Below are 142,349 nucleotides of genomic sequence, written 5' to 3'. Positions count from 1 at the left end.
CTGGTAGAATTTGGCTGTGAATCCGTCTGCTCCTGGACTTTTTTTTTGGTTGGTAGGCTATTAATTATTGCCTCAATTTCAGAGCCTGTTATTGGTCTATTCAGGGATTCAGCTTCTTCCTGGTTTAGTCTTTATTCATTTCTTCAAGATTTTCTAGTTTATTTGCATAGAGGTGTTTATAGTATTCTCTGATGGTAGTCTGTATTTCTGTGGGATTGGTGGTGATATCCCATTTATCATTTTTTATTGCGTCTATTTGATTCTTCTCTCTTTTCTTCTTTATTAGTCTTGCTAACGGTCTATCAATTTTGTTGATCTTTTCAAAAAACCAGCGACTGGATTCATTGATTTTTTGAAGGGTTTTTCATGTCTCTATTTCCTTCAGTTCTGCTCTGATCTTAGTTATTTCTTGCCTTCTGCTAGCTTTTGAATGTGATTGCTCTTGCTTCTCTAGTTCTTTTAATTGTGATGTTAGGGTGTCAATTTTAGATCTTTCCTGCTTTGTCTTGTGGGCATTTAGTGCTATAAATTTCCCTCTACACACTGCTTTAAAGGTGTCCCAGAGATTCTGGTATGTTGTGTCTTTGTTCTCATTTGTTTCAAAGAATATCTTTATTTCTGCCTTCATTTTGTTATGTACCCAGTAGTCATTCAGGAGCAGGTTGTTCAGTTTTCATGTAACTGAGTGGTTTTGAGTGAGTTTCTAAATCCTCAGTTCTAGTTTGATTGCACCGTTGTCTGAGAGACAGTTTGTTATAATTTCTCTTCTCTTACATTTGCTGAGGAGTGCTTTACTTCCAACTATGTGGTCAATTTTGGAATAAGTGTGATGTGGTGCTGAGAAGAATGTATATTCTGTTGATTTGGGGTGGAGAGCTCTGTAGATGTCTATGAGGTCCGTTTGGCGTAGAGCTGAGTTCAATTTCTAGATATCCTTGTTAACTTCCTGTCTCGTTGATCTGTCTAATGTTGACAGTGGGGTGTTACATTCTCCCATTATTATTGTGTGGGAGTCTAAGTCTCTTTGTAGGTCTCTAAGGACTTGCTTTATGAATCTGGGTGCTCCTGTATTGGGTGCTTATATATTTAGGATAGTTAGCTATTCTTGTTGAGTTGATCCCTTTACCATTATGCAATGGCCTTCTTTGTCTCTTTTTATCTTTGTTGATTTAAAGTCAGTTTTATCACAGACTACAATTGCAAACCCTCCTTTTTTTTTTCCATTTGCTTGGTAGATCTTCCTCCATCCCTTTATTTTGAGCATATGTGTGTCTCTGTATGGGAGATGGGTCTCCTGAATACAGCACACTGATGGGTCTTGACTCTTTATCCAATTTGCCAGTCTGTGTCTTTCAACTGGAGCATTTAGCCCATTTACACTTAAGGTTAATATTGTTATGTGTGAATTTGATCCTGTCATTATGATGTTAGCTGGTTATTTTGCTCGTTAGTTGATGCAGTTTCTTCCTAGCATTGACAGCCTTTACAATTTGGCATGTTTTTGCAGTGGCTGGTACCAGTTGTTCCTTTCTATGTTTAGTGCTTCCTTCAGGAGCTCTTGTAAGGCAGGCCTGGTGGTGACAAAATCTCTCAGCATTTGCCTGTCTGTAAAGTATTTTATTTCTCCTTCACTTATGAAGCTTAGTTTGGCTGGATATGAAATTCTGGGTTGAAAATTCTTTTCTTTAAGAATGTTGAATATTGGCCCCCACTCTCTTCTGGCTTGTAGAGTTTCTGCCGAGAGATCTGCTGTTAGTCTGATGGGCTTCCCTTTGTGGGTAACCCGACGTTTCTCTCTGGCTGCCCTTAACATTTTTTCCTTCATTTCAACTTTGGTGAATCTGACAATTATGTGTCTTGGAGTTGCTCTTCTCGAGGAGTATCTTTGTGGTGTTCTCTGTATTTCCTGAATTTGAATATTCGCCTGTCTTGCTAGGTTGGGGAAGTTCTCCTCGATAATATCCTGCAGAGTGTTTTCCAACTCGGTTTCATTCTCCCCGTCACTTTCAGGTACACCAATCAGATGTAGATTTGGTCTTTTCAGATAGTCCCATATTTCTTGGAGGCTTTGTTCCTTTCTTTTTACTCTTTTTTCTCTAAACTTCTCTTCTCTCTTCATTTCATTCCTGTGATCTTCAATCACTGATACCCTTTCTTCCAGTTGATTGAATTTGCTACTGAAGCTTGTGCATTCGTCACGTAGTTCTCATGCCATGGTTTTCAGCTCCATCAGGTCATTTAAGGACTTCTCTACACTGGTTATTTTAGTTAGCCATTTGTCTAATCTTTTTTCAAGGTTTTTAGCTTCTTTGCAATGGGTTCGAACTTCCTCTTTTAGCTTGGAGAAGTTTGTTCATCTGAAGCCTTCTTCTCTCAACTCATCAAAGTCATTCTCCATCCAGCTTTGTTCCGTTGCTGGCAAGGAGCTGTGCTCCTCTGGAAGGTGAGAGGCACCTGATTTTTAGAATTTTCAGCTTTTCTGCTCTGTTTCTCCCCATCTTTGTGATTTTATCTACCTTTGGTCTTTGATGATGGTGACATACAGATGGGGTTTTGGTGTGGATGTCCTTTCTGTTTGTTAGTTTTCCTTCTAACAGTCAGGACCCTCAGCTGCAGGTCTGTTGGAGTTTGCTGAAGGTCCACTCCAGACCCTGTTTGCCTGGGTATCGGCAGCGGAGGCTGCAGAACAGCGAATATTGCTGAACAGTAAATGTTGCTGCCTGATCATTTCTCTGGAGCTTCATCTCAGAGGGGTATCTGGCCATGTGAGGTCTCAGACTGCCCCTACTGGAGGGTGTCTCCCAGTTAGGCTACTTGGGGGTCAGGGACCCACTTGAGGAGGCAGTCTGTCTGTTCTCAGATCTCAAACTGTGTGCTAGGAGAACCACTACTCTCTTCAAAGCTGTCAGACGGGACATTTAAGTCTGCAGAGGTTTCTGCTGCCTTTTGTTTGGCTATGCCCTGCCCCAGAGGTGGAGTCTACAGTGGCAGGCAGGCCTCCTTGAGCTGTGGTGGGCTCCACCCAGTTCGAGCTTCCTGGCCACTTTATCTACTCAAGCCTCAGCCATGGCAGGCGCCCCTCCCCCAGCCTCACTGCCACCTTGCAGTTCGATCTCAGACTGCTGTGCTAACAATGAGAGAGGCTCTGTGGGCGTGGGCTCTCTGAGCCAGGCACGGGACATAATCTCCTGGTGTGCCGTTTGTAAGACCATTGGAAAAGGGCAGTATTAGGGTGTGAGTGACCCAGTTTTCCAGGTGCCATCTGTCACAGCTTCCCCCGACTCCTTGCAATTCCTGGGTGAGGCAATGCCTCGCCCTGCTTTGGCTCATGCTCAGTGGGCTGCACCCACTGTCCTGCACCCACTGTCCAACAAGCCCCAGTGAGATGAACCCGGTACCTCAGTTGGAAATGCAGAAATCAACCATCTTCTGCGTCACTCATGCTGGGAGCTGTAGACTGGAGCTGTTCCCATTCAGCCACCTTGGAACTTCCCCCTATCATGACTTCTATGAATGCAGAAGTTCTACTTTGCTCCTTTCTTACATTATGTTGATTTCCCTGAAAACACAAGTTTTTCGTTTCTTTAGATGGTTCATATTATCCTCAAAAACTGCAGAAGGTTGTTTCATTCCCTTCCTTCTCATAGAGATAATGGATTGTGCCAAGTCTTACATGCCCATTGCACACTTTCTCAATTCCCAGCTTTGTTCTTACTTAATTTTCCTCATAACGTCTCAATTATGGGACAAATTTTCTTAATGTGGCATAAGGTACAGTCTGTGTTTTACAAGGAATAACTTAGTTTCATTTACTTCGTCAATAGGTGTTCAGGAGATGGAGGCCATATAACAATTTTATTTACATGATATCGAGAATAAGTTCCTTCAGATGAGACTCTCTCATGAGTCCACAATGAATTCTCAAGCATTTTTTGATGCAGATGAATTGAATGAATGACTGGTCAGAGGATGAGACAAAAAGAGATCCCTGCTTTCAGGGCAGCCATTAAATGCAGTCCCTGCTGCCATATCATGCAGCTGTTGCTCACTGAGGTGTGGGAAACTTATTTGGGAAAACTTTTTTGTGAACAAAAATGTTATCTGCAAATATAAGAGATCATTCCTCTCATTGTTAAATAAACTCAAGTGCATGTCTTGCTAGTGCTGACTTCCAATGTCATTTCTACTATGTTGAGAGTTAAATGTAAGTGTCCTTGGGCAGAAAGAGAGGACCTCAGCTTGGATCAGAATCTGTCCTTTATTAGCTACATAACATCACATATTAATTTTTTTTCAGGTGAAAAATGAAGGTAATAATGCATGACCACCTGTTTTGAGAATCAAATTGGATAATAACTATGGTATGTGATATGTGTGTAAATCCCATATCAGGAGTGCTTTCAAATAAAACAAAACACTATATGAGATGAGGATGGTTCAGAATTTATTCAGAAACATATAGGTAAGGATTTCTGCTACCAGGGACACAACACAAATTTATCATGAAAAGAAGAAAGAAGGATACAAGAACGATGAGGAGGATATTGAAAACAAAAAAAAGATTGCAAAGATCATCGATCAGTTGCAGAAACCTAAATTCCTTAGAAGCAGGGAATGAAGCTCTTGACTTTAGAGTCAAAGCTGAGACCATGACTCAAACTTGAGAACAGATGAAGCTGGCACATGATCCACAAGGTGTAAGGAAAAAGAGAATCAGGATGAAGTATTCTGCCCTCCCTCAAGCAGATTTCCAAGATTTTAAACATGTAGAGAATTCATAAAAATTTGGGTGAGAGCATGGTGGCTGTCAGCAGCAAATTAAATTAGTCCCCCAAAAGATGAGTCAGTTGAGCAGAAATTTGTTGTGTGAGGATGGTGGTTCTCTTGGAACGTGATCAGCAGCAAGAAGGCTGGCAGCAGCTGGACACACAGGTGGGCTGGAAGCAAGTGGTCCTGCAGCAGGTGGTCTCACAGCAGGCTGGGCGGCAGCAGGGCTGGCAGCAGTTGGAGCCACAGCTCTGGTTTAGGCAACCAGGCAGGCAGACAGTCGTGGGGTGGTAGCAGGTTCTTCTGCAGTACACAGGTGCACAGGAGCTGCTCTGACCACAGCTGGACCCACAGCTGGTTTGGCCACAGCAGGTGGGCTGACAGCAGGGTGTGCTGCAGCAGGAAGGCTGGCAGCAGCTGGTCACACAGATGGGCTGGCAGCAGGTGTTTTGACAGCAAGTTGGGCGGCAGCAAGGCTGGCAGCAGCTGGACACACAGCAGGAGGGCTGGCAGCAGGGTGTGCTGCTGCAGGTGGTCACAGTGGTGGGCTTCCAGCAGGTGGTCCTGCAGCACGTAGGCTGACAGCAAGGGGAACAACAGTGGGTCATGGTGTCAGGGGTAGAGGGTGGAGTTCTGTTCAGAGGTGAGTTTCCCAGAATCTGATGACCCCTTGCATTCTGGACCTTTTATACACCTGGCCTCCAAAGTTTCCACCAATCAGCAGGACTTTTCCTTGTTGCTGTTTATCTTGTTTTCCACAGTCCGTTTGTGATTCTCAAAGGGTAGTTGTTTCCTTAAGGTTAAACAGATTAAGGTTTAATCTGTTTCTTAATTGTGAATTACTCATAGACACTTTGTTTGAGATAAAAGGAAGCCCGTCTCATCATCAGCATCATTCCTATTCTGACCATCATCTAGTCATGTGATAGTTCCTGTTGATCTGGGAGGCTCAGGAAGCTCTCTGGCCAGCCTCATGTTTGGCTGTATATAGACTGGGAAGTGTCTGTGGGGAGAAGCATGATGCTGATATATTTACAGTGACAAAATGAATCCATGCCTGGGCCCAAGGCTAGTCACCCACCAAATTCTGACTCAAGACTAACAGGCATCTCTCTGTACCACCCTCACCACCTGTGCCTTTCCGTTATTTGAACGTCACTTGGGAAGAGGGTGTCTGTCACAGTGTGTTCCATGTGGCAGAGCAGATCGAGAGCAGGGGGATGCAGAGAAATTCACTGGGATTTAGACAACATCAAGCAAACTATGCCCTGAGTGACCATTCATTCTGACTTGTCTGTGAGTGTGGCGATTCCAGGACGAGAATGTAGGACTCTCTATGACATAACTGCTTGAGATTCAGGCCAACCAGCATGTGCTCTGGCTCTAGCTGCAACCCAGTTACCAGCACAGTAAGCATCATGTCTTCTCTCTCTATTTCTTTTTAATGAAGGAATTAGATGAGTTGAGATGATGCCTGATTCATCATGGAGTTCTAACATGTTTAAAACATTTTCTAGGTATACCATTCATTTGAGAAAATGCAAACTATTAATTTTCAACTTGATATAGTATTATATTGTAAATACATTTATGTCCCATTACATCTATGTTAGGAAATAGAAATTAATTCCATTCTCTCCCAATTATATGCTCTTACTCTTTCCCAAAGACAGCTAATCACTCTATCAGTTGTAATCCTGTAGGTAACTTTTGGCTTTTTAAAATTTTCATGTGAATAAAAAGTATAGTATTTGCTTCTCTATTTCTTTGGCATAAACAAAAGTAATCTTTATCGCCTAGTCATTTTGGACTCTTCATATAAGCAAAGCAGCAGACAGAGAAAGTAGTTACTATTTGGTGAGGGATAATTACCCTCAAGCCATATAGTGTAGCAGAATATATCTATAGCTCAGGAGATTTACTGAGTATATTAATTTACTAGCACTGCCCTGATGAATTACTGAAAAAAAGTGGCTTAAATTTATTTATCAAAGTTCTGAAGGCCTCTTTTCTGAAATTAAGGTGTTGGCAATGTTGTTTTCATCTGAAGACTGCGAGGGAAGTATCTGTTCCAGGTCTCCCTCCCTGACGTGTCGAAGTCTATCATCTCCAAGTGTGTTTGACATAATTTTTCTATTATATCCATACTGTCTCTGAATTTCTCCCTTGTGAATAGACACAGTCATATTTAATCAGAGGCCTAATTGTTTCCAATATGACCTTGTCTTATCAGATAACATTTTAGATGGTTCTATTTGTATATGGATTTTGAGGGACGCAAATGAACCCATAACACTGCAGAATCTCATAGTGTGTCCATGCCCAGTGATAACCACAAATGAATAAAAACAGCAATCACGGTGGACAATGGTATAGTAACCAGGGGCTCAGACCCTTCAGGAAGGATGCTCTGAGCTACTCTATCAGCAGTTATCTAGACCAAAAAGAGTGCTGGCCAGGGGTGAAGGGAGAATAGAACTCTTGGTAATTAACGGAGTTTATGAAACTTAGGTGCACTGTATTATAGCAGAAGTAAGTGTAGATTATTTAATTGGCCTTCATTTTATATCTCACTTCCTCTCCTTTCTTTTCCTTTCCTTCTTCTTTCTTTCTTTCTTTTCCTTCCTTCCTTCCTTTTTCTCCCTTCCTGCCTCCCTCCCTTCCCTTCCCTTCTCTCTCTCTCTATTCTTTCTTTCTTTCTTCTTTCTTTCTTTTTTCTTTCTTTCTTTCTTTCTTTCGATCTCTTTCCTTCCTTCCTTCCTTCTTTCCTTCCTTCCTTCCTTCCTTCCTTCCTTCCTTCCTTCCTTCCTTCCTTCCTTCCTTTCCCTCCCTCGGTTCCTCCCTGCTCCCTCTTTTCCCTCCCTCCTGTCCGTCCTTCCTTCCTTCCTTCTCTCTGTCTTTCTGTTTTTCTTTCCTTCTTTTCTCTTTCCTTCTCCTCTCATCTTCTGTCCCTTCTCTTCCTCTGCTTCCTCTCTTCCTCTTCTTCTTTCTCCTAGAGCTTGTGGCTGTCCATTCTATTTAAGTAGCAAATATTTGACTTGAGTGGAGCTAGTTGTAGATCGTAGACAAGTTTTCATGACTGCACCCGTATATCTTGCATGTTAGTGTGCTTGGATCAATTTCTATCTGTCAAAATCTGCATCTCTGTGCCTAAGGGCTCTTGTATTGCAGCTGTAGAAAGTCATGCCACCTGTGAATGCAATACAGAGAAAAACACTCAACCAATGATTCTGGAGAGCTGATTTATAAAGACTCTAGCTTCCTCATTCCTGAAGTAGGATAATACCAGCTATGTGTTTTTCATCATTTCTGATAATTTTCACTTTAGTTTAAGCTTTAGTTGGTGACTGTGAAACTGACTTAATAGTGTACCCTTTTCTGTATCACTTCCCCAGTCCCTACCAGTATGATCTGCACTTCCCAGTAAACTAGTTTCACTGGAATTTTTTTTCAGAGTCTCTTCTGGGAGAAACTCATCTATGACTATACGTTAACTCAGCCTCAAATTTCTCATCTCTACAAGAGGAACATTAATACCTATTTTGAAAGTTTGTTAAATAGTTAATAATAATGTACACAAAGCATTTATCCAGTACCCATCATAGAGCAGGCAACACAGAATTAGTGTTTTTTGTTCAGAAAATTCCCAAGTTTTATGTTGAAGATAAGAATATTTTTGTATTAATTAAATAGATCAACTAAATACGTTTTTTTCTAGCTGTATTGAGGTATAATTGACAAACAAAAATTGTGTACATTTCAGGTATAGAAGGTGATGCTCTGATATATATATTGATTGTGAATAACATATTTATTAGGTCACTTAGTTACCATTTCCTTTTTATTTTTCTGGTGTGAATATTTAAGATCTACCTTCTCAGTAAATTTCAGGTATATGATAAAGTGTTTTTAACTATAGTCATATTACTGTACATTAGACCTACTGAACTTATTCATCTTTCATAACTGATGCTAGTCAAAGAGAATGTCCTAGTTTTCATCTCCTTTACTTCATCCCTGAACGATGATGACAGTAAGTGGCTGTTGTCTCTTAGCCAAGTCTTCAGAGCATTCTAGATTCACAGTCTCGGAAGTTGGCATCTGTCATGGAAATCTACATTTTTAGCTCATCAGAGGTATTTCTACCACTCCCCTGCTGGTAGGAGGCCCCAAGAAGGTGCCCCAGGTCCCCGACTTTTCAATTTCTCTCAGAGCCAGCATCAATCAATCCTTTCATGAGTGAATGGTTATCTTACATCAGTTCAGGACCCGAAGCACCAACCTCTGTCTATTATGTCTTCTATGAATGCACAAGTTCTACCTTGCTCCTTTCTTACATTCTTCTGATTTCCGTGGAAAAAGAAGTTTTTCATTTCTTTAGATTCTTCATATTGGCCTCACAAAATGTGGAAGGTTGTTTTTATTCCCTTCCTTAGCTCAGAGATTATGGGTTGTGCCAAGTCTTACATGCCCATTGCATAGTTTCTCAATTCCCAGCTTTGTTCTTACATAATTTTACTCATAACACTTCAAGTAGGGGACAAATTGTCTTAACGTGGCATAACGTATGGTCTGTATTTTACAATGAATAACTTAGTTTCATTTACTTTGTCAATTGGTATTCAGGAGACCGATGCTGTATAAGAATTTTATTTACATCACACTGAGAATAAGTTTCTTCAGATGAGGCTCCGTCTCCTGAGTCCACAATAAATTCTCAAGCATTTTTTGATGCAGATGAATTGAATGAATGGCTGGTCAGAGGCTCAGACAAAAAGATCTCTGCATTCAGGGCAGCCATTAAATGCATATCATGCAGCCTTTGCTCACTGAGGTGTGGGGAACTACTTTGGGATTTTTTTGTGTGTGAACAAAAGTGTTATCTGCAAATATGTCAGATTATTCCTCTCATTGTTAAATAAACTCAAGTACATGTCTTGCTAGTGCTGACTTCCAGTGTCTTTTCTACTATATTGGGAGTTAAACGTAAGTGTCCTTGGGCAGAAAGAGAGGACCTCACCTTTGACCAGAGTCTGCCCTTTACTAGCTACATAACATCACACATTAAATTGTTCTCAGCTGAAAAAATGGAGTTAATAATACACGACCATCTGTTTTGAGAATCAAATTGGATAATACCTATGGTATGTGATATGTGTGTAAATCCCATATCAGGAATGCTTTCAAATAAAACAAAACACTATATGAGATGAAGATGGTTCAGAGTTTATTCAGAAACATATAGGTAAGAATCTCTGCTACCAGAGACATAACCCAAAGTTATCGTGAAAAGAAGAAAGAAGGATACAAGAACCATGAGAAGGATATTTAAAATGAAAATATAATTGCAAAGATGATTGATCAGTTGCAGAAACCTAAATTCCTTAGAAGCAAAGAATGAAGCTCTTGATTTTTGAGACAAAGCTGAGATCATGACTCCAAATTAAGAACAGACGAAGCTGGCACATGATCCACAAGGTGTAAGGAAAGAGGGAATGAGGATGAAGTATTCTGCCCTCCCTCAAGCAGATTCCCAAGATTTTAAACATGTAGAGAATTCATAAAAATTTGGGTGAGAGCATGGTGGCTGTCAGCAGCAAAGTAAATTAGTCCCTCAAAAGACAAGTCAGTTGAGCTGAAGGTTGTTGTGTGAGGATGGTAGTTCTCTTGGGAGTTGATTAGCAGCAAGAAGGCTGGCAGCAGCTGTACACACAGGTGGGCTGGAAACAAGTGGTCCTGCAGCAGGTGGTCTCACAGCAGGCTGGGCGGCAGCAGGGCTGGCAGCAGTTGGAGCCACAGCTCTGGTTTAGGCAACCAGGCAGACAAACACTTGTGGGGTGGTAGCAGGTTCTTCTGCAGTACACAGGTGCACAGGAGCTGCTCTGACCACAGCTGGACCCACAGCATGTGGGCTGGCAGCAGGGTGTGCTACAGCAGGAAGGCTGGCAGCAGCTGGTCACACAGATGGGCTGGCAGCAGGTGGTCCTACAGCAGGTGTTTTGACAGCAAGTTGGGTGGCAGCAAGGCTGGCAGCAGCTGGAAACACAGCAGGAGGGCTGACAGCAGGGTGTGCTGCTGCAGGTGGTCACAGTGGTGGGCTGCCAGCAGGTGGTCCTGCAGCAGGTAGGCTGACAGCAAGGGGAGCAACAGTGGGTCATGGTGTCAGGGATGGAGGGTGGGCTTCTGTTAAGAGGTGAGTTTCCCAAAATCTGATGACCCCTTGCAATCTGGACCTTTTATACACCTGGCCTCCAAAGTTTCCACCAATCAGCAGGACTTTTCCTTGTTGCTGTTTACATTGTTTTCCACAGTCCATTTGGGATTGTCAAAGGGGAAGTTGTTACTGAAATCTTATGAACCTTTTAAACTAAGGGTTTAATCTGTTTCTTAATTGTGAGTTACTCATAGAAAGTTTGTTTCAGATAAAAGGAAGCCCGTCTCATCATCAGCATCATTCCTGCTCTGACCATCATCTGGTCATGTGACAGTTCCTGTTGATCCGGGGGGCTCAGGAAGTTCTCTCTGGCCAGCCTCATGTTTGGCTGTATATAGACTTGGAAGTGTCTGTGGGGAGAAGCATGATGCTGATATATTTACAGTGACAAAATGAATCCATGCCTGGGCCCAAGACTATTCACCCACCAAATTCTGACTCAAGACTAACAGGCATCTCTTTGTGCCACCCACATCATCTGTGTCTTTCAGTTCTTTGAATGTCACTTGGGAAGACGGTGACTGCACAGTGTGTTCCATGCGACAGAGCAGATCGAGAACAGGTGGATGCAGAGAAATCTGCTGAGATTTAGACAGCATCAAGCAATGTATGCCCTAGGACGACCATTCATTCTGACTTGTCTGGGAGTGTGGGGATTTCCGGGATGAGAATGGAGGACTTTCTATCACGTAACTTCTTGAGATTCAGGCCAACCAGCATGTGCTCTGGCTCTAGCCCTAAACCTAGTTACTAGCAGTAACTAGAAGTAAGCGTTGAAATTCAGGCCAACCAGCATGTGCTGTGGCTCTAGCCCTAAACCTAGTTACTAGCAGTAACTAGAAGAAGAAGTAAGTAGAAGTAATTTCTTCTATTTCTTTTCAATGAAGGGATTAGATGAGTTGAGATGACACCTGATTCATCGTGGAGTTCTAACATGTTGAAAACATTGTCTAGGTATATCATTCACTTGAGAAGAATGCAAATTATTAATTTCCAACCTGATATAGTATTACATTGTAAATACATCTATGTCCCCATTACCAGGTTAGGAAATAGAAATTAATGCCATTCTCTCCCAATTATATCCGCTTACTCATTTCCAAACAGCTAATCACTCTATCAAGTTATAATCCAGTAGATGACTTTGGCTTTTTAAAATTTCCATGTGAATAAAAATTATAGTATTTGCTTCTCTGTTTCTTTGTTATAATCAAAAGGAATCGTTATCGCCTAGTCATTTTGGACTCTTCCCGTCAGCAGAGCAGCAGACAGAGAAAGGAGTTACTATTTGGTGAGGGGTAATTATCTTTAAGCCATATAGTGTAGCAGAATATATCTATAGCTCAGGATACTTAGTAAGTGTATTAACTTACCAGCACTGCCATAATAAATTACTGTAAACCAAGTGGCTTAAATTTATCTTTTCACAGTTCAGAAATTAAGGTTTTGGCAATGTTGTTTTCATCTGAAGCCTGTGAGGGAAGTACATGTTCCAGGTCTCTCTCCTTGACTTGTTGATGTCTATCATTTCCATGTGTGTTTGATATAATTTTTCTGTTATATGCATGCTGTCTCTGAATTTCCCCCTTTTATATAGACATCAGTCATATTTAATCAGAGGCCTAATTGTTTCCAATATGACCTTGCCTTATCACATAACACTTTAAATGATTCTATTTGAATATGAGTTTTGGGGGACACAAATTAACCCATAACACTGGAGAATCTCATAGTGTGTCCATGTCCAGTGATAACTACAAATCGGTAAGAACAGCAATCACAGTGGACAGTGGTATAGTAACTAGAGGCTCAGACAATTTAGGAAGGAAGTTATCAAGGCAGTTATCAGGCAGTTATCCAGACCAAGAAGAGTGCTGGCCAGCGGTGAAGGGAGAATAGAACTGGTGGTAATAAACGGAGACTGTGAATCTCAGGTGCACTGTACTATAGCAGCAGTAAGTGTAGCTTATTTCATTGGCCTTCATTTTACATCTCACTTCCTCTCCTTTCTTTTCATTTCCTTCTTCTCTCTCCTTCCTCTTCCTTCCTTTCTTCCTTCCTTTCTTCTTCTTTCTTTCTTTCTCTTTCTTTCTTTCTCTTTCTTTCTTTCTTCTTTCTTTCTTTCTCTCTTTCTTTCTTTCTCTCTCTCTCCCTTCCTTCCTTCTTTTTCTCTTTCTCTCTCTCTCTTTCTTTCTTTTGTCCTCCACTCATCTTCTGTCCCTTCTCTTACTCCTCTTTCTCACCTCCTCTTCTTCCTTCTTCTAGAGCTTGTGCCTGTCCATCACATTTAAGTAGCAAAGGTTTTACTTGAGTGGAGCTAATTGTAGATCATAGATAAGTTTTCATGACTGCACCCATATATATTAGATCTTAGTGTGCTTGGACTAATTTCCATCTGTTAGAATCTGCATCTCTGTGCCTAAGAGCTCTTGTATTGCTGCTGTAAGAAGTCATGTCACCTGTGAATGCAACACAGAGAAAAACTCTCAACCAATGATTCTGGAGAGCTGATTTATAAAGACTCTAGCTTCCTCATTCCTGAAGTAGGATAACTCTAGCTGTGTGTTTTTTTGTCATTTCTGATAGTTTTCCCTTTAGTTTAAGCTTTAGTTGGTGACTGTGATACTGACTTGATAGTGTACCCTTTTCTGTATCACTTCCCCAATCCCTACCAGTGTGATCTGCACTTCCGAATAAACTAGTTTCACTGGAATGCTTTCCTCAGAGTCTCTTCTGGGAGAAACTAATCTATGACAATACACTAACTCTCTCAGCCTCAATTTTTTCATCTCTACAAAGGGAACATTAATACCTGTTTTGAAAGTTTGTTAAAGAATTAATAATAGCCGGGTGCAGTGGCTCACGCCTGTAATCCAAGCATTTTGGGAGGCCGAGGCGGGCGGATCACAAGGTCAGGAGATCGAGACCATCCTGGCTAAAATGTTGAAACCCCGTCTCTACTAAAAATACATAAAATTAGCCGGGCGTGGTGGCGGGTGCTTATAGTCCCAGCTACTCGAGAGGCTGAGGCAGGAGAATGGCATGAACCAGGGAGGCAGAGCTTGCAGTGAGTCAAGATTGTACCACTGCACCCCAGCCTGGGTGACAGAGCAAGACTCCATCTCAAAAAAAAAAAAAAAGAATTAATAATAGTGTACACAAAGCATTTAGCCAATATGTCTCCTATAGCAGGCAGCCCAGAATTAGTGTTTTTGTTCAGAAAATTTCTAATTTTAATGTTGAAGATAAGAATATTTTTGTAATAATTAACCAGATCAACCAAATACTTTTTCGAGCTGTATTGAGGTGTAATTGACAAATAAAAATTGTGTCTATTTCAGGTATGGAAGATGATGCTCTAATATATATATCCATTGTGAATAACATGTTTATTAGCCCACGTAGTTACCATTTCCTTTTTATTTTTGTGGTGTGAACATATAAGATCTAACTTCTTGGCAAATTTCAGGTGTATGATACAGTGTTTACAACTATAGTGACACTACTGTACAGTAGACATGCTGAACTTATTCACCTTTCATAACTGATGCTAGTCAAAAGGAATGTCCTAGTTTTCATGTCCTTTACTTCATCCCTGAACGATGATCACAGTAAGTGGCCTTCATCCCTCAGCCAAGTCTTCAGAGCATTCTAGATTCACAGTCTCAGAAGTTGGCATCTGTCATGGAAATCTACATTGTTAGCTCATCAGAGGTATTTCTACCACTCCCATGCTGGTAGGAGGTCGCAAGAAGGTGACCCAGGTCCCCAAACTTTGTATTTCTCTCAGAGCCAGTATCAATCTATCTTTCCCTGAGTGAATGCTTAGCTTGCACCAGTTCAGAACCAAAAGCACCAACCTCTGTCTATCATGACTTCTATGAATGCACACGTTCTACTTTGCTCCTTTCTTACATTCTTCTGATTTCCCTGCAAACACCGTTTTCAGTTTCTTTAGATGCCTCATATTGGTCTTACAAAATTCAGAAGGTTCTTTCATTCCCTTCCTTGGTTTAGAGATTATGGATTGTGCCACGTCTTACATACCCATTGCGTACTTTCTCAATTCCCAGCTTAATTCCTTACTTAATTTTCCTCATAACATTTCGATTAGGGGACAAATTGTCTTAATGTGGCATAAGGTGTGGTCTGTATTTTACAAGGAATAACTTAGTTTCATTGACTTTGTCAACAGGTATTCAGGAGGGGGAGGCTGTGTAAGAATTTTATTTACATCATACTGAGAATAAGTCACTTCAGATGAGACTCTCTCTTATGATGATATAATGAATTCTCAAGCATCTTTTTGATGCGGATGAATTGAATGATTGGCTGGTCAGAGGCTGAGACAAAAAGATCCCTGCATTCAGGGCAGCCATTAAATGCAATCCCTGCTGCCATGTCATGCAGCTGTTGCTCACTGAGGTGTGGGAAAAAATAATTTGGGATTTTTTTGTGAATAAAAATATTATTTGCAAATATGAGAGATTATTTCTCTCATTGTTAAATAAACTCAAGTGCATGTCTTGCTAGTGCTGACTTCCAATGTCATTTCTACTATGTTGAGAGTTAAATGTAAGTGTCCTTGGGCAGAAAGAGAGGACCTCAGCTTGGATCAGAATCTGTCCTTTATTAGCTACATAACATCACATATTAATTTTTTTTCAGGTGAAAAATGAAGGTAATAATGCATGACCACCTGTTTTGAGAATCAAATTGGATAATAACTATGGTATGTGATATGTGTGTAAATCCCATATCAGGAGTGCTTTCAAATAAAACAAAACACTATATGAGATGAGGATGGTTCAGAATTTATTCAGAAACATATAGGTAAGGATTTCTGCTACCAGGGACACAACACAAATTTATCATGAAAAGAAGAAAGAAGGATACAAGAACGATGAGGAGGATATTGAAAACAAAAAAAAGATTGCAAAGATCATCGATCAGTTGCAGAAACCTAAATTCCTTAGAAGCAGGGAATGAAGCTCTTGACTTTAGAGTCAAAGCTGAGACCATGACTCAAACTTGAGAACAGATGAAGCTGGCACATGATCCACAAGGTGTAAGGAAAAAGAGAATCAGGATGAAGTATTCTGCCCTCCCTCAAGCAGATTTCCAAGATTTTAAACATGTAGAGAATTCATAAAAATTTGGGTGAGAGCATGGTGGCTGTCAGCAGCAAATTAAATTAGTCCCCCAAAAGATGAGTCAGTTGAGCAGAAATTTGTTGTGTGAGGATGGTGGTTCTCTTGGAACGTGATCAGCAGCAAGAAGGCTGGCAGCAGCTGGACACACAGGTGGGCTGGAAGCAAGTGGTCCTGCAGCAGGTGGTCTCACAGCAGGCTGGGCGGCAGCAGGGCTGGCAGCAGTTGGAGCCACAGCTCTGGTTTAGGCAACCAGGCAGGCAGACAGTCGTGGGGTAGTAGCAGGTTCTTCTGCAGTACACAGGTGCACAGGAGCTGCTCTGGCCACAGCTGGACCCACAGCTGGTTTGGCCACAGCAGCTGGACCCACAGCAGGTGGGCTGGCAGCAGGGTGTGCTGCAGCAGGAAGGCTGGCAGCAGCTGGTCACACAGGTGGGCTGGCAGCAGGTGGTCCTACAGCAGGTGTTTTGACAGCAAGTTGGGCGGCAGCAAGGCTGGCAGCAGCTGGACACACAGCAGGCGGGCTGGCAGCAGGGTGTGCTGCTGCAGGTGGTCACAGTGGTGGGCTTCCAGCAGGTGGTCCTGCAGCAGGTGGTCCTGCAGCAGGTAGGCTGACAGCAAGGGGAGCAACAGTGGGTCATGGTGTCAGGGGTGGAGGGTGGGCTTCTGTTCAGAGGTGAGTTTCCCAGAATCTGATGACCCCTTGCAATCTGGACCTTTTATACATCTGGCCTCCAAAGTTTCCACCAATCAGCAGGACTTTTCCTTGTTGTTGTTTACACTGTTTTCCATACTCCCTTTGCGATTGTCAAAGGGGAAGTTGTTTCTGAAATCTTATGAATCTTTTGAAAGTAAGGGTTTAATCTGTTTCTTAATTGAGAATTACTCATAAAAACTTTGTTTCAGATAAAAGGAAGGCAGTCTCATCACCAGCATCATTCCTGCTCTGACCATCATCTGGTCATGTGATAGTTCCTGGTGATCCGGGAAGCAGATAGTTCTCTCTGTCCAGCCTCATGGTTGACTGTATGTAGACTGGGAAATGTCTGTGGGCAGTCGCGTGATGCTGTTATGTTCACAGTGATGCATTGAATCCGTGCCCGGCACCAAGCCTATTTACCCACAAAAGTCTGATTCAAGAGTAACAAGCATCTTTCTCGCTACAAACTATTCCACCTGTGTCTTCCAGTTCTATTACACTCACTAGGGAAAGGGTGTTTGGCACAATGTATTCCAAAATGCAGAGCTAGACCAAAGCAGGTGGGTAGAAAAAGGAGTCCACTGGGATTCAGAAAGCATCGAGTGTCTCTGTGATGGTGTTGCCATTTACCCTGATTTGCCTGGGACTGAAGGGTTTACCAGCATGGGACTCTCTGTGACGTAAGTGCTCTAGATTCGGGCAAATCAAGCTGAGTTCTGGTCCTAGCTTGTTAATTCTAATACTTTTTGTATTTTTTTTTGGTGTGACAGAAAATTGCACATGTGCAGTCATGACTCATAAAAAATAGTAATAGTTTTCTTCGCTTTATAAGAGTATTTTTAATCTTGCTTTTTTTTTGGCCCTTGTCCAGGGGTAGACCCTCCAGGGCAATGTCTAATAGAATGGTGTAGTGTATATCTTTTTATATTCGTTGGATAGAAAGGAGAACTCTCAGTATTTCACAATTAATTACGATGCTTTCTGTCTTTTTTGTAGATTCATTTCATCATAGCAACAGGTCTTGTTCTATTCCTTATTTTCTGAGAGACAGAAAACTGAAAATGTACTGAAATTTACAAAATGCTTTTTCTTTATAAGCTGAAATAATGTTATGATTATTCTACCTTTTCAGTAAGTGTTGTTTTATTCTATGTTTTTTGAGACAGAGTCTTGCTTCGTCACCCAGGCTGGAGTGCAGTGGTACAATCTTGGCTCACTGCAATCTCCACCTCCCGGGTTCAAGAGATTCTCTTGCCTCAGCCTCCTGAGTAGCTGGGACTATGGGAGCACACCACCATGCCCAGCTAACTTTTGTATTTTTAATAGAGACAGAGTTTCACCATGTTGGCCAGCTGATCGCAAACTCCTGACCTCAAGAGATCCACCTGCCTCGGCTTCCCAAAATGTGTTATTTTAAAAGTTGATTAATGTTCAAATATTAGCCCAGTCTTGCATTTCTGAAAACAATTCATGTGGTTACGATCATATGTATATGCCATTGGATTTTATTTACTTATATTTTGTTTAGGATATTTACTATCATTGCATTCCAAAAATATATTCTCCTATTCTTACTCTATTTCCTCTACCTTCTCTAAGTAAAGAAATTCCGAATATAGCAAAATTCCTACCCTTCTGTGCCCAATTTGACCTTGATGTGACCCCCTGTATTGGTTTTTCTAAAGGCAATTTCATGCCCCATGAAATACTCTAGCAGTTCTATTGCAGAGTGTGGGCTTGGGGATCAACAGTTCTTTTTTCAACAGGGGCACTAGACTATCCCATGGGTCCCTTTCAAACACACACACCCCATGGGGGGAACTCCCAGGAGATACTTGTAGCCCAGTTGTAGTCTTTCTTATCTACTTTGACAGAAACAATGAAGTCTAGCCCAATTATCTGAAATCTGTACTTAGTCATTTCTACAACAATATTGTGTTAATCTAGAAAACGTGAGTGAGGAATTGTCTTTAATCTGCAACTCAAATTATAGGAGGAGGAAATTACATCAGCATATGTAGGTATCAGTTAAATTCATTGAGGAGAACCTGGGGGAAAGTGTGATTGGTGGATCCCAAATAACGAGACAGTGGTATCAGATTATCACTTGATTAACAAACACATAAAACATGAGAGCCCATGCAGCTCTCTAACAACAGGCCTATTGCACTGAGTTTTACATGTAGATTTTTGAAGAGAGTGGAAAGTAAACACTGAGTTTCCTGAGAATATAAGTAGACGTGTATGACAGAATATCATTATCGGTTCTTAAATATTATGGCAGAAATGAATGAAGTGAAAGTTTACACTAACATGTAAGAAATATCACTATTTAGACCCTACAGAGGGATGGCTTTGGATAGAAAAATAAGATTAGATTGCCCTTGGAACTTCAAAGTTACACAAAAAGAAACAGAGCAAAGTTATGCACAGGCATCTTAAAAAGAATGAATGGCTTCGAAGCTAGCCAAATTTATTCTAGTCTGGTAAGGATTTGAAAATGAATATTTCTTATATGGGAATGTGGCATTCAAATTCTTCCCTCTGGGAATATATGTAGGAGTGAAATTGCCACGTCATAGGAAACACTTATAATCAGCATTAGTAGAAAGAAAAAAGCAGTGTTTCAACATTTTACAACCAGTAGTGACTCCTGCTTGACCCTAATATTGTGAACCTTCTGAATTGTACTGGTATGTATTTATGTTTTAGATTTGCATTTATTTGATGACTAATGTCTAATAGGCATTGGTTGTTCCTTTTTCCTTTTTCATAAGATGCCTGTTCAAGTCTTCTACCCATACTTCTTCATGGTTGTTAATTTCTTAGTGTTTTATAGATTTTGGACGTATGTTCTGACTAGTGTATAGATAGATAGATAGATAGATAGATAGATAGATAGATAGATAGATAGATAATGTGGAGATTATTTTCTATAAACTTATATAAGATATATATGTATCAGGAGTTTATCATTTATTGAGTGGATATGGTATAAATATTTTGTCACATGCTGTGTTTTATCTTTCCTTTTTGCTCTCTTTTTTTTGTTAAATTTTGTTTTTAATTTTTACCAAAACATGAATCCTGTTATTGTCATTTAACAATGGGGATAGGTTCTGAGAAATGAACCACTAGGTAATTTTGTCATTGTGTGAACATTGTAGAGTGTACTTAAACCTGGATCATATAGCTTACTATACATCTAGGCTATTTGATATGGCCTATTTTTAAAAATTATACTTTAAGTTCTGGGGTACATGTGCAGAACGTGCAAATTTGTTACATAAGTATACACGTGCCATGGTGGTTTGCTGCACCCATCAACCCGTCATCTACATTAGGTATTTCACTTAATGCTATCCCTCCTGTATCCCCCTACTCCCTGACAGGCCCTGGTGTGTGATGTTCCCCTCCCTGTGTCCATGTGTGCTCATTGTTCAGCTCTCACTTATGAGTGAGAACATGCAGTGTTTGGTTTTCTGTTCTTGTGTTAGTTTGCTGAGAATAATGGTTTCCAGCTTCATCCATGTCCCTGCAAAGGACATGAACTCATTTTTTTTATGGCTACATAGTATTCCATGGTGTATATGTGCCACATTTTCTTTATCCAGTCTATCACTGATGGGCATTTGTGTTGGTTCCAAGTCTTTGCTATTGCAAACAGTGCTGCAATAAACATATGTGTGCATGTGCCTTTATAGTAGAATGATTTATAATCATTTGGGTATATACTCAGTAATGGGATTGCTGGGGCAAATGGTATTTCTGGTTCTAGATCCTTCAGGAATTGCCACACTGTCTTCCACAGTGGTTGAACTAATTTACAGTCCCACCAACAGTGTAAAAATGTGCCTATTTCTCCACATCCTCTCCAGCCTCTGTTGTTTCTTGCCTTTTTAATGATTGCCATTCTAACTGGTGTGAGATGGTATCTCATTGTGGTTTTGATTTACATTTCTCTAATGACCAGTGATGATGAGCTTTCTTTCATACGTTTGTTAGCTAAATGTCTTCTTTTGAGAAGTGTCTGTTCATATCCTTCACCCACTTTTTGATAGGGGTTTTGCCCATGCCTGTGTCCTGAATGGTACTGCCTAGGTTTTCTTCTAGGGTTTTTATGGTTTTAGGTCTTATGTTTAAGTCTTTAATCCATCTTGAGTTAATTTTTGTATAAAGTGTAAGGAAGGGGTCCACTTTCAGTTTTCTGCATATGGCTAGCCAGTTTTCCCAACACCATTTATTAAATAGGGAATCCTTTCCCCATTGCTTGTTTATGTGAGGTTTGTAAAAGATCAGATGGTTGTAGATATGTGGTGTTATTTCTGAGGTTTCTATTCTGTTCCATTCGTCTATACATCTGTTTTGGTACTAATACCATGGATTTTGGCTACTGTAGCCTTGTAGTATTGTTTGAAGTCAGGTAGCATGATGCCTTCAGCTTTGTTCTTTTTGCTGAGGATTGTCTCAGCTATGCAGGCTCTTTTTTGGTTCCATATGAAATTTAAAGTAGTTTTTTCTAATTCTGTGAAGAAAGTCAATGGTAGCTTGATGGGGATAGCATTGAATATATAAATTACTTTGGGCAGTATTGTCATTTTCATGATATTGATTCTTCCTATCCATTACCATGGAATGTTTTTCCATTTGTTTGTGTCCTCTTTTATTTCCTTGAGCAGTGGTTTGTAGTTCTCCTTAAAGAGGTCCCTCACATCTCGTGTAAGTTGTATTCCTAAGTATTTTATTCTCTTTGTAGCAATTGTGAATGGGAGTTCACTTATGATTTGGCTCTCTGCTTGTCTATTATTGGTGTATAGGAATGCTTGTGATTTTTGCACATTGATTTTGTATCCTGAGATTTTGCTGAAGTTGCTTATCAGCTTAAGGAGTTTTTGGGCTGAGACGATGGGGTTTTCTAAATATAGAATCATGTCATCTGCAAACAAAGACAATTTGACTTCCTCTCTTCCTATTTGAGTATGCTTTATTTCTTTCTTTTGCCTGATTACTCTGGCCAGAACTTCCAATACTATGTTGAATAGCAGTGGTGAGAGAGGGTATCCCTGTCTTGTGTCGGTTTTCAAAGGGAATGCCTCCAGCTTTTGCCCATTCAGTATTATATTATCTGTGGGTTTATCATAAATAGCTCTTATTATTTTGAGATACGTTCCATCAATACCTAGTTTATTGAGTGTTTTTAGCATGAAGAGGTGTCGAAGTTTATTGAAGGCCTTTTCTTCATCTATCAAGATAATCATGTGGTTTTTGTCATTGGTTCTATTAATGTGATAGATTACATTTATTGATTTGCTTATGTTGAACCAGTCTTGCATCCGAGGGATGAAGTCGACTTGATTGTGGTGGATAAGCTTTGTAATGTGGTGCTGGATTCGGTTTGCCAGTATTTTATAGAGGATTTTCGCACCAATGTTCATCAGGGATATTGGCTTGAGATTTTCTTTTTTTGTTATGTTTTTGCCCAGTTTTAGCATTAGAATGATGCTGGCCTCATAAAATGAGTTAGGGAGGAGTCTACCTTTTTCTATTGTTTGGAATAGTTTTAGAAGGAATGGTACCAGCTCCTCTTTGTGCCTCTGATAGAATTTGGCTGTGAATCCGTCTGGTCCTGGGCTTTTTTTTTGGTTGGTAGGCTATTAATTACTGCCTCAATTTCAGAACTTGCTATTGGTGTATTTAGGGATTCGAATTCTTCCTGGTTTAGTCTTCGGAGGGTGTGTGTGTCCAGGAATTAATCCATTTCTTCTAGATTTTCTAGTTTATTTGAGTAGAGGTGTTTATAGTATTCTCTGATGGTAGTTTGTATTTCTGTGGGATCAGTGGTAATCTCCCGTTTATCATTTTTTATTGTGTCTCTTTGAGTCTCCTCTCTTTTCTTCTTTATTAGTCTGGCTAGTGCTCTATTTTGTAAATCTTTTCAAGAAATCAGCTCCTGGATTCATTGATTTTTTGAAGGATTTTTTGTGTCTCTATCTCCTTCAGTTCTGCTCTGATCATAGTTATTTCTTGTCTTTTGTGAGCTATTGAATTTGTTTGCTGTTGCTTCTCTAGTTCTTTAAATTGTGATGTTAGGGTGTCGATTTTAGATCTTTCCCACTTTCTCATGTGGGCATTTAGTGCTATAAATTTCCCTCTAAACACTGCTTTAGCTGTGTCCCAGAGATTCTGGTACATTGTGTCTTTGTTCTCATTGGTTTCAAATAACTTATTTATTTCTACCTTAATTTTGTTATTTACCCATAGTCATTCAGGAGCAGGTTGTTCAGTTTCCATGTAGTTGTGTGGTTTTGAGTTTCTTTCTTTCTTTCTTCTTTCTTTCTTTCTTTCTTTCTTTCTTTCTTTCTTTCTTTCTTTCTTTCTTTCTTCTTTCTTCTTTCTTTCTTTTTTTGAGACAGAGTCTCGCTCTGTCACCCAGGCTGTAGTGCAGTAGCGTGATCTTGGCTCACTGCAACCTCTGTCTCCCGGGTTCAAGCGATTCTCCTGCCTCAGCCTCCTGAGTAGCTGGAATTACAGGCGCTTGCCACCATGCCTGCCTAAATTTTTTGTATTTTTCGTAGAGACACGGCTTCACCGTGTTAGCCAGAATGGTCTCGATCTCCTAACCTTGTGATCTGCCCACTCGGCCTCCCAAAGTGCTGGGATTACAGGCATGAGCCACCGTGCCTGGCCTTGAGTGAGTTTCTTAATCCTTAGTTCTAATTTGATTGCACTGTGATCTGAGAGACTGTTTTACTTCCAATTATGTGGTGAAATTTAGAGTGCTATGTTGTAGTGAGAAGAATGTTTATTCTGTTGATTTCAGGTGGAGAGTTCTGTAGATGTCTATTAGGTCCACTAGGTCCAGAGTTGATTTCAAGTCCTGAATATCCTTGTTAATTTTCTGTCTCATTGTTCTGTCTGATATTGACAGTGGGGTGTTAAAGTCTCCCACTTTTTTTTTTTTGAGATGGAGTCTTGCTCTGTCGCCCAGGCTGTAGTGCGGTGGTGTGATCTCGGTTCACTGCAACCTCCACTTCCTGGGCTCACTCCTGCCTCAGCCTCCTGAGTAGCTGGGATTATAGGCACGTGCCACAATGCCTGGTTAATTTTTTTTTGTATTTTTAGTAGAGACGGGGTTTCACCATGTTATCCAGGATGGTCTCCATCTCCTGACCTCATGATCTGCCCGCCTCGGCCTCCCAAAGTGCTGGGATTACTGATGTGAGCCACCATACTCAGCCTTGAGTGAGTTTCTTAATCCTGAGTTCTAATTTCATCGCACTGTGATCTCAGAGACTGTTTGTTATGATTTCCATTCTTTTGCATTTGCTGAGGAATGTTTTATTTTTAATTATGTGGTCAATTTTAGAGTAAGTGCTATGTGGTGCTGAGAAAAATGTATATTCTGTTGATTTGGGGTGGAGAGTTCTGTAGATATCTACTAGGTCTGCTTGGCCCAGAGCTGAGTTCAAGTCCTGAATATCTTTGTTAATTTTCTGTCTTGTTGATCTGTCGAATACTGACAGTGGGGTGTTAAAGTCTCTCACTATTTTTTTTTTTAAGATGGAGTCTTGCTCTGTCACCCAGGCTGGAGTGCAGTGGCATGATCTTGGCTCACTGCAACCTCTGCCTCCTGGGTTCAAGCGATTCTCCTGCCTCAGACTCTCCAGTAGCTGGGATTACAGGTGCGTGCCACCATGCTCAGCTCATTTTTGTATTTTTTAGTAGAGACGGGGTTTCACCATGCTCGCCAGGCTGGTCTTGAACTCTTGACCTCATGATCCACCCACCTTGGCCTCCCAAAACGCTGGGATTACAGGTGTGAGTCACCATGCCCGGCCAGTCTCCCATTATTATTGTGTGGGAGTCTAAGTCTTTTTGTAGGGCTCTAAGAACTTGCTTTATAAATCCGGGTGCTCCTGTATTGGGTGCATATATGCTTAGGTTAGGTTTCTCTTCTTGTTGCATTGATTCCTTTACCATTATGTAATGCCCTTTGTCTTTTTTGATATTTGTTGGTTTAAAGTCTGTTTTATCAGAGGCCAGGATTGCAACACCTGCTTTTTTTTTGTTGCTTTCCATTTGCTTGGTAAATATTCCTCCATCACTTTATTTTGGGCCTATGTGTGTCTTCGCATGTGAGACGGGTCTGATGAATACAGTATACCGATAGGTCTCAATTTTCGCATGTGAGACAGGTCTGATGAATACAGTACACCGATAGGTCTTAATTCTTTATCCAATTTGCCAGTGTGCGTCTTTTAATTGGGGCATTTAGCCCATTTACTTTTAAGGTTAACATTGTTATATGTGAATTTGATCCTGTCTTTATGATGCCAGCTGGTTATTTTGCCCATTAGTTGATGCAGTTTCTTCATAGTGTCGATGGACTTTAAAATTTGGTATGTTTTTGCAGTGGCTGGTACCAGTTTTTTCTTTCCATATTTAGTGCTTCCTTCAGGAGCTCTTGTAAGGCAGGACTGGTGGTGACAATATCCTTCACCATTTGCTTGTCTGTAAAGGATTTTATTTCTCCTTTACTTATGAAGCTTAGTTTGGCTGGATATGAGATTCTGGGTTGAAAGTTCTTTTATTTAAGAATGTTGAATATTGGCCCCCACTCTCTTCTGGCTTCTAGGGTATCTGCAGAGAGATCCACTATTAGTCTGATGGGCTTCCTGGCTTCCCTTTGTGGGTAACCCGACCTTTCTCTTTGGCTGCCCTTAACATTTTTTCCTTCATTTCAACCTTGGTGAATCTGACAATTATGTGTCTTGGGGTTGCTCTTCTGGAGGAGTATCTTTGTGGTGTTCTCTGTATTTCCTAAATTTGAATGTTGGCCTGTCTTGCTAGGTTGGGGAAGTTCTCCTGGATAATATCCTGAAGTGTGTTTTCTAACTCGGTTCCATTCTCCCCATCACTTTCAGGTACACCAATCAAACATAGGTTTGGTCTTTTCACATAGTCCCATATTTCTTGGAGGCTTTGTTCATTCCTTTTTATTCTTTTTTCTCTAATCTTGTCTTCACGCTTTATTTCATTAAGTTGATCTTGAATCTCGGATATCCTTTCTTCTGCTTGATCCATTTGGTCATTGATACTTGTATATGCTTCACAAAATTCTCGTGCTGTGTTTTTCAGCTACATCAGGTCATTTATGTTCTTTTCTAAACTGATTATTCTAGTTAGCAGTTCCTGTAACATTTTATAAAGGTTCTTGGCTTCCTTGAATTGGGTTAGAACATGCACCTTTAGCTCAGAGGAGTTTGTTATTACCCACCTTCTGAAACCTACTTCTGTCAATTCATCAAACTTATTCTCTGTCCAGATTTGTTCCCTTGCTGGTGAGGAGTTGTAATCCTTTGGAAGAGAAGAGGCATTCTGGTTTTTGGAATTTTCAGCCTTTTCTTGTGCTGGTTTTTCCTCATCTTCTTGGATTTATCCACCTTTGGTCTTTGATATTGGTAACCTTTGGATTGGGTTTTTGCGTGGGCATCCTTTTTGTTGATATTGATGCTGTTGCTTTCTGTTTGTTAGTTTTCCTTCTAACAGTCAGGCCCCTCTTCTGCAGGTCTGCTGGAGTTTGCTGAAGGTCCACTCCAGACCCTGTTTGCCTGGGTATTGCTGCCTGCTCCTTCCTCTGGAAGCTTTGTCCCAGGGGGCACCTGCCAGATGCCAGCCGGAGCTCTCCGCTATGAGGTGTCTGTTGACCCCTGCTGGGAGGAGTCAGGAGGCATGTGGGTCAGAGACCCACCTGAGGAGGCAGTCTGTCCCTTAGCAGAGCTTGAGCGCTGTGCTGGGAGAACAGTCGATCTCTTCAGAGCCCGCAGGCAGGAACGTTTGAGTCTGCTGCTGAAGCTGTGCCCACAGCTGCCCCACCCCACAGGTGCTCTGTCCCAGGGAGATGGGAGTTTTATCTGTAAGCCCCTGAATGGGGCTGCTGCCTTTCTTTCAGAGATGACCTCCCGAGACAGGAGGAATATAGAGCGGCAGTCTGGCCACAGTGGCTTTGCTGTGCTGAGGTGGTTCCGCACCCAGTTCGAAATTCCCGGCAACTTTGTTTACACTGTGAGGGGAAAACTGCCTACTCAAGCTTTGGCAGTGGTGGGCGCCCCTCCCCGCACCAAGCTCGAGTGTCCCAGGTCGACTTCAGACTGCTGTGCTGCCAGCGAGAATTTCAAGCCAGTGAATTTTAGCTTGTTGGGTGCCTTGGGGGTGGGATCTGCTGAACAAGACCACTCGGCTCCCTGGCTTCAGCCCCTTTCCAGGGTAGTGAACAGTTTTGTGCCGCTGGCATTCCAGGCACCACTAGGATATGAAAACAACAACAACAACAACAAAGCAAAACAAAAACACAAAACTCCTACAGCTAGCTTGGTGTTTGCCCAAACAGCCACCCAGTTTTGTGCTTGAAGCCCAGGGCCGTGGTGGTGTAGGCACCCGAGGGAATCTCCTGGTCTGTGAGTTGTGAAGACCATAGAAAAGCATAGTAGCTGGACCAGATAGCACCATCCCCAGAAATACCATTTGATTCAGCAATCCCTTTACTGGATATATACCCAAAGGAATAGAAATCATTCTATCATAAAGATACATGCATGCATATGTTCACTGCAGCACTACTCACAATAGCAAAGACATGGAACCAACCCAAATGCCCATCAAGAGTAGACTGGATAAAGAAAATATGATACATGTACACAATGGAATACTATGCAGCCATAAAAAGGAACTGGATCATGTCCTTTGTAGGGACATGGATGGAGCTAGAAGCTGTTATTCTCAGCAAACTAACACAGGAACAGAAAACCAAAATGACATGTTTTCATTTATAAGTGGGAGCTGAATGATGGGAACACATGGACAAACGTTGGGGTGGGAGAACAACACATACTGGGGCCTGTTGCAGGCAATGAGAGGGAGGGCATCAGGAAGAACAGTTAATGGGTTCTGGGCTTAATACTTGGGTGATGGGTTGATCTGTGTAGCAAACCACCATGGCACATTTACCTATGTAACAAACCTGCACATCCTGCACACGTATCCCAGAACTTAAAATAAAAGTTGATAAAATAAAAAATAAATAATTTAAAAAATTTTTTAAAATTTCTGGAGACAGATGATGGTTGTCTAACAACATGAGTGTACTTACTTCCACTGAACTGTATATGTAAAAATGATTATAATTGTGGTTGGGCACGGTGGCTCACACCTGTAATCCCAACACTTTGAGAGGCTGAGGCAGGTGGATCACGAGGTAAGGTATTTGAGACCAATCTGGCCAACATAGTGAAACCCCATCTCTACTAAAACTACAAAAAATTAACCAGGCATGGTGGCACATGCCTGTAGTCCCAGCTACTCGGGAGGCTGAGGCAGGAGGATCGCTCGAACCTGGAAGGCGGAGGTTGCAGTGAGCTGAGAACGTGCCACTGCACTCCAGCCTGGGTGACAGAGCAAAATTCCATCTCAAAAATAAATAAATAAATAAAGATTATAATTGTAAATTTTATGTGTATTTTACCACAATAAAAAAACAGTAAGCCAGGAATAAAAAGTTTTGATGTGAAAACAAATTATCTCTCAAAGTTTGGGTGCAAATGAAATGTGGCCTAAGTTTTTTGGGCCATGACTTAATCTTCTATTACCATTTATTTAGGTGACCAGAAGAATGAGGACAAACAGAATGCCAATTCCATTATTTCAACAAACAAGTATTTCTAGATGAGCCTCTCACACCAAAGTCCCAGGACAGAGGCAGGAACACAATGGGTGCTCAAAAATATTTAAAGAACTTCACCAGTGCCTGACAAGAGACTGAGAATATAAAATGTTCACATGATTCACGAGGGCTCTTAAAACGAGTTGTTGCTCTTAAGATGTGGCTATTGGTTAGGGGAATGAATTTGGAAAGAACTTTGTTAGTAGAAAATGGTCTGCAAATGCGTGGAATTGGTGTTTCCATTGTCAGAGAACAACTTCGAGTGCACCCCTTCCCGGTTCTAAGTCCTTAGTATAATTCTGTAAATGTGACATCAGTAGAGGTGAAATCAGAAACCCTGAGCCTAGAGCCAATTCTGTCCATCCTTAGCTACATGACACGATGCAGGCCACTTTACTCATCTTGGTTCTGTCCAAGTTTGAGGCTTCTATGTGACTTAGATGAGATAATATATGTGAGATGCAAAACAATCACTGAAACAAAACAAAACACAACACAGGAGGCACTATAGTAAACGCTTTATTAGGAAATAAATAAAGCAATGCTCCTTTCTGCTAAGAAGATAATACAGAGTTGTCATGGAAAGTCACAAAAGTGAGTATTAATTTGAAACAAAATGATATTTATCATTGTAAAGATCTAATAAGGGCCGGGTGTGGTGGCTCATGGCTGTAATCCCAACACTTTGGGAGGCCGAGGTGGGCAGATCTCCTGAGGTCAGGAGTTTGAGACCAGCCTGGCCAACATGGTGAAACCCCGTCTCTACTAAAAATACAAAAAATTAGTCAGATGTGGTGGCAGGAACCTGTAATCCCAGCTACTTGGGAGGCTGAGGCAGGAGAATCACTTGAACCTGGGAGCACAGAGGTGTCAGTGAGCTGAGATCGCGCCATTGCACTTTAGCCTGGGCAACAAGAGTGAAACTCTGTTTAAAAAAAAAGAAAAAAAAAATTAATAAGACAGCTATGAGAATTTTTTTTCTTTTTAGAAATTTTCCTAGAGTAAAAAAACAAAGATAATTTTGTCAACGCTCAGATCATAAATCCAGGTCAAGAACAGATGAAGCTGACCAGCAGCTGGCTCAATGAAGAGACTATCGGAGTGAAAAAGGCTACACTCATTAAGCAAGTTCATAATTTGTTAACAAGAAGATGACTGACAGTTTAGTGACAGTATGTATGTTATCAGCAGAGGAAGTGGAGTGAGTTTGCCATAGAAATGGATATCTGGCCTGGGCGTGGTGGCTCATGCCTGTAATCCCAGCACTTTGGGAGGTCAAGGCGGGTGGATCATCTGAGGTCAGGTGTTTGAGACCAGCCTGACCAACATGGAGAAACCCCATCTCTACGAAAAATACAAAATTAGCTGGGCATGATGGCGTATGCCTGTAATCTCAGCTACTCGGGAGGCTGAGGCAGGGGAATGGCTGGAACCCAGGAGGTGGAGGTTGCGGTGAGCTAAGATCATGCCATTGCACTCCAGCCTGGGCAACAAGAGCGAAACTGGGTCTCAAAAAAAAAAAAAAAAAAAAAAAGAATAAATGGATACCTGGCTGGTCTGATGATGGAAGTTTATTCTATGCAGGTAGTAATCTGTGGTAAGTTGATCAATAACTGCAAGGCTGGCAGCCCCTAGACACACAACAGGCTGATTGGCAGCAGGGCTAGCAGCAGCTGGATCCATAGCTCTGGTTTAGGCAACCTGTCAGGCAGACACACATGGGGTGGTAGCAAGTTCTCCTGTAGTAGATGGGTGCACAGAAGCTGGGCTGGCAGCAGCTGGACCCACTGCCAGTTTGGCCGTAACAGCTGGACCCACAGCAGGTGGGCTGGCAGCAGGGTGTGCTGCAGCAGGAAGACTGGCAGCAGCTTGTCACACAGGTGTACTGGCAGCAAGTGGTCCTGCAGCAGGTGGCCTCACAGTAGGCTGGGCAGCAGGCAGCAGGGCTGGCAGCAGCTGGATCCACATATCTGGTCTAGGCAACTAGGCAGGCAGACACACATGGAATGGTAGCACGTTCTCTGGTAGACGGGTGCACAGCAGCTAGGTTGGCAGCAGGATGTGTTGCAGCAACTGGGGGGGTGGCAACAAGACTGGCAGCAGCTGGACACACAGCAGGTGGTCCTGCAGCACGTCGTAGGCTGGCAGCAAGGGGAGCAGCAGTGGGTCATGGCGTCAGGGGTGGAGGGTGCACTCCTGTTCAGAGGTGAGTTTCCTAGAGTTTGATAACGTTATTCAATCTGAACCTTTTATACATGGTACCCCAAAGTTTTGATTAATGAGCAGAACTTGTCTTTGATACTTCTCTAGTCTTTTGGGAAATGTCCCAAGGAGGAAGTTGTCTATTCAGTGCTGTGAATTTTCTTTGAGTAATTGATTTATTTGCTTTCTTAATTGACAAATAACCAGTCAGGACTATTTTCCTGAACTGAGAAATGAATCATTCTCCCTACCAATTAAGCACTGATCCTCATTTTTAAAGCTGAGTACAGTATTTGGTCATCTAACAGGTCCTATGTAGCTTAGTGAGATGTCAGGACAATTGTTAGTCACCATCTGTTTTTCCTTATTGCTATTTACTTTGGAAAGTACCTCTGAAGATAGGATGATGTTGAGTCATGGTGATGAGTTAAAAACCAAGTTTAGGGAGGGCTTGTGATGCCACCTGTAATGTAGAAGCTAGTATAAGATTTATCCTCCTGCTATAAACAATAATAAAAGCTTTGTAAATATATAAAACAACTGTTTGCAGATATTGGATGACAATCAGCTTTGGGTTATGATCCTTGAAGGAAGACACATGGGGTAAAAAAAGAAACACATGGGTTTGTATGTTTTCAAAATTGCTGCTGCAGCACATCCTGCTGCCAGTCCACCTGCTGCAGCAGCTGCAGCTGTTATGGCCAAATGCCAGAAGAAATAGAGTCCACATAGAGAGCAGAGGAGAGATAGGCGTTAAAGGGGTTTATCACAATTCCTTCTCTCAGTCTGAAATGTGATTTTTGATGGTTAAGTTTTCTAAAGCTTTATCCAGTTAAAATTATCAGTCATTTCTTTTCGAATAATAATATTTTTGTCTTGGTCAGGAGGTATTTATCTACCTAAAAATAAAAAAAATCACATAAATCATCTAGTGAGGATTTAAGATTTTTTTTGACCTTCAAGATATTGATACACCTGGAATTGATTTTTTTCCTACATGATGAGTGATCAGAATCCAAGTTCATCTTTTCCATGTAAATACTTTTCCATGTAAATACTGGAAACAGGTTTGATTATGATTCCTTTGATTATGGAACATTTTCAGCTTTATTGCTGGATATGTTCTCATTTTCATCCAGAATATTATTTATTTGTGTCTTCTTTACATTTCTTGATCAATCTTTTCAATGGCTTATCATTTATTGGTATTTTTTTTGAAAAAGAAATTTTGGCTTTGTTCATCTTCTCTGTGATGTCGTTTTTAACTAGTTCATTGATTTACATTTTATGCTATTTTGGTTGTTTTCCTTTTTCTTATTCACTTAGGTGAACACTTAGTTCATTTATTTTTAGGTTTTATTCTTGTTTAATATTTAAATATTAAAGGCTATTTAAAGTGTGTACATTTTATCAAAGATCATTTTATAACACCCCACAAGTCTTGATATGTAATATTTTCATTATAATTGAGTTACACATTTTTTCCTTAACATTAGAGATTCTTCCATTTTGGTCTTCCAAGTCAGTATATCTTCTGCAGCTTATCTCACTTATTGTGTACTTTAATGACTATATGCTCTATTATTAATTTAGTATCAGATATTATGCCTGCTTGTGTCTCCTACCCCATTATACATGTTTGTTTTTATTAATTTTTCATTTTGAAATAATTTCATACTCATAGAAAATTGTAAACACAGTACAAAGGATTCCCATATGCCTTCACTTGGATTCCTCAAATGTTAACATTTTACCATGCTTCTTTAACATTATTTCTATACATATATGTGTTACTACTGTTGGTTTTTAAAAGTAAGTTGCAGATAGAATTTCCCTTTATCACTAAATACCACTTTATCCCTATGTACTTCAGTGTGTGTTTCTTGTCACAGCCCAATGATCAAAACCAAAATGTTAATGCCGTTGCAGGATAGTCTCTGGTTGGTTCTTATTCATGTTGTGTGTGTGTGTGTTTTTGTATTTGTCTATATTGGTAATAGCTTCCTTTATGTCTTTAAATGCATTTATTATGTTTAGTTAAAACCCAGTTGAAGATTTGCTGACTGGGAAGATGGAGTGGACAGACTTTTCCATATTCTTTCTGCTAAGTACAACTAAAAATTCTGGATATTATATATAAAGCAAACACGAGAGGACTCTGAAAGGTGGAGTGAAGAAAGCAGCCAGGCTAGAAGCCTCAGGACTTAAGGAACAATAAGGTGGGGTTCTCTGGGTTTTCTTTGTGCTGCAAGTACCCCCCAGACTTGGAGCTTGAGAAGCCTGTAACTCTGAAACTCTAGTGGATGCACACACACACACACACACACACACACACACAGTTCCAATAAATGCTTCTCTCTACCTAAAGGGTCAGAAAAGAGGTGGCTTAGCAAGAAGAAAAACATTTAGATGGTATCTGCTGTGCTCCAGAAACAACTACAGCTTCACTGCCAATCACTCCAGTAAAAGCCGGGTGAGGAGATAGACTTCCATCCCTGAGAAGCTGTAATGAGTTTCCCTAACACCTCCCACTGAGTTAATGTCTGAGAAGGCCAAGTAGGGCTGGCAGACTAATCTCTGCCAGCCAGTAATGACCCCCGTCCCCAACAGACATAGACATAGAGTGCCAGTGTAGACCATGTGAAGGGCCGGAGTTCTCATCTCTGCTCAGCAGTAATGATGTGCTCCCCTACCTTGATTGTCAGCACAGGTTGAATAGGGGAACTAATCTACCTTCATGTGACAGTAATGAGGTAGCCCCTAGTCCCTTGCTAGAACAATGTCAGAGAAAGCCAGCCAAAACAAAAGATTACATAAGATCCAGAGTTTCATAACATAATACAAACAGGGCCAGATACTAATAAAAATCACTTAACATACAAAAACCAGGAGGATATGTAACTGGATGAAAAAAGACAATCAATAAATGCCAACGTTGAGATATCAGATATGTTAGAATTATCTGACAAAGAGTTTAAAGCAAGTCATGATAAAAATACATCAATGAAGCCAGGCGTGGTGGCTCATGCCTGTAATCCCAGCACTTTGGGAGGCCGAGGTGGGAGGATCTTGAGGTCAAGAGATTGAGACCATCCTGGACAACATGGTGAAACCCTCTCTCTACCAAAAACACAAAAATTATCTGGGTGTGGTGGCGGCCCCCTGTAGTCCCAACTACTCAGGAGGCTGAGGCAGGAGAATCGCTTGAACCAGGGAGTTGGAGGTTGCAGTGAGCCAAGATCGGGCCACTGCACTCCAGCCTGGTGACAAAGCAAGACTCCGTCTAAAAAAAAGAAAAGTCAATGAGCAAAACATAAAGTGTATGTTTAAAATATACTTTAAACAAATGAAAGAGTAGAAAGTGCCACAAATAAATAAAAGATAAAATGATATATGTGAATTTTGGAACTCAAAAACCCAATAACCAAAATAAAAGGCTCAGTTGATGGCTCAACAGCAGAACGGAGGTAAAAAGAAAAGTATCAGTGAACTAGAAGATAGAACATTAGGAAATGTCCAATCCAAACAACAGAGAAAATACACTGGAAAAGCCTAAAAATTTAACAGAGCTTAAGGGACCTGTGGGACTAAAACAAATTATCTAATATTCATCTCACCAGAGTCCTAGAAGGAAAGATGAAAGAGGGCAGGGGTGAAAAAGTACTCAAAAACAATATAGTTGAAAATCTCCCCAATTAACCGAGAGACATAAACCTACAAATTCAAGAAGGTGAACAAATCCCAAACAGGATAAGCTCAAAGAAATTTGTGCCAACACACATAGTAGTTAAACTTCTGAAAAGTAAAGATAAAGAAAAAGTTGTAAATGCAACAAGAGAAAGAAAAACTTTATCTTTAGGGGAAAACAATTAAAACTACAGTGGATTTCTCATTATTTTTCAAGTGCTGACAGAAAAGAACTAAAATGAGTAGAAAATCAACAAAGATATGGAAGAACTCAAAAACACCATCAACCAACAGGATCTAATTAACGTTTATAGAACAGTCCATCCAACAATAGTAAAATACACATTCATTTCAAGTGTCCATGGAATATATTTCAAGATGGACCACATCTTGAGCCATAAAACAATCTCAACAAATTTATAAGAGTTGAAATCATAGAGTATGTTCTCCAACTGCAATGGACTCAAACTAGAAATTAATGACAGAAAGATAACTGGGGAATCTTCAAACACTTGGAAACTAAACAGCATACTTTTGAATAATCTCTAGGTCATCAAAGAATACTTAAGGGAAATTTTTTAAAAATGCATTGAAATGAATGAAAATGAAAATACAACATGTCAAAACTTGCGAGACACAATTAAAGCTGTGATGAGAGGGAAAGTCATAGCATTAAATGCATACATTTGAAAAGAGGAAAAGTCTCAATTAATTATCTAAGCTCCCACCTCAAGAACCTAGAAAAAGAAGAGAAAAATAAACTAAAAGCAAGCGCAAGGAAGGAAATAATAAATATAAAAGCAGAAATCAATGAAATTGAAAACAGAATAATAATGAAGAAAACAATGTGAAATAGTGAAACAAAGAGCTGGTTCTTTGAAAATATAAATGACAGTGAAAGATCGAATGCTTTCCCCTGAACTGGAAATACTAAATCTCACTGCTTACTCTACACAGTGCTCAAAGTTTTAACCAGCACAATAAGGCAAGAAAAAAAAATAAAGGAAAGGAAGAAATAAAACTGTCTCTGTTTGTAGGTAGCATGATTATCTACATAGAAAATCTCAAGGAATCTATGAATACAAACAAACAAATAAGCAAGCAAACTCTGAGAACTAATGAATGAGTTTTGAAAGATTGGAAGCTACAAGATAAACATACACAATCAGCTGTATTCTATATATTGGCAATGAATGCATGGACACAGAAATTGAAATAAATGTCATTTACAATCTCTCTAAAACATACTTAGGTGTAAATTTAAAAAACATGTACAGGGCTTACCACAGCAGGTTTTTAAAAAAGTAGATATCAATAAGATCTTCCAAAATGTATACAGAAAGACAAAAGAACTAGAATAGCTAAAACAATTTCAAAGAATGAAGTGGATGGAATCAGTCTATTTAATTTCAAGATTTATGATGTAGCTACAGTAATCAAGGCTGTGTGGTATTGGAGGAGGAATGGACAGCTGAATGAACGGATTAAAACAAAGAACCTAGAAATAGACCTACACAAATACAGTTGATAGGTTTGAAGTGCACAGGTCCACTTATATGTGGATTTTCTTCTGCCTCTGCCACTAATGAGATGGCAAGACTAACCCCTCCTCTTCCTCCTCCTCTTCAGCTTACTCGACATGAAGACAACCAGGATGAACATCTTTATGGTGATCCACTTCCACTTAATGAACAGTAAATATATTTTCTATTTCTTATGATTTTCTTAATAGCATTTTCTTTTCTTCAGCTTGCTTTATTATAAAAATGCAATATATAATACATATAACATACAAAATATGTGTTAATTGACTGCTTATTTTATTGATAAGTCTTCCAGTCAACAGTAGAATATATGTAGTTAAGTTTTGGGGGAGTCAAATGTTATATGCATATTTTTAGCTGTGTGGAGGTTTGCTGCTCCTAACCCTTGCATTGTTTAAGGATTGGCTGTATCCCTAGCCAATTTTTGATAGAGGTACACCAACAATTCAATAGAGGAATGCTATCCCTTTAAACAAATTGTTCTAGAGCAATTAGACATCTAGAGGAAAAAAACCCCTAAAAATTAACTTGAATAAATTACAAGAGGAGGAGCCAAGATGGCCGAATAGGAACAGCTCTGGTCTACAGCTCCCAGCGTGAGCGACGCAGAAGACAGGTGATTTCTGCATTTCCATCTGAGGTACTGGGTTCATCTCACTAGGGAGTGCCAGACAGTGGGCGCAGGTCAGTGGGTGCGCGCACAGTGCGCAAGCCGAAGTAGGGCGAGGCATTGCCTCACTTGGGAAGTGCAAGGGGTCAGGGAGTTCCCTTTCCGAGTCAAAGAAAGGGGTGACGGATGCACCTGGAAAATCGGGTCACTCCCACCCGAATATTGCACTTTTCAGACCGGCTTAAAAAACGGCGCACCACTAGATTATATCCCGCACCTGGCTTGGAGGGTCCTACGCCCACAGAGTCTCGCTGATTGCTAGCACAGCAGTCTGAGATCAAACTGCAAGGCGGCAGCGAGGCTGGGGGAGGGGCGCCCGCCATTGCCCAGGCTTGCTTAGGTAAACAAAGCAGCCGGGAAGCTCGAACTGGGTGGAGCCCACCACAGCTCAAGGAGGCCTGCCTGCCTCTGTAGGCTCCACCTCTGGGGGCAGGGCACAGACAAACAAAAAGACAGCAGTAACCTCTGCAGACTTAAATGTCCCTGTCTGACAGCTTTGAAGAGAGCAGTGGTTCTCCCAGCACACAGCTGGAGATCAGAGAACGGGCAGACTGCCTCCTCAAGTGGGTCCCTGACCCCTGACCCCCGAGCAGCCTAACTGGGAGGCACCCCCCAGCAGGGGCACACTGACACCTCACACGGCAGGGTATTCCAACAGACCTGCAGCTGAGGGTCCTGTCTGTTAGAAGGAAAACTAACAAACAGAAAGGACATCCACACCAAAAACCCATCTGTACATCACCATCATCAAAGACCAAAAGTAGATAAAACCACAAAGATGGGAAAAAAACAGAACAGAAAAACTGGAAACTCTAAAACGCAGAGCACCTCTCCTCCTCCAAAGGAATGCAGTTCCTCACCAGCAACGGAACAAAGCTGGATGGAGAATGACTTTGACGAGCTGAGAGAAGAAGGCTTCAGACGATCAAATTACTCTGAGCTATGGGAGGACATTCAAACCAAAGGCAAAGAAGTTGAAAACTTTGAAAAAAATTTAGAAGAATGTATAACTAGAATAACCAATACAGAGAAGTGCTTAAAGGAGCTGATGGAGCTGAAAACCAAGGCTCGAGAACTACGTGAAGAATGCAGAAGCCTCAGGAGCCGATGCGATCAACTGGAAGAAAGGGTATCAGCGATGGAAGATGAAATGAATGAAATGAAGCGAGAAGGGAAGTTTAGGGAAAAAAGAATAAAAAGAAATGAGCAAAGCCTCCAAGAAATATGGGACTATGTGAAAAGACCAAATCTACGTCTGATTGGTGTACCTGAAAGTGATGGGGAGAATGGAACCAAGTTGGAAAACACTTTGCAGGATATTATCCAGGAGAACTTCCCCAATCTAACAAGGCAGGCCAACGTTCAGATTCAGGAAATACAGAGAACGCCACAAAGATACTCCTCGAGAAGAGCAACTCCAAGACACATAATTGTCAGATTCACCAAAGTTGAAATGAAGGAAAAAATGTTAAGGGCAGCCAGAGAGAAAGGTCGTGTTACCCTCAAAGGGAAGCCCATCAGACTAACAGCAGATCTCTCGGCAGAAACCCTACAAGCCAGAAGAGAGTAGGGGCCAATATTCAACATTCTTAAAGAAAAGAATTTTCAACCCAGAATTTCATATCCAGCCAAACTAAGCTTCATAAGTGAAGGAGAAATAAAATACTTTACAGACAAGCAAATGCTGAGAGATTTTGTCACCACCAGGCCTGCCCTAAAAGAGCTCCTGAAGGAAGCACTAAACATGGAAAGGAACAACTGGTACCAGCTGCTGCAAAATCATGCCAAAATGTAAAGACCATCGAGACTAGGAAGAAACTGCATCAACTAACGAGCAAAATCACCAGCTAACATCATAATGACAGGATCAAATTCACACATAACAATATTAACTTTAAATGTAAATGGACTAAATGCTCCAATTAAAAGACACAGACTGGCAAATTGGATAAAGAGTCAAGACCCATCAGTGTGCTGTATTCAGGAAACCCATCTCACGTGCAGAGACACACATAGGCTCAAAATAAAAGGATGGAGGAATATCTACCAAGCAAATGGAAAACAAAAAAAGGCAGGGGTTGCAATCCTAGTCTCTGATAAAACAGACTTTAAACCAACAAAGATCAAAAGAGACAAAGAAGGCCATTACATAATGGCAAAGGGATCAATTCAACAAGAAGAGCTAACTATCCTAAATATATATGCACCCAATACAGGAGCACCCAGATTCATAAAGCAAGTCCTGAGTGACCTACAAAGAGACTTAGACTCCCACACATTAATAATGGGAGACTTTAACACCCCACTGTCAACATTAGACAGATCAACGAGACAGAAAGTCAACAAGGATACCCAGGAATTGAACTCAGCTCTGCACCAAGCGGACCTAATAGACATCTACAGAACTCTCCACCCCAAATCAACAGAATATACATTTTTTTCAGCACCACACCACACCTATTCCAAAATTGACCACATAGTTGGAAGTAAAGCTCTCCTCAGCAAATGTAAAAGAACAGAAATTATAACAAACTATCTCTCAGACCACAGTGCAATCAAACTAGAACTCAGGATTAAGAATCTCACTCAAAACCGCTCAACTACATGGAAACTGAACAACCTGCTCCTGAATGACTACTGGATACATAACGAAATGAAGGCAGAAATAAAGATGTTTTTTGAAACCAACGAGAACAAAGACACAACATACCAGAATCTCTGGGACGCATTCAAAGCAGTGTGTAGAGGGAAATTTATAGCACTAAATGCCCACAAGAGAAAGCAGGAAAGATCCAAAATTGACACCCTAACATCACAATTAAAAGAACTAGAAAAGCAAGAGCAAACACATTCAAAAGCTAGCAGAAGGCAAGAAATAACTAAAATCAGAGCAGAACTGAAGGAAATAGAGACACACAAAACCCTTCAAAAATTAATGAATCCAGGAGCTGGTTTTTTGAAAGGATCAACAAAATTGGTAGACCGCTAGCAAGACTAATAAAGAAAAAAAGAGAGAAGAATCAAATAGACACCATAAAAAATGATAAAGGGGATATCACCACCGATCCCACAGAAATACAAACTACCATCAGAGAATACTACAAACACCTCTACGCAAATAAACTAGAAAATCTAGAAGAAATGGATAAATTCCTTGACACATACACTCTCCCAAGACTAAACCAGGAAGAAGTTGAATCTCTGAATAGACCAATAACAGGAGCTGAAATTGTGGCAATAATCAATAGTTTACCAACCAAAAAGAGTCCAGGACCAGATGGATTCACAGCCGAATTCTATCAGAGGTACAAGGAGGAACTGGTACCATTCCTTCTGAAACTATTCCAATCAATAGAAAAAGAGGGAATCCTCGCTAACTCATTTTATGAGGCCAGCATCATTCTGATACCAAAGCCAGGCAGAGACACAACCAAAAAAGAGAATTTTAGACCAATATCCTTGATGAACATTGATGCAAAAATCCTCAATAAAATACTGGCAAAACGAATCCAGCAGCACATCAAAAAGCTTATCCACCATGATCAAGTGGGCTTCATCCCTGGGATGCAAGGCTGGTTCAATATACACAAATCAATAAATGTAATCCAGCATATAAACAGAGCCAAAGACAAAAACCACATGATTATCTCAATAGATGCAGAAAAAGCCTTTGACAAAATTCAACAACCCTTCATGCTAAAAACTCTCAATAAATTAGGTATTGATAGGCCGTATTTCAAAATAATAAGAGCTATCTATGATAAACCCACAGCCAATATCATACTGAATGGGCAAAAACTGGAAGTATTCCCTTTGAAAACTGGCACAAGACAGGGATGCCCTCTCTCACCACTCCTATTCAACATAGTGTTGGAAGTTCTGGCCAGGGCAATTAGGCAGGAGAAGGAAAGAAAGGGTATTCAATTAGGAAAAGAGGAAGTCAAATTGTCCCTCTTTGCAGACGACATGATTGTACATCTAGAAAACCCCATTGTCTCAGCCCAAAATCTCCTTAAGCTGATAAGCAACTTCAGCAAAGTCTCAGGATAAAAAATCAATGTACAAAAATCACAATTGGTGTATTCTTATACACCAATAACAGACAAACAGAGAGCCAAATCATGAGTGAACTCCCATTCACAATTGCTTCAAAGAGAATAAAATACCTAGGAATCCAACTTACAAGGGATGTGAAGGACCTCTTCAAGGAGAACTACAAACCACTGCTCAAGGAAATAAAAGAGGATACAAACAAATGGAAGAATATTCCATGCTCATGGGTAGGAAGAATCAATATCGTGAAAATGGCCATACTGCCCAAGGTAGTTTACAGATTCAATGCCATCCCCATCAAGCTACCAATGACTTTCTTCACAGAATTGGAAAAAACTACTTTAAAGTTCATATGGAACCAAAAAAGAGCCCGCATTGCCAAGGCAATCCTAAGCCAAAAGAACAAAGCTGGAGGCATCACACTACCTGACTTCAAACTATACTACAAGTCTACAGTAACCAAAACAGCATGGTACTGGTACCAAAACAGAGATATAGATCAATGGAACAGAACAGAGCCCTCAGAAATAACGCCGCATATCTACAACTATCTGATCTTTGACAAACCTGAGAAAAACAAGCAATGGGGGAAGGATTCCCTATTTAATAAATGGTGCTGGGAAAACTGGCTAGCCATATGTAGAAAGCTGAAACTGGATCCCTTCCTTACACCTTATACAAAAATCAATTCAAGATGGATTAAAGACTTAAACGTTAGACCTAAAACCTAAAAACCCTAGAAGAAAACCTAGGCATCACCATTCAGGACATAGTCATGGGCAAGGGCTTCATGTCCAAAACACCAAAAGCAATGGCAACAAAAGCCAAAATTGACAAATGGGATCTAATTAAACTAAAGAGCTTCTGCACAGCAAAAGAAACTACCATCAGAGTGAACAGGCAACCTACAAAATGGGAGAAAATTTTCGCAACCTACTCATCTGACAAAGGGCTAATATCCAGAATCTACAATGAACTCAAACAAATTTACAAGAAAAAAACAAACAACCCCATCAAAAAGTGGGCGAAGGACATGAACAGACACTTCTCAAAAGAAGACATGTATGCAGCCAAAAGACACATGAAAAAATGCTCATCATCACTGGCCATCAGAGAAATGCAAATCAAAACCACAATGAGATACCATCTCACACCAGTTAGAATGGCAATCATTAAAAAGTCAGGAAACAACAGGTACTGGAGAGGATGTGGAGAAATAGGAACACTTTTACACTGTTGGTGGGACTGTAAACTAGTTCAACCATTGTGGAAGTCAGTGTGGCGATTCCTCAGGGATCTAGAACTAGAAATACCATTTGACCCAGCCATCCCATTACTGGGTATATACCCAAAGGACTATAAATCATACTGCTATAAAGACACATGCACACGTATGTTTATTGCGGCATTATTCACAATAGCAAAGACTTGGAACCAACCCAAATGTCCATCAACGATAGACTGGATTAAGAAAATGTGGCACATATACACCATGGAATACTATGCAGCCATAAAAAATGATGAATTCATGTCCTTTGTAGGGACATGGATGAAATTGGAAATCATCATTCTCGGTAAACTATTGCAAGAACAAAAAACCAAACACCGCATGTTCTCACTCATAGGTGGGAATTGAACAATGAGATCACATGGACACAGGAAGGGGAATATCACACTCTGGGGACTGTGGTGGGGTCGGGGGAGTGGGGAGGGATAGCATTAGGAGATATACCTAATGCTAGATGACGAGTTAGTGGGTGCAGTGCACCAGCATGGCACATGTATAGATATGTAACTAACCTGCACAATGTGCACATGTACCCTAAAACTTAAAGTATAATAAAAAAAAGAAAGAAAACAAAACAAAACAAACAAAAAAGAATCAAAAAAATAAATTACAAACTTAAATATAAAATATAAAACTATAAAACTTTTAGAAAAAAATGGAAGAAAATCTTTAGCATGTAAGACCAAAGAGTTCTTAGGTAGCACCAAAAACATGATCCATTAAAGAGAAATTAATAAATTGATTAAAAAAATTATGTTCTGCAAAAGAACAGAGGAGAAAAAGACAAGCTGTGAACTATACATGATATATATTTGCAAATCACATATTTGACAAAGGAGTAGTACCTAGAATGTATAAAGAACTTTAAAAACTGAACAATTAGAAAGCAAACACTAAAAGTACAGCATGGGCAAAAGACATGAAGAAATATTTCATGGAAAAAGATATACAGATGACAAATAAGCATGTGAAAAGATGTTCAACATCATTAGCCATTAGGGAAATGCAAACTAAAACCACGAAAAGTTAGCACACCTATCAAAATGGCTAAAATAAATGCTGGTGAGTGTTCAAAGAAACAGAATCAGTCATACATGTAAAATGGTACAGACACTCTGCAAACAGTTGATGCTGTTGCTTAAAAATTAAACATGCTGGCCGGGCACAGTGGCTCATGCCTGTAATCCCAGCACTTTGGGAGGCTGAGGCGGATGGATTGCCTGAGGTCAGGAGTTTGAGACCAGCTTGGCCAACATGGTAAATCCCTGTCTCTACTAAAAATACAAAAAGTTAGCGGGCGTGGTGGCGCATGTCTGTAATCCCAGCAACTCGGGAGGCTGAGGCAGGAGAATCGTTAGAACCCAGGAGGCGGAGGTTGCAGTGAGCCGAGACAGTGCCACTGCACTCCAGCCTCGGTGACAGAGCAAGACTCTGTAAAAAAAAAAAAAAAAAAAAAAAATTAAACATGTAACTACCATACAACTCAGTAATTGTACTTGTTCACACAAATGTTTGTACATGAATGTTTATGGCTGCTTTGAACTGGAAGCGACCCAGATGTCCTTCAACACATGATCAAACAAACTGTGGTACATACATACCAGAGGGTAATTCTTAGTGACAAAAAGGAAAAACTGTTCAACAATCTGTTTAAATTTTCACGGAATTATGCTGTGTTGAAAAAACCAGTCTCAAAATGTTAAGCACTGTATGATTCTTTTTATACAACATCCTTGAAATGACAGAATTATACAAATGAAGAACAGATTGGTGGTTGCCAGGTATAAAGAAAGGAGTGGGTGTGGGAGGCAGGTGAGAGTGGCTATAAAAGAACAATCAAAAGAGATCATTGCAGTGACAGAAATGTGTTGTACATTGGCTATGTCAATATCAATATCATATGCTGTTGGTGATGTTTTTCTATAGTTTTGGAGGATGTTATTTTTTGGGGAAACTGGGCAAAGAGTACATGGATCTCTTGTATCACATCTTACAATGGCATGCCAATCTCTATTCTTTAAAAATAAAAATTTTAATTAGAAATTTAATTTAACAAAGGAAGAAACAGGTTTTTGTGTGTGTGTTAGTGGTGTTTTTTTTTTTTTTTTGACGGAGTCTCACTGTTGCCCAGGCTGGAGTGCAGTGGTGCGATCTCAGCTCACTACAACCTCCATCTTCCTGGTTCAAGGAATTCCCATGTCTCAGCCTCCCAGGTAGTTGGGATTACAGGCACACGCCACTACGCGCAGCTAATTTTTTTCTATTTTTAGTAGAGATGGGATTTCATCATGTTGGCCAGGCTGGTCTCGAACTCCTGACCTCAGGCAGTCCACCTGCCTCAGCCTCCCAAAGTGCTGGGATTACAGGCGTGAGCCACCATGCCCCGATGAAACAGTTTTAAGAAGCATTTTATCTTTAAAAGGTAGAAGAACATGGGTTTTGGAGATCGGACAAACATCTGACCACTTCCACTGTTACCACGAGATCATGCATCAGACAGAGCTGAGCAGCTTTTTTTTTAAAAAAAAATTTACTTCCATAAGTTTTTGGGGAACAGGTGGTATTTGGTTACATGAGTATGTTCTTTAGTGGTGATTTGTGAGATTCTGGTGCACCCATCACCCGAGTAGTGTATGCTGAACCCAATTTGTAGTCTTTTATCCATCACCCCTTCCATCTTTTCCCCTGAGTCCCCAAAGTCCATTGTATCATTCTTATGCCTTTGCATCCTCATAGCTAGCTCCCACTTACAAGATTTCAGGTTCGGTTTTCCATTCCTGAATTACTTCTCTTAGAATAATAGTCTCCAATTCCATCCAGATTGCTGTGTCATTAATTCATTCCTTTCTATGGCTGAGTAGTATTCCATCATATATACAACCATTTCTTTTTCCACTCATTGATTGATGGGCATTTGGGCTGGTTTCATATTTTTTGCAATTGCAAATTGTGCTGTTATAAACATGCACGTGCAAGTATCTTTTTCGTATAATGACTTCTTTTCCTCTGGGTAGATATCCAGTTTTGGGATTGCTGGATCAAATGGTAGTTCTACTTTTAGTTCTTTAAGGAATCTCCACACTATTTTCCACAGTGGTTGTACCAGTTTACATTCCCAGCATGAGCAGCTTTTTAAATTAAAAAAAAAAAAACTAACTTCTTGGTGAATCTGGATTCATAATATCTGTACTCCATTCTGAGGGGACTTCAGATGTTGGCATGATTTTACTCCAGTATGTGTTTTAAAAAGAAAAGGAAGGACACTCCCTAAATCCAATCCCTAGAAGTTCTATCAACATCCTCTCAAGCCTTTATATCATTTATTTATACTTATATCAAGTACTCTCAAGCTTTTATATTAATTAGACAGGTACAGTAGAAAGCTTTTAGGTTGGGTAGATTCTGATATCGATTTTCAGAAGATTCCAATATTCTTATCTAAGCTGAAAGAAGGTATTGAAACATCATACAAATACCGTGGGAATCTCTCAGAACAACTTACATAATACAGTGTTATCAGTCTTCAAAATTTCTATAATTTCATATAATATCAGTATTATCAGTCTTCAAAATTTCTATAATTTCATGAAGTTCTTAATATCTTAGAAACAAATCTACACTTGTTAACCTCAGTGGGAATCATTATACATGTTCCTCTGATTCTTTTTCCATTTTTCCACATTTTACACATGAGCAAACTCTGAACATAACAAACCTCACAATTCTCCAGTGAGTCAATCTGATGTTGATAGGACTTCCAATATTGGCAGTTCTGGGGGCTCTCTCACACTTCTTAAACTATCAATGTTATAGCTGGGATTGGAATTAGGGAGTGTCATTCCTTTTCTTTTTAAAACACATACTGGAGTAAAATCATGCCAACATCTGCCATCTAGGGGGAATTCTGAATGGAGGTTCTCCAGTGGAAAAATAGGGAAGTTTTGTTACATACATTGTACACTGGACAGAGCTAAAGAAAATGAAAAACCATTTCGTGAAAGCATTACTTGGTCTTGTCCATAATAATATTATATTTTAATAGAGGACTGAAGTGTGGAATTGTCTTTTATGTTTAATGGCAGTCATAGGAAAAATTGCAGTAGGATGTGCATAAACCATCAGAACTCACTGAGGGATCCCAGGGGAAGGAGTGTGATGGGGGAATCACACAAACAGGTGTATGATGTCATGTTACTGTCTAATGATAACAAAGAGCCCATGCCAGTTTCTGAAGACAGACCTGCATGGCTGCAGCTTATATTTTTATTTGGAAGAAAGAGAAAGTGGACAAAATCCGGAGTTGCCTAAAATATAATTTGTATGCTATGGCCTGAAACTTCATAAATGATCCATAAATATGATGGCAAAAGTAAACAAAATTAAAAATGTTTTGTAGGTCTTTATGAGGCAAAGGCATAAATGAGGTTGTATCAGAAGTTGGGGAACATGGGAGGGGCTGCTTCAAGACCTGCAGAAATTACTGTAAGTTGATTGAAGATGGTTTTAAAAAGAACCTGGGACTTATAAATGGGGGTGGAGGTTTGGTGAGCCATGGCAGCTTAGAGAAAAGAGAGAGTCTGAGACAAATTCAGAAGTGCTGGTTACGACACATTGCATGGGGGAGGGAGAGCCACCCAAGGCACTTGAATTTTCCAGAGTGCCTGGCAAAATCTGTTTTAGAACAAATGCATTAGATGCCATTCCGTATTATTAGAACTTCTAGAATATTAGAATGTTCTAAATATTTGCTGAGAAAATAAGCTTTTAGGGCAATACAAGGGATCCTTGTGCTGATGGAGCTACTCTGTGTCTTGAAGGTATCAATGTCACCATTGGACTTGTGATACCGTACTGTAGTTTTGCAAGAAGTTATCATTGGGGGGAAACTTGGTAAAGAGTACAGAGGTTTCTTTGTATTATTTCTTGCAACTGCATGTGAATCTACAATTATCTCAAAAAGTTTAATTATAAAAAAGAAAATAACCTTTGGTTATAATTTCACTTTTCATGCAGGTATATCTATAGGAAGAAAATATCCTGGTCAAAAAGACCCATGAAAATGTCATCTTCTCTTTAAGTTATTTCTCATGTAGATTCTTCAACTGGTACTAATGTTATGGGCTTGGTGAAAGTGAGCCTGCTCCCAGAGGTGGTTTCACTCTTAGAATGTAAATAATTTCAGTTTCTGGAGTGTGCAAGGCTGAAGGCCAGATACTGGTACGTTTTTCAAGGTAGTATTTACTACCCTGGAAGACAGCCTTCCTGTTTCCTCCAAAGGATGCCTAATAAGTATGTATGGCACTTTGTGTTTCTTTTTAAATTTTACATATTTTACATATTTTGTTGCTTATGGACTTCAAAAATCAGCGAATGGTCAATTTTGAATCCAACAAAAACATTTGGGAACTTTTGAAGTATCTCAAGAACTGAAGTGACCTCTGAAGTCCAATAATAATAACCAATTACCAGACACTGCGAATCCTTGGCACAATGTTCTAATGATTGTCCAGCCAACGCTTGCATCCCAATAGTGTTTAGAATTCACATTGCCAGAATAATTTTTGCATTAGCTCCTTCCACTCTAGGCCTCTGGCAATTTTTCCTCATTGGGATCATTTGCAAATGGAATGAACCGAAAGGAATTCCTGTGAGGTTCCTACTCTTACTAGCCATCTTTTCTCCCAGTGCTTCGTCCCAAAAAAATCACCTTAAATTTCTTCTAAGCTCTGGCATCTGCCTTCTTACTGAACAGATGACATTCTTACCAGGCGTATTTCTTCTCCCCAGCCTTTGCAGACTTTAAGATGCTCACTGTTTCCCAAGGTCTTCATCACTGACTTTATTTCTTTATTTTTTTTCACTTTTATTTTAAGTTCAAGGGTACATGTGCAGGACTTTTTTTTTTTTTCAGATGGAGTTTAGATCTTGTTGCCCAGGCTGGAGCACAATGGTGCGATCTCAGCTCACTGCAACCTCCGCCTCCTGGGTTCAAGCCATTCTCCTGCCTCAGCCTCCCAAGCAGCTGGGATTACAGGCATGCGCCACCACACCCGGCTAATTTTGTATTTTCAGTAGAGACAGGCTTTCTCTATGTTGGTCAGGCTGGTCTCGAACTCCTGACCTCAGGTGATCCACTCACCTCGGCCTCCCAAAGTTTTGGGATTACAGGCGTGAGCCACCACGCCCGGCTGCAGGTTTGTTATATAGGTAAACTGCATGTTGCAGGGTTTGGTGTACAGATTATTTTGTCACCCAGGTAATCAGCATAGTACCTGACAGGCAGTTTTTCAATCCTCACCCCCCTCCCACCCTCCACCCTTAAGTAGACACAGGTATCTCTGTTGTCCCTATCTTTGTGTCCATATTTACTCAATTTTTAGCTCCTACTTATAAGTGGAGATAATAAGCAGTATTTAATTTTCTGTTCCGGTGTTAGTTTGCTTAGGATAATGGCCTCCAGCTCCATCTATGTTGCTGCAAAGGGCATGATCTCATTCTTTTTTTATGCCTGTGTAGTATTCCATGGCATACATATACCACATTTTCTTTATCTAGTCTACCATTGATAAGCATTTAGGTTGATTCCATGTCTTTGCTATTGTGAAGACCATCACTGACCTTATTAACCACAACTTCTGCTTTGTTAGAATTGAGTTCACAGAACTTTTGCTGGATATTCACAATCTTACCTATTCTATTTTTTTCCCCATTTCATCTCAACTTTATTTTTTTCATTTTAACTTTTAACTGAAAGTTTTTGGGCAAAAATCTACATAGCCATGATATGATGCAATGTGTTTTGGATATCAGTTTACTTTTTTTAAAATTGTACTTTAATTTCTGGGATACATGTGCAGAACATGCAGGTTTATTACATAGGTATACATGTGTCATGGTGGTTTGCTGCACCTATCAACCCGTAATCTAGGTTTTAAGCCTGGCATGCATTAGCTATTTGTCCTAATACTCTCCCTCTTCTTGCCCTCCACCCTAGACAGGCTCTGGTGTATGTTGTTCCCCTCCCTGTGTCCATGTGTTCTCATTGTTCAACTCCCACTTATGAGTGAGAACATGTGGTGTTTGGTTTTCTGTTCCTGTGCCAATTTGCTGAGGATGATGGCTTCCAGCTTCATCCATGTCCCTGCAAATGACATGATCTCAATCTTTTTTATGGCTGCATAGTATTCCATGGTGTATATGTGCCACATTTTCTTTACCCAGTCTATCATTGATGAGCATTTGGGTTTGTTCCAAGTCTTCACTATTGTAAATAGTGTTGCAATAAACATACGTGTGCATGTGTCTTTATAGCAGAATGATTTATATTCCTTTGGGTATATACCCAGAAATGGGATTGCCGAGTGAAATGGTATTTCTGGTTCTAGATCCTTGAGGAATCGCCACACTGCCTTCCATAATGGTTGAACTATTTTACATTCCCACCAACAGTGTAATAGCGTTCCCATTTCTCCATACCTCACCAGCATCTATTGTTTCTTAACTTTCTAATGATCGCCATTCAGAGTGACATGAGATGGTATCTCATTGTGGTTTTGATTTGCATTATCTAATGATCAGTGATGTTGAGCTGTTTTTCATATGTTTATTGGCTGCATAAATGTCTTTTTTTGAGAAGTGTCTGTTCATATCCTTTGCCCACTTTTTGAGGGAGTTATGTATTCATCTAAGAAATCTTCACCTAATCTACAGTCCTAAAACTTTTTTCTATGTTTCCTTCTAAAAGTTTTGTAGTTTTAGGTTTTACACTTTGGCCTGTGATCCATTTTGAGCTTATTTTTGTATATATGTAATGTATAAATCAAAGTTCTATTTTTTTTTCTTTTTGCTCATGGATGTTTAATTGTTCCAGCACTGTTTATTCAAAAGACCACAGATTATCTGTATATCCACTTGGCATCTTGTCAAAAAATCAATTGATAATATATATGTGAATCTCTTTCTTGTCTCTCAATATTTTCCATTGATCTATATCTCTCATTTCACCAGTACTTCCCCCAAACAGCTTTGTTTTGGAAAGCAGAAAAATGTTGTATCATTTATGCAACACATATGAGTTGCTTTAACTTCTTCAACACTGACTTCCTCAGCTTGAACATGGGGCCACTAATACTTACCTTTGGGATTGCCTGGGAATGAGACAGAGGGCGCATGGAGCAACTACCTCAATACCTAGTGTATAGCAGGCTCTCAGTAAATGTCAGCAAATTACCCATTCATTCCCCCTGTTGGAAAGTTAATAACCCGGCAGAGAATTCCAGATACATCCCCTAGGAAGATGACATGTCTCTGTCACATCTAGTAGTTCGCTCACCCAAAGCACCTTCAGGTCTCTTAAGAAGGTGGCCACAGTTGTGGGGTGGGGGGAGCGGGTAGAGATAGCATTAGGAGATATACCTAATGTAAATGATGAGTTAATCGGTGCAGCAAACCAACATGGCACATGTATACATATGTAACAAACCTGCACGATGTGCACATGTACCCTAGAACTTACAGTATAATAAAAAAATATAAAAATATATAAATTAAAATTAAAAAATAATAATAATAATTAAAAAGAAGGTGGCCACAGTCAAAACCTCTTAGTGTCCTCCCAAAGCTGAATTAGCCTTCGTACTGCTGCGTCCTCTGGCTATTCCTTTCCTTATTCAGTTTCTCATCAGAAGATCCAGTTTCCTCCATTTAGGAACCAACTTAATGCCCATCTTGGCTTTAAATAGTGCATCATTTGTTCCCATTTTCATGTTTCTAACATTTCTCCCTTTTTTTCTGAAAATTCTGATTTTGACTTCCTTTAGCATAATTGACTTTATCTTCTTTATCTCATAAAACACAGGGAGTTATTTTGTTTTCTTTTATGGCCCAGAGATTATGATTAGATCAAAGGGCATAAGTCCATTGCATGGTTACCTTAATTCTTAGGATTCTGTACAAATTTATCTTCCCTTAACAAAGTTCATGTTAGGAAACAAAATTGCCTCAAAATTTGGGAACCCAGGAAGCATGGTCCAATCTTGTGCGCTTTGCAAAAGTGATTCTTAATCCTAATTCCTGTTAAAATAAATGAAATGATACCCAGATGCTTAATCATGACAGCAAAGAGGAGGTTCTTCGTGGTGAGAGTAGGGCCGGGAAAACCCATGTCACACTAGTTGTTGGTGACAGATTCTTCAGTGGTGGATCAGAATCCAGAGACACAAAGCTCTTTTCATGGACTAGAACACTTTTTAAAAAGTTTTATTTATTTTTATTTTTTATTTTACTCTAAGTTCTGGGTTACACGTGCAGAATGTGCAGGTTTGTTACATAGGTATACATGTACCATGGTGGTTTGCTGCACCTAACAACCTGTCATCTAGGTTTTAAGCCCCGCATGCATTAGGTATTTGTCTCAATGCTCTCCCTCCCCTTGCCCCCCATCCCCCGACAGGCCCTGGTGTGTGATGGTCCCCTTCCTGTGTCCATGTATTCTCACAGTTCAACTCCCACTTATAAGCGAGAACATGCAGTGTTTTGTTTTTCTGTTTCTATGTTAGTTTGCTGAAATGATGGCTTCCAGCTTCATCCATGTCTCTGCAAAGGACATAATCTCAATCTTTTTATGGCTGCATAGTATTCCATGGTGTATATGTGACACATTTTCTTTATCCAGTCTATCACTGACAGACATTTAGGTTGGTTCCAAGTCTTTGCTATTGTAAATAATGCTGCAATAAACATACATGTGCAGGTGTCTTTATAGTAGAATGATTTATAATCCTTTGGGTATATACCCAGTAATGGGATTGCTTGGTCAAATGGCATTTCTGGTTCTAGATCCTTGAGGAATAGCCACACTGTTGTCCACAATGGTTGAACTAATTCACACTCCCACCAAGAGTGTAAAAGCATTCCTAGAACTCTTAAAGATGGTCTCTAGTGGTCATAGAGGTGGGGAGAGTATTTGGGAAGTGCTTTGTAGATAGAAAAGTGTTTGCTTGAGATGTGACTTAAAATGTACATCTTCCCTGCACTCAATCACCACTGTTGCATCTACCCGGAGAAAAATGTTTTTAAAAAAGTGTCCTTAACCTGGATTCAAAGTACCTGGTCATTGAACCTTCCCTTGTCAATTGCTAGTTGTATGGCAAATCATTTTCTCATCACTAAAATGTTTGCTCTGTCCAACTTGTAGGTCATTGTGAGACTTGAACAAGATAATAAATATAAACCACAACTCAAAAGTAAGGCTTCACAAAGCAACTGCTGCAAACAAACAAACAAATGGAACAAAAATCATACCATAGGATGCAGGATAATATAAATTTTATTAGGAAAGACCAGGTAGGGAGACAATTAAAAGTGATCATGAAAGAGTTTAGTAATCTGGCAGAGGCTACTAAATAAAATGTATATATCTAAAAAGATGATCAGTATTGATCATTATAGAGAGTTAGATATGCAGTCTTAAGAATTTTTTTTTAAGTTCCATAGGGGCAAAAGCTGATGACCACTTTCTGTGGCTGAGTCCATGTATCCATGTCAATTAGGTGGAGTTGACTGACCACCATCTGGTACATTAACACAGAGGGAATGAAGAAGAATGAAAGTGAGGTAGACTGCAAACCTTCAGCAGAATCCCAAGCATGGTAGGAAGAAGATGATCACAAAGTTCAGTGTCAGAATGTTGTTTCTCAGAAAAGCTTAGCGAATGTTTCTTGGTGGAATAGGAACTTTGACAAAATGTTTCAGGAAATATGTCTCTGGTGGGTGGTGGGTCTGCAGCAAGTGGATTAGCAGCAGGAAGGCTGGCAGCAGCTGGAGACACAGCAAGGACTGCAGCAACAGCTGGGGCGGCAACAGGTGGTCCTGTAGCAGGTGGTCTGGCAGCAGGTGGGACGGCAGCAAGGCAGACAATAGCTGGACTCATTGCAGGTTTGGCTACAGCAGCTGGACCCACCACAGGTTGGCTGGCAACAGGGTGTGCTGCAGCATCTGGTCACACAGGATGGTTGGCAGCAGGTGGATCTACAAATGGTTTGACAGCATGTTGGGTGGCAGCAAGGCTGGCAGCAGCTGGACCCACAGCAGGTGGGCTGGCAAGAGGTGTTCCTGCAGCAGGTGGGCTGGCAGCAGGTAGGCTGGCAGCAGGTGGTCCTGAAGCAGATAGTTTGATAGCAAGTCGGGTGACAGCAAGGCTGACAGCAACTGGACCCACAAATAGGCTGACAGCAGCTGGACCCACAGCTGGTTTGGCCACAGCAGCTGGACCCACAGCAGGTGGGCTGGCAGCAGGGTGTGCTGCAGCAGGAAGGCTGGCAGCAGCTGGCCACACAAGTGGGCTGGCAGCAGGTGGTCCTGCAGCAGGTGTTTTGACAGCAAGTTGGGTGGCAGCAAGGCTGGCAGCAGCTGGGCACACAGCAGGAGGGCTGGCAACAGGGTGTGCTGCTGCAGGTGGTCACAGTGGTGGGCTTCCAGCAGGTTGTCCTGCAGCAGGTGGTCCTGCAGCATGTAGGCTGACAGCAAGGGGAACAGCAGTGGGTCATGGTGTCAGGGGTGAAGGGTGGGCTCCTGTTCAGAGGTGAGTTTCCAAGAATCTGATGACCCCCTTCTAGTATCTGGACCTTTTATACACTGGTTCCCAAATCTGGAACCAATGAGCAGAATTTTCCTGGTTATTATTTATGACATTATTTTTCATAACCTATAGGGAATTGCCCAGGGACGAAGTGTTCCTTAAGTGTTATGAATCTTCTGAAAATAAATGATTGTTCTACTTAACAATAGATAACCCATAAAAACTTATATCCAGAAGTGAGAGAGGTGATCAACATCAATAGCATCATTTAACTATAAAGTATATATTTTTATTTATTATTTTACTGCTATTATTATCTTAGAGACAAGGTTTCACCTGTCACTCAGGCTAGTGTGCAGTGGCGCGATCATAGCTCATTGTGGCCTTGAACTTCTGGACTTAAGCGATCCTCCTACCTCAGCCTCCCAGAGTGATGGGATTACGGGCATGAGCCACTGTGCCTCGCCTGAATTATCATTCTTTAAGACAGAGTACATTGACTGATCCCCTGACAACTGAAACTAACTTGAAGAGGCCAGAACTATTGTCACCACCTACATTTTCCCCTCCAGCACTAGAACATGGTGATTAACTCAAGGTGACAAATGTAAACCATATTTTAAAATATTTTCCGTTAAAATGTATTTTTTATCAAACTTTTCATCTGTGTCACACAAACACAGATTCAATGACAGTAATTCTAATAGTAATAGCAACTCCACTTGGGTATCTCAATTCCTGAAACAGGGGACTGGGCTCAATTGTAATTGTCGTAATCTTTTCCATGCTGAGCTCCACATCTGTTGATGGCCCTAAGTACAAACATCCCTGGGTACATGATGTTTACGCTTAGTGGTGCAAAGAAAAGTTTAAAAGCAGTTAGTCAGACAACTAAAATATTTTGCTTTGAATTGCAGTTTGAAAATACAAACACCGTTGTGTGTGTTTTTTTTTTTTTTTTTGAGACGGAGTTTCGCTCTGTCGCCCAGGCTGGAGTGCAGTGGCGCGATCTCGACTCACTGCAAGCTCCGCCTCCCGGGTTCACGCCATTCTCCTGCCTCAGCCTCCCGTGTAGCTGGGACTACAGGCGCGCGCCACCATGCCCGGCTAATTTTTGTATTTTTAGTAGAGACGGGGTTTCACCGTGTTAGCCAGGATGGTCTCGATCTCCTGACCTCGTGATCCGCCCGTCTCGGCCTCCCAAAGTGCTGGGATTACAGGCGTGAGCCACCGCGCCCGGCCGTGTGTTTTAAATGAAGGAACAAACGGGACGAGAATGACTCCATCATGTGTATTAATGGGGAAAACACAGAATAAGTTGCATAATATTTTGGATGCTTAGCAATTTCCATATCTGGCTAATCTATTCAAATAAAGAGTTTCTTATTTTCACTGGCAACAAAATGGTCTTTTGATACAGCTTGACTTGCTCTGACTTAAACTGTGGCTAAAAATTTCTGCCATCTCTGCTGCTGAGGCATCCTGACCTTAGCTGTGAAGGTGGACACAGCCTCTGTTTGCTGGTCCAGCATATGGGTAATGGCATTGCCAGTTCATCCCATAAAATGATCTGGTGCAGTTCATTTAGTCAGAATGAAGTTATAGTGAAGGAGAGGATGGGGTGGAGTATTCTTCACTTGTGTCTCCACCCTGAGAATGGGTTTGGCACATAGCGGGAACCAAAACATGATTATTGAATGAAGAACTTTACATTTACTAGCTTGATTTTTTTTTTTTGGAGATAGAGTCTTACTCTGTTGCCCAGGCTGGAGTGCAGGGGCGTGATCTTGGCTCAATGCAACCCCCGCTTCATGGGTTCAAATGATCCTCCTGCCTCAGCCTCCTGAGTAGCTGGGACTACAGGCACGTGCCACCACTCCCGGCTAATTTTTTGTATTTTTAGTAGAGATGGACTTTCACCACGTTGACCAGGCTGGTCTTGAACTCCCGACCTCAGGTGATTCACCCACCTTGGCCACCCAAAGTGTTGGGATTACAGGCGTGAGCCACTGCGCCCAGCCCTAGCTTGAAAATTTGGACTAACAACCATTTGTAATAGGACTGGGGAATTAATTAGGGCATTGGTTCGGAAAAGAAACAGAATGAGCAATTCTATTCTGAACAAGTTAAATTTGAAGCCACGTGCCTTAGATGTTTTTTAGCTACTTCATAATTTATAAGTGTGCTATGCTGATTTCATTAGCAGCTATTTGCTATAATGTACTGGGGTCTTATTTTTTGGGTATTAACATATCCATGTTTACATCTATTTTAAATACTGTTCAAATTGAAGGGACTGTGGCTATGCAGCTCATTCAGGAACAGTAAATTAAATGGTTGGAACAAAAGAATGACTCGTCCTGTGCTCAGAATATCAAATGACACACTCTGAAAAGTATATGAAGGAATGGATGAGATGATGCTAAAACAAAAAAGGAAGAAAAATGGTGCTTTTAGGGATAAATAACTGATTAAATGGAAATTACCTTAGCATCCATTTTAAAAACCAAGGCTAACTGCTACAATGTCATGCTTCAATCAGAATATCTGATCATTTCTCTTCAGGTAAGATAAACAATAGCAAGGAAATAACCCAGGTCATGGTGATGGCAAGTCCTCAGCAGGGTAGAGAAGGAAACTTGGAAGGAAGAAGGCTTATGAACTCTAGTACCTTATGCCACTGAAAACCCACACCCAGAACCTCCACCTTCTGACACCATGGTCAGCTCCTGCTGCAGCTCCTTCTGCTGTCACCAGAGGTGTGGTTAAGACCTCTGCCAAGAGATCTGCTGCCATCCCAGCTGCTGCCAGACCACCTGCTGCAAGACCGCTTGCTGCTGCCGCAGCTTCTGTGAGTTCAGTTGCTACCATCCAGTCTGCTGCCAGACCACCAATCTGTGGATCCTGTTGTTGAATTTCATTCCTGACCACCAGCCTGAGTCAACTACCATGTTGAAAACATACTTGTTTTAAGGAGAAGGGTTATCTCTAAGCTGTCTCCCCTGCCTTCAGACAGAGAGGGCTATTTCTAAACAAACAAGTGACCATAGAACTGTGGCTCAGTTAGACCAGAATCCCAAGCCTATGATACCTGCACTTGCTTTGACCTTGATAGTGACTTCCTTATGATACATTAATTATGTCTGCAAAAATATTAATATTCTTGTTGTCATAAGAAGTTGGGCTACATTCAAACTAAGTGCAAAGAAAAAAACCTGTTATAAATAGACAGGAAGGTGATAAAACTGCAATCATAGCAGAGGCTTTAAACATACTATTTCAAAAACGGTCATTTGAAGAAGAAAAGTAAACAAAGATATGGAGAATTTGAGTAAAATCATTATCAACTTAGACACAATGGATATTTTTATGCCATTTTATGCCTAACGAACTGAATTTTCATAATTTTTATATATACCCCAAATAGTCATAAAATATGTCCATAAAAATATATTCTAAATATGTTCTTGTATCCTTCCTTCCATCCCCTCTTCCCTCCTTCCTGAATAACTCAGTCTAAATAGAAAGTAGGTGTCTGCATGGGATAGGGATGGCCTAAAGAGATAACATTCTTAATTTCTTTTTTTAAAAATTAATGTCGTCTTGCACTTATAGAAAAATTGCAAGAATAGGTCAAAGAGGTTTCTTTGGTGATAAAAAGAAAGTGATGCTTCACTGCCTCTGAGCACTAGTGTGTGTTGCCTACATCAAGGGCTTTCCCCTCCGTAAACACAATAGAATTTAAAATCAGGCTTTATTCTTGCAAACAATGTTGCAAAGAATACCCTTGAACTTACATCTTGGAAGGTATGTATAGGTGCATCTGTTGAATACATTTCTAGAAGTGAAAAGGCTCAATCAAAACACACGCACATTTCAAAATATGCTAAATTAATTTAAGATACTGTTAAATTTCAGATTCTGTTAATTACCATCTAAAGAAGTTGCCTCAATTTAGATCCCTGCCAACTGTGTATTAAAATGTCAATGTCTTTATAATTTCACCAATTTATTAAAGTTTTTAAACTTAAATATTTTACATTTGTCATTACAAATAGCAAGTATTCACTGCCATATCCCGAGAGCATGCAGTAGAACCTGGCACACAGTAGGTATTCGGTAGATGGTTTGATGAGTGAATAAGTTGTTCAATTAAAATACCTTAAATTATGAGTGAGACTAAACATCTTTCAGAAGCTCAAAAGGCACTTAAATTTCTTTTTTTAGTGAAATCACTGTTAATATCCTTTACTCAATTTTCTGTTTGGTTGTTGTTGTTGTTGTTTTTCTCATTGGGTTGTAAGAGGTATTCATGGATTAAGAAAATTAGCTCATTTATTTGTAGATTGGTTAAGGTATTATTATTTATTTTCAGCTTACTCTTTAGCCTTCTTGTTTTTCAATCAGGCATTTGAGTTTTTTTCTGTTGTAAATTTTTTTCAATCTTTTTCTTCATTGTTGTTAAGTTTTTCTGTATTAGAAAATCCACTCCACTTCTAATATTTTAAGACAATTTCTGCTGTTTTCTTCTAGTTGTTTCACAGTTTATTTTTCTCAGAAGAATCTTCAGAAAACAAGAAACATCATCCCATTTGAGGACTGCTGTGAGACACACAGTTTTCAGGATGACACACAGAATGCTGAGTTCCAAGTGATCTGTCACCTGACAATCGACTGGATGAGTAAGATTACAAGTCTTTGAAATTAAATGACACACTAAATTAACTGAAGACAAGAGGAGGAGGAAAGACTGGATTGGCTAAACTCTAACACAGAGAAAGAATAAAAGTGCATTCCACCTTTTATACAGATATTTTCCCACAATTAGCTAACTTGATAATTGCCTATCTATTAAGATAAACAATAACAAGGAAATAGCTTTTATGTGGTGACAACAGCTCCTCAGCTGAGTATAAAAGTGGACATGGGATAAGGAGATTCCCACATTCGAAAAACTCACTGTCTTGGAAACCTACCTAGAACCTCCACCCTCTGACACCATGGTTAACTCTTGTTGTGGCTCTGTCTGCTCTGACCAGGGCTGTGATCAAGGCCTCTGCCAAGAGACCTGCTGCCGCCCCAGCTGCTGCCAGACCACCTGTTGCTGCCCCAGCTGTGTTGTATCCAGCTGCTGCCGCCCATCCTGCTCTCAGACTACCTGCTGCCAGACCACTTGCTGTCGCCCCAGCTGCTGCCACCCAGTCTGTTGTCAGACCACCTGCCGCCCCAGCTGTGGTGTGTCCAGCTGCTGCCGCCCACTCTGCTGTCAGACCACCTGCCACCCCAGCTGTGGTATGTCCAGCTGCTGCCGTCCACTCTGTTGTCAGACCACCTGCCGCCCCAGCTGTGGTGTGTCCAGCTGCTGCCGTCCACTCTGCTGTCAGACCACCTGCTGCCGTGCAACTTGCTGCCGCCCCAGCTGCTGTGGATCCTCTTGTTGAACCTCATATTGGACTATCAACCATGAGCCAGTCACCATCCCATGATATGAAAGTGTCATTTATATCAACTTGTCCATGTGTTAAATGGCCATCAGCTTTATTATCCTGTTATTCCACTAAGTAACTGGTGAAAGGGCATCCATCTACATTTAATACCACTCATTTTTCCCATGGATCTCTTCCCAGCAGCATTCAGACCTCAGATGCATGATGCAGTTAGACTAAGCCTCTAAGTTTCTGACTGTTATGCTTGATTTGACCTTCAAAATTACATATTAACTGTTCTTCAATAAATATTATCTTAATATCAGTAATTCTTTTCTCTTTTTTCAATTTTTTTGAGAATTAGTTGTCAGTTTATTTTTTAGCATTACTTCTCTCAAGATAAAGACAAATTTGGGTTACCACGACCAGGAAAGAAAACTGATTTTGTAAATATAATGTAATGCTTATATTATAGAAAGGACTTCATAAATTTTTCAAAATAAGATAACTCGCTGTATTTAACTAACAAAAGTTTCTTATTCAGTCAATGAAATTATTGATCATCTGTCATGTTCATTGCACTGTTGGGCTCTGGAGATCACATCAAGATATGTGAGGCACAGGAGCTTCCTAAAAGGAGCTCACCGTCTAATCTTGGAAATAAGAGGAAAGAGCAAAGTAGATAGATTGTGCTGGGTAGTACTGATCAGAGGAGAACTTTCTGTCTTGGGGAAGAGTAAGACATTAGGAATATACATATACACACATTTAATAATAGAATGAGTTAAGTTGGTACAGGGAAGATGTGCAGGTCACAGACCCATGAAATGAAGAGGAGGAAAATATAGGAAAATGTTTACATTCTTATGAGGACAAGACTGAGATGAGCTAAGAAACAGTTGGTGTTGACCAAATTTGGTGGAAGTTAAACCTCACTGGCCTCATCCCATCACCTCTATGTTAATGGTACTATACTAAAAGTCATAGGCAAATGAGAAAGCTCTTAGTCAAAGATGGAGCCACACAAGGACAAGGGAATATCCTCTTTGGGGAAGAGTCAGGGAGGAGTTGGGTAAGGGTTTGAATGGTAGGCAATGATAGAGTTGTAAAAGAGAAGGACTCAGGCTGTAATTTTAAGCTGTGAGCTAAGAATGCACTCTCGGGATATGCTTAGACTCTACAGCTTTCTTGTATCTCAGGTAAACTTGGTCATATTCAGACAAGCAAACCATATGTCTCCTGTAGCCACATGGCTTTGCTTATTCTGCCTGATGTCACTTCCACATGAAAAAAAAATATACTTGAGCAAAATACAGGATTTAATAGAATAAAAATTATCCTCAGGAAAGGACCAAAAAAATTATAGATGTTCTAAAATGGGGAAATAATATTCTTTTCAATAATGATAATAATCATGAAGGATCAGAAAATATGGGCAGGAGTGCAGTAAGCAGTAATGCCAAGGCTGTCAAGGTGAAGCACAGATGCAGTGGAAGGTCATTGCAAATGATGGGGGTGCCACTCAGCTGATGGGTAGACAGCAGGAAGGTAAAGCGAGAAATACTGGTAGATTTCTCATTTTCATTGGTATAATTTATACCTAAATACCAATTACTGTCCACACTTGTCTGGGATAGGCAAAGCAAATTGTCAAGAAATGTTATCTGTTTTGTCTTTATAGCGTGTGTCACCATGTTTACAGCAGCCTCTCATCTCCCCATGACAAGTGAATGTTTTACCCAAGGCAGCCTAGCTCCAAGGCAGCCATCTGGTTGTTTCCTCTGCTCTTTAGCAACTACTTTCCCTTTTGGAAGTTCAAACTTATCACAGTTTCTCATGTCTTTGAGATAATTTCCATTCCATAACCAAATAATATCAATAGGCCCAAGAGTTAAGGACTTTAGTTAGAAGCAAAATTTAGACAAGGACGAAGAAGAAAATGGCAAAAATTAAAGTACATTATCATATCAGTAGAGCAATATAACATTAGTGTCATAAAGAAAGTCACATTCTTTTTTTTTTTTTTTTGAGATGGAGTCTCACTGTGTCGCCCAGGCTGGAGTGCAGTGGCGCGATCTTGGCTCACTGAAATCTCTGCCTCCCGGGTTCACGCCATTCTCCTGCCTCAGCCTCCTGAGTAGCTGGGACTACAGGCACCCACCACCGTGCCCGGCTAAATTTTTGTATTTTTAGTAGAGACAGGGTTTCACCGTGTTAGCCAGGATGGTCTCGATCTCCTGACCTCATGATCCACCTGCCTCGGGCTCCCAAAGTGCTGGGATTACAGGCATGAGCCACCATGCCCGGCCAAGGCTTTTAAGAGTTTCTTAACCAACCTTCTATTTTCTTTCTGGATGAAAGAGTTCTAATATTTTATTCTTTCTTGTAAGGGTATCGCTCTATTCTTATGAGAATCTAAATACACTTTTCTGGGTAAACATTAGCTTATGTCTCAGTTAAATTTTGAAATGAACATAGGCACAAAACAGGCAAGATGTGTTGCCAGAAGTATAAAAATGCAGGTTGTATTTATTCCTGTGGCCTATCTAATTATGGCTAATATTTGGAGGACTTTGGTGCATTCAGCACTAACCTAGTAATATGGTTGTTGGGAAAAATAATTTTTGAAGAGTTTATATCACTGTTTTAAGTCATAATTTAGGTTAGACAGAAATGTCTTTCGGGTATTTGTGGCTGGGTATTTTATTTTGAATTGCTTCTCTCCTAGGAGGAGCATGTAGGGAAAATTACTATATCTTATAGGATCCATACTCTTAAAAATGGGATTTTACATGACTGAACCTGAGGACAATTACAAATTTTAAAAGATAAGCATGAACATGGATGGGAGGGATAAAGGATAACAATGAGTCATCAAGTAAAAGGGAATCAAAAAAAAGTCATAAATGTATAGGTTTGTAAACTGGAAGTCACGTTAGAGATATCTAACCCAGAGATTTTCAAACAGTGAAGTTTGCCATTGAGTAGAGCCCAGAAATTGACTTAAAAGTCTATACATGGCTCACTCCTGTAATCCCAGCATTTTGGGAGGCAGAGGCAGGTGGATCACGAGGTCAGGAGATCGAGACCATCCTGGCTAACACGGTGAAACACTATCTCTACTAAAAATACAAAAAATTAGCCAGGCATGGTGGCGGGCACCTGTAGTCCCAGCTACTCAGGAGGCTGAGGCAGGAGAATGGCGTGAACTGGGGAGGCAGAGCTTGCAGTGAGCCAAGATAGCGCCACTGCACTCTGGCCTGGGCGAAAGAGCGAGACTCCATCTCAAAAAAAAAAAGTCTATACAAATTAATTATATCCTAAAGCTGGTGTCTTAAAAGCAGTATGGAAAGGATTACTTCAAATATACTATAAAACAGGTAGCCAAATTCAGGAATAAACGAAGGAAAGGGAAAAAAGCAAGAAAGAATAAAAGGGATTAATGAAAGATGTACAGAATGAAGAAAAAAAGGAGAGATTTTCATTTGTTAAATCAAAACAAATTTCATCCAGATAAAATATTCAACATAAAAATGAAACCGTTCAGTGGCCACACCTAACCGTGGATCCCAGCCAGTAGCCACAGCTGCACAAAAGCCCAGGCAGCAGCCCCACTGAACCTCAGGGCCTGGGCAGGAGTTTTACCCACCCAGAGACCCCCAAGAGTAAGCCCTGCCTGTTCACAAATGCTACCAGCTTCCCCGTCCAGAATCCCAGGCCGAGTTGACTGCTGAGAGTCTTTCCCTGCTGAAGGGAACTTGTAAAGTGTGGAAGAGGAGACTGTGTCCTCAAAGGCACAAACACCAATGTAAGATTGCAAGGATTTTACACACACACACACACACACACTGAAATGTTATTAGCCATGAAATGAAGAAAATCCTGTCATTTGGGACAACATGGATGGACTTTGAGGACATTATGCTAAGTGAAGTAGGTCAGACAATGAAAGACAAATAATCTCATTTACATGTGGAATCTAAAAACTCATAGAAACAGAGGGTAGAATGGTGATTGTCAAAGGTTGTGGATGGAGGAAATGAGGAAATGTTGGTCAAAGGGAGAAAATATTCATTTATAAGAAGAATAGGTTCTGAGGATCTAATGTACAGCATGGTCACTGTAGTTAATTACACTGTATTGTATATTTAAAATTTGCTGAAAGACTAGATCTAAAATGTTCTCACTACACACACTCAAAAAATGGTAACTATGTGAAGTGGTGGAGGTGAACTAATTTGATCATGACAATAATTTCACAATATATACATATCAGAGCATCAGGGTGTACACCTTATATACATACAATTTTATATTTCAATTATAGCTGAGTAGAGGTAGAAAAAATGAAATTGTTAAAGTACTAGAAGAAATCGTGAGAGATTCCTAAATATAATGTAAATTTATCTTAAGGAAAACACACACACACACACACACACTCACACACACTCACATCATGAAGAAAAATAGTTAATATAAAGTGATCTCTACTGAATCATCAGCAGGCACCAATCGTCACGGCTTCTCAAGGGCACGATTCTTTTCCAGAATACAAGGTCTCCTGGAAATCTTAGAGTTGTTCTCGTACACCACCATGGGGCTCACAGGGTCTTAATTCCACAGCATCATGGAACCCACTTTCATCCCTCAATAAAATATGATGTCTGGGTACATCAGAGCCAGAGAACAGTGCAGGCTCAGAACACCAGCCAGCGCACCAAGCAGGGGTTCACTTGGGAGCCCAAGTTGTTTTCATTCTGCTTGAATCACCTGGAAATTAGGGCCAGGGCAGGAGTAGGAACTGGCTTGGAACATAGCAGCATCATAAGAACACCACAATTTGATTTATTAGACTTATAAGCACCTGAGAGAAGAAAGGGAATCTCCCTCATTCATCCAATCCCCTCCATCTGGTTCTTGGATCTCCCTCAGAAACACCAGCTTACACTGAAACTCCTCCCCTGATTATCTGCAGAGGCTGCCCAGTTCATAAAACATTTCTATCATGGTAAGTCAGACATTTTTCCACCCCCTTCCCTGGGTTCCTTGACTCCTCAGGGGTGGGGAAATACATATATATTTATTAACTGATGAGTTAATGAATTGACAACATAGCACATTTTTGAAACAATAGTCAGCCATCCCTACATGAAAAAATATAGGCTGATATCCTTTGTTCTTGATACCTGTTTTCTGCTTTCTTTCTCTCTTTATTGATTTATTTTTTGAAAACAAAGATGTAAAGTGTGAAATTGGATCAACAACTTCTATAAGGAAGCAGCAGAGTATAGGACATCTTCAAGGCCCAGCAATTCAGCAGAGAAAGCAAGAGGGCTGGGAGCGAATTAGAGCAAGCAAAGGATACTGAGTCATCTAATTTGGGTTGGCCAGAAAATTTTGGAACCTGGAGAGATGAGCTCATGTGCCCTGTTAGAGCTAGGAAGGCAGAAAGGCAAAGTCACAAGGAAAATCTGCCCCAGGGAGCAAAAAAATGAGGGACTTGGACCTTTAAGTATAGCTGTTCTCTGAAGCCAACATTCCCCAAGAGGCCCTGAATCTGAATTTTGGAGGGTTGTTTCTGTAGAAAAGGAAACATCAAACTTTCACAGCTTAGTTTTCCACCTTAAAACAGCTCTGTATTTCTCATCAGAAGGTCTAGAAAATGGGTCACAATTCAGAGTGCGGAAGATAAAAAAGCGATAGGTCCTACGGTGTTCTCGTTCTCACACCAGTGGTCATCTGTTTCACACTGAAATCTGTTTCACACTGAAACCTTCACAGGCCATCTGACCCATAATGAAGGAGCCATCAGACTGAAATGCAGCTTTATCCTCCTGAGTCACCAGAAAGAGTCAAGGGCCTGTAAGAATAGTAATCACCCAAGAGTAGTCATGATGTGTTAAGCAAATGAGACTGAAGCACATAGTATGTGCTTACAGGCAGATGTCACATGGCTGCTCTAGGAGGAAGCTATAGTAAGAGAGACACAGGAGGTGGTTCAGGAAGAGCTGAGCTAAGGAGTCCTAACACATTAGGGAAAGGAGACAGTGTTTCCATCTATGTGGATAAGTTAACCAGAACAACAAACTTGCCTAATTTGATAATTGCCTACATATCAGGACAAATAATAACAAGGAAAGAGTGTTGCATCTGATGACATCAGGCCTTAGCAGGGTATAAAAGAGGATCTGGGGCAAGGAAACTTCCAAACCTTCCAAACCCACCTTCCTGGAAATCCACCCAGAACCTCCACCCTCTGACACCATGGTCAACTCCTGTTGTGGCTCTGTGTGCTCTGACCAGGGCTGTGGCCTAGAGAACTGCTGCCGTCCCAGCTGCTGCCAGACCACCTGCTGCAGGACCACCTGCTGCCGCCCCAGCTGCTGTGTGTCCAGCTGCTGCAGACCGCAGTGCTGCCAGTCTGTGTGCTGCCAGCCCACCTGCTGCAGCCCCAGCTGCTGCCAGACCACTTGCTGCAGGACCACCTGCTGCCGTCCCAGCTGCTGTGTGTCCAGCTGCTTCAGACCCCAGTGCTGCCAGTCTGTGTACTGCCAGCCCACCTGCTGCCGCCCCAGCTGTGGCCAGACCACCTGCTGCAGGACCACCTGCTACCGCCCCAGCTGCTGTGTGTCCACCTGCTGCCGCCCAACCTGCTCTAGTGGCTCTTGCTGCTGATGCCCTCACCTATACTCACCTGCCTTTATTAACCAGCATTCTTGATATGATCCACCTGTGAACTGAATCATGCAAGGCCAATTGGACAACCTCAGTTCCAACCAATTCTTGGATTGAGTTTGGCCTCCAAATATGCTCACCAAACACTATGTTGCTACCCTCTACCAAATGAATACAAGTTTGAATTTTCTCTGAAATATGTCAACCCCATGTTCCCTGAATTGAAATATTTGCTCTCTACCATAATTTATCACATGGAGCTATTCCTCTATCTTAAATAAATTTTAATTTTTGAGGCATACAAATAATATACGGGCATTGTGTCTCATTTTTCCTTCTTGAATTCTCATCCTTACCTGTCAAATTTTCTGATGTTCTTCCCTGCAGAGGGAGAAGACCACAGCAGATGATATCAGGGGCTCCACCTCTATCCTATCAGCACTCTCCATTCAAACATAGGAAAATGGTTCCTTAGAGCAGGCACCTGGAACTCTCTACCTGAGGACTTTCTCTGGATAAAGGAGCAAACTCTGGGCTGGAGACTTAAAGCCTCTAGGAACAGCACTCAGAGAATGAGTGGGAGTTGGTAATATATGCCCTGGCTTGTTTCCCTCCAGTGGGGGGTATGTCAAACCAGTCTTCCAGAGGTCTTCAGCGGGATTTATACCAGATGCCTGCAGGAACATTCTGATCATGAACTCACTCTATAATGACTTTCCCTCCTTCCCAGGGTCATTCTTCAAGTTTCCTCCAGTGTTTCTTGGGTTAATCGTCCAAATATACCACATGTTCTCAGATCCTCTTTTGTGGGTTTGCCCCAGAGAGCACACAATCTAAAACAGCAGCATTCCTAATCTCAGTATTAGTGTCCTTCAAAATGTTTTTGTACAATATGAATGGTTACCATAGATTTTGATCAACTCTTGAGTTTACTGTCACCTGAATGGACACCTCTGAACATTTTGCTGTTTTTTTTCTTTTCAATTTTTGCGCATTACAATTTTTTTCTATTATTTGTTCATTTACTTTTTTGGTCTTCTTTTAAGAATTTTAATTTTTAAAGTTTTTATTTCAATATGCATGTTTGCTTTTAAACTAGTTGTCTTTGATTGTTTTTTTCTTCACATCGTTTTATCTGAGGGATAGGACACAACCACCGTGTTGGTGATTCTCATCCTAAAAAAGGCTATATTGAAAAAGGTTTCACCCTGAGCCATGCTGCTAAGTTGGAGGCACCAAAGAAAGATCTAAAACAGGATGTTTGCACAAGTGACTTTTATAAGAAAATGCTCTCAGGAGAAATCAGTAAGGAAATGTCGGAAACAGAATAGGATTGTAGAAGAGGCTAAGCCCAAAAGGATTTTATTGTCATTTGACCCCACAGGAAGCTCTAGAGTGTGAATGGTATTACAGACCCATCTTTCTGAGAGGTAAGGTCGTTGGAACTTTACAATCCTACATCAGTTACCACTAGCTATGGCCCACCCTGTGGGAGAGGAAGAGGATGCGAAGAGGGCGGAATCCTCCAGATGAGGTGGCTCCTGTAAGCTGAGGACAACTATCTGGAGAAGTGTGCAGGTGAACAAAGGGAGCTGCTGGCTGTCCTACTTACACTAGCTTGGGGATGGGGGTATCTTTCTGGTAAATGGGATCAGGATAGGGAGCCCTGTAGTCCACCTCTGGCACTGCTCAGCTGCAGCTGTTTCTCTCATTAGGCTCACTCCAACTGGTTGGTCACAGTTTCTAGAGAAACGTATGAGAGGAGGGGTCATGGGCACCCCTGCTTCTGGTCTAGGTCACTTGCTTGGTAGGGTAACCCGAGTCCTCATCCTGAGAGCTCTAAGCCTTGGTTACTGTGTCCTTATCAGGCTTGAGCCCTTGAACTTGCTCATATGCAGTCAAGGCTGGAAGTAGAAGCACCAAGCATGTCCCAGAGGATCACTTAAGTGCTAAATATATTCCTCCCTGTCCCCATTGGCATAGCAGTGGTCCTACTTCCTCATGATGATGAGGCCAATTGCCTGTGGCAACAGCCCTTTTCTTTATGTGCTTTTCTCCAGCCAAAGTGATAAGGTAACAACCATAGCTTTAATTCCAATCAAATCCTTACTATGCCCCCTGGAGGTGGCTCCTCCCTTCTTGGAGCCAGGACCTCTCCATAAAACTTACAGTTATTTGGGAGGGAGCACAAATTCCCTCAAGTGGCTCACAGGGCATGAAGGTGAGTGAGCAACTCCTCTGTCCACACTTTGGTTTTCTGTATTAATGTATTTTACCTGTTGTGGACACAGTACCATGTGATGGTGATTGGTGTAATAATTCTTACTGCATCCTGAAGAACAGCGCTCCACCTCACAGGGTGTCATCTCCAAGCTGAGACCTCCATTATGGCTTCAAGAGGTGGTTGCATCACACTATCCGTTCAGCTGTTTCTGGATGGTGCAGCATAAAGTATACTGTGGGTAACAGAGTATCTACAGTTACCTGCCCATTGCCACACACCTTGTGCTCCATATGGGGTTGATCAGTCAAAGGTGAAGTTAGGTAGGATTCCACACTGCCACAACAAGTTCTCTTGGGCCCCCATATAACGGTGCTGGCTGAGGCACTGCAAGCAGAAAATGCAAGCCCATCGCCTGACTGTATGTCAATTCCATCAGCAGCAAGTAACTGGCTGATCCTCTCATAGGATGGTACCTTACGAGGGACTCAGGGCCACTCTCTTGCTGGCAGGTCGGATGTTCAGCAGTGGTGTCCTGGTATGCTGTAGACAGGATGCTTAAAAATATTACCAGTGTGGCAGCCTCTGGAATCCTTTTCTCTTCTCTTCTAGAGCACATGGATCCTTAGCAAGGTCTCCACAGTATTCACATTTTGTGTTCATCAAATCTGATTCACATGACATTATCAATATTGTGGATCAGCATGCTGTATTGTAGGATGCTCACAATGCCTAGATCTTTTGCGACTATACTGTGACAAAGATCAGGAGAATTACCATATCCCTAGTTCAGCACAGAGTGTTAACACCACTGTCTGTTCCAGGTGAAATGGATTCACTTCTGATGCTGCTTCCTGGTGGTTATTGAAAAGGACACATTTGCCAGTTTGGTTGCCATACACCCCATATTGGAGACTGTGTTCATTTGTCCCAGAAATGATTCTACATGCATCAATCACATTGGCTATAATTAGATTTTTATTTGACAGAGTTTGTGTTCATCCACTGTCATCTGCCATGATCTATGTGGTTTTTGTTGGGTCTGAACTAGTGAATCATATGAAGGTGGTATTCACCTCTCCTGCATTTGTAAGCCTTGAATATGTCTCTAATTTCTTGCTTCTATCCACTCACTTGCGTGGAGAATGTGTGAGAGGTCCCAAGCAATGTCACGAGCTCCCATTGGGCCTTTCCTATTGTAATAATTCTTACTCCATAGGTCAAGGAATGTTATTGGTGAACTCTACATTGGAGAACTGGGTAAATGACCACATGAGGGTCTGTGCACCCTGTGAAACTACTATAAGACTAATCCGGATCAAGACTCCATTTATTTTCCGACCATCATTATGAGATCCTAATGGGGTTTGTGTTCACATTTTGGGTTTCCAACTGTCAATGTCAACTCAGATCTGGTATCGAACAGGATCCAAATGCATGGGGATTCCACTTTCCCCTGAGAAGATGGCTGCGGGTATTTATGGGAAAGGACTAGTGAGGCTACTATTTGCTGTGACCCCGTTTTTGGGAGGACTGGCCTCTCCTTCAGTTGATAAATTCTAGGTCCAATAATCAACTCACATCTGGAAACTGGATAAAGGATTATGAATTTCCATTGGAGCAACTTATCTTTTTGCTTGTTTAATCTTAAGCTGTTGAAATATACATATACACAGGTGGAGATACAGATATACAGTTGGCCCTCAAATGAGACAAGTGTTATGGTGCCAATACCCTGTGCAGCCAGAAATTAAAGAATAACTTTGACTTTCCCAAAACTCAGTTACTAATAGCCTATTGTTGACCAGAGCCTTACTGAAAACATAAACAATCAACACACATTTTATGTGTTATGTGTATTGTATTCTGTATTCTTACATTAATGTAAGTTAGAGAAGAGAAAATGTTATTAGGAATATCACAAGGAGGAGAAAATATATTTACTGTTTATTAAGTGGAAGTGGATCATCATAAGGTCTTTATCTTGGTCATCTTCATGTTGATTAGGCTGAGAGGAAGAGGAAGAGGAGGAGGGGCTGGTGTTGCTGTCTCAGAAGTGGCAGAGGCAGAAGAAAATCCATGTGTAAGTGAACCCATGTTGTTCAAACCCGTTGTTCAAGGGTCAACTGTAGATGTAGATTATATAGCTATAGATGTAGCTAGCTATGGATATAGATATAGATATGGATATAGACATAGCTATTGATGCATAGAGTCTGCAGTTATTCCTATGCCCTTTTGGCCACCTATGTCCTGTTCTGAGGACCACTATGTTCTATTGTCCATAACTACAGATCCCTGTAAGTCACAGATCACTCTGCCTAGTTTGCCATTCCTTGCTTGCTGCATATCATATAATGATACCTACACTAATTCTTAAAGTTAAATGCTACCTCCTGGCTTTGCTATTCTGGGATCTTATCATTCCCATTACTCCTGGGAAGCTTAGTTCTATAACAAAACTTTTTATCACAAATGCTGACTTTATGGAATAGGCACTACTAAATTTCTCATTGATGTTGGTGGCTCTCTTACCTGCTCATTCCTTACTGCTTTTGTAAACAGAATGTCTCCAAGACTCACCCCAGAAATATAGTCAGGTGCTTGGCCTTAAGACCAGAGCTATTTTAATATTTCCACTTCTCTGTACTTTTTTTTTTTTTTGAGATGGAGTCTTGCTCTGTCTCCCAGGCTGGGGCGCAGTGGCGAGATCTCAGCTCACTGCAACCTCTGCCTCCCAGGTTCAAGCAATTCTCCTGCCTCAGCCTCCAGAGTAGCTGGGACTACAGGCACGTGCCACCACGCCCGGCTAACTTTTTGTATTTTTAGTAGAGTTGGGGTTTCACTATGTTAGCCAGGATGGTCTCAATCTCCTGACCACGTGATCCACCCGCCTCAGCCTCCCTTCTCTGCACCTTTTGATCCCTTCCTGTTCTTCCATGGGCTGTATGTTACCAGATAAATCTATACTAGTTATCTACTGTTGCCTTATATTATCACTTCACAACTTAACAGCTTAAAACAACACACATTATCTCACAGTTTCTGTGGATCAAGAATTCAGGCATGCCTTACCTATGTTCTCTGTGTCATAGTGTTTTCCAAGGCTGTAATCAAGGTGTTCACTGTCACTAGAGTCTCATCTAAAGCCTCAACTAGGAAGCAGCCGCATCCAGGCTCACTAAATGGTTGTTGACAGGATTCAGCCCCCAAGGACAATTAGAGGGAGCCTCAGTTCCTTGTGAGCTGTTGGATGGGGGCTGTCTTCGAGTTGTTACCACATGGATCTCTGTCTCTTATAGCAGCTGGCTTCATCAAACCCAATGAGAGTGAGCGTGAGAGCAAACCAGAGCTGGCCAACAAGAAGAAAGTGACAATCTTTTGAATAATAACTTAATCATTCAATGTACCATATGATGTTGGTTAGAAGTAAGTTACTCAAAGGGTTGGAATTACTTAAGACCATGAGCACCAGGTGGCAGAAATAATGGGGCTAACTTAGAGGTTGCTGCCCCAGCTCTTACACAATATTGAGCAAGATAATCAAAACACAAAATACACATACTATGATTCCATTTAGATTAAATTTTAAAATGTGGGAAAATAAACTGTATTATTAGGGATGCATGTCTAGGTTGAAAAACTATAAAAAATACAGTAGAAGGATTTAAAATCAGAATAGTGATTACTTCTAGAATGGAGGGAGGGAGATACAGTCAAGAAAAGACATATAGGAGCACCTCTTATGGATGACAAGATTCTATTTCTTGACGAAGGCTTTGGGTACATACATGCTTGCTTAATAATTATTAGCTATATCAATTATTAATTAATTAATGTATATATGTTATATATTTTTAGTATATTTTTTCACTTAAAAAGTTTTTTTAAAATCCAAGGTGAACTGAAATATCCTATTTAAGTTTTAAAAGTCAAGATAAAGCAGTGATTGAAGACAGTTTAGAACAAAGAGATTTACTGAATGGCATATGAGTATTCATATTATTTTAAATATTGCTCTAATTACACATACCACTTCATACCAAGAATGGTAGCATTGTTTAATGCTTATTCTTAAATATTTTAATAGTTTGATTTTTATTATAAATAGGAACTTAATTGAATTGGAAATATGATAATTTATCTATCAATTAGACATGCCTTTTGTAGGCCTCTCTGTGTATTTCACAGTCTTATAACTAAGTCACAGTAATTCACCTAATGAAATTACATTTTATTTCCAAAATACATACTAGGTTTTCATTCCAAAAATGTCAGAGTACTAACATAATAGATGTGATACCTGACAAGAGAAGCCCATTTCCCATGTCATTCTTTAAAGGGTATGTTAATACGATGCGTCCAGGTTGCGGGGTAAACACAACACATGTTCTTCAGTGTTGATTGCAAATATCAGTTGGGTTCACTTCATTCTAATTTCCTTGATGTTTACCTAAGTGAAGTCTTTAATCATGAACTTCTAAAAAGACAACCATAAAATTAGTTTAAAATTTAAAAAGGTATATGAAAGAAAAACTTACACTCCTTCTGCTAGTCTATATAATAAAAGAAGGACAGTTTAGATAGACTTGGCGTAACTTGTGTGTGTGGTCCTCAAGTTAATATCAAGTATGCTTCACCAGACAGTGAGTAGAATTTAGCAGCAAATACATACAGTGACAGACATCTCGCCTGCTTTTGAGGCTCATTTTGTAAAAATCCAGTGTGCTGTCTATACGAATTTCCCATGGTGGTTCATGCCCTGTTGTTCCATTATCATCCATGTGGACTGTCAGTTTTGGTATTAGAGTCATCTAAAATAGCAAAGATAATTATCAGTGTTTTAGTTTACAATACTCCAAATTCAGTGTTTAAAATCCAGTATCATTTTCTCTACTACGTAGATACTACCAATTGTATTTTAATTATTTTAGTTGCTTCTGTTTCCAGTTGAATATTATACAATGTATGTCATACAACAGTTTAAGCAGATGGGTCTCAAGCTTGGCTGCCCTTTACCTGAGAAACTTGAAAAATTCTGGTGCCCAGGCCATAACCCACAGCACTTAAGTCAGATTTTTTCTGAGCAAGAGTCAGGCATCAGTAGTTTTTAACACTCCCCGAGTGACTCTAATATTCAGCCAACTTGTAGAACCCCTGGATGAGGGGTTGTGATTCTCCATACATTTCCCTACATTCAGAATGTACCTGCCTTTGTAGCTGTGGCAATAGGGTTTTCTTAATCTCCATAAATTTATATAGAAACCTCTCCCCTCATAATCAAAACCTTTTTCTTTTATGTTTTTAATTTTTCCTCAGCCCCTGATATACAGCAAATCAAATGAACAACTGCCTCTTCAGGACACCATGTGGCTTCACAATACAATTGTTTCAATCTTTCATGTTCTCCAGCTTTGCAAACACAGCCCATAAAGTAAAGACTTGTAAATCAAGTGTTTGCTAAACAAGTTAATGTGACAGAAATATTGCAAGGTGTTTGGTCTTTAATGATCTTAATTAAGACATTTAAGGATGCTATCATAGAGTGAACAACCTGTCTCTTTCTTCTTGGGACTTCCTAGTTCTAGCAATGAGAGCCCTGAGTTCAGGGAATGCCCTCAGACTGGGCAATCAGAAACAGCTGGTCACCCTACCATGACATTGGTTGGTATAGTTAAAATGAAGCCCTGGCAGTTATTAGTATAGCTCTGAATGAACTAGTGATGCATGCATCAACATTGTGACTCTCACAGCCACATATCAAGGCAAAGATGACAGACAGAAAAAACAATTATGCTATATATAATTTGTTTGAATGTTCAAATCAAAACTAACCTATGGTGGAAAAATTATTAGAACATTGCTAATAATTTCCCCATATGGCTGCCTCTATGAAGTGATGAGTTTACTGAAGTGACATTTGGGAACTTTCTAGTATAATGAAAATGTTCTCTGTATTCATCCATTTTCATACTGCATGAAGAAATACCAGAGACTGGGTAATTTATAAAGAAAAGGAGGTTTAATTGTGAGTCTCTAAAAAAGACTTGCAGTTCCACATGGCAGGGGAGGCCTCACAATCATGGCAGAAGGTGAAGGAGGAGCAAAGGCATCTCTTACATGGCAGAAGGCAAAAGAGCATGTGCAGGGGAACTGGTCTTTATAAAACCATCAGATCTCATGAGGCTTATTCACTATTATGAGAACAGCATGGGAAAAATCAGCCCCCTTGATTCAATTACCTCCCACCGGGTCCCTCCCATGACACCACGACACCACGACACCATGACACATGGGGAGTACGGGAGCTACAATTCAAGATGAGATTTGGGTGGGGACACAGCCAAATTACATCATTCTCTATCTTAATAGGTGTGGAGGTTACATGGATGTACCCATTTATAAAAACTCATCAAATAGTACATTTGGGATTTGTTCATTTCAGTGTATGTAAATTTTACAATATCATAAAAATAGACACAAACTAAATTAAAATATTTATTTATGAATTAATCCACCAAATTGTCATGTTTGCTAATTTGTTTTAAGTATGATTCTTTTAATTAAACTATAATGAGCTCCTTTGATGTTACTTTATCACAGTATAATACTGTGTGTGTGTGTGTGTATGTGTGTGTGTGTTCCTTCTAGCAAGCTGTGAACTCCCCTGAAGGAGAATCTACATCAAATTTGTAATCCCAATGGCTGGCAACTTGGGTCTCTCAGATTATCCATTTAATGCCTCTGTTTTATAAGCAAGGCAGGACCTTGAGCCAGGTGCTTCTGTAAAGCTTGAATGAACAGAATAAAGCAGGAGGTGTCTGTGTGTGGCCATTAAACCTTTCCTCATTGCTCAAAAATGACACTCAAAATAGGACATTTTCTTCTTGTCCCAGGCCAGAGGCCACACTGAGTAGAAGGGCTTTCCTCTCCCTTGGTCAATGGAATAAATGAATAATTGGTAATGTAACTGACTAAATCTCATTCTGGTACTGGGTACAGGAAAAGAGAGTGAGAAATGTAATTTCAAATGCAGAGTATCACCTGATAGCCCTGTGTAGAGGAAGAGGAAGATAATTTGGTCTAGAAGATGCCATCAAGGTGAGAATCAAGGAAAAGTAGATGGTATAGATCTTATTACATCTGGACAAGAATATTTTCTTCCCAATGATTTTAAGCCATTAAATGGACAAACATTATTGTGTAATCTGATAATTATTTAGCAATTAAATAAACAAAAACAAGAAAAATATAGTGACAACAGGAAACTGGGGCAGTATATAAGAGGCTCAAGGAGACTTCTAAACTCCAGAACCTCATTCTCCTGGGAACCCACCCAGAACCTCCACCCTCTGACGCCATGGTCAGCTCCTGCTGTGGCTCTGTCTGCTCTGACCAGAGCTGTGGTCAAGGTCTCGGCCAGGAGAGCTGCTGCCGCCCCAGCTGCTGCCAGACCACCTGCTGCAGGACCACCTGCTGCCGCCCCAGCTGCTGCATTTCCAGTTGCTGCAGGCCTTCCTGCTGTATCTCCAGCTGCTGCAAACCCAGCTGCTGCAGGACCACCTGCTGCCGCCCCAGCTGCTGCATTTCCAGTTGCTGCAGGCCTTCCTGCTGTATCTCCAGCTGCTGCAAACCCAGCTGCTGCAGGACCACCTGCTGCCGCCCCAGCTGCTGCATTTCTAGTTGCTGCAGGCCTTCCTGCTGTATCTCTAGCTGTTGCAAACCCAGCTGCTGCCAGACCACCTGCTGCCGCCCCAGCTGCTGTATCTCCAGCTGCTACAGGCCCCAGTGCTGCCAGCCCTCCTGCTGCCGCCCGGCTTGCTGCATTTCTAGTTGCTGTCATCCCAGCTGCTGTGTGTCCAGCTGCCGCTGCCCTTTCAGCTGCCCGACCACCTGCTGTAGAACAACCTGCTTCCACCCCATCTGCTGCGGCAGTTCTTGCTGCTGAGTGAAGCTGCTCTGGATTTGTGCACCTTCTTGCTCTCAACCTTCAGTTCAGGCACAGAGTATCTATTCAGAGAACATGTGGACTTCCTGATGTCGTGAAAACAGAGGCATGGACTGATTTGGAAAATATTTTATTAGTATGTATTCTCTTTTATAGAAGTTTTTATTCCTATTGAATCTGAATTTACAGTCAAATTCCACATCACATGTTTTAGAATTCTTTATTCTAATTCAATATACATAAATCTTCAAATGGTATCCTTCTAGATGTTTCTTCCTAATGTTTTCTGTGGTATCAATTTTCATGTGGAATTGTTTGATGTTCCTCAATAAAACTTCATAGTGTTCAAAAGCACCAAAAATGCTCATCTCTTTTCATTTGTTATAATATAATGGTATATGTATATTTCTGTCTATTTTCTGCACAACACAAGAAGAGTACATGTTGTCAAACACCCTAATAATTAAAACATTAAATTGGCATTCTCCAATTAGATTTTATCCAAGCCAGAATTCAGTCTCATAGTAGAAACAGGAGAAGAATTTAAGAGACATTTTTGAACCTAACACATATAACATGAAAGCTGTGGAATATAACTGCCAGCACAAAAAAACTGTCTTCAATAAGCTGCATCCCATGATGTGATTTAAACTAATTTAAACAGAAGCAGCTCAATGTAGAGTATATTCTGTGGACTTGAGAATTATACAGAGTTGAGGCTGAATTCTGACTGTACTGCATGCCACCTATGATCTTAGACATGGCATTTAAACTCTGTCAACCTAGGATTACTTTTCTCTTAAGAAGGGATCATAATAACTCAAAAACACATGAAGGTAATCATAAAATGTCAATGAGATAAAGGTGCCTGGTTGACAAATAAAAGCATGCTCTCTCATCATCACTGGCCATCAGAGAAATGCAAATCAAAACCACAATGAGATGCCATCTCACACCAGTTAGAATGGCAATCATTAAAAAGTCAGGAAACAACAGGTGCTGGAGAGGATGTGGAGAAATAGGAACACTTTTACACTGTTGGTGGGACTGTAAACTAGTTCAACCATTGTGGAAGTCAGTGTGGCGATTCCTCAGGGATCTAGAACTGGAAATACCATTTGACCCAGCCATCCCATTACTGGGTATATACCCAAAGGAGTATAAATCATGTTGCTATAAAGACACATGCACACTCATGTTTATTGTGGCACTATTCACAATAGCAAAGACTTGGAACCAACCCAAATGTCCAACAATGATAGACTGGATTAAGAAAATGTGGCACATATACACCATGGAATACTATGCGGCCATAAAAAATGATGAGTTCATGTCCTTTGTAGGGACATGGATGAAATTGGAAATCATCATTCTCAGTAAACTATCGCAAGAACAAAAAACCAAACACTGCATGTTCTCACTCATAGGTGGGAATTGAACAATGAGATCACATGGACACAGGTAGGGGAATATCACACCTGGGGACTGTTGTGGGGTGGGGGGAGGGGGGAGGGATAGCATTGGGAGATATACCTAACGCTAGATGACGAGTTAGTGGGTGCAGCGCACCAGCATGGCACATGTATACATATGTAACTAACCTGCACAATGTGCACATGTACCCTAAAACTTAAAGTATAATAAAAAAAAAGAAAACTAACAATTTAGAGTTGAAATATAAATCACTAAGCATATCCTCTAAAAGTTGTTTAACCAAGTGAAGATATGTACAATACCATGTACTAAGTTGCTATCATATATTTTCAAGTGAGGTGCAACTAGTATTAGTTTGTCATAGCCAAATAGCTAAACTACAATAATAATTATTAGCTAAGGGATTACTCCAATATAACTTTTAAAAAGTTTTCTCACTATATTCATGGGTTAGCCACTATTCCATATTATCTTGTAAGCCACAGTATGTTCGTTATAACCCAAACCTACTGTGACTTGTTAACTGTTAAAAAATAATTACTATATAATTCTTTGTATAAGCTGGGGGGTAATTGAATGATTAAAAAATTAATAAGAAATAGGCTATTTCAAAAAATGGAAATTTTTTTGTTATTAATTATTAATCAATGCAGAAAATACAATTTTCCATGAAGAAAATATTAGCAAAAACTTCTAGCTGAATAGCAGAAAGAATTTGGAATTTAAGTTTGGAAGGCGTATCAAGGATATGTTCATAATGGGATACAGTTGCATATTCTTAATTGCTTATTTTGCATGCTTTGATGAATATTGAATACTATTATCCATGTAACATAAATATTTAATTCCCTTCATAGTTCTGAAATGGAATTCAGGGCACTTAAAAAATCCCATTAACTAGAGTAAAAATAATTGTGTATTAAAATTATTGTAAGAAGGAGAACAAATCAAGAAAAAGATTTATAAAAATATGTGAAAATGCCTGACTTGCATGCAAATTACATGGAGGGAAAAGAAATGAATGCTTGCTGTGAACTTACCCTTTGGATCATTTTTAAGTTTAGCTCATTTATAAAAATAAATATTTCAGTACCCGATTTTTTTCCCAATTTACATTGCTTGTAGAAATATAGTTGGTGAATTGCATAAGATTCGGACTACTAAGAACTCAACAAGAACATAAATGCAGAGCCCCACCTTATTGTCTCCGAGTTTTACAGAAAGTATTTTAAACAAAAGTCTTATGAACTACTCAATAAGATAAGGAAAATAAAGTACATGTATAACTATTGGAAAAATGATGACAGAGTGTATGATATGCCTGATGTGTGTTTCTAATTGAAAGATAAAAGTTATTTAAAACACTGTAAATGCTCACAAACTGGCCAATTACCCAATCTTAAAAAGAATAATCTCTGAATTTTCCTATATACATATCCACACATCGAAAAAAAAATCCCATGTAGTTAAACATAGACACATGAAAAATAAGAATAAATATATGAAAATATCCAAAAAAAAAGCATGCTGTCTTTTACTACCAATTAGCCTCTTTTTTTTTTACTTTTGTAAATAACGATAGATTTTGAAATAACTATAGATTAACATGAAGTTGAATAAGACAAAGTTCCCTGTACCCTTCACTCAGTTTCCCTCAGTGGTTGCTTCTCATAGGATCATAGTACATGTCAAATCCCAAAATCTGACATTGGTACTAAATTCTAGGGATCTAGTAACTAGCATGGTGATTATAGTTAATAATACTGTATTGAGTACTTGAAATTTTCTGAAAAAGTAGATCTTAATTGTTCTCATTACACACACAGGAAACAATAACTACGTGAGGTGATAGGTATTAACTAACTTGGTTGTGATAATCATCTCACAATATATACATATCAAGGCATCATGTTGTACCCTTGATATACATAAAATTTTATTTGCCAACTCTACCTCAATAAAGCTGGGGAAAAATGAAAGTGCTGAAGTACTAGAAGAAATCGTGAGAGATTTCTAAACATAATGCAAATTTACATTAAGCAAAACACACACGCTCACCTTACAAAGAAAAAAAATAGTCAATTCATGTAAATAAAAGTGATCTCCACTGAGTCATCGGTAGGTACCAGTCATCAGGGTTCTTCAAGGATGTGATTCTTTTCCCATAATTCAAGTTCTCGAGGAAATCTTAGAGTTGTTCTCATACACCATAAACGGGCTCACCAGGGTTTTAACCCCGTAACAGCTTGGAACCTGCTTCTGTTCATTCTGACTGAGGACAAAGGCTCAGGACCTCAATACGATGCTGTGTCTGGGTGCATCAGAGCCAGTGCAGACTCAGAACACCAGCCAGTGCTGAAGCAGGGGCCCACTCAGGAGCCAGATTGTTATCATCCTGGTTGTGTAAGCCTGGAAATCAGGACCAGGGCAGCAGTAGAAACTGGTTAACAGTATAACATTATATTCCACTTATTAGACTTACATGGACCTGAGTGCAGAGAGGGAAGCTCAAAGTAATTTCATCCAATTCCCTCCATCTGGCTCTTGCATGTGCCTCAGTCAGAAACACCAGCTCACACTGAAACCCCCTCCCCTGATTATCTCTAGAGGCAGCCATTTCATAAAGCACCTTCCTCATGTTGTGTCAGATTTTGTTTCTCCCTAGGAACATCCTATCTTCCCTATCCTATATCAGCCCATGGCAGCCATCTGAGGAAGTCCATTCTCATACAGAGCCCCTTCAGGCTGCACTGCCATTGCTTTGTTCCACTTTTCTCCTTTTTAGGTTACATTTCCAAAGTGTTTCCATTTGTTCCTCATTGATCATAATGCCACCCTCACAGCAACTTTGCTTTTCATAAACCCCAATTTATCTTTATCCTTCTAGCCTGGATTGAAATGCATTTTCCAGATGTGTTCTGAACACTCTTGGAGGATTAGAAATGCCTCATCTACCTTAGTAAATGTTCCACTTTCATGAATGTTTCAAGTTTGCATGCAGGAGTTAACACAGTGTTAGTGGCAGTAAGTGGTTGGCAGTAAGTGTGAACTAATACTGAGGTTACTAAAGTGTGACACACCTAAGTAATCCTCATCATAAACTGCTTCAAGGTCTTCTTATACACATACAGTGGTTGTTTCTAGACGAGAAGTTCTCAACCTGCCTTTCTACTGCATGCCTGCAGTAATAGAGCTCATTGTGGTGATCCAGGTTGAGTACCCCATATCTGAAATGCTTGGCACCAGAAGTGTTTCAAATGTCAAGTTTTTTCAGAGTTGGAATATTCGCATTATACTTGTTGAGCATCCCTAATGCAAAAACATGAAATCCTAAATGTTCTATTGGGCATTTTCTTTGAGCATCATATAGGTACTCAAAAAGGTTTGGGTTTTGGAGAATTTCAGATTTCAGATTTTCAGATAAGATGTCCTCAACTTGTAATATTCTATCTGGTGAAGGGATGCTAAGAGGGGACACAACCTTAGGGTGTGTGTATAGTTAAATAAATACTCCCAGTAAATTTAGATATATTCACTCCTCCCCAATCTCGTTTGCCATGCTGCATTAATAACCACTCATTTGATCTACAATTGGTTCTGATATTTCATCTTGTTAGGTTTGATTCCTTGTGAGAGTATTTCTGTAGTTTTGGAAACATGGTTCTGCCATTTGGCATATTCACTTTTTCTTACCTTCATGGCCCCCAAATATTTAGATGAGCATGTTTTATGGAAAGACCCTCAGCAGAGTTGGGGTGTCCATAGTATCCTCAGAGAGACCAGTCCAAACAGAAATTGCTAACCCAAGAGCATCCCAAAGTGGAGGGTGGCACAAAGACAGGAAGTTTCTGCCTTCTTCCTTGGGTTTCTTTAACATCCAGGTTTGGGGGAGTGTGTGTGTGTGTGTGTTTGAGTGTGTGTGTGTGTGTGTGTGCATAATATTCCTAAGGTAAAGGGCCTTAGGAGATAAAGGTAAATACATATATATATAAATATATATATTTCTAAATATGTTATTGTATATATTATATATATATTTATACATACTATTAAATACAAACATATATGAAGAATATATATTATATATTCATAAATATGTAAATATATATATTCCTATATTACCTATATATAAGGTTCTCTATCTACCCATCTATATATGTATAATATATATATATATTCCTAAGGTCCTTTGGCAGAATATATATATTCCCCCAAACCTGTGTGTGTGTGAGTGTATATATATATATACATATACATCAAAAGAAAATTATGGGCCTAGAAGAATTAAAATCACCCAAGGTCAGACATAATGTGTGTGTATGTGTGCGTGTGTGTGTGTATATATATATATATATATATATATACACACACACACGCACACATACACACACATACATACACACACATATATGTGTGTGTATGTGTGTATATTTATATATAGTGTGCATATTTATATATAGTGTGTATATTTATATATAGTGTGTATATACGTGTGTGTGTATACTATATATAGTATATATATGTATATATATAATATATATTATATATATATATATATATTATATATATATAGCAAGGACACTGGGTCCTTTACCTTAGGTTGGCAAGTAAACCTTAGAAATAGAGGAGATGACTCAATGTGATTGTTAAAGCCAGAGAGACAGGAAGGAAAAGTCAGAAGGAAAATCAGCCCCTCAGAGCAGAGAGCGGAGGGACCTGAACCTTTTAGTATAGCTGATCTCTGTAGCCAATTTCCCCTAAAGGCCCTGAAACTGAGTTTTGGAGTGTTGTTTCTCAAGAAAAAGAAGCATCGATAATTCATGACTTAGATGTCCACCTTAAAACAATTCTGCTTTCCCCAGTAGAACATCTAGAAAATGGGTCATGATTCATTGTATGGAAGGTGGCAAGGAATATATCCTAATAGTATTTGTTTTCATGCCACTGGTCACCTGTTTCACATTCAAACCTTCATTGCTCACTTGATCTATAACAAACATGCCATGAGATTAAAGCACAGCTTTCTCCTCCTGAGTCACCAAAAGAAAATTACGGGCCTAGAAGAATTAAAATCACCCAAGGTCAGACATAATGTATTAAGGAAAATGAGGCTGCAGCACATGGTACCTGCAGGCAGATGTCACATGGCAGCTCAAGGAGGAAGCTGCAGCAAGAGGCACACAAGAGGTTGTTCAAGAAGAGCTGACCTGAAGAATCCTAACACACCAGGGGAAGGAAATAATGCTTTTCTCCATGTTGACAAATTTAAGCAGAAAAACAAACTTGCCTAATTTGATAATTGCCTGCTCATCAGAACAAACAATGACAAGGAAAGAGTGCTGCATCCGATGACATCAGCCCTGAGCAGGGTATAAAAGAGGATCTGGGGCAAGGAGACTTCCAAGCCTTCCAAACCCTCCTTCCTGGAAACCCACCCAGAACCTCCACCCTCTGACACCATGGTCAACTCCTGTTGTGGCTCTGTGTGCTCTGACCAGGGCTGTGGCCTAGAGAACTGCTGCCGTCCCAGCTACTGCCAGACCACCTGCTGCAGGACCACCTGCTGCCGCCCCAGCTGCTGTGTGTCCAGCTGCTGCAGACCCCAGTGCTGCCAGACCACCTGCTGCAGGACCACCTGCTGCCACCCCAGCTGCTGTGTGTCCAGCTGCTGCAGACCCCAGTGCTGCCAGTCTGTGTGCTGCCAGCCCACCTGCTGCAGACCCCAATGCTGCCAGACTACCTGCTGTAGGACCACCTGCTGCCGCCCCAGCTGCTGCAGGCCCCAGTGCTGCCAGTCTGTGTGCTGCCAGCCCACCTGCTGCTGCCCCAGCTACTGTGTGTCCAGCTGCTGCAGACCCCAGTGCTGCCAGACCACCTGCTGCAGAACCACCTGCTGCCGCCCCAGCTGCTGTGTGTCCAGGTGCTACAGGCCCCATTGTGGCCAGTCTCTATGCTGCTAGCCCATCTGCTGGCAAACCACCTGCTACAGGACCACCTGCTGCCACCCCAGCTATTGCATTTCCAGCTGCTGCCAGCCTTCCTGCAGTATCTCTAGCAGCAGTAGCTCCTCCTGCTGTGGCTTCAGCTGCTGCAGGCTCTCCTGCTGCATCTCCAGTTGCTGCCGCCCCAACTGCTGCCAGACCATGTGCTGCCGCCCAACCTGCTCTAGTGCTTCTTGCTGCTGAGGCTGTCATCTGGACTCACCAGATTCTCATCAACCAGCATTCTTGATGTAGCTCATCTATGAGCTGAGTTATGGGAAGCTAGTTGGAAAACTTCAGTTCCAACCAATTCTTAGATTGAATCTGGCCTCCAAATATATGCTCCCCCCACATTTTACCTCTCTACCAAATGAACATAAGTTGTAATTTGCTCTGAAATCTGTCAACTATCTTAATTGAAATATTTGCTCTCTGCCATAATTTCTCATATGGAGCTATTCCATTTTAAACAAATATTTATCTAAATAAATCTTAAATAAATTTTCAGGCATAGAAATATACAGATACTGTGTCTCATTATTTTTCTTTTTTGAGTGTGGTCAATTACCAGTCAATTTTTCTGTTGTTCTTCTCTGCAGAATGTAATTTCAGGGGCACCACCTCTATTTCCTCAGCACACTTTATTCTAATATACAATGGTGGTTTCTTAGAGCAAGCACCTGGAACTCTCTTCTTGAAGAGTTTCTCTAGCCAAGGAGCAAGCTCTGGACTGTAGAGTTAAAGCCTCTTGGAATAGTATTCAACAAATGAGTGAGAGTTGGTGAACACATGCTTTAGTTATTTCTCCTCCAGTTGGGAGCATGTTGTACCAGCATGTCAGTGGTCCTCAGAGACACCAAATTCCAGCTACCTACAGGGCTATTCTGATCATTAACTCATCTTGTATTCACTTCCCTCCCTTTCCTGGAGCATTTTTCGTGTTCCATACAGCACTTCTTGGGACCACCTCCCAAATATACTCCTGGGTCGGCTCCAGTGGGGACCCAATCTAAGACACCAGTGTTCCTAACCTCAGTATTAGTGCCCTTCAAAACATTTTTCCTTTTTTATTGATATGTAGCAGATGCGCATATAAAATTTTGATACATCCATATAATTTGTAAAGATCCAATCAGGGTAATTGGATTATCCATCACAGTTTATCTTTTCTTTATGCTAGGAACATCTGAATTATTCTTTTGTAGCTACTTTGGAATGTTTAATAGATCATTGTTAACTATAGTCATCCTACAGTTATATTGAATACTAGGTCATATTTTTATCTCTAACTTATATTTGTACACGTCAATCCACCTCTTCATTTCCCACAGGCACCCTCCTCTGACTCTGATAACCAGCAATCTATTCTTTATCTTCATGAGTTCCATTCCATTAGCAATTTGTCTTTCTGTGCTTGGCCTATTTCACGTAACATAATTAAATCATTTTTATACAATATCAGTGGTTACCCTGGTGTCACGGTCAACTCTTGAGTATACTGTCTAGTAAATAGGTAAATGTTCTAAATAAATATTTTTCTTATCCTTCTTCCTCCTCCTCCTCTTCCTCCTCCTCCTCCTCCTCCTCCTCCTCTTCTTCTTCTTCTTCTTCTTCTTCTTCTTCTTCTTCTTCTTCTTCTTCTTCTTCTTCTTCTTCTTCTTCTTCTTCCTCTTCTTCTTTTTCTTCTTCTCAGTTTTGGCACAGTTATCTCTGGACTAGTTGTCTTTATCTCTCTCTCTCTCTTTTTTTTTTTTTTTTTTTTTGAGATAGAGTCTTGCTATGTCACCCAGGCTGGAGGCCAGTGGTGCCATCTCAGCTCACTGCAACCTCCACCTCCCAGGTTCAAGTGATTTTCCCACCTCAGCCCCTCAAGTAGCTGGAATTACAGGTATGTGCCATCACGTCCAGCTAATTTTTGTATTTTTAGTAGACACGGGGTTTCACCATGTTGGCCAGGCTGGCCTCGAACTCCTGACCTCAAGTGATCCATCTGCCTCAGCCTCCAAAAGTGCTGGGATTACAGGCATGAGCCATCACACCCAGTCTTCAATCTCTTTTTCTTCCACATTATTATATCTGAAGGATAAGGCAGAATTGCCATGCTAGTAACTTTTATTCTAAAAGAAACTGTGTTTAAGAGGTGTGCTAAGTTGGATTCACTCAAAATAGAACCGAAAACAAGGATTCTTGGATAAGTGATTTATAAGAAAATGCTCTCAGGAGAAATCAGTAAGAAACTGGGAAGCAGAATAGAGGAGTTTAAAAACCTAAGGCAGAACATGATTTTTATTGAATTATTTTCTCTTCTGACCCCATAGGAAGCTCTAGAGTGTGATTAGTATCACAGACCCATCTTTCTGAGAGGCAAGGTGGTTGGAATTTTGCACTCAGACATCAGTTACCACTAGCTATGGGTCAACCTGTGGGAGAGGAAGAAGATTCATAGATGGTCCAATCCTCCAGATGAGGTATCAATTAGGTAAACATAAAAAAAAATGAACTTCTAAAATGACAACAAAACAATGAGTTTAAAGAGAAAAAAGTGTATAAAAGAAAAAATACAGCTGTTCTGTGTAATAAAAGAGGTATCATTTAGGTAGACTTGAGACAATCTGTGTGTATGGTTCTCTTTCACTGTTTATTATTAATAAATTGGCCTATGCATATTTCTGTCTCTTTTTCTGCACAACCCGAGAGTACATGTTATCAGGGGATCATACAATTGAAAAATTAAATTGATATTCTCTAATGAGATTTTTAATCAAAACTAGGATTCTGTCTCACAGCAGAAATAGGAAAATGTATCAAAGGAGGCATATTTGAACCTAATACATCTAACATAAGAGCTATGAATTGCAACAGCCACCGAAATAGAAAGTCGTCAATAAACTGCATCCCATGAAGTGATTTAAACTTATTTAAAGGGAGGGATTTAAACTGATAAGGAAGCTCTATATACAGTATAGACTGTGCACTTGGGAATTAGAGAGAGTTGGGGCTGAATTCTGACTGTACTACATACCAGGTATGTTCTTGTACATGTTAACTATCTCAGCCTAGGGTTGCTTTTCTTTAAGGAAATGATCACAATAGCCACAAAATATAGTAAGGATGTCGTAAATATTCAATGAGATTGGCAAGTAAAAGCATGCTCCCCTTTTTTTCCCAATAATCCTCATATATATATTTTTAACTTTTTATTTAGAAATAACTATAAATTCACAGAAAGTAGAAAAAAAAGTACAGCAAAGTCCTATGCACCCTTCACCCAGTTTTCCCCAGTCGTCACGTATTCCATCACTAGAGTACATGTCAAACCCCACAAACTGACATTGGTAAAATCCACAAAACTTGTTCTAGTTTTATCAGTTTTACATGCACTTATGAGTATGTGTATGTGTATGTGTATGTCTGTGTATGTTTGTGTGTAAATGTATGGATAACTTAGAAGGAATGGATGAATTCCTAGAAACATAATACCTACCGAGACTGAAACATGAAGAATAGAAAATCTGAGGAGTCCAATAATGAATAAGAAGATTAAAGTAGCAATAACAAACCTCCCAGCAAAGAATAGCCCAATACCAGATAGCTTCACATGTGAATTCTAACAAGCATCTGAAGAAGGATTAATGCCAATCCTTATCAAACTCTTCCACAAAAAGTGAAGAGGAGGGAACATTTCCAACATCTGTTTATAATGACAGCATTACTCTTTACCAAAGCCAGATAAGGACACTACAAGAAAAGAAAATTATAGGCCAATATACTTTATAAACATAGGTGCAAAAATACAAAATACTCAACAGGATACCAGGAAACCTTATTCAACAACATATTAAAAAGATCATTCACCGTGATCAAGTGAGATTCACTCAGGGGATGCAAGGTTAGGCCAACACACATAAATCAATAAACATGATACGTCACATTAATAGAATGAAGGATGAAAAGCATATGATCACTTAAGTAGATGCAAAAAAAAGCATTTTTAAAAATTCAGAATATTTTTATGAAAAAACTCACAGCAAATTAGGTATAGAGGGAATGTACCTCAACATAGTCAAGGTCACATATGACAAACCCATAGCTGACATCACACTGAATAGGGAAAAACTGAAAGCATTCTCCCTAAGAACTGGAACAAGACTAGGATGACAACTTGTACCACTCCTATTCAACATAGTACTGGAAGCCCTAGCCAGAGCAATCAAGCAAGAGAAAGAGATAAACAGTACTCAAATTTGAAAACAGAAAGGCAAATTATTTCTGTTTGCTGAATGAAATTGGATCCATTTCTCTCACCATGTACAAAAATCAACTCAAGATAAATCAAAGACTTACATGTAAAATATGAAACTATAAAAATACCAGAAGAAAACCTAGGAAATACTCTTCTAGACCTTGATCTAGCCAAAGAATTCATGACTAAGATCTCAAAAGCACAGGCAACAAAAGCAAAAATTGGCAGACAGGACTTATTTAAACTAAAAAGCTTCACACAGCAAAAGATGACATGATCTTATATCTAGAAAACCCTAAAGGCTCCACCAAAAAACTCTTGGATTTGATAAGCAAATTCAGTAAAGTTTCAGAATATGAAATCAACAAGCAAAAATCAGTAGCATTTGCATACACCAATAATGATCCAGCTGAATACCAAATCAAGAATGCAATCTCATTTACAATAGTTATAAAAATACTTAAGAATATATTTATCGAATGAGGTGAAAGATACCTGCAAGGAAAACTACAAAACACTGACAAAAGAAATTGTAGATAACACAAACAAATGGGAAACATCTCATTCTCACGGATCAGAAGAATTAATGCTGTTAAAATGACCATACTGCCCAAAGCAGTCTACAGACTCAGTGCAATTCCTACTGAAATACTAATGTCATTTTTAATGGAATTAGGGAAAAAAATCCTAAAATTGATAAGGAAGTGAAAAAGAGCCCAAGTAGCTAAAGCAATCCGAAAGGGGGGTGGGGAAGCTGGAGGCATTACGTTATCCATTCTCAAATTATATTAAAAGGCTATAGTAACCAAAACAACATGGTTTGGGGTTAAAAATAGACACATAGATCAGTGGAACAGAATAGAGAACCCAGAAGTGTAGCCACATACTTACAGCAAACTGATTTTTGACAAAGTTGATAAGAACATACACGGGAAAGGAAATCCTATTCAATAAATAAATGATGCTGGGTACATTGGATTGCCTTTGCAAAAGAATGAAACCAGATCCCTATCTCTCGCTATGTACAAAAATCAACTCAAGATGCATTAAAGGCTTAAATGTAAGACATGAAGCTATAAAAATAATAGAAGAGGCCGGGAGCGGTGGCTCATGCCTGTAATCCCAGCACTTTGGGAGGCTGAGGCGGGTGGATTGCTTGAGGTCAGGAGTTCAAGACCATCCTGACCAACATGGTGAAACCCTGACTCTACTAAAAATACAAAAATTAGCCAGGCATGGTCATGGGTGCTTGTAATCCCAGCTACTCCAGAGGCTAAGGCAGGAGAATCGCTTGAACCTGGGAGGCAGAGGTTGCAGTGAGCCGAGATCAAGCCATTGCACTCCAGCCTGGGTGACAGAGCGAGACTCCGTCTAAAAAAAAGAAAGAACGAACGAACGAAAGAAAGAAAGAAACCAGAAGAAAGCCTAGGGAAAACTCTTCTGGACATTGGTCTAGCCAAAAACTCATGACTATGCCCTCTAAAGCACAGGCAACAAAACAGAAAATAGGCAAATAAGATTTATCTAAACTAAAAAGTTTCTGCACTGTAAGAATTAAACAAAAAGGAAAGAAACATGAAAGATGGCTTGCCAGTTAAGACAGGTTTATTTTAGAGAAAACAAACCTAAGAGTGGCATTTGGCTGAGTTAGGTTGGAGGCACACTTTTTACAGACTAAGAGTTTTTAAGGATTCAGGGTGGGAGAGTTTTTTAGAGGCTTGGACTGCTTCTGTGTCTCTTTGTTGTGCTTATCTGGGAGGGAGAGTTGTGTGTCTATTCCCTTGCAGGCATAGCCCGAGTCTGCTTTTAACTTCCCTATCTTAGTGCACATGAAGGGAAAGGAAAGTGCTTATTAAGGCCCACTCTTTTACTGGGGCCCATTGTACGAGGGTGAAGTTTGGCAGTTACCCAAGAGACTTTCCCCCTGCTTCCCTCTGTGCCAGAGCTATCTTATCTGTGTTTTACTGTCTGCTGTTTCTGGCTGCTTGTAGTTAGAAGAGAAGTGATTTCCTTGAAATGCATGAGGCTAGAAAGGGAGCTGCAACTTCAAGTGGCAGTGTTTGTCCAAGATGATGGTGCTCCTGGTCTGTCATGCACAGCAAAAGACATAATCAATGGAGTGAACAGGCAACCTGCAGAATGGGAGAAAATATCTGCAAACTATCCATCCAACAGGGGATTAATATCCAGAATTTAAGAGGAACTCTACCAACAAAAACATTGCAAATAATTCCATTAAAAAGGGGAAAAGGACATGAACAGACATTTTTCAAAAGATGACATACAAATGGCCAATAAGCATTTGAAATAATGCTTATCATCACTAATCATTAAACAAATGCAAATTAAAACCACCATGAGAGATCATCTTATACCAGTAAGAATGGCTGCTATCAAAAAGACAGAAATAACAAATGTTGATGAAGATGGAGCTGAAAGGGAACACATAAACAGTTGTTGAGAATGTAAATTAGTACAACCGCTATGGAAAACAGTATGGAGATTTCTCAAAGAACTAAAACTAGAACTACCATTTGATCCAGCAATCCCATGACTGAGTGTCTACCTGAAGGAAAAGAAATCATTATACCAAAAATATACCTGCACACATATGTTTATTGCACCACTATTTATAGTAGCAAACATATGGAATCAACCTAAATGTCCATCAGTGGATGACTGGATAAAGAAAATGTGCTATATATAAACAATGGAATACTCTTCAGCCATAAAACATAATGAAACCATGTCTTTTGCAGAAACATGGATGGAACCGGAGGCCATTATCTTAAGTGAAACAACTCAGACATAGAAAGACAAATACTGCATGTTCTCAGTTACAGTGGGGCCAAATGATGCGTACACATGGAGGTAGAGTGTGGAATGACAGACAATGGAGAGTCTGAAGGGCAGGGGTGTAGGAGGGGGAAGGATGATGAGAAATTACTTGATGGGTAGAATGCACGTTATTTCAGTGATGGATACTCTAAATGTCCTGACTCGACCATTATGCAATATATCCATGTAACAAAATTATACATTTACACGAATAAAATATTTTAAAAATATCTGAATTGGAAAGGAAGAAGTTACATTGTTTCTATTTGCAGATGACATGATCTTATATGTAGAAAACCCTAAAGACTTCACTGAGAAACTGTGAGAACTAATAAACAAATTCAGTAAGGTTGCAGAGTATAAAATCAACATGCAAAACCCAGTAGGTTTTCTATACACTAATAGCAAACCATCTGAAAAAGAAATCAAGAAAACTATTTCATTTACAATAGTTACAATAAAATAAAATACTTAGGAACAAGTTTAACCAAGGAAGTGAGGATATCTACACTGAAAACTGTAAAACACAGATGAAAGAAATTGATGAAAACACAAATAAATGGAATGATATCCTGTGTTTATTCCAATATTGTCCAAATATTATTAAAGCAATCTACAGATCTCACACAATCCCTATAAATATACCAATGACATTCTTCACAGAAATATTTTTAAAAAGTTCTAAAATTTGTATAGAACCACAAAAAACCAAAGTGATCTTGGACACTAAGAATATAGCTAGAAGCACCACACTCCCTGACTTCAAAATAAACCACAACACTGCAGTAACCAAAATACCATCATTCTGACATAAAAACAGACACACAGACCAATGGAATGGAATAGAGAGACCAGAAATAAAGTCACTCATTTATAACCAATTGATTTTCAACAAAGATGCCAAGAATGGGGGAAGGACAGTTTCTTCAATAAATTATGTTAGGAAAACTGGGTATCCACATGCAGAAGAATGAAATTAGTCCCTTATTTCTTACAGTATGCAAAAATCAGTTCAAATGGGTTAATGGCTTGAATGTAAGATCAGAGGCTATGAAATTTTTGGAAGAAAGCATGGGGGAAAGATTCATGACATTGGTCTCGGCAATGACTTTTTGAATATGACCTCAAAAGCACAGGCGACGAAAGAAAAATTGGATGACTGAGATTACATCAAACTAAAAAGCTTCCACACAGCAAAGGAAACCACAAAAAGAGTCAAGAGATAACCTACAGAATGGGAGAAAATATTTATAAAGTATATATCTCATAAGGGGTTAACATCCAAAATACAAAAGGAGCTCAAACAGCTCACAAGCAAGAAAACAAAAACCTGATTAAAAATGGGCAAAAGACCTGACTAGACATTTCTCAAAAGAAGACATACAAATGGCTAACAGGTTTGTGAAAAAGTACTCAACATTACTAATCATTAGGGAAATACAAATCGAAACCACATTGAGATATCACCTTATTCCTGTTAGAATGGTTATCATCAAAAAGACAAAAGATGACAAGTATTGGCAAGGATGTGAAAAAAACTCCCTCGTACACTGTTGGTGGGAATATAAATTAGTTCAGCCATTATGGAAAACAATATAAGGGTTCCTCAAAAAATTAAAACTGGAATTACCGTATTATCCAGCAATCCACTTCTGGGTACCTTATATATCTACAGGAAATGAACTTAGTATGTTGAAGAAATAACTGCATGTCCAGATTTATTGCAGCACTATTCACAATTGCCAAGATATGCACACAGTGCAAGTGTCCACCAATGAGTAAGGGGATAAAGAAAATGCAGTATATACTCAGTGCAATACTATTTGGCCGTAAAAAGACGGAAGTTCTGTCATTTGTGACAACATGGATACATCTCAAGGAAATTATGCTAAGTGAAGTAAATCAGTCATAGAAAGACAGATAGCACATGATCTCACTCACATGATCGCACTCAAAAAAGTTGATATCATAGAAGTAGAGCAGAGAATGAAGATAATCAGAGGCTAGGGGTGGCTAGGGAGTCAGGGGCTTGAGGAGATACTGGTCAAAAGACATATAATTGTAGCTAGACAGGAAGAATCAGTTCAAGAGGTCTACTGTATAGCATAGTGACTATAGTTAATGATGATATATTGTACATACTGTATTCTTGAAAAATTCTAAGAATGGATATTAAGCGTTCTCACCACAAAAAAATGATAGGTATGAGAGGTAATGCATTTATTAGCTAGATTTAATCCTTCCACAATGTATATATACTTCAAAATATTATGTTGTATGTGGTAAATACAATATTATACGTCAATCTGAAAAATAACTAATTGTTTTTAATTTCACTGAGCTTGAGTTCTTTCTATATTAAGCACATCATGCAAGACACAGTAGTGGGGGTAGATAGATTCTTAAAAGTATTATACAGGTGTTACACAGTGTTAGGGAGCCTGGGTGAAGTACAGACAGCCTCTCCTGGGACTGTTTGTTACAGCTGTATGTAAATCTACAATTATCTCAAATTTCTTTTTTAAAAAGTGAAAACACACACCTGCATTATGTTAACAGACAGTTAGAGGCATTTAAAAAAAACAATGAGTTATGGAATAAAAATGGGACTATGTCTTCCGGAATCTAATAGATTAACTGGAGAGACATGACACAAAATATAGGAGAGCAAAGTATCAATTTAAGAAACTGACCCATTAGTAACACCAAGTATAAAAATTTAAGGATATGGAATATGACCCAAAATTTGAAACATTCAGGGAAACCCATTTCAATAGTGTAGAGGTCACCAAGGCCACATGCAGGTATTGCTATCCCTTTGCTTATTGCTTAATAATGACCCACAGACTAGGAATGCCACACTGAGCAGATGGGTTTTCCTCGCTATTGGTCACTAGAGGGAATGCATAACTGGAAGTGTGACTGACCAAATCCCATTTTGGTAGAGGGTACCTGAAGCGAGAGTAAGAAATGCAATTCCAAATGCAGGGAATCACATGAACAGCCCTCTGTGGAGGAAGAGGAAGAGAACGTGGTCTAGAAGATGCTACCGAGGTGTGAATCATGAGAGAAGGCAGACATGATAGATCTTATTACATCCGGACAAGAAAATTTTGTTTTCAACAAGTTTAAACCATTAAATGGGCAAACATTATTGTGTAATCTGATAATCACTTAGTTATTAAGTAAACAAAAACAAGGAAAATGTAGTACCAACAAGACAGCTGGGCAGTATATAAGAGGCTGTGGCCCAAGGACACTTCCAAACTTGAGAACCTCATTCTTCTAGAAATCCACCCAGAACCTCCACCCTCTGACACCATGGTCAGCTCCTGTTGTGGCTCTGTCAGCTCTGAGCAGAGCTGTGGCCTGGAGAACTGCTGCCGCCCCAGCTGCTGCCAGACCACCTGCTGCAGGACCACCTGCTGCCGCCCCAGCTGCTGCAAGCCCCAGTGCTGCCAGTCTGTGTGCTACCAGCCCACCTGCTGCCACCCTAGCTGCTGCATCTCCAGCTGCTGCCGCCCCTATTGCTGTGAATCCAGCTGCTGCCGCCCCTGCTGCTGCCAGACCACCTGCTGCAGGACCACCTGCTGCAGGACCACCTGCTGCTGCCCCAGCTGCTGTGTGTCCAGCTGCTGCAGACCCCAGTGCTGCCAGTCTGTGTGCTGCCAGCCCACTTGCTGCCGTCCCAGCTGCTGCATCTCCAGCTGCTGCCACCCCTCTTGCTGTGAATCCAGCTGCTGCCGCCCCTGCTGCTGCGTGCGTCCAGTCTGTGGCCGAGTCTCCTGCCACACCACTTGCTATCGCCCAACCTGTGTCATCTCCACCTGCCCCCGCCCCTTGTGCTGTGCCTCCTCTTGCTGCTAATGTCTCCTTGTGATATTTGTCATACTATGAATGTCTTCATTAGTCATTTAAAATGCACTGTAGCCAGCCAGTCACTGGAAAAATGAACACTTCCCTGCCAGTTTGTCTCATGTGGCATTCAGAGTGGACATTCAGCTCTTCTAGGAAATGACAGACAATCACATTCATTAAAATATGTTATGCCAGGCCCCAATGCAGTTATTTTTAGATGAGCAGTGTCTTCATTCGAAGGGGACACTAACTGTGATGATCTCATATAATATTGTTTTCATGTATTAATAAACAGCCACTTCCCTAATATTGAAATCTTCTGATTTGTTAGTGATCTCATTGTGCGTGTGTGTGTGTGTGTGTGTGTGTCTTTACCTGTCAGTTCACATCAAGGGCCATCTCTCTTCAAATGCAGGAGAGCATGTTTAAGAGCCTGGGCTCTTGATTCATGTTCCCTGCATTGGAATCACGACTCCCCTAGGTATTTGTTGCGTGGCATGGGGCAAGTTTTTTAACCTCCTCAGGCCTCAGTTTTCTTTCTCTGTGAATAGAGATAATGCATTACATTCTTTAAATGTTAAGAGACATAACCCATGTAATATACTCACCACAGGGCCTGGTACATAATGCAGTATAGGCTCTTAATGGATACAGTTTCTGGCCGAGCGTGGTGGCTCACATTTGCAATCCCAGCACTTTGGGAGGCTGAGTGGGTGGAACACTTGAGGCCAGGAATTCGAGACCAGTGTGGGCAACATAGTGAAATCCCTTCTCTACTGAAAGTACAAAAATTAGTTGGGCGTGTTGGTGCACACCTGTAGTCCCAGCTACTTGGGAGGCTGAAGCAGGTGAATCACTTGAACCCAGGAGGAGGAGGTTGCAGTGAGCCGAGATCATGTCACTGCACTCCAGCCTGGGTGACAGAGCAACTCTGTCTCAATAAATAAATAAATAAATAAATAAATAAATAAATAAATAAATACAATTTCTGCTGTTACTATGATTGAAACAATACCCTGGGCTAGAATAATATCTTAGCATAATTTTCTTTTTGACAGAACAGCAAGAAAATTTGTATCATTGTTGCGCTGTCTTCTACAACTCAAAATTAAGTTTTGGTATATGCCTCAAGTGTCCCTTAAAAACTCCAGCAAGTTGAACATCATGAAGTCATCTACATTTTGTCTGACTGTATTTCTACTTCCAGTATGTTCCATTATTTGTTGTGGAAATTTTGAGTGTTTTCCCTAGCTCAAGTACTTTTTTCTTGTTTCCTTACTTCCCCCTCCCTCCCCTTCTAATCCCTTTACCTTCCCTCCACCTCCCCTCCCCTTGCCTGCCTACCTGCCTTCCTTCCTTCCTTCCTTCTTTCCTTCCTTCCTTCCTTCCTTCCTTCCTTCCTTCCTTCCTTCCTCCCTCACTCCTTCCTTCCTTCCTTCCTTTTTTCCTCTCTTAACATAAAATGATCTTTCAGAACACAGTCTACCTTCTAAGTCAAGATTTCGGGAAATTTATGACATCTGTGGCAGTTTTCTCATAAAAGTTTTACATCTTTTAATTAATAGATGCTCAAAGTCTTAGTATTTCCAGACTGAAACTCCTTTATAATTTTAGCCCCTAATGTTACTGAGGTTTTTTCATTTTCTTGATAGTTTTACTCCTTTGTTTTGGGCTTTAATCACCTTGCTTTGTCTTAAGAGAACATGGGTGGGACTTTTCCTTGAGACTCAGTTTTCTCATCATCAAAACTCAAACAAGTGTTATTCTATGTAGATGAAAAAATGTGTCACAATATGTGCAAAATATCTTATTTATATAAATATAAGGGTTTATATTTCAGCTAATAATCCAAAGTATATTAAAACTGCTTTAAATCCAAAATTTCTATAAATCAGAATTTTATTTATTAGCTGTGTTATATTTCCAAAGAAATGTAACTAAGAGCTAATTATTATTTCTGAAATGTAAAAATAAAGAAGTTTTAAGTTGTCAAGCGACTGCATGAATAGAAGTTAACATTACGTGGGCTTCACTCCAGCCTAAGTTAGGCGTTATGGTCTTAGCATATCATAAAAATGCCTTGCAGACACTTTCAGCTTCAGCCTTTTCCATTCACTCTAAATTATTCTACAGAGTACAGACTTGTCATTTCATACATCAGAATTAACAAACCTTTTATCCTCTCATATGTTTTTCTTTGACAACTGCTCATTACAGGATGCAGGCTTTGGTTTTAACATTATGCTTTATTAGCTAGAGTGAAATCAAAGACTATAGGTTTTATATGGTCTTTTCAGTATTAAAGTATATGAGGCTTGTAATTTCCTGTGTCCACAAGAACTGGGCCACAGCAGGAATGAGATGACACAGTGTATCTGCGTAATAAAGAGACTATTTGCAAAGGTGTAGCTAGAGTTCAGGGAAAGCAACAAGGGAAAGCTCAGTACCCAGGGCTCACAATAACAAGGAGCAGGTACCCCGGGTCTGAAGGCCTATGCAATAATTTGGGTGAAATGTCCCAAGGGTGGCATGCGAAACTTCTTAGAATAAGTATGCACAGACACTCAAGTACAGTCATTGGCTTTGGAGAGAGTTATGGTGCTCTGAAGGGTCCAAAGATGATATGGAAGACATTGTGGTGAAACCCAAGGTAGACATAAATTTATGAATGGGAAAGTGTGACTGCAGTTATTATTCTGTGGTCACATCAGCTTTATCTAAATGCACAGTAGAGATGGATTTTAAGTGAATGAAACATTGACTTAGTTGATGTTTCATTCACTTCAAAGTCTCTCAGTACTATTTGCCCATGCTAAATATATAGCTTTGGAATTGCTCAAGCCTTTCTAGCTAGTAAAACTAAGCAAGATAGAACTCCAGAAAGGCAACAATAGATGCCTGTTTTGATTAAAGAAGTAACTGAAATAAGAGTTTTAATTCCCATGAACTCCCTTATAACAGTCCCATCTGGCCAGTGAGTAAGGAAGAGGTTAATCAACAAGCTTGGTGATTAAACAAGTTGGTTCCACCAATTGTTTCAGCTGCACCACCTAAGTCAGAATTTTACAGGAAACTCAACAAACCTAGTAAGACTCATACGCCACTGCAGACTCAGCTAGTGTATTCTTTTCGATGCCAGTTTCAGAGCCCAGACAGGTGCAATTCACATTTTCATGGCAAGGAACGCAGTATACATATACAATTTTGCAACACAGATATATGAGTTCACTAGCATATTGCCATAACCTATCAAGGCAGACTTGAACTTGATAACCATTAGAAGCATGTTAATACCATACATTGATGACTGTGATACTAGCACATGAAAAATCATTAGTGAATTGAAAATCAAGTCCAGAAATAGACTAACGTACACAAAAGAATTTATTATATGAAAAGGTGGCACTTTAACTCAGTAATGGAAAGATGTATTATTTAATAAATGATGTTGAGCCTTGGTCACATCTGATTATAAAACATTTAAACCTCATATTTTTATCTGTATAAATTCCTAGTAGGTAAAATATTTTAAAATATAAAACATGAAACCTTGAAGTTAACAGAAATTATGGGATAATGCTTATGTAAATTTATAACTGGAAAGGCCTTTTAAAATATGACACATACCCAGGAGCTGTCAAAGAAAAAAATTCATAAATTTTACTGCATCAAAAGCAACATGAGGATAGAGAAAATTCCTTTCATATCTGATTTTGCAGAGAGGTTGTGTGTATAGTGATTAAAAACATGGACCCAGTGCTGGGCTGGCTGAAATAAAATTACATTTCCCCTGCTTACTGGCTTGAATCCCACCTGTGCCTTAAGTTTCTCATCTGTGAAGGGAGGATTATAATAGAATTTACCATACTGGATTGTTGGGACTAGTAATTGAGCGAATATATGTAAAACAGTAGAACAATTGCAAAACATGTCGTTTGTTATTTTGTTATTCCAGCATCCAGCAAAATTCTCAGTATACAATATTTAGAGAAGAAAGAAAAAGAAAGAAAGAAAGAAAAAAGAAGGAAGGAAGGAAGGAAGGAAAGAAAGAAAGGAAAGAAAGAAAGGAAGGAAGGAAGGAAGGAAGGAAGGAAGGAAGGAAGGAAGGAAGGAAGGGAGGGAGGGACAGGAATTCCATAAAACATTGGGTTTTTATTTTGCTTAAGTTTCTGAAAAGAACAAGTGTAGTTAGTGCATAATTGTGCCAACGATTCCATTCTAGTCTTTTAATGTAAATATTTCTTCCTTATCTCTAAATGGCTTATTCTTTTTAAGTTCTTCTTTTTTAGGCACATCTTATCCTTTCTTATTTATTTATCCTTTAAAAACTTTAATTATTGGCTTTAAGTAGGTAGGGGGTATAAATTACATATATAGAAAATTATAGAATATGTAAACAATTAGTTCAATTGAAATATCTTTTATAACTTTTAGGAAGAACCCTTCTTATACCTCTATTTTCAATTTGTTCCAAGTCTCTACTGATTATTTCAAAGAAAGAATTTAGTTATTTCATAAATAAATTTATTATTTCATAATAAAGAGAATAATTTATCTTTGTTATGCTCACGGCCATCACCTGATGCTGAGAGTTCAAATTTTACTGTCTTACTTCAACTTTTTTCTTTTCTTTTCTTTTCTCTTGTTTTTGAGATGGAGTCTCACTCTGTTGCCCAGGCTGGGGTGCAGTGGCATGATCTCTGCTCACCACAAGCTCCGCCTCCCAGGTTCATGCCATTTTTCTGCTTCAACCTCCCAAGTAGCTGGGACTACAGGCGCTCACCACCATGCCCAGCTAATTTTTTTGTATTTTTAATAGAGACAGGATTTCACCATGTTACCCAGGATGGTCTTGATCTCCTGACCTTGTGATCCACCTGCCTCGGCCTCCCAAAGTGCTGGGATTACAGGTGTGAGCCACCACGTCCAGCCTCACTTCAATTTTTTAATGGCATCTCTTCCCAGAAATCCAGGAGTGTTTTGTCATTTCTAAAGGCAGATCAAAAATTAAAATACATTGTGCATAGCATATATTTTGAAAGCACTTTTGCCAAAATTATAACAGCAAGAAAAATGAACCCACTGGGCGGTTACAATATCACCTAACATTCCTTCCTGAAGGCTTTTCATAGCTCCCTACCATTTCTTCCAGGATTTGAGGGTACCCACAATTTCTCCCTCATGCTATCAATCCCAACTTCTCTCATTACTTCTCAAAACAGACCTTTCAGCATATCACTTTCACCATCACAAGCCAGGGTCATGCCCAATCTCAATTATGTGCTCCTTTTATATCCCCTTTCTCTCCACCTATTTGAATGGTTTGTATTCTCAAAGGTCAGTGTGACCCTTGAAAGCCTTGACAAAATCTTCATCCATTAAACATATGTTTCAGGTTCTGTTATATAAAGATGAATAGATCATAGTCTATGCCCTAATGGAGTTTGTATTTTAGAAGGTGCCAATAGACAAATGAATTTCTGAGAGAGAATCAGATGGTAGAGGCTGTGCATATATAAGGCACAACAGATGTGCAGTGGAGGAAGGACCTTGCTTTGTGTGAGAACAAGAAAGATATTGGAGAAAAATGGCATTTGGACAGTAAAAAACAAATAGAAGAATGCTAAATTAAGAAAATAAAAAATATTTTACCCCAAAATATATTTTTTGACATATTTTAAGATGGCTGCCACATGACCAGCAGACTAAAGTGGCCCTGCAAAGCTGTCTTTTGTGAAGGAAATTTGCATCTGTAGAGAATCTCCATTAATGCAGTCAGGCCTTCTCATTATAGGCCTTTCCTGGATCTAGAAGAGAATAACTGACTGTCTGACACCCTTAGAGTTCTGAAAAAAATCATTTACCATCTCTTTTCTCTGAGAGTTGCTACCTGTGAGATTTCATCCACATAACAAGACCCCCTTTGCTGGCCAAGCCTCTTTCTTTCTCCCTCCCATAACCTGTTGATATGGTTAGGCTTTGTGTCCCCACCCAAATCTCATCTTGAATTGTAGTTCTCATAATCCCCACGTGTCATGGGAAGGACACAGGGGGAGGCAATTTAATCATGGGGTCGGTTACCTTCATGTGATAGTGAGTTCTCATGAGATTTAAGGGTTTTATAAGGGGCTTATCTTCCTTCTCCTCTGCACTTCTCCTTGCTCCCACGATGTGAAGAAGGATGTGTTTGCCTCCCCTTCTGCCATGATTGTAAGTTTCCTGAGGCTTCCCCAGCCATGGTGAACTGTGAGTCAATTAAACCTCTTTCCTTTGTAAATTACCCAGTCTTGGGTATTTCTTCATAGTAGCATGAGAATGGACCAATACACCTGCCTTGCCACTAAAACCTGTTTCCTGTTTTTGGCCATGCTCTGAGCCCTCATTCTTTCTGGGACCTCAAGATGTTGTATAAGCTTCTGTACCTTATTGAGGGGTTGAGTTTTCATTCTGAAGGCTCTTGGGTATACTTGTTAGATAAATGTGTATGCCTTTTCTCCTACTAATCAATCCGCCTCAAGTCAGTGATTTTTCAGTGAGGAAAATCCTTCCTCCATTGCACTTCTGTGGTGCCTTATTTACACATGGGCTCTATCATCTCATTCTCCATTGGAAATTCATGTGTCTATCAGCTCCTTCTAGAATACAAACTCCACTAGGGCAGAGATCTCCAGGTTCCTCAGGCCCCACATAAGTTCACAAGAGACATCCCTTCATTCCCAGGAAGAGAAAATATTGTGAAGGTAATTTGTTCTTTCCTTGAATAATTGCTTTTCCCTGAATGTCCACGGCACTAAAGAAGACCCTTTATTTAGAACCATGATCATGTGAGGATTTTATTTAAAAACTCTTTATGGGCCGGGCACAGTGGCTCTCTCCTATAATCCCAGCACTTTGGGAGGCCAAGGTGGGTGGATCACCTGAGGTCAGGAGTTTGAAATCAGCCTGGACAACATGGTGAAACCCCATCTCTACTAAAAATACAAAATTAGACGGGCGTGGTGACACATGGCTGTAATCCCAGCTACTTGGGAGGCTGAGGCGGAAGAATTACTTGAACCTGGAAAGCAGAGGTTGCAGTGAGCTGAGATGGTGCCACTGCACTCCAGCCTGGGCAATAAGAGTGAAACTCCATCTCAAAAAATAAATACATAAATAAATAAAATAAAAACTTGTTATGAATGCAATTTCTGTGTAAATGTAACTGGACCCAGGTTCAGCTGCTTGCTGCTGGAAAGCCAACACATAAGAGGCAAGGGCTGGTGAAAGGAAAGTTAGTTCTAGTTGGAGAGCCAGTAAACCAGAGGATAACCTTGCTTTGTGTGAGGCCAAGAAAGATATTGGAGAAAAATGGCATTTGAACTAACTGGTAATGAATAACTAGAAGAATGCTAAGTGAAGGAAATAAAAACATTTCACCCCAAGATATATCTCACTGACATCCTTTAGCTAGTGAACTAGCATTCTAAAGTGCCATCTTAAATTTTAAAATTTGCCATAGGGTTTTGAAAGGGAAACTTGGCATGGGAGACATGCAGGGGTGGTGCAGGGTGCTGAGTCTGCATGTCTTGTTCCAATGGCTATCTTGGGTGTCCAGAGGTTTGGGAGGCATTATTTTGACTTCAGCCCAATGGTGGTGGATTAATTGTTCAAGATTCCCCCTAAGTGAGAGGATTCCTCAGGGCTCTGTGCCTGGTTTGTTTCAAGATTAGCCTCTGGAATTTCTTAAGCAAGAATATAATTAGATAAGATATTAGATAGTATTGCCAGAAGGGAGTGTGCAGAGGGAAGGAATGAAGAGGTGAGAGGGGAGGAAAGGAAGAGAAAGTGGGTGATTTTTAAAATTGAGGTCCACAGTTACATAAGTACCTGTAAGTTAAAGAATATATCTTTTATATTCCTCTCAATGCTTCTTAAAAAATCTTAGAAATAAGTGATACTAAAAAAAAACCCTGCTAGATGTTTTAGCTCAAAATGTATGAAAAAGATTTTAACAAAATGTCAATAAAGCATAACCATTACACATTTGATATTTCAAAAGGCAGATCAAAAACTATGATCCACATTACTCTACTTCAGCCTGTAGGACACTTTTGAAGACAGACGCAGCTCAAGCCCAGATGATGCTTTGTTCCTTAGAAACAGTGAGTCACTACTAACTGTTTCAAGGTGCACCAGAGTGATGAGAATTAACACAGCTTGCAATGACCTAGGAATTTAGTTAGCTCAATGGCCACCCAGAATACATACAATGAATCATAAGCTTCCTTATTTCTCACACTCAAAAACAGGAGCATATTTTCTTTTTTTCCTGTCAGCATTCCAGCTGATTGACACATGCATTTCTCCACTAGAGATCTTAGCCCAATCAGAAGCTCTCCCAAAACGATATCATGATGAGAAACAGACAAGTGACAGTGGCCCTCCCATGTCACATGATACCCAGAGACTGAAGTCATGTGACACTGAAACCAAGGAAAGGAAAACAAGAGGTGACTCATGTGGGAACACCAGGGTGAGAAAAGGGAAATAATCATTTTCTATATATTGGGATTTTTTACTAGAAAAACACAATATAATTTAGTAATTGCATTTGTGTCATATAAACAAAAACAAGGAAACAATCTTCTCATAATCACAAAGGCTCCTCAGCTGGGTATAAAAGGGGACATGCAGCAAGGAGACTCCCAAACTCACGAAACTCACTCTCTTGGAAACCCACCCAGAACCTTTACCCTCTGACACCATGGTCAGCTCCTGTTGTGGTTCCGTCTGCTCTGACCAGGGCTGTGGCCTGGAGACCTGCTGCCGCCCCAGCTGCTGTCAGACCACCTGCTGCAGGACCACCTGCTGCCGCCCCAGCTGCTGTGTGTCCAGCTGCTGCAGACCCCAGTGCTGCCAGTCTGTGTGCTGCCAGCCCACCTGCTGCCGTCCCAGCTGCTGTCCCAGCTGCTGTCAGACCACCTGCTGCAGGACCACCTGCTGCCGCCCTAGCTGCTGTGTATCCAGCTGCTGCAGACCCCAGTGCTGCCAGTCTGTGTGCTGCCAGCCCACTTGCTGCCGTCCCAGCTGCAGCATCTCCAGCTGCTGTCGCCCCAGCTGCTGTGTGTCCAGGTGCTGCAGGTCCCAGTGCTGCCAGTCTGTGTGCTGCCAGCCAACCTGCTGCCGTCCCAGCTGCTGCATCTCCAGCTGCTGCCGCCCCTCTTGCTGTGAATCCAGCTGCTGCCGCCCGTGCTGCTGCCGCCCCTGCTGCTGCCTGCGTCCAGTCTGTGGCCGAGTCTCCTGCCACACCACTTGCTATCGCCCAACCTGTGTCATTTCCACCTGCCCCCGTCCCTTGTGCTGTGCCTCCTCTTGCTGCTGAGCTCCTTGCCTGAAACTATCTCCTCCCCTTCAGCTCACTCCTCACAGAAGCAGACCTTGTGCATCTCATAAACAACTCAGAAGAGGCCATTCCCACCAACTGTGTTTCCATATCCTGGACATATATCTAGGATATATGTCCTGGCTATACATCTAGAATATATGTTCCCCATGTTGACCCAAGTGTGAAATTAGATATTATTTACAGAAAGAAATTAATAGAATTTACCAAATTTTATACCTTATATTTGTATTTATGGATACCAAGTTCTTCTGTCCCAAACATGGAAATTCTTGCAGGGTAACTCGGGGCAAGGTTGTCTCACTCTCAGATTTGAAAGTCTGATTGTTTCACCCTGTATTTCCTTTTACAGCAATGTTTCTGTATCTTATTTTTGCTGCTTCTGAATAAAACTCCACTTTTGTCGCATAGAAATACAATGTTCTTTTTGTGTTGCTTTGTAATGATTGTCCTTAGTTCCTGAGAAATTCCACCCAAAACACAACTGAACGAATCCTATTCTTGCTCTCACCTTCAAGAAAATTGCAACATGTAATGACCTAAAAAAAAGGCAATACATGGATGTTTCCAAAAGTATTGAAAAAAATAAAGATTTTAAGTTAAGTTTTTTTATGAATATGGAGAAGGGTTATATCCCACAGCTAAATTTTCTTAAATATTTTTGAAAGTGTATCTTTCCCTACAATCTCACTCCTCTCTTATTTGCTTTATTTTTCCGTTTCCCTCCTCCACCCATGGCCCCCGATCCTGTCATCTTGTTCTGCCCTTATCTCTTTTATCCCATTCTTGTAAAACCAGAGGCTACTCTTTAAGGTTTATCCATCTCTCGTGTAATTCAATTTATCACACTCTCAGCTGCTTTAATTTCATCTCCATCCATTAACAACAAAATAATTACCTTTAGGGAAAATCAATCTTCTGAGAAGTTGGGGAATTGCAGAAAATGTAAAATACTCAAATTTTAGTATTTTTCCTACCTTAATGACTTTTCTGTGGTGTGTATTTAATAGCATGGTCTTGGGGCACATGGTCTTGGTCAATAAATTCTACAAAAATGAATTTTCATAGAGAAATATGGGGACTTAGAAGAAACCAACTAACGGAATAGTTTGGTTCTTAGTTAAACCCAGAATATGGCCTATAAACTCCATCCTAGGGGGAAAATGGTGAAAATAAATTTTATGTCAATTCAAGCTAGTAAAAGCAGGAGAAACATTTAGAAAGTTCTGTACTAAATACATATTCTAGGAGTTAAAGGTCCAGTAAATAATGTAGTGGTATTGAATCATGAATCTTTAACTTCCATAGGTTCTACTACATGAACGAACAATAATTTAGACTGTGTAGGGGCATTATTCCTTCACACCACTTACAGCACACAACTCCTAATGGGTCAGAGAAAGTAGGTGAAAATTAAATGAACCTCCAGTTGGTCTCAGCATATGAAATGGGACTTTGAATGCCGTGGGACTGAATGTGGCTTCCTGGTCATAGGGAATAAGTGTCTGAGAATAAGACATCTATGCCCTGAGCTGTGGGACACTCCATCACTTGTAAGTTGAAAACAAAGCAACAGAAACCACAGGAGACTGGAAAGGAATCACCAGAGAAGTAAGACAACAACTAGCAGAGTGCAAGGTCCAAAATCCCGATGAAGGAAAGAGTGGTCACTTGAAAAAGTAAAGGACACTCACAGGTAGGAATTGAACAATGAGAACACTTGGACACAGGGCAGGGAACATCACACACAGGGTGGGGAACATCACACACCAGGGCCTGTTGGGGGGTGGGGGGCTGGGGGAGAGATAGTATTAGGAGAAATACCTAATGTAAATGATGAGTTGATGGGTGCAGCAAACCAACATGGCACATGTATACCTATGTAACAAGCTTGCACGTTGTGCACATGTACCCTAGAACATAAAGTATAATTAAAAAAATTAAAAAACAGAATTCCACTTCCAGTTGTGACAAAGTAACTGATAGAAGATTCAACCTCTCAGTAGGAATGACTCTGACAATTAGACAAAACTAAGAAAACAGTTGTTTATGAGCATTGGGAGTTGACTTATGCAGGCAGTATTTGAGAGACCATGGTCTCAGAAAAAAATTAAATTCCTTCAGCTGAAAGACAAGATCACCTCCAGCCTCTAGTTTTTCATATATAATTCCTGAATTTCTGGCATTCAATTAAAAAAATTACCAAGTATGCCAGAAAAAAATGACTAAATGAGCAAAATCAAGAAGAAAAAAGAAAATAGAAACAGAGCCAAGGATGATCTATATACAGGTACTAACACTGACTTTAGAATACTTACAATTAATATGTTTGAAATAATAGATTAAAAATGTAAATTTTATTAAAGAAGTAGAATCTATTTTTAAAAAGTTCAGTAAAAATTCTAGAACCAAAAAACTCAAAAACTGAAATTAAGAATTCAATAAATAAGCTTAACAGAAGATTAGACAGGAGAGAGGAACAGCAAAATGGAAGTAGAAAATATTCACATTGGAATGCAGAGAGAAGAAAAGTTTTAAAATGGAGAAAATAGCATAAGACACACTTGGAGCATAGTGAAAAGTCTAACATACATGTAAATTGGAGTCCCAGAAAGAGAGAAGAGAGAATGGAGAAGTTATAAACAAAGAGATACTGGATGGCAATTTGAGACAATTGATGACAGACCTCCAGTCACAGATTCTAGAACATCTCTGAACCCAAGCAGAGTGAATAAAAAGAAAAACAACATGTAGGCACATCAAGGAAAGTTGTTGAAAACCAAAGATAAAAAGAAAATCATAAACGTAACAAGAAATGGATACAGCCATTATAGAAAACAGTATGGAAGTTTCTTTGAAAATTACAATAGGTCTGCCATATAAAATCTAGCAATTCCACTTCTAGGTATATATCTGAAGGTAAAAAATCAGTATCCTGGAGTTATCTGCACCTCATGTTTACTGCAACATTATTCTCAATAGCCAGGATATGGATTCAGTATGTGTCCATTAAAGGATGAATGGAGATATATATATATATATATACACACATATATATACACACACACACACACATACACACACACATCATATATAATAATATTAATATATGTTAAAGCATACATATAAAGAAATATTATTCAGCTTTAAAAAAGGAAATTCTGCCATTTGTGACAAGATGGATGAGCCTGGAGGATACTATGTTAAGTGAAATAAGGCAAACACGGAAGGAAAAGTACTGCATGATGTCACTTATATGTGGAACCTTAAAAAAAGTGAAACTCACAAAAGCAGAGAGTAGAATGGTGGTTATTAGGGGCAGGAAGGTGAGGGAAATTAGAAGATATCTGTCAAAGGGTACAAGGTTCCAGTTATGTAGAATGAATAAATTCTAAAAATTTAATGTACAGCATGGTGACTACAGTTAATAATACTGTACTGTATGCTTGAAACTTGCTAAGAGAGTAGATGTTAAGTGTTTTCACACACACACACATGCACACACACACACACACAAAGGCAACTAACTATGTGAGGCAATGAATATGTTGATTATCTTGCCTTTAGTAATCATTTTACAATGTATATCAAAACATTGTATTGTACACCTTAAATTATATATATATAATTTTATAATAAAATAATAAAATAAGTAAAAGCAACAGGGGAAAAAACAACATACACTTTTACAAAAAGAACAGGAAGCCTAAAACTCAACTGAAATAATGGAAGTGAGAAGACGATGAAGAGACATCTTGTGAAGGGAAACACTGCCGATAGAGAATTATATGCCCAGAGAAACAAAAAAGATAATGAAATTAAGTTATTTTCAGGAAAACAGAAATGAGAGAATAGGTTAACAGAAAACTTTGCCAAAAGAAAAAGACTAGGCCAGGAGCTGTGGCTAACGTCTGTAATCCCAGCAGTTTGGGAGGCCGAGGTGGGTGGGTCACTTTGAGGTCAGGAGTTGGAGACCAGCCTGACCAACATGGAGAAACCCCATCTCTAGTAAAAATACAAAACTTAGCTGGGCATGGTGGCAGGCGCCTGTAATCCCAGCTACTCAGGAGACTGAGGTGGAAGGATTGCTTGAACCCAGGAGGCAGAGGTTGCAGTGAGCTGAGATTGCACTACTGCACTCCAGGCTGGGCGACAGAGCAAGACTCTGTTTCAAAAAATAAAAATAAAAACAAAAACAAAAAACAAAAGAAAGGCTTCAAGTAAAAGGAAAGTGATAGGAAGGATGGTCCCAACAAAGGGTAATTCTACATTGTTCTTTTCCAAATCAGTCATTTTCTATATTCCATTTCTTCATTATGATTTTCATTTTTAAATTTTTATTTAATATACTTTAAGTTCTGAGATACATGTGCAGAACGTGCAGGTTTGTTACATAGGTATACACGTGCCATGGTGGTTTGCTGCACTCATCAACCCATCGCCTAGGTGTTTTTTTTTTTTTTTTTTTGAGACAGAGTCTTGCTCTATCACCAGGCTGGAGTGCAGTGGCCCGATCTCAGCTCACCGCAACCTCCACTTCCTGGGTTCAAGCAGTTCTCCCGCTTCAGCCTCCCAAGTGGCTGGGACTATAGGTGCACACAGCCATGCCCAGATAATTTTTGTATTTTTGGTACAGACGGGGTTTCACCATGTTTGCCAGGATGATCTCGATCTCCTGACCTCGTGATCTGCCCATCTCAGCCTCCCAAAGTGCTGGGATTACAGGCATGAGCCACTGCACCCTGCCCATCATCTAGGTTTTAAGCCCCACATGCATTAGGTATTTGTCCTAATGCTCTCCCTCCCCTTGCCCCCAACCCCCCGATTTCCATTTTTTGTTTACCTTTTAAACCCATTTATATATAGTCTCCTTCAGAATTTTCAGTTATCTCAATTCCCAGGGGTTATATTCCCTTTTCCTGTGTCTACTATACTACTCATGATAAATTATTTTCTTACATATTTTGTAATATTTGCCTATGCATTTATCTTATGCAGAAATTGACCCCTGTGGGGGATCCCATGCAATCTGTGTGTGGTTTCTTAGAGGTTTATTTTTCCTTGTGCTTAATGCTTTTTTATTTTTATATTTTTTTCTTTTTGGGGTGTTCTTTCTGTGTGCTATTCCTTTTGCTTTTGTTTCTGATTATTTCAAGGACATGCACTATTTAGTATCAGCAGTTTCTCACCTTGAGGTTCCTCCACTATGCATACAGTGTGAATTAAGAAGCTTGGTGATATTGCATGGTTTAGTTGTTCATGACTTTATTACCACATAAAATTCCTGTAGGCAGACTAAGGTTTTCTTGTCTCCATCTTATGCACAAAAATGCTTTCAGAATGTAAACCTTAAGTTTACATTCTTCTCTTTTGACATCAAAGGGATCTTGGCATCATGAGAACAATCTGCCCAAACAGCGTTCTTAAGAATATAAACTTTATATAAGGGTCTTACTTCCTAGATCCTGCCTGGTGATAGTTTCAGGTCCCATTTCTTGTACCTGCCTGAGTTTTAACCACCAGCCTCCAGTTCTGAGGGCATCTAACTGGATGCCAAACCTTCCCACAGGCCACAGGACATCAGCTAGTGTTTGCCATTTGAGTTCCCTCTTAGTTTCTGACAAATGAGAATTTTTCTCTACTTTTCTCAAGTTCAACTACGATTGAATTTTTTAAAAAATCTTTGAAGAATTTATACTTACTCATACCAGGAAGTGGGTCTGTCAGTATCAACTCAGTCAGCTACATTGCCAGAAGTTCTTTATTTTCAGAGACCCAAGGAGATGAAAGATTTCCTGTGTTAGAAATATTTTTAAAGGGTTTTTATAGTAGATGCTCCTATGAAGTAAATTTTATTATATACTTCAGCATTTCCTCCAAAAGACCCAAACTCCTCACTCTTATTATACTAAGAATTGTTAAATTAAGTTTAGCCTAAAGCTGCCTCTTTACATATTTTAGGCTTGGCATAAACGTTTCTCCATGCATAGTAAACTGTAACCTAACTGGATATGTAAACAAACTGTAACCTACCTTTCCAACAAGTATCCAAGTCCACGGCAGCCCAGTTCTGGTCAATCACAGGGGCCAACTGTTTAAACCATGTTCAACTAAAGCAAACGTTGAGCTCTAACGAGCCCAGCTATTTCTGTCCCTCACTTTGGTTTTCTGTACATCACTTTCCTTTTCCTTTTTTTTTTCTTTTTTTCTTTTTTTTAGATTAGGGCTACTTTTAATAATTGAGGTATGTGATCATAACTCAATTCTTCATCTTAATCTTCAGATATTTAGTAGAACATCATATGGTCTCAGTTGCAACTACTCAAATCACTTTCCTTTTTCTATCCATAAATGTTATTTAACCAAATGGAAGCCAAGGAGTTGCTCCGAACTTGTGCTTGTCTGGGAGCTTCCCAATTCATGAATTATTCTTTGATGAATTAAAATCTGTTAAATTTAATTTGCCTAAATGTTTCTTTTAACACGCCAAAGAAAAAATACTTTTTCAATCCTAATTCGTTTTATTTTTAAACTTTTTTCATTTTTGAAAACATTTCAAACTTACAGAATAGTTATAAGAGTAAAGAATTCCTTATGCCATATAGTCTTCACCTAGATTCAACATTTGGCCACATTTGATTTCTCTCTCTCTCTAGAGAGATGACATGGATAGAGATAGACTTATGTCCTAAGACTAAGGACATTTTCATGTATAACCACAGTAAAGATATCAATTAAACTGAATGTTGATGCAATATTATTACCTAATATACATGCTATATCCAAATGTTGCCATTTTTCCAATATATCCTATAAAGCAATTTTTATCCATGTTCATACATTGCATTTAGCTATCATATCTCCTTACTTTATTTAGACCTGAAATACTTGCTCAGACTGTCTTTATATTAGATGGTGCTAATATTTTTGAAGATAGCAGACCAGTCGTTATGTGGAGTATTTCTTAGTCTGAGGTTATCTGATGTTTCCTCATGCTTATATTCAGGTTTTGCATTTTAACAGAAATATTGCATAAGTAATGTGTCCTTTCAGTGTGTGACTTCAGGAGACACATGCTAGTTTGACCATTATTAATGCTGCTAACTTTGATCCTGTGATGAAGGGTATGTTCTCAAGTTTCTTCACAGTAAAGTTAACATTTTCCCTTTGAAATTAATAAACAGTTATTGGGAAAATATTTTGAAGTGTGCAAATATCCTGCTCCCCATTAAACTTCCACCCAATAGTTATAGCATTCATTGATGATATTCACTTGATCAAGTTTTATTATAATGGCTGTAAATGGTGATTTGAAACTCCTTTATTCCTTCTACATTTACTCATTGACATTCTACTGTCATGGATAACTTTCTCATCTTCCTTTTTTTAACTTCTCCATTTAATTCATATCAATATGGACTCATCAATCCTTAATTTTATTTGATGGGTTGTAATCTATTACTGCCAATATTCATTTTGGTGCCCAAGTCCCATATTAGGCCAGTGAAAGTTTATTCAGAGTAGCTCCAAATGCCTTTTCATATTTTAAAACAATGAGTCATTGTTAACAGTTTCAAATTGAATAAAGGAAATGATACCTGGTGCATACTTTGAAGAAGTCTAGAGAGTCCACTATCTAATGAGCATTTATGACTCACAAATAGGATATGTCTTCCTCATTGCTCACCGGTAACTAACTCAGAAAGATGAGCTTGTTTCTTTTTATTTCCCTACTCTAATTCTGCTTCTCTTTGACATCAAAAGAGATCTTGGCATCATGAGAACAATTTGCCCAAACAGGATCATGGCGTGATGCACAGATCACAGGTACATACCGGACTGAATCCATGTGATGGGCCATCTTGAGAAGACACAGTAGACAAAGAAATAGGCAAGATAATTCTGTGAGAAAGTCCAGATTGGAAAATCTTAACACACTAGGAAAGGGAAATAATATTTTCCTACATCTTAAAATATTTAACCAGAAAAACGTAATGATCTAATTTCGTGTATAGTGTATAGGTGTGTTTTAAACTTCCCTCTACTCTCTAGATGTGAGAATTTGAGTCTCTGGAAAAAAGTGACAGCAGACTGATCAACAGGAGAAAAGGCATACAAATTTATTACATGCATGTGCAGAGCCTCACAAACTATAAGACTTGAAGAAGGGCCAATGATTGAAGTTTGTATAGCATCAGAATAGGGTCTTGGGGATTCTTAGGGGAGGTGTCCACAAGCTATGGGAAGGTGAGGGAAAGAAATGTATGGTGAACAAAGGCTGTCTTGCTATGTAGGTAAAGTCTTTCAGGCAAAGCCGCTCTGGGGTGATGTCAACATTTAGCCTCTTTTCCTGTTATATATCTTTCCTGGATGTCTTCAGGCAGATACGGGAACCTCAGAGAAAACCTCTGCTTATAGCTGCTGTTCCCCACAATTCCCCAATCAAGGTACCAAAGAATCATATTTTGGGGTTTTGTTTTCTGAGCCCCAACATCTCCATAAGAAAATAAAGTAGGAAATGATCCCGGACATGGTCACAGCTGCTTCAGCAGAGCACAAAAAAGGACAGGTGGCAAAGGGACTTTCAAATTTACTAAGCTCACTCTCTTACTAATATGTATATTTAGAATTGTTATATCTTCTTGCTGAATTGATCCCTTTATTATTATATAATGACCTCCTTTCTCTGTTTTTACTGTTGTTGATTTTAAGTTTGTTTTATCTGTTATAAGTATAGCTACCCCTTCTGGAAAAATAAGCTCATAATGGTCAAAATTGAGACATAATGTTATAAAAGCCTTGAATTTTAAAGAAAAACATAATAATTATTTAAAGAAAAGTAATCATTTGAACATCCAGGCAAAATGTCCATGTCAACCAGAAGGAAATAAAACGAGCTTGTTTTCACACATTTTGATGAAAATGTCAGAAGATAATAGAGTAATGCTCAAGGAAAGAAAATGTGAGGCAAAGATTTTAAATTCAGCCAAACTGAACTTCAGGTATAAAGGCCACAAACAAACTATTATAAACATGAAAAAACTCAGTGAATATTCTCCACCATGGGTGGATCCTGAAGAATTTATTAACAAGTGAACTTCATAAAATCAGATGACTAAAGATACTGGAAGGACATCTACATGAGGTCTGGATCGATATATATCCTTTGGAACTAAGAACAGAATGAACGATAAGCCTAAGAGAGGAAGTGTGATAACTAACAGCTATGTACTGACAATGTTGATACAGCACAACTACCAAAACAGGAAGGAAAAGGAGAGCAAATATATAAAGTAGAAGTTTGCTGATTGCCTTATAGATATTAACCAGGAATTCAAATCTCATGCTCAGGGAGTGAGGAATAAAGAGGTAACCAGATAATTTCAATATTTCTGTAAGCAGAGAATCAACTGACAGTAGCTAAAAAATAGAGCTCATGAGGTATATAAAGGTAACCGTTAGTACAAAATACAAACATTCCTAAATACCAAAAGGCATACTGAGAAAGAGAGAGAATTTAAAAGGTGAAAGATTAGAATTTTAAAAGTGAAAGACAGAGAGATAGAAAGATAAAGAGACAGGCAAGAGAAATATTTAACAAATATAGAAGATAACTTATTATATATCATTATTATATATAAGTATAATAAAAATGACATAATTAAATTTAAGCATATTGATTATATCCATACATATAATAGGCTCAACTGACTTTAAAAAAAGATTTTCAGATTGGCTTATGAAAAGGAAAGCTCAGCATTATGCTGTCTATAAAGAGACACAAGTGAATCAACAAGCATCAGAAGGTTAAAAGTGAAAAGGTAAAGACAGAGATACATATATGAAAATGCAAATGGAAGAAAGCAGGGGCTACAATTCTTCTATCCCACAAGTTAGACTTACACAAAAAGCATTACAGAAGACAAAGTAGGAAAAAGTATTATGCTAAAGGCTACAATCAACACATAAATATAGAGATAAAACTTCACATACAGAAGCTACAGTTAATATAAGAATAAAAATAAGACAAGCCAATAATCAAATACTCTAATCCACTATGGAATTAATGAGAGAAACTGTGGAGAAAAATTAATAAGAATATTATTTTATGTTTTTGTTTGCTTTGTCGAAGATCAGTTGGCTGTAAGTATTTGAGTTTATTTCTGGGTTCTCTATTCTGTTCCATTGATCCATGTGCCTATTTTTATGCCAGTACCACACTGTTTTGGTGACTATGGCCTTAGAATGTAGTTTGAAATCAGATAGTGTGATGCCTCCAGATTTGTTCTTTTTGCTTAGTCTTGCTTTGGTTATGTGGGCTCTTTTTTGGTCCCATATGAATTTTAGAATTGTTTTTTCCAACTCTGTGAAGAATGATGGTGGTATTTTGATGGGGATGGCATTGAATTTGTAGACTGCTTTTGGCAGTATGATCATTTTCACAATATTGATTCTACTCATCCATGAGCATTGGATGTGTTTCCATTTGTTTCTATCGTCTATGATTTCTTTCAACAGTGTTTTGTAGTTTTCCTTGTAAAGGTCTTTTGTCTCCTTTGTTAAGTATATTCCTAAGTATTTTTTTTTTTTTTTGCAGCTATTGTTAAAGGGGTTGAGTTCTTGATTTGATTCTCCGTTTGGTCGCTGTTGGTGTATAGAAGAGCTGGTGATTTGTGTACATTAATCTTATATCTGGAAATTTTGCTGAATTCTTTCATCAGTTCTAGGAGCTTTCTGGAGGAATCCTTAGAGTTTTCAAGGTAAACAACCATACTGTCAGCAAACAGGGACAGTTTGACTTCCTCTTTACTGATTTGGATGCCCTTTATTTCTTTCTCTTGTCTGACTGCTCTGGCTAGGGCTTCCAGTACTATGTTGAAGAAGAGTGGGAGAGTGGGCACCCTTGTCTTGTTCCTGTTCTCAGAGGTAATGCTTTCAACATTTCCCCATTCAGTATTATGTTGGCCGTGGGTTTGTCATAGATGGCTTTTATTACATTAAGATATGTCCCCTGTACGCTGATTTTGCTGAGGGTTTTAATAATAAAAGGATGCTGGATTTTGTCAAATGTTTTTTCTGCATCTATTGAGATGATTATGTGATTGTTGTTTTTAATTTTGTTTATGTGGTGTATCACAGTTATTGACTTGCATATGTTAAACCATCCCTGCATCCCTGGTATGAAACCCACTTGATTATGGTGGATTATCTTTTTGATATGTTGTTGGATTCAGTTAGCTAGTATTTTGTTAAGGATTTTAGCATCTATATTCATCAAGGATATTGGTCTGTAGTTTTCTTTTTTGGTTATGTCATTTTCTGGTTTTGGTATTAGGGTGATGCTGGCTTCATAGAATGAATTAGGGAGGATACCTTAATTGTCTATCTTGTGGAATAGTGTCAAAAGGATTGTTACCAATTCTTCTTTGAATGTCTAGTAGAATTCTGCTGTGAATCTGCCTAGTCCTGGACTTTTTTTTGTTGGTAATTTTTTAATTACCATTCAATCTCACTGGTTGTTATTGGTCTGTTCAGGGTATCTAATTCTTCTCGATTTAAGTTAAGAGGGTTGTATTTTTCCCTGAATTTATCCATCTCTTCTAGGTTTTCTAGTTTATGTGCATAAAGGTGTTCATAGTAGCCTTGAATGATCTTTTGTATTTGTGTGGTGTCAGTTGTAATAGCTCCCATTTCATTTCTTAGTGAGGTTATTTAGATTTTTTCTCCCTTTTCTTGGTTAATCTTGCTAATGGAACATCATTCAAAGCTGACCAAAGTATTTTTTTTAACTCCTGTCAATATGAACCTGTGGGTTCCAGTTCATATCCCCATTGGTGCTCAAATAACAAACTTCAAGTTGGTCTCTGGCTACTTTTGACGTGAATCTAGTAGATTTTTTTTAATATATATATAATAAGATATTCCAGGTTCATTTGTATATTTCCTTACCCACACTTATATTCAGCCATTTCTCCAAGGAACCCCTGTTCCTTGTAGTGAATATGGCATTTGGGACGAAAGATTGAAATGTAAAAATGATGAGTATTACTAAATTGATTATTTTCTCTCAACTTTTTCAGTGTCCACAACTAGAAAATATTTGCTTAAAAGATAAAGTACATCAGCGTTTCTACTGATAATTACAGGATTTTTACTTAACCTCATATCTTTTTCCTAAATCTCTTTTATTCCTTGCCAAAAATAACAGTTCCTTGATGTAATTACTCATTTTCTTTATTACCTAATGCTTGCACAACAATCTTGGAATAATATTGCCAATACTAATAACAACAGTGTAGTTATTGCAAACAAACTTAACAGGTTTTTGAAAAAAACATTTTGGCCTTGGGATAGTTACTTTCTCTGAAGTTATGCCTGGATATACAGTTAGATTCCATTGTTGTGGTGGTGGTTTTAGTGATTTTGAGAGATTTTAAAAATTTAATATTTTTATAAGTATGTAAAATATTTACATGGGTGCAAAGTCCAAGCTACAGAAAAAGATACATTCAAAAATAATCTAGTGTCTGTTTCTATCTTCTCTATTCTATTCCCTCCATCCTCTATGGGTCAATTTTTAAAAAACAAACATGGGCTGGGTGCGGTGGCTCACGCCTGTAATCTCAGCACTTTTGCGAGGCTGAGGCAGGGAATCATGAGGTCAGGTGTTCAAGACCAGCCTGGCCAAGATGGTGAAACCCCATGTCTATTAAAAATACAAAAATTAACTGGGTGTGGTGGTGGGCGCCTGTAATCCCAGTTACTCAGGAGGCTGAGGCAGAGAATTGCTTGAACACAGGAGGTGGAAGTTGCAGTGAGCCAAGATCGCTCCACTGCACTCCAGCCTGGGTGACAACGTGAGACTCCGTCTCAAACAACAACAACAACAACAACAACAACAAAACCAAATGTGGTTGATTCTTCCATTATTTTTTTCTTTTTTTTTCAGCTACATTAAATTACAATTGACATATAATAAATAAACTGCATGTACTTAAAATGCACAATTTGATGTTTTGACAGAAGTCCCTCTTTCCTGTTTTCTCATCTCCTCTCTCTCTATTCTTCTGTCGTTTTTTAAAGTGTAAGCAAATATACTTTCAATATTTATATCCTGGATTTTTAAAACATTGTTGCAGAACAATTGTACACATTTTCCTCCACTGCTTTATCGTCTCCTAACAATATCTACTGGAGATTAATTTATAGTAGCCTATAGAGACACTCCTTATTCCTTTTGACAGCTGCATAGTACTCCATCATGGGAAGGCACCACAGTTTATACACCAGTACCCTATTGAAGGACACCTGGGTTGTATCCAGTGTTGTTGTAGTTTTTAGTTTTTTTCCCAAATAGAACTCTTATGAATCGTCTTGTGCAATATCTTTCATATATTTACCTGAGTATCTTTGAGATATTTTATGGAATTGGGATAGCTGAGTCAAAGAATAATGCTGCTAGTTATTGCCAAACCTTCACAAGACAAATACGAGCATGCCTATTTTCACATCATCTCACTTCCAGAGAATGCTATCAGATTTTGAATTTTTGATAATCTAACAGGTGAGAAGTATCGTACCATATTATTTCATTTCTCTTACTATGCATGAGATTGAGTATATTTATATGGTGGTAAAATATTTGCATTTTATTTTCCCATTAGGCTGTTGGTCTGTTTTCTATCTATTTCCAGAAGCCTTTTTTTCTTCTTCTTCTGTCACCCAGGCTGGAGTGCAGTGGTGCAATCTTGGCTCACTGCAACCTCCGCCTCCTGGGCTCAGGCAATCCTCCCACCTTAGCTTCCTGAGTAGCTGGGACCACAGACCACAGATGCATGCCACCTCGCCATTTTTTTTTTTTTTTTTGCTTTTTTTTGTTTTTTTGGTAGAGATGGGGTTTTGCCAAGTTAACCAAGTTGGTCTCAAATTCCTAACCTCAAACAATCCGCCTGCCTTGGCATCCCAAAGTGCTGGGATTACAGGTGTGAGCCACCGTGTCCAGTCTCAGAAGTCTTTTATATACTATTAACCCTTTGTCCGTGATATTAATTGCTAGTTCTTTTTTTATTATTTAGTCATTTGTGTTTTTACTTTGTTTATGATGGTTTCTTACCATACATTTTTTTTTTTTAAATTTTACTTTAAGTTTTGGGATACATGTGCAGAACATGCAGGTCTGTTACATAGTTATACATATGCCATGATGGTTTGCTGCACCTATCAATCCGTCATCTGGGTTTTAAGCCCGACATGCATCAGGTATTTGTCCTAATGCTCTCCCTCCCCTTGTCCCTCACCCCCGACAGGCTCCAGTGTGTGATGTTCCCCTCCCTGTGTCCATGTGATCTCATTGTTCAACTCCCACTTAGGAGTGAGAACATACCTTGCATCTTTTTAATTATAAATAATTGTTTTTAAATATCAGGAGGGATTTAATTGCAAAATGTTCATGCGCAAAATGTTCCTTGAACACTCTAGGAGAGACGCCCTTTCCCTGTTACAGACTGTGTGACTTCAATCTATCTGGGCCTCAAGTACCTTGGATGTAAAGAATTTAGAAAAATTGTGTCTACATAGCAGAATCCTTGTGAAGTATAAACAAGATAACAATTATAGAGGACTCAGAAAATTCCTGACACATAGTAAGCACTCAAAAAATTATAACTATTAGTATTGTTTCATCTTTCATTGGAAGTGTACAGATTAAATACATAATTGTTATTTTGTTCACTAATCACACCATTCTCTAAATAGTTGCTAAATTCTTTCCTATACATGTTTCTTATTTGTCTTGTTTAAGCTTCTGTAGGACAGAAATTAAACTTGATCCTTTGTTTCTTTTCTCCATGTATCAAGCAAAATATCTCCAACATACATTGTGAGAAAAAGCAGCTTTCGAGTATGAGAAAATCTACTTTCAATAACACTTCAGTTAAACACATTCAGTGGGTATCTTGACTTACCAACAAAATAGAACAAAAATGTTCCTTATGATCCCCATCTCTGAAGAACATGCCAACAATAATTTATAAAGGGACCTATCATGCCAATGTATTTTTACTTGTAAAGCAATGAATCATTGCATTATATCTGTTTCAAGCTAAATAGAGTCAATAACATGAAACAGGAATTTCAGTGGGATCTTTTATATCTCACTGACCAGCCACAAAATTCAAAGGAATCACAGTGTTCCTTATTATACACAAGTTACCTCCTATCACCCCCCAAAGATGAATCTTTCATCACATTTTCCTACCAGCATTCTATGTAATTTATTTTTAACCTCTTTGAGAGCAGAGGAGATTTAGTCATCATAAAATCTATTTTCAACTTATTATCCAGGAGTCAAATAAATAAAGAATTAACTTATGAAATCCAATCAAACAATGTCATGTAATGGGTCTACACATCAGAAGACACATCAGATGAAGGAAGGAGAATGAGAGCTGATTCACTTGGCTTAACCAAATTGGATAGCTCAGAATACAACAGGAAAAGGAAATGTTGCCTTTTCTATTTATAGAAATATTTACCAGATAAGGACAACTATCTAATTTACTAAAAAACAACTGATTCTCTATTAGTAATGTGCAAACCACAAGATTATTCACATTGTCATAGTGGTTCTCAGCAGGGTATAAAAAGCAAAAGAGAGAACAAGGAGAGATCAAACTCAGAACACTCACTCTCCTGGAAACCCACCGAGAACCTCCACCCTCTGACACCATGGTCAACTCCTGTTGTGGCTCTGTGTGCTCTGACCAGGGCTGTGGCCTGGAGAACTGCTGCCGCCCCAGCTGCTGCCAGACCACCTGCTGCAGGACCACCTGCTGCCGCCCCAGCTGCTGTGTGTCCAGCTGCTGCAGGCCCCAGTGCTGCCAGTCTGTGTGCTGTCAGCCCACCTGCTGCCGCCCCAGCTGCTGTCAGACCACCTGCTGTAGGACCACCTGCTGCCGCCCCAGCTGCTGTGTGTCCAGCTGCTGCAGACCCCAGTGCTGCCAGTCTGTGTGCTGCCAGCCCACCTGCTGCCGCCCCAGCTGCTGTCAGACCACCTGCTGCAGGACCACTTGCTGCCGCCCCAGCTGCTGTGTGTCCAGCTGCTGCAGACCCCAGTGCTGCCAGTCTGTGTGCTGCCAGCCCACCTGCTGCCGCCCCAGCTGCTGCATCTCCAGCAGCTGCTGCCCCTCTTGCTGTGAATCCAGCTGCTGCCGCCCCTGCTGCTGCCTGCGTCCAGTCTGTGGCCGAGTCTCCTGCCACACCACTTGCTATCGCCCAACCTGTGTCATCTCCACCTGCCCCCGCCCCTTGTGCTGTGCCTCCTCTTGCTGCTAAATCTCTGCTGTGAACACACCACTTCCTTATTACGTCCTTTCCTACAGATGAAGGCTCTCATTGCAAACATGCGGACTGTTCAAGAGAATTGATCTGGGTCCCATAAGCAAACCTCATCCTTAGAAATTCTGTATTTGCATTCTACCTTTTGTCCAAACTCCCTTCCTTCCAAAGGAATTCATTGACAATCTCCTAATAAATTGACAAATTGTCCTCCAACATCCTCCCACCTCTTTGACTTCAGGACATTTATTCATCATGCCTAAGGAATTTGAAGATTGCCTCCATCATTTGTAGGGCCACAGATCTTAAAGCCTCCAACCTTGAAGTCCAGTGAAGTCTCTCTCTTAAAGTCTTTTGCAAACATTTTTGTACCTTGTTATTTCCATGTACCAAAATAAACCTCTATTCTATTGGCACTGAAAATTGAATATGATTCTTATTCTCTTTTTAAAAAGGGTTTTATATTTAGGTCCTGGGTGATTACATTTAACTACACCTGTAGGGCTCACAGCACAGATTAGTCAACCTTCTAACAGAGGTCAACTGACATCGATCACTGCCTAGTTTTTTTCTAGAAAAGTCTTTTCAGGCTTAGGCAAATCAATTAGTCATTTTGTATTCTTTAGACAAAAAGAGTGAAGCTGAAGTCATGAAATATCCATGAATATAACAACAGGGGAAACGTTTTGAAAGATTGATCACAACTCATCATCTTTTAAAAAATAATTTCAACTTTTATTTTAGAATCAAAGAGTACATATTCGTATTTGTTACATGTTGTGTGATGCTGAGGTTTGGGCTACAAATGATTCTGTCACCAGGTACTGAGCAGTGGGTCATTTTTAGCCCTTCCTCTCTCCCTCTCTCCCCCCTTTTTGGAGTCCCCAATTGTTCTCATCTTTGTGTCCATGTGTATCCAATGTTTAGCTCCCATTTGTAAGTGACAACATGCAATATTTGGTTTTCTGTTCCTGGAAAAATTTGCTTAAGATAATGTCCTCCAGCCACATCCATGTTGCTGCAAAGGACAAAATTTCATTCTTTTTTATGGCTGTGTAGTATTCCATGGTGTGAAAATGTCACATGTTCTTTATCCAATGCACTGTTGATGGGCACCTAGACTGATTCCATGTCTTTACTATTGTGCACAGAGCTGTGATCTTTTAAAACACTGTATTTCAATTTCTTTTTTTTTCCAGTAAAAGCAGCTATTAGGTGGTTTAGCAAAGTCCATGTATTTTCTACTGAGTCATGTGTAATGAATCCTCAACACAAACACAGTGGATCTCCTTCATTCTGACTGGCAGAGTTTCAATGGGGAGTTCATGCTGCCATGTAGAGAGGGCCACCTTCACGGCCAGGCAGGTGATGGAAATGAAGGAAGCAGGCCTAGTGAAAACTCACAGGTATGCTGGAGACTGATTTTTTTTCTTTTCGTCCAAAGTCATGCCCTTTTTTTAGGATGAAACTATAAAGACCCACATTTCTCCCCAACTAGGGATGCCTCTAATGGGTCATCTCATCTCCAGAACTCCCTATAGGTTCATCTGAGACTTCCACGGAGATTGCCCTGCAGTTTGATTTATCCCAGTGTCAAACTTGATCTTTCTCTCACTTTCCCTTCCTTTCCCTTCCCTTCCCTTCCCTTCCCTTCCCTTCCCTTCCCTTCCCTTCCCTTCCCTTCCCTTTCCCTCCCCTTCCCCTTCCCTTTCCCTTTCCCCTCCCCTCCCTTTCCCCTCCCCTGCCCTCCCCAGTGTTAATCCCAAGAGCATGCTTCAATAAACCTCCTGCATATTGCTCTCCATCTCAGTGACTGCTTCCTGGGGAACCCAGCCTGTCCCCCAAAACAATTTGAAATTCATGATAGCTAATTTGAGAGCTCAAATGACTGACTGAAATGTACTTTTAATATTTTAGTTCCTGAAAGAAATAAGAATGTAAACATAATAGCAGAAAATATATTTAACAGAATATGTAGAAAAATTATGAATTTTATATAAATCACATTTATTATTTTCTAAGGATGTTTAGATCATTTATACACAAATATATGCTCTTTAAACATTTAGACAATACAAAAGAATGTGACAATGTGAACAAAAGTAAGTTTCCCATCATGATCTTTGCCAATCCCATTCAATACCTAATGTTGCAAATTGAGATACATCCTCATTAAATGCATGCATAAAACATGTATGTATTTATTTGAAAACTTGGCTTTCGTTGCACATCTCTTGTTCTGACATTTATTCAAACATTATTTTATGTCCTTCCGGAAATGTTAACATTTTCCTTCACAAAGGCTTGGCAGATTTATTTACATATTTTTCTATTTACTCTTGAGAACTGTGAGTACATGCTTCTTTTTTTTTTTATTATACTTTAAGTTCTAGGGTACATGTGCACAACGTGCAGGTTTGTTACATATGTATACATGTGCCATGTTGGTGTGCTGCACCCATTAACTCGTCATTTACATTAGGTATTTCTCCTAATGCTATCCCTCCTCCCTCCCCCCACCCCACGACAGGCCCCAGTGTGTGATTTTTCTCCATTAAATTTTAGAGAGAATTATTGCTAGTGTATAAAAAGTCTATGGATTAGTATAAGTTCATATTTTATCTGATCTCGCGATTCACACTAATACCCAGCTGACTCTACAGGATTTTACAGGTGTGCAATCATGGTGGCCAAGTGCCTCCAGCCTCAGGCTTGTCCCTGGGGTTCGTCCCCAGCTGCCCACAGTGGGGGCCTTACCATTAACACAAACACTGTTGGGATTTTCTACCTTTCCTGTCTTACTTTCACCGTTTCCTCACTTGTGCTTCCTGGGATCATCCCCCAAATAAATTATGTGCACTCAGGTCTTTTTCTCAAGGTTTGCATTGGGTAGAATTTAAGCTAAGACAACAGATTATCAGCAAACATTTTTGGCTGACTGATACGAAACAGGAAATAATAGTTATTTCAATCAACAAGAGTAAAACGAGGAAGTCAGGAGGTGAAGGAGAACCAGTGCTACCATCTGGCGTTTACTTCCTTCCTGTCTTTTTACTGTGTGAATATAGGCATGCACGTTCAACACTGTATTCTTGGTTATCTATAAACAAGTCTCATTCTATAAATTGAATCTTGACTTCCGCAGTTTCCACGTATGTTATTTATCGGGTGACATGTTACCTATCACACAAATGAGTTTAGTCTTCCTGAAATGAAATTATGATTTCTTTGTTTGGGATGTTTTCCTCCCTTTTATCCAGAAGTCAAAAGATATATACATTTTTTAAAGGACCTTACATGCCTCTATGTCATCAAAAAAACCTTCATTCACTCAACAAACATTTACCACCAGTGTTCTCTGTGCTGAGTATCATGGTAACGAGAATAAATGCCATAGCGCAAGCCTTCAGGGTATTTGCATTGCACGTGGTGGAAAGACAGAAGTAAATGACTATGATACAGGAGAATGTATAAATTATGAGCACAAGGCAGGAAATCATGATACATGAATGGGGTAGCTTAGCAGGAAAGATATTATTGAGGAGGAAATATTTTAACTGGGTCTTGACACATGAGTAGGAGTTTGCAGAGTGGACAAAAAAAGATGAAACATTCCAAGAAGATGAAGCAGTTTCAGCAAGCTTAGCAAATTGTATTCTTTACGGCTTTCTTGGCTACACTAAGACATATTAGGCTTACTTTCTCTTTAACCTTGGACAAGTTGTTTGTTTGTTTGTTTTAAGTTTTTAATGCTTCTTTTGAGTATTCCCCTAAAAGACTAATAAGAATATAAACTAGTTCATAAGGTTCTATTAAAGCGTGAAAATGAAACAAATGTAAGATATTTGGTACAATGCCTGCTACATAGTCAATACTTCACAAGTAATATACATACCATGAGGGTGTATGGAACTTATCCACATATTATACATTTCTTATTTTAGTTGTTTAATGAAAATAATTGTAATTCTTTTCATTTCTGCCAAACTGTTTCCTATCCATGTGTCTTATGCAAGTACCTGCAAGAAAAAGTTGAGGGTTTATCTGTTCTACACCCAGAGTACCCAATAGAACATCTTGGATGCATGTTATTGAAGGCTTAATAATTCTAAATATTCTTTATATATAACAAATGCTTTTGTAAATGAAAAATCCATCATGCAATTTTGATGATCAAAGATTAATCAGGCTGGGTGTTGGGGGCTCATGCCTGCAATCCCAACACTTTGGGAAGCCAAGGCAGGTGGATCACGGGGTCAAGAGATCGAGACCATCTTGGCCAACATGGTGAAACCCTGTCTCTACTAAAAATACAAAAGTAAGCTGGGTGTGATGGCGCAAACCACCTTACTCGGGAGGCTGAGGCAAAAGAATCGTTTGAACCCAGGAGGTGGAGGTTGCAGTGAGCAGAGATCATGCCACTGTACTCCAGCCTGGCGACAGATTGAGAATCTGTCAAAAAAAAAAAAAAAGATAAATCAAAACTTCCTACTCATAATGCATATACTGTAAGACATACAGCAAAATGTGTTTTTACCCTTTAAAGGCAGTGAGTCATGGGTAAGTACTTTCGCTGGAGGCTGTGGAATAAGATCTGACAGAGTTTAGAACTTCTTGGGATCTGACCATCTGCCCGACCATCCGAGATGCACACATGGGATCAGAGTCATCCTCATTACAGATGGGACATCCTTCCCCAAATGAGTGCTTCCTTCTAATTCCTTCCCAACATTTCACCTGACCAGGACATTCTTTGACAACAAAAGATACATTCACATTATAAAAATCATCCCCCATGATTTGCAGACAGCAATCTGCAGGTAGGAGGGAGAGTCACATTTAAAAACAAAATGTCAGAGAGTCCTGTGACCAGTGCTTTGTAAAAGACACTGCATAGACCAGGGACAAAGGTGACTCCCCACTAATGAAGAAATATGACATGCATTTCCAATGGAAACACAGGAGCACAGCAGGAAAAGGAAATGGGTTATTTTCTCTGTTTTGGAGTATTTAACTGGAAACACAATGATGTAATTACATGATTAATTTTTCCAGTAGGTAAATAATAACAAGGAAATAATGATGTGGTGGCAATGGGCCTTCAGGAGGGTATAAAGGGACTACAGGCCCAGGAGACTTCCAAACACAAGAACTTCACTCTCCTAGAAACCCAACTAGATCCTTCACCCTCTGACACCATGGTAAACTCCTGTTGTGGCTCCGTGTGCTCTCACCAAGGCTGTGGCCGAGACCTCTGCCAGGAGACCTGCTGCCGCCCCAGCTGCTGTGAGACCACCTGCTGCAGGACCACCTACTGTCGCCCCAGCTGCTGTGTGTCCAGCTGCTGCAGGCCCCAGTGCTGCCAGTCTGTGTGCTGCCAGCCCACCTGCTGCCGCCCCAGATGCTGCATCTCCAGCTGCTGTCGCCCCAGCTGCTGTGTGTCCAGCTGCTGCAAGCCCCAGTGCTGCCAGTCTATGTGCTGCCAGCCCACTTGCTGCCGCCCCAGATGCTGCATCTCCAGCTGCTGTCGCCCCAGCTGCTGTGTGTCCAGCTGCTGCAGACCCCAGTGCTGCCAGTCTGTGTGCTGCCAGCCCACCTGCTGCCACCCCAGCTGCAGCATCTCCAGCTGCTGCCGCCCCTCTTGCTGTGAATCCAGCTGCTGCCGCCCCTGCTGCTGCCTGCGTCCAGTCTGTGGCCGAGTCTCCTGCCACACCACTTGCTATCGCCCAACCTGTGTCATCTCCAGCTGCCCCCGCCCCTTGTGCTGTGCCTCCTCTTGCTGCTGAGCCCACTGCCCTGGCTCATCTCTCCCTTCACTGCAGGCCCACAGTTGTAGACCATTCTTCTGTGCTGACTATTAGGACACATGGAGTGGGATTGATGTCATTCAGCAGGGTGGACTTCATGTTTCCAATGAGCCCATCACCATCCCACTGACTCTGTGAGAACATTCTGGTTCATTTTAAACTCCCTCCCTTGCTTTCTTTCTCTTCCAGTCATGGCACCAAATATGAAATAATTTGTAATCCACTAGCTAAGAAATTATTCCAATCCTCTAAATTCCTCATTTTTTAAATCGTTTTGAGCCTACAGAATATCCTTCCCAGTGAGGTACACATTATCTCCATTTCAAACATATTATTTGTCTGTCAGCCTTTCAGTCATTCTTTTCTCTTGGAAAGGTAGGAGGCTGCCCCTCCCATGCTCTCCTGCTTTCTCCCTGTTCTCTCTTTGTCTCTGTTTGTTCAAGTTTGCCAGAATTTTTCTATTTTATTGGTTCTTTATCTTTATTGTGTTCACAAAATATATTGTATTAAACTTTTCATTTAGAAATCTTTTATTGTTTTTTGCATTTTTTTGTGATAATTTTCACTGAGTTTACTGATTCATGGGGGTGAGGTGGGAATGCAGTAGAAGGGGATTCTCAAAGCATGATTCCAAAGTAAGACTTCAGGGATGAACTCATAGTGCCAAACTGCTCCAATGTCACGCATAAACTAAAATAAAATAGAAGCTTTTGATTGTTTCAATTTGATATATGGAATGCTTTGGGATAGGTAAAGCCCCAGTATTGTTGTTTGTAAGTTCATCCATGATTTTAGAACTTATGATATCATGGTAATACTCCTCACTCTTCTGTGTCAAATTTAAAAGGCACATCTCATCCTACTGCATTCCATCTTGATTCAAATCAGTTAAGGCAGACTCCAAATGTTATATAAGGGAATTTTGTTATTTTGTTGTCGGTGGACCAGTTCAGGTTCTTGAATTTGCTGTGCAAAAGAATTTGAGAGCAAATCCAAAGTAAGAGTAAGCGAAGAAATTTGTTGCAAAGCAAAAGTACTCTTTGAGAGGCAGAGTGGGGTGCTCAGTGGGAGAGACAGCAGCTAGTGCTGTAAGAGGAATTCCTTTTATGGGAGCTATACGTACATAATCATAAAATACTGGTGAGGTCAAGTATGCAAAGGCAGACCTGCGGTTGGCACATGTGCTCAGGATCCACGTGGTCTAACACCCATCGCATGTATCATTAGCATATGAAATCTCCGCCTTGGGGTGTTTTTCTTGTTGTGGTTGTTTTTACTATTAAAATGAGGAAATGGTTACTATAAGCTGAACCTTGATCCTAGCTGTGCATGCAGGACCCCAGAGAAGTCCCTGCCCACCCTCCCAAACACCCCACCCCAGGAAGGAATTTGTAGTTAGGAGTTTCTTGGGCTTTTGGTGCAAATTGGCTAGAGATTGGGGAAGCTGCATCAGGAATAAAGGGCTTTTGCTCTCTTTCCCAGGTTGTACTAGGTATCAGGAACTTGTAACCCTCTGGTGGGTCTGCTTCGATTCTGTAGGACCCCTTATCTTGTGAAAGAGTTAGGCACTGATGCACAAAGGTTCAAGTGAAAAGAGCTTGCTGTGAAAGGATCCTGCTGGGCTTCACACAGGGGACAAGTCAGTATGGCCTTGTGAACCCCCAAAATCGGAGACAGGTCTCAGTTTATTTAGAAAGTTTATTTTGCCAAGGTTGGGGATGTACACCTGTGACACAGCCTCAGGAGGTTCTGAAGACATGTGCCCAAAGTGGTCAGAGCACAGCTTGGTTTTATACATTTTAGGGAGACATGAGACATCAATCAACATATGTAAGATGAACAGTGGTTCCGTCCGGAAAAGGCGGGACAAGTCTAAGCGGGGAGGGGCTTCCAGGTCATAGGTAGATAAGAGACAAATGGTTGCTTTCTTTAGAGTTTCTGATTAGCCTTTCCAAAGGAGGCAATCAGATATGCATTTAACTCAGTGAGCAGAGGGGTGACTGTGAATAGAATGGGAGGCAGGTTTGCCCTAAGCAGTTCCCAGCTTGACTTTCCCCTTTACCTTAGTGATTTCAGGGCCCCAAGGTTTATTTTCCTTTCAAATTTCCCCCCTTTTCTTAAAAATCTTTTTGAGAAAGCCTTTTTGAAGAAAGTCAGTCTTTGGTCTCAAGTTTCATCTGATATCTCATGGCTAGGATTGTTTATTCCTAGAAAGATAATTCCTGAGTTATTAGGAAAGTTCATTTTTAGCAGGTTGTGAAGTTTCATGTCCTATGAAGAGAAAATAGGGGGAGGAAGGGAGAAAAACAAAAATAAACAAAAGAACAATCCTGGAAAATCAATATGGGCCACATTACTCTGAAGTCCATACATCAGTAGGCAGGTATGAAAGTGGCTTATGTATGTAAACAGGTTGCTGGTATTTTCTTCTGAAGTTTAAATTCTCTAGCTCCAGTTCGCAGGGCTTTACAAAAGCACAGATGAGTTTTCAGTGACTCCAAATTAGGAAAAATGGGGGAAAGAAGAAGAAAAAAAAACTGAAAACAATCTTTTGAAGACCTGTAGCCAAGAAAAATTAGAATTCAGTGGAAACTGTAGAAAATAATAAAAATGGGAAAACATTAGGCAAGACTAGAATCTAACAACAGGTGTATTATCATTTTTTGAAACATAATTCTTCTCTCTCCCATTTCCCATTTTTACTAAAGACAAATCATGGCAGGGCTGATTTTCTTTATTATACTTGACCTGATTATTTGTATACAGCGCAGCCATAGTAATACTTTTTTTTTGCATAAGCTTTTAAATTGCCTTTGATGGAACTGAAGCAGGATGTTTCCCTGACCCCTTTGTGGGACTTGTGACGGGTGCCTCGTTTATTCAGCCTGCCACTCTCAACTCCTTGCAGGAGCGAGCATGCAAGCAAATGAGGCAGGAACTGGAGTGCACGTGTGCTGGAATCGGCACTGCAGCACGGTAGGATCAAACTTCACTCACTGGGACCTGCTGCAGTCCCCTGCTTGTGGGAGGAAGCATGCAGGTGAATCAGTGCAGGAGCCAAAGTGAGTGCTTTTGGCCACCGGCAGGAGCAAACTCTGTGTGGGCCCCACAGCAGCATCTAGGTGGGGGTGCCTGCGACCCCCATAGCCCCAGAGGGCATGTTACAGTGTTCTTTTAACTCTGCCTTCCATGGATGGCTTAAGTGTCAACAGCTCAGTGAGGCCTCTGCCTTTTTGTGTGAGGCAGCTGCCCTCCACCAGCAAGGGCAGAGGGCCAGTGTGACAGTCTTTTGTATCTGCTCTCCTGGCTCCCAAGCTCTTGTCTTGTGTCCAGGAAAAGTGAGGTCACATGAACCAATCAAAGGATGGTAAATGTGGGGGATTTTGTTGCTGATGAAAGTGGCTCTTAGCAGAAAGCGGAGCTGAAAAAGGATGGGGTGGGTAGGTAATCTTCCTCAAAGTTAGGCTGTATCCAGCTGGATTCTTCTCCAAGATTACACCATCAAGCTGTCCCTCTGAATCAAGCTGCTTCTCTCTGACGTCCAGCTGTAGTTCCCAATGTCCAGCTGCTTCTTGCCTCTGCCAGCTGAGTCTGGCATCTTCACAGGCATAGGATGGACAGGATGGAGCCATGAGTGGTTTAGAAAAAGGCAACTTTCAAGCAGGAAAACAGGGATATAAGTTCTCACTTTGGGCCGTGGTTTAAGGCTTTTCAGCTTGAAGGTGGGGTTTTGTCAGAGACCTACCCTTTTCTGCCTAGAATTTCTCAGCCCCCTGTCCCTATCAGAACTTTGTTCCATAGAAGGAATTTCGGATAAGACTTTTGGAAAGCTTAGCCTAGCCATGGATTTGTACCATCAAATACCTATGAGTTGCATGAATTCCTCTGCTCTTGAGGTTCCAAGATAAACTTGGGGCTCCTGGAACTGTTAGAAAGTGACATGCTTTACTTACCACAGGTCAGGAACCCTGTACAGGGACTGTGTAGATAAGGTATGAGGCCAGTTCTCCCAAGGGGCTTTTATTGGCTCCATAAGTCAAATTTGATTCCTTAAAGGAGAGCACACCATTCCAGTCAAAGCCTTGGTAAAATGACCAATTTCTCCAATTGTGTCTTGTTACACATGAAAACAGATTATTATTGCACTTATGCAAATAACTGTATTGCCATAAGTTAAGAATACTCACAGATAGTTTCCAATTCTGGGGAAAATCAGGTAGAGAGAAACAAATATGCTCCAAATATTTTTCACAGGAGTATACTAACTTGTTAAAAGCTGACAACAGCTCAAATAAAAGTTTCCTTGACTAAAAAAAGGAAAACAAGGAGCAGCAACATTTTAAGCAAAAAGTCAAAAAGATTACGTTGCTCTTCTATTAGTTCAGTTCATGCAGTTAATTCCTGTTCTGCTTGCTATTCATGAACATTTCAGGTCTCCATGAGTTCTGAAAGCTTTTCCTCCATTCTGATGTCACAGTCTCCAAAGTTATTAGAAACTTGCCTTCAAGAACACGTGTTAGAGTTTTATAGCTGATTATAAAACCATCTTCTAAAAAGGACTAAAACAAAACAATTGTCCATGGGTGACAAAAAGTTTTAGGTCAGCCATAATCAAAGACACAATTGACAAGAAAATTTGTTACCACTGTGGCACACGATAATTTTATATAACAATTATAATTATTAGTGATATTGTACACCATGTCATATCAGAATTATAGGAGTTTCCCATAATTTTGGTGCACATACCAATAACATTTTTATACAAATACAGCCCAAAGAAAACCAAACACCATTTTATATTTGACAATGCTTCCTGTATAATTTTTATACCAAATAAGTCATTTATTTCATTTTTGGACTTTAGGGAAACTAATATCTTAGAGGATTAATTAGGTCAGAAAAATACACAACTTGTAATTTGATTCTGGAAACTTTGCCAAATATCAAAAGTTTAAAATACTTGATAGGTCATCATAAAATAAGTCAATTTTTCAAACATTAAGCCCAAATAAAACAGCATAAAGCCAATTAAATTTGTTTTTTGAAATTTTATTATCAATCTTTAAAATTTTAATCTTGACCATAAGATACAGCTTCCATAAGCCTTTTTTAACCTTTATAACCTTTATTAAGGGGTCGGTTAACACTTCAAGAAAACCTTTTTAATCTGACGCAGGGGCCCGTATGCTGGTATTGCATCAGTGTGCCTTTGACATCAATTATTAACTTGCAGAGAAACTGAACTTATTTTGTCTCTCAAAATCAGCCCTTACAATCTCACATGCCTACCTCTTCTGTGGTAGTTCCTGAGCCTTGAGGAGTTGAATAGCTTTTACTTCTGGCCTTATGTCTCAGGAATGCAGTTTATTTTGATTGGCATCTTCTACCAGGCCTGAAGATGAGGTTTTAATTGCTGTCAGTGCTTAAGATTTAGCAGACCTTGGTGTCCTTTTTAGACCCAGGAGTCAAAGGCCTGTAACTTAATGTCACAGGTACTTTCAAAGCACCTACAGAAATATACATGGATGTAATAACCTTAATTTTAAAAAATTATCTCAGATACTTTTTCCTGAGCAAATCAAAAATTAATAATAACAGCATAGCATTGTTTCAATAAGCCATAAAATCTGTTAGGTCAATTACCCAAAGGCAAAAGAAAAGACCTTCTACACTGCACAGAATATTACTTTGGAAGAAAACATTTTCTTTAGACTTTTAGAAAACATTGTTAGCATCAGACCATAACAAATAGAATTTAAGGAAAATAACTTATATGAGCTGCAAACGAGTTGAAGGGGAGAGAAAACAGCGAGTAAACAGTTGAACTTTGGGTTAAAAAAATTAAAATCTCTTATAATTTAATAAGAGTAAATCAATCCCTTAAGAAAATTTCATCGCTCTAACTATTTTGTTTATCATTGCTTTTTTTTTTTTACATGAAGCCCAATCTTCAGGAAGACTATTATAATTTCCTTTTAATTACAGACAACTTGACCATATAAAAGTTTGTTGGTTTTTTTTTTAATCCTCTTATTATGACTTTTACAGACTGTTCATGATATGCTTGGACTTTCTGGTTTGTTTTGAACATCCATCTTTCTTAAACAATCATTTTATTTTAGGTCTAAATTTACCATACAAGATCTTTTCTCATATGAAATTATTTCTCTTTAAGCTTCCTTACCAAAAAGAACCCTCTTTATCCTCTTTATTTTTATACCTTTCTTTACATCTCTCTGATTTCCTGGTTCCTTTTAACTTGTCTTATACATAATCTTTAAATAAGCATTGAATTAGATGACAATTGTTCACCTTTTTAAAAAGGAATTGTTTACCTAGATTATTTATGAAAACTGCAATAGTCATCATTTAAAGTTATGGAACTGCCATTGCAAAATTATAACTGAGACAGTGAAAAAGATCTGACCTAATTGACTCCATCTTGCTTCTAACCTCCAAACTGTTCTTGTTCAATCCTGGGCACAGGCTGAACAGACGTTGAGAGGAACATAGTTTATAGTTTACCTTTGAAACAAAGATTATAACAGTTCATTCTCAAACTAAATCTTACTGCCTGTGGACTAGACCACCAAAACCACAAAATTAGAAGTTACAGTAATCTCACTAAATTCAAGATGTGACTATTTTTATTAAACCAATATCAATGTCTTATTTATTAAAGATTATACAAGCAAAGATCATTCTATTACAGTTTTGTAACTCCATGGCAAATTTTGACACCTTATGGTATTTGACAGGGATAAGCATGAAATTGCTTGATTAATAAATGCAAACAAAAATGCATGCTGGCAATTTTTAAGACATGTCTAATATTACTTTACCAATAATTTTAAAGCTAGCTTATTTATTAAAGATTTTACTTGTTACATAAACTTCAGAAAGCATTCAACTAGTCTTTTCTTTTTTCCTGATAAAGTATTAGATTCAAGTGCTTTTTATCTTAAGCCAATTAATTAGAACTCTTTTATATATTTTCAGTAGCGAGAAATTGTGTACACATCACATAAATATATAGACATAGTAGGCATGCTGATAGAAGTACATCGTATAGATACTTAAGGAGCTTTTTTCCCCTATCTTAGGCTTTCAAATTCTTAATAACCTGTTTTACTCCCCTAGGGAGTTGTCAGCTAAATAGCCTTAAGTTTGCATGTTAAAGGAAACAACTCAGGCAAAAATCAAATAGCAAAATTATATCATAAGGTACAGAGAGAAAAAGTCTGGTGGTGCTAGAGGGAAGTCAAAATGGATTTAATTGCCAATTAAACATAAAATTATAAAAATTATAAAGGCCTTTTAAATAGATACACACACACACACACACACACACACAAACACACACACAGAAATCCTATAGCTTTTACTTCAGAACTTTAGCCATGAGACAAATACAAATTCACCAGGTTGCAAACAAAAAGCCTGTTGTATCCAAACAGTGGTTTTGATCTTAATAGAAAAATAACAGCAGATTTAAAGCAGGCAGAAAAGAAAATAGAGAAAAAAGAGAACTTAGGAACTCTGTAGTTTGTAGGTTGACCTTAAGGCTCTTCTTTTCTTTCTTTTTCTTTTCTTTCTTTCTTTCTTTCTTTCTTTCTTTCTTTCTTTCTTTCTTTCTTTCTTTCTTTCTTGCTTGCTTGCTTTCTTGCTTGCTTGCTTTCTTTCCTTCTTTTCTTTCTCTTCTAAAAAAAAATGAAATACACATGCAGGAGAACGTGCAGGTTTGTTACATAGGTATATGTGTGCCTTGGTGGTTTGCTGCACCTATTGACCCATCCTCTAAATTCCCTCCTCTCATTCCCCACCCCCCAACAGCCCCTGATATGTGTTGCTCTCCTCTCTGTGTCCATGTGTTCTCAAAGTTCAACTCCCATATATGAGTGAGAACATGTTGTATTTGGTATTCTGTTTCTGTGTTAGTTTGCTGAGGATGATGGTTTCCAGCTTCATCCATGTCCCTACAAAGGACATGATCTCACTCCGTTTTATGGCTGCATCGTATTCCATGGTGTATATGTACCACATTTTCTTTATCAAGTCTATAATTGATGGGCGTTTGGGTTAGTTCCATGTCTTTGCTCTTGTAAATAGTGCTGCAATAAACATACATGTGCCTGTGTCTTTATAGTAGAATGATTTGTATTCCTTTGGGTATATAACAAGTAATGGGATTGCTGGATCAAATGGTATTTCTGATTCTAGATCCTTGAGGAATCACCATACTGTCTTCCACAATGGTTGAACTAATTTACATGGGCCCTTTCTTTCTTAATGTAAATATGCACAAAGACCATATTACTTCCATTTTACTTAAACTCTGGCAAGTACAGGTGCCATAAAACCTATGGAGTGCTTGAAAGGGAATCATTCTCTTTGCTTTCTCCTCATTCTTAGATTATTTGTTTCCCAGTTTTCTTCTTAAAAAGAGGAACTGAGCTGAGGCCTAGAGGTTTTCTGTGGTGGATCAATATGTGCCATTTGTGGGCAGGACTCCACAGTGGGTCACCACTGAAAACAACAGTTCAGTTCCTCATGCAAATGCACACAGACAAGCTGAATTGAGCTTAATTTGGGGAGAAAAAGCAACAGAGAAGATCCTTTAGAATGCATTTGTGAACTAGAATTAGGATCTTTAAACGACAAATTCCTAGAAGGAAAACAAAACAACAGCCAAGACCACTTTTTGTAAACCTTGCTCAGCCACCCCTTAACTTTGTAGCTCTCATCTACCACTATACACAACAAGGTCAAAGCCAAAGAGGTCAGGTCATGCAATACAGGAAAATAGAGGTTTAGAGTTAAGAAGAATCTACCCATGACTCTTGAAACTCCACAAAGAAAACAAAACACCCCAAAAGGGGTGAGTGGCAACCTTTGTTCTGAATTCTTTAAGGGGGTTCAAGTCATTAGAAGCCTTCTCTAGACTTTTTGGTACTGCATATGGCAAAGGGGGAGGAGGTATATGGTGCAAGAAAAGTAAACGAAAGAACATTCGTGTTTTAAGACAGGAAGCAAACACAGAAACCAAGTGCATGGGTTTTTGGTTCTTTTTGTTTGTTTTCTTCTTTTGCAGCTGCAATGAATTTTAGCCAAATTAGAGAGGTTTTGTTACCCGTAATTTTGAATTCTCACTTGGATTTGACCAAGTCAGGTAGAGTTGGTCAAGTCTGATGGGAGAAAGACCAAAACAAACAACAAAATCTCCAACCATAGGATTACCAAGCACTCTAATGATAAGGAGAAATTAAGAGCAGCTAGCTGGTTGTTAAACTTTAGCCCAGACAAAGCCCCAGTTCAGCTACTTACCTAGGGATGGGTCTCAGGCTGAAGGCTGCTTTCTACCACCCTAGAAGCAGGAAAAAAACTCAAACTGGTCTTCCCTGCTGGGAGTGAGCTCAAACTCTACATGCCTTTCATCATCATGGAAGCAGGAAATCTTGCCTTCCTTGTAAAGGAAGTAAAAGTAAATCTTGCCTTCCTTATAAGGAAGGCAAGTAAGCAAGTAAAACTCCAAAAACAAAAATAGGTGGGGCAGTTGTACAGCAAAATGAACTTTAGTTCTTCACCAAATTTGGGGAGATCAGGGATTCTTTGGGGAGGGTGCTCCCAGACCTCAGCAAATTGTCCTATTGATTTGAGCCATAAAGTTAGCTCATGCTATTACCAGGCACCAACAGGATATTCGTCAAAGGTCAAGGGCATCTCCACTCAGAATCCTTTCACAGTTACCAAAATGTTAACCCAGAAAATCTGAGACAGGTCTCAGTTAATTGAGAAAGTTTATTTTGCTAAGGTTGAGGATGCTCCGGTGACACAGCCTCAGGAAGTCCTGATGACATGTGTGTAAGGTGGTCAGATAACACTTTTGTTTTATACATTTTAGGGAGACATGAGATATCAATCAACATATGTAAGATGAACACGGATTTGGTCCAGAAAAGGCAAGACAACTCGAAGCAAAGGCGGGACAACTCGAAGCTGGGAGGGGGCTTCCAGATCATAGGTATATAAGAGACAAATGGTTGCCTTCTTTTGAGTTTCTGATTAGCCTTTCCCAAGGAGGCAATCAGTGCATTTATCTCAGTGAGCAGAGGGGTGACTTTGAATAGAATGAGAGGCAAGTTTGTCCTAAGCAGTTCCGAGTTTGCCTTTTCCCTTTAGCTTAGTGATTTGGGGGCCCCAATATTTATTTTACTTTCACAGCCTCCTAACCTTATTTATCCTGCCTCATGTTTAAGAAGGCATCATAACTCTATGACTGAGATCTGGACAACATTTTTCTTAAGGCATCTGAAAAAATATGAAGCTTATTTTTCATATTTGAACATATCTGAACAAATCATCTTAAACTTGATTGGCTCAATAGCTTAAGGCCATTTCAGAGCTGATAATAGTCAAATAAAAGTAAAAACATCAAGAGCAGGTGCTCCTACTAGAATGCCAAGTTATAGTCACTTACCATATTCTTTCAGATTCAAATGAAGGCACCTCTCTTGGAAATTCTAATTAGGATATGCACCCCAGCTGCGACCTACTCAAGACTGAACTAATTCCAATAAAATAATTCTTAAAAAGAAAAGCGAGCCTTGAAATTTTCATCCTTTCTGGGTTTATATATATTAAAATGTTAAGTGTGGAGTTGTTTAAATTATAATGTAAACCCGTAGAGACCACAGTCAGCAATATACCATGCTATCCAGATGAACTACAGCTCAATATGCTTTTTTGTCTCAGCAGAACTCACTGGGAAATAAAGCCCACTTTTTGATTATAAATTCCAAAATGTTGTTATTGAGTAAAATGAATTCAGTACATGAAATTCTTTATAGAAGATTTCCCTTCTTTCATTGGTGTCTAATTTTCAGAAATTTGGTTTTATCTTTTTTGTCAAAACAGGGACGATAGTATTATGAGATATAATGTGTTAAAGATAAAATGTGTTTCAAGAGCTAAGGTATGAATTAAAACTGTCTTAATTTAGGATATTAAGACACATGTGCACACACACACACACACATACACACACATATACACACAGCACTTCTATTCCAATACCGTAAATTATCTATATTCGATATAGCATGTATTTTCAAAGTGATTTCAACACGGGTTGCTTTTCCTGCGTCTTTGTGTAAAATATAATTGTCAGGGAATCAGTAAAATAATTATGAAAGCAATAGAGAATGATACCAATGAATTCTTATGTACAGAAATTTTATTAAAAAGCAGAGATGCAACAAAGCATAAGAAATTCACACTAGGAGAAACACAGAATATAACTGGGCGGCTGGATCTGAGGGTGCAACCTCAGTGACAAAACTGGTCCTGCAGATAATGTCTGCCTCACTGAGAAGAAGATCTGTACCTCAAAGTGATAAAGAAAATGAGGAAATTAGAGGATTGGAATAATTTCTAGCTAGTGGATTACAAATTAATTCACATTTGGTGCCACCACCGGAAGAAAAAGAAAGCAAGGGAGGGAGTTTAAAATGAATCAGAATGTTCTCAAAGAGTCAGTGAAATGGTGATGGGCTCATTGGAAACATGAGTTCCATTCTATTGAATGACATCAACCCCACTTCCTGTATCCTAATGGTCAGCACAGTAGAAGGGTCTACATCTGTGGGCCAGTGGTGAAGGGGGAGATAAGCCAGGGCAGTGGGCTCAGCAGCAAGAGGAGGCACAGCACAAGGGGCGGGGGCAGCTGGAGATGACACAGGTTGGGCGATAGCAAGTGGTGTGGCAGGAGACTCGGCCACAGACTGGACGCACGCAGCAGCAGGGGCGGCAGCAGCTGGATTCACAGCAAGAGGGGCGGCAGCAGCTGGAGATGCTGCAGCTGGGGCGGCAGCAGTTGGGCTGGCAGCACACAGACTGGCAGCACTGGGGCTTGCAGCAGCTGGACACACAGCAGCTGGGGCGACAGCAGCTGGAGATGCAGCACCTAGGGTGGCAGCAGGTCGTCTCACAGCAGCTGGGGCGACAGCAAGTGGGTTGGCAGCACGCAGGCTGGCAGCACTGGGGCCTGCAGCAGCTGGACACACAACAGCTGGGGCGGTAGCAGGTGGTCCTGCAACAGGTGGTCTGACAGCAGCTGGGGCGGGAACAAGTGGGTTGGCAGCACACAGACTGGCAGCACTGGGGCCTGCAGCAGCTGGATACACAACAGCTGGGGCGGCAGCAGGTGGTCCTGCAGCAGGTGGTCTCACAGCAGCTGGGGCGGCAGCAGGTCTCCTGACAGAGGTCTTGGCCGCAGCCCTGGTCAGAGCACACGGAGCCACAACAGGAGCTGACCATGGTGTCAGAACGGGGAGGATCTGGGTGGGCTTCCAAGAGAGTGAAGTTCTTGGGTTTGGAAGTCTTCTGGGTCCATAGCCACCTTTATACCCTGCTGAAGGCCCATTGCCACCACGTCATTATTTCCTTATTATTTACCTCGTGGAAAACTTAATCATGTAATTACATAATTGTGTGCTTCTACTTAAATACTCCAAAAGAGAGAAAATAACCCATTTCCTTTTCCTGCTGTGCTCCTGTGTTTCTATTGGAAACACTTGTCATATTTCTTCCTTAGTGGGGGTCACCTTTGTCCCTGGTCTCTGCAGTGTCTTTTACAAAGCACTGGTCACATGACTCTGACACTTTATTTCTAAATGTGATTCTCCCCCCTACCTGTAGATTGCTCTCTGCAAATCATGGGGGACAATTTTTATAATGTGAATGTGTCTTTTGTTGTCAAATAATGTCCTGGTCAGATGAAATGTTGGAAAGGAATTAGAAGGAAGGACTCATTCGGGAGAAGGATGTCCCATCTATAATGAAGATGACTCTGATTCCGTGTATGCTTCTTGAATAGTTGGGGAGATGGTCAGATCTCAAGGAAGTTATAAACTCTGTGTCAGATCTCATTCCACCACTCCAAGTGAAAGTACTTAGCCATGACTCATTGCCTTTAATGAGTAAAAACACATTTTTCTGTATGTCTTACAGTATAGGCATTTGGAGTAGGAAGTTTTGATTTACCTTTGATCATCAAAACTGCATGATGGATTTTCATTGACAAAAGCATTTGTTATATGTAAACAATATTTAGAATTATTAAGCCTTCAATAATATGCATCCAAGACATTCTATTGGGTACTCTGGGTATAGAACAGATAAACCCTCCTCATTTTCCTGCAGGTACTTGTATAAGACACATGCATAAGAAACAGAATTTGGCAAAAATGAAAAGAATTACAATTATGTTCATTAAACAACTAAAATAAAAATGTATAGTATGTGGATAATTTCCACACACCCTCAGTGTATATATATATTACTTGTGAAGTATTGACTATGTACCAGACATTGTGCTAAATATCTTTTTCATTTTCACTCTTTAATACAACCTTAAAAAGTAGGTACATTCTTATTACTCTTTTAGCAGAATACTCAAAAGAAGCATTAAAAAGCTAAAACAAACAAACAAAATACTTGTCCAAGATTAAAGAGAAAGTAAGCCTAATATGTCTTAGTGTAGCCAAGAAAGCGATAAAGAATACAATTTGCTAAGCTTGCTGAGACTGCTTCATCTTCTTGGAATGTTTCATCTTTTTTTGTCCACTCTGCAAACTCCTACTCATGTGTCAAAACCCAGTTAAAATATTTCCTTCTCAATAATATATTTCCTAATAAGCTACCCCATTCATCTATTATTATTTCCTGTCTTGTGCTCATAATTTGATACATTCTACTGTATCATAGACATTTACTTCTTTCATTCCCCCATATACAGTGCAAATACCCTGAATGCATGGGCTATGATGTTTCTTTTTGTTACCATGATACTCAGGACAGAGAACACTGGTGATAAATGTTTCTTGAGTGAATGAAGGCTTTTTGATGACATAGAAGCATGTAAGGTCCTTTAAAAGTGTATATATCTTTTGACTTCTGGATAAAAGAGAGGAAAACATTCCAAACAAGGGGATCAGAGTTTCATTTCAGGAAAACTACACTTATTTCTATGGTAAGTAACATGTCCCCTGATAAATAACATATGTGGAAAGTTGTGGAAGTTAGGATTCTGTTTATAGAATGAGACTTGGTTATAGATAACCAGGAATACCGTGTCTTCCCACTGTGGAAGGAAAAAGAGAGGGTGAGACAGAGAAAGAGGGAGTCAAACTCATCCTTTTATAAGGAACCCTCTTTTGTGATAACAGCATTAATCCACTCATGAGGGTGGTGTCACCATGACCCAAACATCTCCTGTTAGGCCCAACCTCCCAACACTGCGGCATTGAGGATCAAGTTTCCAACACATGAACTTTGAGGGACACATTCAAACCATTGCATTCCACCCTTGGTCCCCCAAATCCATGTCCTTCTCGTACACAAAATATATTCATTTTATTCCAATAGTCCCAAAGTATTAACTTGTTCCAGCACCAACTTAAAAGTCAAAATGTAAATCTAAGAGTCTCATGTGACTCTGATATGAATAAGACTCAACACAGGACTTATCCTGAGGCAAATTCTCCTCCATATGTGAACCTATTAAAGAAGTTATCTAGTTCCAAAATCCAATGGTGGGAGAGGCATAGGATAGACAGGCCCATTCCAAAAGGCAGCAACAGGAAAGAAAAAAGGGTAACTGGCCCCAGGTGAGTCCAACAGGGAAGACAGCATTAAATCTTAAGACTGGAGAATAAACTTCGACTCCATGTGCTGTCTCCTGGATGTGCCCGACATGGGGAAGGGCTGCCTGGGGCCTTGGTGTTAGGCCCCAAATGCCCTCAGATAGCCCTGCCCCATGGCTTTGCTGGGCTCAGCCCATACAGCAGCTATCTGATTGGAGTCTCTGCTGCAGCTCTCTCAGGCTAGTATTGCAGGCTGATAGTTCTACAGTTCTAGGGTCTCAGTGGCTGCTCTGACCCCCCGTTTTCCTGAGCATGGCCCTAGGAGGACCTCTCTGCTGTGGCTACACCCCTAAGGCAGGCTGTCAGAAACATCCTTTCAAACCTAGGTGGACCACCATTGCCCCACAACTCCTGCAGTCTGTGTATCTACAGTCAGTACTACATGAACACCACCAAGGCTCACAGTTTGTGGCCTCTGCAGCAGCAGCGCAAGTCTCATCTAAACCCACTTGAGCCACAACTGGAGCAGCAAAGGGGCACTGTGCTAGAATGTGGAGAGTACCAAACCCTTTCTGACCTTAAGATTCTCTCATTTGGAGCCTGTGATGGGAGGGACAGCTTCAAAGATCTTTGAAATGCCTTCAGAGCCATTCTCCCACTGATTTGATGAACAGCACCTAGCTTCCTTCTATTCATATCAATCCTTGTAACAAAGCATTACTTGGCCACAATCTTGCATGCTTTTTCATTCTTTATATGGTCAGTCTCCACATTTTCCACATCTTTATGTTCTGTTTCCCTTTTAATTATGAATTCCACCTTTAAATCATTTCTTTCCTCTTGCATTTTACTATGTGCAGTTCAAAGATGCCATGCAGCCCCAGTGCTTCCAGTCTGTGTGCTGCCAGCCCACCCAACTGCTGTCACCCCAGCTGTTGTCAGACCACCTGCTGCAGAACCACCTCCTGCTCCCACAGCTGCTCTGTGTCCAGCTGCTGCAGACCCCAGTGCTGCCATTCCGTGTGCTGCCAGCCCACCTGCTGCCGCCCCAGCTGCTGTCAGACCACCTGCTGCAGGACGACCTGCTGCCACCCCAGCTGCTGTGTGTCCAGCTGCTGCAGACCCCAGTGCTGCCATTCCGTGTGCTTCCAGCCCACCTGCTGCCACCCCAGCTGCTGCATCTCCAGCAGCTGCTGCCCCTCTTGCTGTGAATCGAGCTGCTGCTGCCCCTGCTGCTGCCTGCGTCCAGTCTGTGGTCGAGTCTCCTGCCACGTCACTTGCTATCACCCAACCTGTGTCATCTCCACCTGCCCCCACCCCTTGTGCTGTGCCTCCCCTCCCCTTCCCCTCCCCTTCCCTTCCCCACCCGTTCCCCTCCCTTTCTTCCTTTCCCTTGCCCTCCCCTCCCCTCCCCGCCCTTCCCCTCCCCTCCTCTCCCCAGTGTTAATCCCCTCCCCTTCCCCTTCCCCTTCTCTCCCTTCACTTTCCCCTCCCCTCCCCTCCCCTCCCCTCCCCTCCCCTCATTTCCCCAGTGTTAATCCCAAGAGCATGCTTCAATAAACCTCCTGCATATTGCTCTCCATCTCAGTGTCTGCTTCCTGGGGAACCCAGCCTGTCCCCCAAAACAATTTGAAATTCATGATAGCTAATTTGAGAGCTCAAATGACTGACTGAAATGTACTTTTAATATTTTAGTTCCTGAAAGAAATAAGAATGTAAACATAATAGCAGAAAACATACTTAACAGAATCTGTAGAAAAAATTATGAATTTTATATAAATCAAATTTATTATTTTCTAAGGATTTTTATATCATTTATACACAAATATATGCTCTTTAAACATTTAGACAATACAAAAGAATGCAACCAAAGGTAAGTTTCCCATCACGGTCTTTGCCAATCCCATTCAATACCTAATGTTACAAATTGAGATACATCCTCATTAAATGCATGCATAACACATGTATGTATTTATTTGAAAAC

General features: G+C 39.9%; 14 protein-coding genes, 1 long non-coding RNA gene and 2 pseudogenes across 15 annotated transcripts, besides 3 other annotated features; 10 read left to right on the top strand and 7 right to left on the bottom strand.

Moving 5' to 3' along the window:
• Nucleotides 1-4,422: 4,422 nt before the first annotated feature.
• Nucleotides 4,423-5,428, bottom strand: KRTAP9-8 (keratin associated protein 9-8). Its single transcript, NM_031963.3, has one exon. The coding sequence runs from the start codon at nt 5,373-5,375 to the stop codon at nt 4,896-4,898; it is 480 nt and encodes a 159-aa protein (NP_114169.2). The 5' UTR covers nt 5,376-5,428; the 3' UTR covers nt 4,423-4,895.
• A 4,544-nt stretch (nt 5,429-9,972) lies between these two features.
• KRTAP9-3 (keratin associated protein 9-3) lies at nt 9,973-10,978 on the bottom strand. The gene has a single exon (NM_031962.3). The coding sequence runs from the start codon at nt 10,923-10,925 to the stop codon at nt 10,446-10,448; it is 480 nt and encodes a 159-aa protein (NP_114168.1). The 5' UTR covers nt 10,926-10,978; the 3' UTR covers nt 9,973-10,445.
• Nucleotides 10,979-15,774: 4,796 nt separating this feature from the next.
• Nucleotides 15,775-16,779, bottom strand: KRTAP9-2 (keratin associated protein 9-2). Its single transcript, NM_031961.3, has one exon. It carries the CDS (start codon nt 16,770-16,772, stop codon nt 16,248-16,250), a length of 525 nt encoding a protein of 174 aa, NP_114167.2. The 5' UTR covers nt 16,773-16,779; the 3' UTR covers nt 15,775-16,247.
• KRTAP9-12P (keratin associated protein 9-12, pseudogene) lies at nt 30,011-30,712 on the bottom strand (annotated as a pseudogene).
• Nucleotides 52,788-53,540, bottom strand: KRTAP9-1 (keratin associated protein 9-1). The gene has a single exon (NM_001190460.1). The coding sequence runs from the start codon at nt 53,538-53,540 to the stop codon at nt 52,788-52,790; it is 753 nt and encodes a 250-aa protein (NP_001177389.1).
• KRTAP4-17P (keratin associated protein 4-17, pseudogene) lies at nt 55,691-57,083 on the top strand (annotated as a pseudogene).
• Nucleotides 58,516-59,327, top strand: KRTAP4-1 (keratin associated protein 4-1). The gene has a single exon (NM_001386841.1). The coding sequence runs from the start codon at nt 58,573-58,575 to the stop codon at nt 59,011-59,013; it is 441 nt and encodes a 146-aa protein (NP_001373770.1). The 5' UTR covers nt 58,516-58,572; the 3' UTR covers nt 59,014-59,327.
• Nucleotides 59,328-65,205: 5,878 nt separating this feature from the next.
• KRTAP4-2 (keratin associated protein 4-2) lies at nt 65,206-65,981 on the top strand. Its single transcript, NM_033062.4, has one exon. The coding sequence runs from the start codon at nt 65,263-65,265 to the stop codon at nt 65,671-65,673; it is 411 nt and encodes a 136-aa protein (NP_149051.2). The 5' UTR covers nt 65,206-65,262; the 3' UTR covers nt 65,674-65,981.
• A 9,224-nt stretch (nt 65,982-75,205) lies between these two features.
• Nucleotides 75,206-76,196, top strand: KRTAP4-3 (keratin associated protein 4-3). The gene has a single exon (NM_033187.2). The coding sequence runs from the start codon at nt 75,255-75,257 to the stop codon at nt 75,840-75,842; it is 588 nt and encodes a 195-aa protein (NP_149443.1). The 5' UTR covers nt 75,206-75,254; the 3' UTR covers nt 75,843-76,196.
• A 6,482-nt stretch (nt 76,197-82,678) lies between these two features.
• Nucleotides 82,679-83,778, top strand: KRTAP4-4 (keratin associated protein 4-4). The gene has a single exon (NM_032524.2). It carries the CDS (start codon nt 82,736-82,738, stop codon nt 83,234-83,236), a length of 501 nt encoding a protein of 166 aa, NP_115913.1. The 5' UTR covers nt 82,679-82,735; the 3' UTR covers nt 83,237-83,778.
• A 9,823-nt stretch (nt 83,779-93,601) lies between these two features.
• KRTAP4-5 (keratin associated protein 4-5) lies at nt 93,602-94,503 on the top strand. Its single transcript, NM_033188.4, has one exon. The coding sequence runs from the start codon at nt 93,660-93,662 to the stop codon at nt 94,203-94,205; it is 546 nt and encodes a 181-aa protein (NP_149445.3). The 5' UTR covers nt 93,602-93,659; the 3' UTR covers nt 94,206-94,503.
• Nucleotides 99,045-99,147: a silencer, noted in NCBI's record as "fragment chr17:39300532-39300634 (GRCh37/hg19 assembly coordinates)". NCBI's record gives its function as "represses an EF-1alpha promoter that drives an FKBP-Casp9 reporter gene in an ReSE screen in phorbol 12-myristate 13-acetate-treated (for megakaryocytic differentiation) K562 erythroleukemia cells {active_cell/tissue: K562(+PMA)}" and the evidence as "EXISTENCE:reporter gene assay evidence [ECO:0000049][PMID:32094911]".
• On the top strand, nt 102,883-103,994 carry KRTAP4-6 (keratin associated protein 4-6). The gene has a single exon (NM_030976.2). The coding sequence runs from the start codon at nt 102,940-102,942 to the stop codon at nt 103,555-103,557; it is 618 nt and encodes a 205-aa protein (NP_112238.1). The 5' UTR covers nt 102,883-102,939; the 3' UTR covers nt 103,558-103,994.
• Nucleotides 103,239-103,751: an enhancer, noted in NCBI's record as "H3K4me1 hESC enhancer chr17:39295928-39296440 (GRCh37/hg19 assembly coordinates)". NCBI's record gives its function as "activates a minimal SCP1, AML or CMV promoter by ChIP-STARR-seq in primed H9 embryonic stem cells {active_cell/tissue: H9 hESC(primed)}" and the evidence as "EXISTENCE:reporter gene assay evidence [ECO:0000049][PMID:30033119]".
• Nucleotides 103,995-119,244: 15,250 nt separating the features above from the next.
• KRTAP4-12 (keratin associated protein 4-12) lies at nt 119,245-120,336 on the top strand. The gene has a single exon (NM_031854.3). The coding sequence runs from the start codon at nt 119,305-119,307 to the stop codon at nt 119,908-119,910; it is 606 nt and encodes a 201-aa protein (NP_114060.1). The 5' UTR covers nt 119,245-119,304; the 3' UTR covers nt 119,911-120,336.
• Nucleotides 119,565-120,118: an enhancer, noted in NCBI's record as "H3K27ac-H3K4me1 hESC enhancer chr17:39279561-39280114 (GRCh37/hg19 assembly coordinates)". NCBI's record gives its function as "activates a minimal SCP1, AML or CMV promoter by ChIP-STARR-seq in naive H9 embryonic stem cells {active_cell/tissue: H9 hESC(naive)}" and the evidence as "EXISTENCE:reporter gene assay evidence [ECO:0000049][PMID:30033119]".
• Nucleotides 120,337-125,053: 4,717 nt separating the features above from the next.
• KRTAP4-11 (keratin associated protein 4-11) lies at nt 125,054-126,246 on the top strand. Its single transcript, NM_033059.4, has one exon. The coding sequence runs from the start codon at nt 125,112-125,114 to the stop codon at nt 125,697-125,699; it is 588 nt and encodes a 195-aa protein (NP_149048.2). The 5' UTR covers nt 125,054-125,111; the 3' UTR covers nt 125,700-126,246.
• A 4,510-nt stretch (nt 126,247-130,756) lies between these two features.
• On the bottom strand, nt 130,757-135,195 carry LOC124904002 (uncharacterized). The gene is made up of 2 exons (XR_007065754.1): nt 135,048-135,195; nt 130,757-133,423 (listed from the first exon to the last, which is right to left on the bottom strand). It is a non-coding gene; the product is annotated as an uncharacterized LOC124904002 (long non-coding RNA).
• A 1,743-nt stretch (nt 135,196-136,938) lies between these two features.
• On the bottom strand, nt 136,939-138,038 carry KRTAP4-9 (keratin associated protein 4-9). The gene has a single exon (NM_001146041.1). The coding sequence runs from the start codon at nt 138,036-138,038 to the stop codon at nt 137,406-137,408; it is 633 nt and encodes a 210-aa protein (NP_001139513.1). The 3' UTR covers nt 136,939-137,405.
• Nucleotides 138,039-141,217: 3,179 nt separating this feature from the next.
• Nucleotides 141,218-141,925, top strand: KRTAP4-16 (keratin associated protein 4-16). The gene has a single exon (NM_001396067.1). The coding sequence runs from the start codon at nt 141,218-141,220 to the stop codon at nt 141,923-141,925; it is 708 nt and encodes a 235-aa protein (NP_001382996.1).
• The last annotated feature ends 424 nt before the right edge of the window (nt 141,926-142,349 follow it).

The sequence above is a fragment of the Homo sapiens genome, chromosome 17, assembly GCF_000001405.40.
Source record: "Homo sapiens chromosome 17, GRCh38.p14 Primary Assembly".
Lineage (NCBI taxonomy): Eukaryota > Metazoa > Chordata > Mammalia > Primates > Hominidae > Homo > Homo sapiens.
This window is presented reverse-complemented; position numbering and strand designations above follow the sequence as displayed.

Excerpts from the sequence above, each read along its gene's own strand:
- KRTAP9-8 (NM_031963.3), bottom strand. The coding sequence starts at position 5,375 with ATGACCCACTGTTGTTCCCCTTGCTGTCAGCCTACGTGCTGCAGGACC.
- KRTAP9-3 (NM_031962.3), bottom strand. The coding sequence starts at position 10,925 with ATGACCCACTGTTGCTCCCCTTGCTGTCAGCCTACCTGCTGCAGGACC.
- KRTAP9-2 (NM_031961.3), bottom strand. The coding sequence starts at position 16,772 with ATGACCCACTGTTGCTCCCCTTGCTGTCAGCCTACCTGCTGCAGGACC.
- KRTAP9-1 (NM_001190460.1), bottom strand. The coding sequence starts at position 53,540 with ATGACCCACTGCTGTTCCCCTTGCTGTCAGCCTACATGCTGCAGGACC.
- KRTAP4-1 (NM_001386841.1), top strand. The coding sequence starts at position 58,573 with ATGGTTAACTCTTGTTGTGGCTCTGTCTGCTCTGACCAGGGCTGTGAT.
- KRTAP4-2 (NM_033062.4), top strand. The coding sequence starts at position 65,263 with ATGGTCAACTCCTGTTGTGGCTCTGTGTGCTCTGACCAGGGCTGTGGC.
- KRTAP4-3 (NM_033187.2), top strand. The coding sequence starts at position 75,255 with ATGGTCAGCTCCTGCTGTGGCTCTGTCTGCTCTGACCAGAGCTGTGGT.
- KRTAP4-4 (NM_032524.2), top strand. The coding sequence starts at position 82,736 with ATGGTCAACTCCTGTTGTGGCTCTGTGTGCTCTGACCAGGGCTGTGGC.
- KRTAP4-5 (NM_033188.4), top strand. The coding sequence starts at position 93,660 with ATGGTCAGCTCCTGTTGTGGCTCTGTCAGCTCTGAGCAGAGCTGTGGC.
- KRTAP4-6 (NM_030976.2), top strand. The coding sequence starts at position 102,940 with ATGGTCAGCTCCTGTTGTGGTTCCGTCTGCTCTGACCAGGGCTGTGGC.
- KRTAP4-12 (NM_031854.3), top strand. The coding sequence starts at position 119,305 with ATGGTCAACTCCTGTTGTGGCTCTGTGTGCTCTGACCAGGGCTGTGGC.
- KRTAP4-11 (NM_033059.4), top strand. The coding sequence starts at position 125,112 with ATGGTAAACTCCTGTTGTGGCTCCGTGTGCTCTCACCAAGGCTGTGGC.
- KRTAP4-9 (NM_001146041.1), bottom strand. The coding sequence starts at position 138,038 with ATGGTCAGCTCCTGTTGTGGCTCCGTGTGCTCTGACCAGGGCTGCGGC.
- KRTAP4-16 (NM_001396067.1), top strand. The coding sequence starts at position 141,218 with ATGTGCAGTTCAAAGATGCCATGCAGCCCCAGTGCTTCCAGTCTGTGT.